The sequence below is a fragment of the Molothrus ater genome, chromosome 6, assembly GCF_012460135.2.
Source record: "Molothrus ater isolate BHLD 08-10-18 breed brown headed cowbird chromosome 6, BPBGC_Mater_1.1, whole genome shotgun sequence".
In the NCBI taxonomy this organism is placed as follows: domain Eukaryota; kingdom Metazoa; phylum Chordata; class Aves; order Passeriformes; family Icteridae; genus Molothrus; species Molothrus ater.
The window spans coordinates 7512634-7655003 of record NC_050483.2 but is presented as its reverse complement, the minus strand read 5'-3'; the positions used below and the strand labels follow the sequence as shown (position 1 = coordinate 7655003).

Below are 142370 nucleotides of genomic sequence, written 5' to 3'. Positions count from 1 at the left end.
TGCAGAGGTTTATTTCATTAATGGTGAGGTTTTCCATAAATGTTTTACACCAGTATAAAGTTTAACCAGTTCAAAGGAAGGTAATGGATTGTTTGTGTCATCTGGAGCTGGGTGAATAATTTGCACATTGTTGCTTTCTTCACCAAGTTCTGCCTTGCTTTTGTCATTTTATTGCCTGTATGATTTGATGGACAGCCAGCAAACTGTTTATAAGCTGTATTTTGCTGATAGTTGAGACCCATAATTTAAGATGGATTGCTAGAACCCCAGTAATACAGTGGAAAGGCTTAGAAGCATGATTTTAGTGCAAGAACTCACATTTAGCAATTGAAAAAATCACAGCCTGACCCATTTTCAGTATTTGCTTAAAATTCTTATCTGTTTCTGCCAAGGAACACCCAGAGAGTGATCCAAATGAACTGAAACACAGCTGATTTAGATTTACATCAACACACAAAAAAATATTGCTGGAAACGTGCTGTGTGATGTGCTCAGGTCCTGTGCGGCTAAAAGTGATCCAGGTGACATTTACCTGAGTCCTGGCAAGCAGCAAGACATGAGGAGCCCACAGAAACCTGGGCAAAAGGTTGCAGAAGTGGACAGGAGGGTGCAGGAGAGCAGGGTTAAATCCCTACAGGCCCACCTGCCCTGGGAGCAGCCACTGCACCGGCCAAAGGCTGATGGAAAATGGTTCAGCAGCAGCTCAGAGCAGAGCTGCCCATGCACACAGACACAGCAACCCAGGCAGAGCAGCCTGCCAGCAGCTTGCCTGCGGATTCTTGGCTTCTTTTTTGCCAAGGTCGGGATTAAATGCATGAGATGGAATTTCTTGTTCAGACTCAGAGGTTTGTTAGTTCTTATCCATGTTACAGTCTCACAAACCGGAGTTCTACAGCGCTTCACTCTAACAAACTAAAAATGGAGCCCCATCTCTCCTTCTACAAGGCCTTTTAAGGATAAACTCTCCAATTAAGAAATGACACCTAAATTATTTTTACTTTTAACCCAATGACCAACCACCTATGCCCCACAATGTGGACTTTTTTATCCAGTCATACAAAACCACCCAAACCCATGGAGAAGAAGGTGAAGAAGAAGGACCAGCTCCTGCCCTAAAACCTCCATCTTTCTTTATATATATTACTATATTCTAAACCTTTAAACTCTAAGTTTTCCACTCTGTGATATTACCCACTTCTATTCAAACTCCACACCCACAATGCCAGTTCTATCATTCCATTTTGGAAGCCTTCTCCACAGCTTCAGGTCAAATGCAGTGTTCTCTTAGGGGTCAGTGCCTGTCAGCACAGAAAGTCTGAAATTCTCAGTTTCCAGGGTTCCAACATTTGCCATCCAGTCAGTGAGGGAATCTATTTCTCCTCCTTGTGCAGTGGCCTCACTGCTCAGGGAAGTGCAAGGAGCTGCAGGTGTGAAGGCACCACAAGCTCACCTGCATTTTGACAGTCCCTGATGCTGTTTGGGGTACTTTTCCCTGTACTAAATAGAAAAAAAAAATTACTTTTTCACCTCTGGGCTGCCAAGGTCTAATCCCTACACCCAAAGCTGTGGGGTTTGTTTGGAAGAAGCACCACTTCCAATGCACCCAACCCTTCCTGCTCCTTTTGAACACAAAAGGCTCTCAGTGCCTGACCAAGAGGCCTGCAGTGGGTGAAAACATTTTGTCAGTGCTTTGTGAGAGAGCTGGGCACCAGAATTCCCAAACACCCAGCAAGAGCTGAGCTGCTGTCATGGGGAAGAGGTGCAAATCCCAAATGGGATTGCTGGGAGCAGCAGTGGTACTGCTCTGGTTTGAAACACAAGTCTTATGAGCTTGTGGAAAGATAAGGACCCAGCACAGGCACAGGACTGAGGGTGGAAGAGAGCAGCTCTTACCCAGAGGAGCTTTGGAGCAGCACAGAGCATAGACTTTGAGAGGATTCACACTGCAGCCTAAGTGTTTAACTGAGAGAGCTTTCTTTAAAAAACTCTTTTTATGGCTTAGTTACATGGGGAAGCTGTGCTGGTTTGTCCTAGGATATGAAATTAATTGATTTAGGGAAATCAGTGAGAGCTCCAGTGGGAATATATTCATTTAGCCTAAAAGAACAGCGATTAGTTTGTCTTAAATTAGCTCAGCTCTAAATTAAATTAGAAGTGGTATTAATCTACTTACCTAATCATTTAACCAAGCTTTAATGATGTTGATTGAAAAACTGCCTGGAGTCAAACCAGTGTACTTTTGCTGTGGACACAAGACTTTTGACCTTGTTGTCTGAGTTATGCAGTCTCCATCCCTGATTCAATTGACTCTGTAGCCACTCCCTAGAGTGGGTGTGAAGAGAAACCAACAGCCTGTGTTCCCTCAAGTCCCTTAACAATAAGATCCAGCTACTTTTGGTTGACCTATGAAATAGATGCTCCAAAAACATGTTTTGAACACATTTTGACACACAACTTAAACACAATTTTACCTAATTGTGTTCTTTTAACTGCCTGGGATGGTGTGAAAAACATCAGAGTTTAGGAAATGGCAGAGTGAGTGGGTGGCAGGGAAGGATCACATCATCCTCCAGGGCAGTCCTCTGCAGTCTTCATTCCAGGGTGTGAGCAGCTTTGGTGGGATGTGCACCAAAGCCCTTACACATTTTCAAACTGGGACATCATGGCTGAGAATTTGAAGGAGCTTTAATGCAGGCTCAGGACGGCAGCCCTCTGAAATTCTCCTCAGGATGGCAGCCCTCTGAAATTCTCCTTGCCTTCCTCCTGCCCAGCCTAAGCCTTCCAGGAGAGGAATGGTGGAAAAAAAACTCATGACAGGCCTGTCCCAGCAGATTTCTTTGAGTTATTGCACATGTAGAGAGAGCTGCTCCATGTCCCAAGGCAGATGCCACTGACATTCTTTCTCAGGCCTTGGTGGTCCCTTTCCCTTGGAAAAATACATCTGTTCATGTCTTAAATGTCCAGGTAAGGATCTAAAGGAATATGAACAGAGCCCCAAATACAACAGAAATTCAAACCCAAAAAAAGAAAAAAAAATCTCCAATGAAGGTGCAGTTGGGATTGGTCTAGTTCAAGTCTCTGATGCCAATTGTATTAATTGGGAGATTAAGATCCAAGATGCTAAATAGTGATATGACTCAATTACCCGTGGGATAATGGAACGCCATTCAGCTCCTGGGCTATTCTGTTCCCTCCCCATGGGGTTGTCTTGTCTGTTCAGAGCATGAGCTCCTTGGGATCTGAGCTTGCCCCTGCTCCTCTGAGCCCCTCACACAACAGAGCTCCTTTCACAGCTGCTCCCCTGGCAATCCAGCAGGACAACCCTCACTATTGCTGTGGGGCACTGGGAATTTTCCCATCCAGTTCCACTGGAATGAGATAAGGCCCATGGGCCCTTTGAAACCCATCACTCCCAATGCTGCAGTGGAGCTGTGCTCCAGGATATGGTTTCATGGAATGTCAGAGGTCGGAGGCAGGAACAATCCCAGACATTGTTCCCACAAAACAACCTTTGGGATGGCTTTTCTCGGCCTTCTACAGCCATCTTCTGACAGAGGATGTACCTGGGGTTAGGCTGATGCCTCATCTCATTTCAGGAGCAGCTCACCAGCGAGGGAGCAAGGGCTGTGCACAGACAAATGACTTGCCCTTGCTCTGTTATTTATTGCAGTTACATTTCCAATTGTTACTCGTGGCCTGCACGTGTTTGGTGGGACAGAACAAAAGCTGGCTGTCCAACCAAGCGTGGTTTGGAGTGCCTAAATATTGTCCAAGGCAGCTGCAGGTGTGAAATCTGTGGGGTTTTACACCAAGGGTTTGTCAGGAGTCAAGGAGATGACAGCATTTAATTACTGTGGGTTGTCAGCCAGGGAGGGAGCAGAGGTGAGGCTGTGTCCTCAACTCTTCTCTCTCCAGCCACACAAGTCCAAATAGATACTGGAGAACTTATTCCAGGTGTGATTCTGCATTACTGATCTCAAAACTGGCAAGAAATGCACCTGGCACCATCTAAACCCCAGATGTAATTGAAATGTCTGGGTTAAAATATTTATTGTTGAAGCATGGCCTTTTCTCAGCATGAACTCTTTATGTGTAATGTCGTAAATTGAATGGATATTTTTATTTTTAAATGAAGATTTTCATCAAAGTGTTTTCAAGAATTCTTTTCTTTTTATTTCCACCTGTTCATATTATCATTTCTTCCCACAGCTGAGAATCTAAAATAAACTCTCTTCAAATTATCTCAGAAGGAGGTTCTTCCCTGTAAATTTTGAGGGAAATATTGTGAACTTTGGCTGACAACTGAGCCAAGAGCAATAAAAGCAGTGCATGAAAATTTTACTGTTACACTTTTTGCCTCAGCACTGAAAAGGATTGTCCGTAGCTTTGCACTCTGACAAAACTGGGAGAAAAGAAGCACTATCATGACTGGTTGGAAGTGGGAAAAACCAAAGCATGCAGAATTTCAGAGCAGCCTGTCTGCCATCAGCACTCTCTAGAACACAACCTGGAGTGTGGCAATTCACCACTGCAGGGCCTTGAGCTGCAGGAGCTTTTTGGCTCTAATTCAGATGCCAAGAGACCTAGGAAATGGAGAACAAAAGGATTATTTTACCTTCAAAATGTCACTGTACTGATAATCCTGCTCTGCAGATTAATAAAAGGTTACTCCATTAAGACGACTTCTTGCTTTGCTAAAACAGAATATAAGATAATAATCAAACTAAAAATAGTTCAGAATATAATCTAAACAAGTTCATTCTGAATAATTCTAATGGGTTCAAAATGGTTATTGGCCTTTAAAATTTTCAGACATTTAGCTTGGTTATAATTTGTAAGATTTTGCTTTTGTGGTGTTTCCAAAGACGAAAGGCTAAGCTAAAATTAAAACAAGATTTTTTTAGTATTGCCAAAGGTGAAAGAAAACTCCCTAAGTGTTTTCCAGGCAGGTACTCACCATGGGTTAGGAAATTGGTGGTTCAAATGTCACAGGGAAATAGCATGTCAGTGCAAGTTCTTTAGTGATCAATAAAGTATTCTGCATTCAGGCTTCACAAAAAGGTTTCTGAGAACTCCTCAGACTCCCCGTGGGACAATCCTTTGACATATTCATTGACACCTACTGGGGTAGTTGTCTTTTTAGTTTTGCCATAAGACAGCAATTTGCCACCTCATTATCAGTGTGATTGATGAGAACACCATCTGAAAATCTGCCACATGATGATTGTGGGCTTGACTCCCTCTCTAGATTGATCTCCTTAGAGTCATACACTGATGTGCATGACAAAATGTTTGCTGGGCAAAGATGTCAATGACAGGTTTTTTGAAAGAAACTGCAGCTTCTGCAAAAGCAATTGACTCTTCTCTCCCTCCTCCCCAGCCCCTCAACTCTCTCTTTTTTCCCCCCTCTCTTTGATATTTGTGCTTAAAAAGTAGAACATTAGGCAGCATTTGCTTTTTGCTTTTAATAGAATTCCAGGGCTGACTCCATCCTCTGGCAGATGTGGTGGCTTTGGCAGGAGTGCATGAGATCCCTGAATGAAAAGTGCTTTGCAAATCAGATTTAACAGGCAGTGCACAAACAGGAACCCTTGCTGAGAGCCCTAAACACCCCTGCACTGCAGTGCTGTTGAGATTTCACCCTCTCTGGTCACTTGCTGCACCTCCACACTCTCTCTGTCACTTTTGTAGCTGTTCTTTGTAGAATTGAACATCTCCCATTTTTGCTTGTTCCATTTGTCCTTCTCATTTCAAGCTGCTCATTCTCATCTAAGACTGGACTGAGACTTTATATTCAGTAAGAACCTGGCTAATAATCTTTAAAAACACCCAAATATTTTGGCCAACCTTCACTTTTCTTGAAGTTTTAGGGAGTATAAACTCCATTAGCAATACTTCATTGCTTTCGTTCTTCTGCATTTTTGTTTCCTGACAAGAGTCTCACACTTCTCTCTGTCCATGGGCAGATTTCCATTCTTTCCTCTTCTTCCCTTTCATTCTGCTATAATTTTTCTCAGCAGAGAAGATCACCACCACAACATTCAGTGACATAAAATTGGCAGCTGATAATCAGGATGACAAACATGGAGATGTTAGGCTTGAAGCTCCTGTAACTCCCACAACCCGGAACATTTCCTTGAGAGGCAAAACCTGCTATTTTAATTTCTTCACAACTTCTACAGAGTAACCCTGGAAAACTGAAATTGTTATATGATTTTTAAAAATAGGCTTTCACCCCAGTTTTCAGCAAAGAGGCTTTTGCCTGTTTGAGTAGTAGACATATTTTTATTGGCTAATATTTGGGAAAAAGATCTTGATCTGCAAGATATTCAGACCTGGTCCCTAGTGAGCAGTGGATGTATTTAATCCACTGTCCTGAAATGGCTGTCATACAAACATGTCCAAGTGTTCATATGAAGATTTTCAAGCAAAGGTTGCCTTAAAAGTATTTAAAGAGATTCTGATTAAATTATGATAGAAAAACAATCTTTTAAAGTACATCAGCTGAGGGCTTTGAGAGCTTTGCTCCACAACATCATTTTAAAGGTTGACAGATTTGCTGTGTTCTTTGAATAGAGATAAAAAGTGCTACTTCTCACACCTTCTGCCTTTTCTCAGGTATTAAATAAGATTCACTGGGGACAGAAATGTTGCAAGACCCACCCTAATCCCTAAAAAGCCCAAACTGCTCCTAGGTTGAATCAAACAGCTCCATGAAACACATCCCATCAGCGCTGCAGAGCACAGAGAGGGGACTGCTTTGGGTGACTGGCTGTGTCCTGGGAGCTGCAGGGGGGATTTGGAATCCAATCAAATCCTACAGGAAGACACCTTGGTTAAAACCCTCAGCCAACACAGGTTGCTGCAGTGTGGTTTCCACCAAAGCAAGGATTCCCAATGCAGGGTTGTGGTCCTGGGGCACCCTCCAGGGCTGGCAGTGCTGGTGGCTGAGCAGCTGCTGCTCCACAGGGGGATTTTCCCTGTTCTGCATCTCAGCAAAGAGCAGCGATGGGGTGCCCAGGTGCTGCTCCACAGGGGGATTTTCCCTGTTCTGCATCACAGCAAAGAGCAGCGATGGGGTGCCCAGGTGCTGCCCTGCTTGCAGGCAGCACCCAGTGCTCCCCCAGTGCCACTGGGGCTGAGGGGGCTGCCAGGGAGACAGAGGGAAGGGAGAGAGGTCGTGCTCAGCACAATGTGGAGTGACTGCAGGCAATTAGAAGGAAAAACGAAAGAAATATCTGGCTGAATGCCAAAGCGCGCCTTTTTTCTTTTTTCTTTTTACTTTTCTTTTTTTTTTTTTTTCCTCCTTCTTCGCTGCCAACAGTCCATGAAAATGGGAAGGTATGTGAGGAATTCCCCCACTTTATATTCCAGCTGGCAGGCATTGTGTTTTGGCTGTGGCAGAGCAGCCCTGCTATTCTCCCATGCAGCCTGGGACCCTGTCCCGCAAGACTGATGACGGGGCTGGGGCTGAGTGAGCAGCACCCAGGGGTTGTCAATGCAGGCCCGAGGAATCTGCTGATCAGATAGGGAAACAAGAGCTCTGCCTTCTGCAGCCAGCCACCTTTTGGGGGGATCTCTTTTGTTGGCTCCCTTTGATCTGCAGGAAAATAAACAGCCTTGGCTTGGTCATTCTGCTGGCAGCAGTGGGAGGTCGGCAATAGCAGATCGATATTGTGGCATCTTAAAGAGCTCTTGGAGTTGTCCCACTTTTGCTCTGCTCCTTGGGTTACATTGAAATAAATGTTCTTTGGGCTTTTGTTGTACAAAAAATTCTCTGCCTGCTGAAGGCGGTGGTGAAAATCTTGCAGATGACAAGAGGGATTGTAATTCTGTTATGGAGCACTTTCTAATCATCTCCAAATTCATTAACTGAGTCTAGCAAAGATCCTGATGAGGGAGATTCATATCAGCAGCAGGCACCTGCCAAAAAATAATGGCTCTAGATCTGGAAAGGAAAATGAGAGCCCTCATCATGAGAGAGAGCTCTGGAGAGGCACCAAACCTGCTCTCTGCAGGTGCCTTCATTCCTGCACTGAAGGGACCCTTAAGGTCCCTTTCTGGCCAAAACATTCTGTAATTCCATTTAAAAAAAAAGACACTGGATTATTATTTATGATATTTTCTGCATTAGGAAAAATCATGTGCCATTCTCAATTTCAAAATCACTTCCTCCTGTGTGTGAAATGTATTTGAATAAGCCCTTACACCTTGAAAGTTGGAATTCTATATTCAGGAGGCGAGGTCTGGTGAAAATATCTTTGAATCTTAGCAAATGTTTTTTCAATCTTACAGGTGGTTGTTAGAACAGGTGCTGAACTCTCTGCAGATTTGTCTTGTCAATAGGAAGGTTTTCAGTACCTCAGGAAAACATGCTGACTAAAGTGAAAACAACAACCACATGAATAGTGTGCTCAAAATTACACTGTCTGAAATTGAAAACAATGCTATCTACAATTTTATTTTGCCCATTAGTTCTAAAATACAACACAAAATCAATATTTGAGAAAAACAGCCTGCTTCATCTGCAGCAACCTTAGTGGTAAAATAACAAAAAATTGTAGAATTTCAATTTTCTTCCTCAGTTTGTTTTTAGAATTTTTATTTTTAGTAATTTTTTCTGAGCAGCTCTACTAAAATAACAGCAGCTCTCCCCTTCTCTCTCTCTGCACATTCAAATACACATGCATGCAGATCCCCTTCATGATTTTGTGGTGGTTCTGTTGAAACCAAAAGACTTTTGCATCCAGAAGTATGGAGAGGATGCACACACACCCTGTTCCAGGGGCTTTCTTGGTGAATATCTTCCTCCAGGTCCTCCTGCAGTTTGACACAAGGCTCCTGAGCAGATCTGTGATTTAATGACCAGCAGCTGCAGCTGAAGGGATTTCTGGCCTAGTTTTGGTTGCATGCATTCAGAGAGCCACTCCAAACTTGTTTTATATCACATTACATAGCAACAGAGCACAGAAAAGCCAAGTACTTCTCCCTCTGAGCATGGGCAGTGGAGAGGCAACAAGAATCAGAATTAATAACAAGGAAATAACAACTAACAAGGAATGACAACACTGCAGGCAGCGATGATGCCCTTAAATCATGCAGCAAATGTGATTTGGGGCTCATAAATGATTTATCTTGCTGATGTAATTGAGCACAGACTTTCCACTCCTCCCTTTCACCAAGGGCTCCTTGCATGGGGAATATTCTCCAGAAAGACAGACATGGCCAGAGTGCCCCATGAAGGAGCTTCCCCTGCTTCCAGAACTGCTCCAAGGAATGTGTGGATTCATGGGCAGAAGGTGAGGCTCAATTCACCTCCCCTCAGCTGCCCACAGCAAACATTCATACAGCTGAATCCATATTTTAAGAGGATTAAGGAAAACCAGGCACGTTCGTGTCAGCATTTCTCTTATTTCCAGCTTAAATCACTAATTTCAGAATTGTATTTAATCACAAACTCTATTGATTTCTCTCCAGCCCCTCTAGGAAAAGTAAAGATGGTAACTCTGGAGCTGAAGCATGAAAAGGTGGGAGTCAGGAGGCCATAGACAGCACCAGAGTGTTTCAGATCCCACACTCCATCATGTGTTTGCCATGGATGCAAACTGTGCCTGAAACCAGAACTGGATGAATCAGCTTTGGGGTTGTATCATCATCAATGAAGACATAAGTTAGGCCTCATCTAGGCATTTCCTCTTTTTTTTCCTATGTGGAAAAAGTAAATAAATAAATATTTATAGAAAATACTTTCAAATGTTCTTTTTTAGGACTTTTTTTTTCTGCTGATGCCATCTTTGGCTGGCATTTATCAGTTTTCTAAATATGTGATCACACCAGAATATCTTTTTCTTGGCTAATTTATCTAACTAATAATCTATATACCTATAGTTGCAAAGAGATTAAATCAAATGCAAACAGAAATCACCCTTAATTCACTGTTTGATATGACCAGCATTTTTACTAATTAGGCATTGCAAGAAGAATATTTTTTCTTATCTTTTTTTCTTCTCTGAGAGTAAATAACCATAACAACATCTTTAGGCCAAGCTTTTCACACTCCCGTTTTTGTCTGCAAGTTTTTGAAACTTTTACATCTTTTCTCTGTGGATGAGCAAGGAGATAAGCTGATACTGTCAGTTTTTAGTTTAATTGTTAAAAGCCCTGTTTGGGAATGGGAGGTGAAAATGCAGAAGCCTGTCCATTTTCCAAGGGTATGGTCACAAGAGGTGGCTCAACCCCTCCACCATGACTGGTGGAGTGACTTTTTTGTGTTCTGAAGGAAAGTGAGGGACATTCTCCTGGGAATGTTCCACCCCTGGGGTTGTTCAAGGCCAGGCTGGATGAAGATCTGGTCTAGTGGGAGATGTCCCTGCCCTGGGAAGGGGAATGGAACTGGATGAACTTTAATGTCCCTTCCAACCCAAATCATTCCATGATTCCATCACTCCATGACGCATGTAAACAAGCCAACAATTTCTTCCCATCCAGCAAAATCTAGCTGGCACTGAGATTCTGCTCTCATCCTTTGGGGACTGGGTTTCACTGTTAAAAGCCCTGGTTCTGGTGTCCTATGCAGGCTTGGCCTGCCATCCCAAGGTGCTGCCTGAGCACTGCTAATACTGGGCTGATAAAAAGGTGATTTGGCACCTGCTGTGGGTATATATATATATATCCACCCTGCCTCCTCATAGTGACAATTTACCACGGCGGTGCTGGCATAATTCAAATAAATGCAGCCTGGAGGACACACAGGATTCAACTTCTGAGTCAGGCCAGTGCCTCTGGTTTCACACCTCAGAGTTTGCCTGTGTGCCATATGCCATGTGAATCTGAGTTCATTTCTGCAGATTTAAATGCAGGATTAATCTGATGTCAGCTCACAGAGTGTCAGGAGCAGTACAACAGGTCCCCTTGAAATATTCCAGGGAGATGGGAATATTCCAGATCCCCCTGAAGGCTGCTGGAGCATGCACACAGGCACAGACCCTCATTTATATGCACTTATTTATGCCTATTTTTATGTGCAATCATGCACATTTACATACATTTTATAACCTCCCAGAACCCACTGTTTCTAAAAGCTGAATCACACATGCACAGATGGAGAGCTGCAGGAAACTGTGCTGTACAAGTAAATGGAATTTATTGTGGAAGAAACTGGTTCTCCAGCACACACACAGAGTCCCTCTCACCTGGATACAGAAAAACAAGTAAATGAGGATGTCTCCTGTCCTCCTGAACCTCCAGCCCAGGGAGCAGCAGTTCCCTCAAGAGCAGGCATCAAAATATGAGTTACCCAGTGCAGTTCTATTGGCAAGATTAATTTATCAAGGGTGTTCAGAAGCTGCAGTAAATAAAGGACAAACCCACATCAAAGACAGGTCTAGGCTGCTTTCCTAAAGGCACTTTACAAAACAAGAAAAGACTATGGAGCAGTTGGGGATTAAGGGCTATCAAGTCCACCTTAAATTGTCAGGTAAAAAATGTTTTGTTGTTAAAATACCAGAGTAGATTTCTGGTTTGAGAAGTATGTTCAAAGAATATTTATTTTAAATGATGTAGGCAGATTATTGATGAAAAATAGATAACTTGCCTTCAATTTCAAATTACAGAGTGTTTAAAGTGAAGCAAAAGGAATTTGCAAATGCTCCTACCTGGCTCTTTAGAAATAAACCCAGCAGGTGCTGACCTCTGCAGCAACAAGACCCTTTAATTCACTTTAACTAAAGTGATTGTGATTAAAGAAACTTCATTTCTAAAGTTAGACCTGGAATGCCTGGGTTTGGCTTACCAGATCTTCACTTCTGCACTTCCACTCAGTGGGATTATATAGATTATATTAGTTTTGAGAATTCTCAGGCTTGATTGTCTGAATGCAAACAGCAGTGCCTTGCAGAAGCCTCACATGTTCCCTGGCAAGATTCACTGGTCAGAATGTCTCAATGGCAACAGACACTTGCTAACTTTCTTCTGAAACATGTAATTTTAAGAAAACGCATTTCCAAAGTTCCAGCAAGGTGGAAATACGTTTATATTGTATTGATATGTTCTTAAAAAGTCAGTAGTTCATATTTATACAACCTAAGTAATTTCTGTATGTTTATGCTTATGTGAATCAATTTTGACTCCTTGGAGCTTCATGCAACTGTACTGTAATTATTGTACTGCAATTTGGATTGGATTTCTGGGTTCTAAGTCCTCAATCCATCAGGTTTGAGTTGGATACTGAAAACCTCAGGATAAAATCTGGTTTGATGCATGATATGCACCAAATGAAGTCAGGACTTGCTCTGAATTCAGGATTTGTTGAAACCTCGATAAAGACTTTTGAGGACCAGGACTGCAAAGAACTAATGGATCCCAAACCTGTGCACAGCATGGAGCAGATGCTGGATGGTAGCACAGAATTATGAAATGTTCTTCCAAAATTTCTTCCTGGTTTTCAGCCACCTCTGCGCTCGGAGGCTCCGACAGCTTCACCGATCGCATATCACACCTTGTCACTGATCAAACAGTTATAAAGGGAAGGTCCTGATGGCAAATTGACTCTGAAAATCCAGAGCTGACTTTTGGTTGCATGGCATGCAACAGACATTTCCCCCCCAGCTCACGTGCTGCAGATTTCTTTTTGTCTTTAGTGATAGTTAATGAATTATCTCTCTGGATTCTCAGAGCTACATCTGCCCTTCCTTTTTCCCAATTTCCTTCTTTAGCTTTATTAGACAAAGAGTTGTGTATCCTGGACACCCAGAAATATTAACCTTTAATGGAAAGACCAAGGACTGGCCCTTTCTTCCTTTCCTTGTTTCCAGGAATTATAGATGATTTTCCCCATTGATTCCCTAGCCTTGCTATTTTTCCAATGAACATTGCTTCACTGCTCCCCCTTCCCCAGGTTAGAATGCCCAAGAATTAATCTTGTGTTTGCTAAATAATGCTGAATTAGGACAGTTTACATCTAGGTTACAGGATTCAAAATACTTCTCTTTTTTTTATTCTGTCCTGCCCTTTGTTTAGCCTCTTTGATTTATTATTGGAGGCTTCTTTTTGATCTGGGTTTACCTTGTCAGTCCTTCGTGTCCCACCCACAGACTTTTTATTTCTTTTTCATCTAGTGATGCTGGCAAAGAACTTAAAAAAAAAAAAAACCAAAACACAGAGGGAGGGAATTGGGATTGTCATATAAAACCTGTGTTACTCACTTTTCAATATCTCATTGAACTTCTCACAGCTTTGATATTTTAAGTAGCTATCACAACAAAGGGAAACAGAAGTGACTGGAAAGGTAATGCAGTGTATTAGGCTTGTTAATGGCCCTGAAAGTCCCAAGAAAAACCTGCTGAAAGAAGGATCCTTTCCCATGAGTACTATTTAATTTCTCTGAGAGGGTTTTCCTGGTGAATCAAAACTCTAAAGAGCACATTTAGGCAACACAACTGCTGTCTTAGTCTATGCTGTGTGCACAGTGACATTCACCTTCATTTTACAAATCCTTTTGTGAAAAACTTCATGGTGGAGATATTTCTGGAGAATCTGGCTCTGCTTTTGCTCTGCTGCTGACATACTTGGGAAACACAGAAAATTGGAGTAGAAAACTGTTTCCTGCAAGGGCAGAGCAAGACCAAACAAATGACATGAAAATTTTACTAAATAATTGTTTTATGAGTTGTAAGTAGTGACCCTGCTCCAACACTTCAAATTGTTCAATGTGTGAGTATGAAGCAGGTCAAACATCTGTTTAGAATAATTTTAACAGAAAAGATATGTGAGTCTAACAGGAAGAAGATCAAATGCTGCAGAAATTATGATGCCAATTCAAAGCTCTGTCTGTAGGATTTCGTCAGCAAAAAAAAGAAACTTCAGGTTGACCCACAAGCAGGTAATTACCACAGGGATGCAGCAAAAATGTGGAAACCCTGTGGTTTATTTTTCCCTTGTGCCACCTGTGGGCTCTGCCAGCAATGACCACAAGGCACAGAGACACTGAACACCTTTAAGCATTTATATCCCACTGGAATCAGTGGGAATGGAAGCTTTAGGAAAGGATTATTTCCTAAAGGATCAATCCTTAACCCTTACAATCCAAACTGTGCTGATGTTTGCACACGTAAAATGACAAAGACTTTATGTGACACCATCCCTTCTTTCTTGAAAAGTCAATTATTCTCAAGTTCTTACCAATTATTTTCAGTTTCTGGTTGTCTTATTCCTCAGTAAAATAATACTGATTGCATTGCACCACAGAGGACTTTATCCATTTCCAAAGTAAGTGATTATTGAAAGAGTACAAATTGAACATTTCCACACACAGTAGACTTTCAGAAAAGATTGATCATCCTCAAACTGAGCCTTGACTTTCCCCACTGAGGCAAACTCCCATCTCCCTTTGTGTGACTTGCTCTGGGAATTACCCATTTCTACAATTGCTTGCATCTCCTCCTTTTGTGGCCTCTCACATTGAAGGCCCTCCAAACCTGCCCTGCACACGGAGCTGTTTCAGGCAGAGCTGGGTTAAAGCCCTGCTTCAGCTTGGCAGGCCCTGCCTGGTTCCTGTGGCCCGGTGCAGAAAGGGGCAGTCGCTGGGGGTTTGCACTGGAGAGCTGAGCCCTGCTCTGAGAGCTGCACCCCCGGAGCCCCTGGCTCTGCTCAGGCTGACAAACAGCCCTGCTGATGCCTCAGGTTTATATTTTTATAAATAAAAAGTTTTATATTTTTCCCATTCTTTGCTGCTTTAGTGTGTGGGTCTGGGCTTCACATGAGGGGATGGTGAGCTCTGTGCACAGAGCAGGGAGACAAAACAATTCCTGCTCCAGCTGGGCACCAAGGACAAATGATCCCAATCTCAGCCCAAGAGCACAAACCCCGTGGGCTGGAGAGAGAAAAACAAGCAGGGTGGGACTGCATAACCTGAAGCTGTAACTGGACAATTAACCCCAAAATGCAAATGGGCCAGAACTTATAAAAGTGAGAGACCCCATGGCTGATTATCCATTTTGTGACCATTTTGGTCCATCTTGGGTTCATCTTGGCTCTTGTGCTGCCCAAGGTGGATCCATTGAGGCCTTTTAATAAATCCCTGATTTATTCTTTAACTCTGTCCAGCCTCTGTTCTCGGTCAGCCTTCACAAGGCACCACTGCCACCATTCATCTGTGAAAATGGTGTGCTAAAACACAAACCCCAGAAAAAAATTTTTCCAATTTATTCCTTCATTTGAAAATCCCAAGGATGGGTAATATCATCAAATCTGAGAAATCCAAAGTTTGTTAGCAAAATTTATATTAACCTTAGAATTGACATTTCTATAGAATTTATTTTCTGATGTAAATTTTTATTCTGACAGGACATATTTCCTGTCTCTAGGATGGACTGGAGGCATCTTTAAAGCTGTTTTTCTTGATAAAATCAGTGCTGGACACACCAGAAATCAGCAGTCTGGTGGCTGCAGTTTAAGTATTAGAATCTGAAACAAACTCCTGACAGACAAGATCAATTAGAAAGTTGTTTATTTGTCTTTGAGACATAACAATGAAGCTCCTCCACTAAAGTGTGCTGTAAAACACAAGAAATGAAATTCTGGCAGAGTCAAGAAAAGACAAAGAAGCCACAGTAGAATTTTGATGATTTTTGCTGGTATTATGCAGATTTTCTTCCATGAATTTTTGTTGTTGTTGCTGATATGAAGAATCCAGAGTTTCCACCTTCAAAATAAATTTGTCTTCACTAAATTTATTTTTAATCAAAAAACTCAAAACGTCAGAATTATTTTTTTTAATTTGTAAATTCAGACACTGTCTTCTGGTGGACAGAGAGGAATTTACCCTTCTTTATAACAGACACAGTCCCAGGTATCTTTCTGATTATTGCTTTTTAATGATCACAGAATTTTTTTTTCATGGTGCAATGCAGTTTATGTGAGGGAGGTGTCCAAGGAAGGACTGGATGTGGCTCCTGGTCTGGTTGAAAAGATGGGGACCAGTCAAAGGTTGGAGTCCATAATCTCAGAGGTCTTTTCCAATCTAATTTATTCTGTGGTTCGTAATTGATTCTGTGATAGCTGCCAGAAACTAAAATTTAATTTGTGCAACACAGCGAACTCCAGACTAAGATCCAAGTCAAAGCTTTGCCCAACTCTTTTGGAACCTCCACTGACTTCTTGCTAAGTCATCTTACTTTACACTAATGAATAAACTGTAAATGTTTGCTGTTTTTGAAAAAGCAAAGTCATTATGAAGCACCACTTTCATAAATGGTGCTCAAATGCCAGTTTGCTATGGTGGATCCCTGTCTTTGTGTGCACTCATTATTCCCACTCATCATTTCACTGCATTCATTTTGCAAGTTATTTATGGTACCTCCGTCAAGAGTTTGATACTTTCTATCTATAAATGAACTCTTAAAAAAATGATTATATGTCAAATCCTTACCTGTCCATCTGAAGATCATTTTGTGTGTGTGTAATAGAAAATATTTAGGGCTGTTGATTTCAAATATTGGTTTGAAACTCAAGCATCCACCAGTATTTATTAATAATTTTGTGCTCCTTTAGATACTCCTGTCCCATTTAAATGCAACAGTGGGTAGTAAACTTGAGCTTTCCTGAATTCAACTCAGCTAGGAAATAAAAATTTACTGATTGTTTTGCTGTTATTTTCAAGAACACTCTAGGGATTTTTCCAAGTTCTCTCTGAAATGCTCAGCACTGATGCTTTTTTTTCACTGCCAGATTCCTGAGTTCCTACAGAAGGGCATTCCTGCTCCTGATGGAAGGCAAACAGGGCTGTGTTAAACACGGAATGCAGCAGGGAGATGCAGCTGCATGCCCAGGCAGGAGCCTGTGGCCACCTCAGCTGGGAGCAGTGGCAGAGGGGGCTGTGCTGGCTCCTCCAGGAGCTCTCCCTGCTCACAGGCTGGGACACAAGGCTGGCTCTGCTGCCCCAGTCTGCCTGACACAATTGTTTATGGCCAAATAAGATATTTCAGCCCTGTGGTGGCTGAAAGCACTAATTAGTGATCGTTTAAAGTACTTAGGTAATGTTAACTTCGGCGCACAAGGGATGCTCTTGAGTCTGACCCCTGCTCATTCCTTTGCTTTTTGGAGCTTTGAAGACAATTGATTTTTGAAGACTGCAGGCTTCCCTGAAAATCAGGGACTAACAAGAGGGGGGACCTAATCTTGATTCAACCATTCATGCCATCCTTTAAAGACATGTTTACTTTTTTTTTCTTCTGGATGTCAATGAATAGATTTTAAAGTCAGGGAATTAACCCAATGTGAAAGAGTTTAGAGCACAATTGCGTGTGGGCAGAAAATACTAATTATAAATAATCAGGCTCAAAAAAAAAAAAGAAGAAGAAGTGAGTGCACCTTAAATAGTTGATGGGAACAGGTTAAAAAAAAAAAAAAGAAGGCAGGGGAAAGGTTTTCAAACCTAGTTTGAAAGCTGTGTGTAGAGTTACATGGGGGAGAATGTCAGTCAAAACAATTGATAGGAAAGGTAACTTGGAGCTGGCTTTTGCACATGTTGGGTCAAACACAAGCTGCACTTTCCCTTCATAAGAACAAAGAAATGCTCTAAGAAAGACTCTAATTTACACTGGCTAAAACAGAAAGGTCAGTGATAGCCTCAAAGATATTTGGAGAACATTATGGTGAAGCAGCTTCTCCCTGGCATCTTTTGGCAACATCTCCTTGGGATTTTTATTCCCAATTGTTGTATAGATTGTTGTCTTTACAGAATTTTGGTTACCATCTCCCCTGTAAATGTACCTGCAGCAGTGCAGTTCAGCTTGGGTTAACAGCAGCAGCAGCAGCATCACCACATGTGCCACATATTTATTAGGTCTACTCCTTCTCAGAGCTGGCTAAGATGATCTGGCCCAGCCACAACCAGGATCCCCATGAAATTCCATGAAAAATGACCTTACTCCAAACTCACTGAGTTCCATTACAGAGAATTCCCTGCTAAAAACTATGGAATTTAGGATTAATTGCTGAACAGCTGGTGGGACAAATTGTGCTTTGCACAAATTGAAGAGGATTCTCAAAGATTTTTCTCGAAGGCTGAGTGCGGGTTAGGAGACACAGGGCATCACCAAAAACAGGGTGGGCATGAAATGTCCTTGAAGAAGACAAGGAAATGTCCTATCCCTGCAAGGTGGGATGGGAAGGGATCCTTTTGAAAGATCCTGACCCTGTTTGGGAATGAGAGGTGAAAATGCAGAAGCCTGTCCATTTTCCAAGGGTATGGTCACAAGAGGTGGCTCAACCCCTCCACCATGACTGGTGGAGTGACTTTTTTCTGTTCTGAAGGAAAGTGAGGGACATTCTCCTGGGAATGTTCCACCTCTGGGGTTGTTCAAGGCCAGGCTGGATGAAGATCTGGTCTAGTGGGAGATGTCCCTGCCCTGGGGAAGGGGAATGGAACTGGATGAACTTTAATGTCCCTTCCAACCCAAACCATTCCATGATTCCATGACTCCATGACACATGTAAACAAGCCAACAATTTCTTCCCATCCAGCAAAATCTAGCTGGCACTGAGATTCTGCTCTCATGCTTTGGGGACTGGGATTTCAGAACATGAAGCTGTACTTAGATCAATTAAAAAAAAAAATTCATTTTTTATCTCACGAAAATTTAAACATTATCAGGGCATCAGAACAATGAAGCAAAACAGAGATTTGGTAATAGTTTTCTTTTAATATTTATAGCCAGTTCTTAAACAGCTTCTTTCCTTTTAATTTCAGAGGATTTATTTTTTTCTGCCAAATAAAGGATTCTCTCCTTGTGGAAGAATCGGCGGAGTAACACTTGAAAGAAAAATTTTACATACTCTAAACCAAACAAATATGGGGATGTACATATACATATATACACACATACATTTCTATATTATTTTATATATATATATATATATATATATATATAAATAATCACTACTGTTTGGATCAGACAAGTGTGGCAGGAAAATAGAAATGTTGAGCTTTCAGCTATCAAATGTAATATTTTTTGTGCAGCATGCCACTGTTTCATTCATGTGTATGTTTGACAACAGGTTTGAATGCTCTTTCTCCTTTTCATCACTGGTGTGGCTTTGCTCTCTCCAGAAGTTTATACTTCTTCTTTCAATCATCTTAAATATAAGGGAGAGATGTGTTAAATTTCCTTTCTCTGAGTACAACATGTACTGCTAGGCCAAAATAAAGGTGGAGAGGTATTTTGATGAAAAGCTGCCTTTTGGGTAAAGAGGGCTGCTGCTGTGGAAGGAGGCTGGCACGTGGGGGAAGATAAATGGTAAACAGCTGGAATACACTTATGGTCCTGCAAATCCAAGCTCAGGGGCTGGATTCCTCCAATATCACAGAGTGAAATGCAGAGAGTCATTGCCAATTGCTACACAATGTCTTTTCTAAACTTTATCTGATGAAGAACTGTAAAAAAAAAAAAAAATTAAACATTAAGAGTTACTGAGATTAAAGTGGGAAAGAAACTCACCTTTGGCTAAATTTGGATATTGGAATGGATTCAGATATCCCTTTAAATACTCCAATGGTTATTTACAATAGGATTAATTTCATTCTCATTGGAGAATACCTATTATGTTTCTTTAGTTCATGTCTAAGCAGCTGTCCAATTAAAGGGAATCGATCTTCTACAAAGCTTGTATCTGAGCATAGCCATGCCCACTGTGCAATAACTCCTTTGTGCTTGAGAGAGAATATGCCATATATTTCTGACCTAGAGAGATCTGGGGGCTTTTTTCACTGTTTTTATTAATCCTCCATTCCTTAATAAATTACCTTATCAACCCACCATAACCGAGCATTCCCTCCTGCAGCCCTGCAGGTCAAAGGAAGGGTTAAAAATTCTCTATCTCTATCTTGATCTCTGCTGAAAATGGTGCACAGGAATGAAATGGTTGCCAATTTGTTTGCAATGCATTCTGACTGTACGGGAGTTCTTTTCTGCCTGACAGGCAGGTGAGATCAAAGAGGTGCAGGACAAAAGGGGCTCAGCAGTGATTTGTCAGGGGACGAAAGGCAGTCCTGTCTGGGAAAGTGGCTGCAGCCCAGAACCAGCCTTCAGATCACTAACAGACTAAAGAAATCATGGCATGAGAAAAAGTACAGCAAAAAAGGTTCAAAGGTCAGTTTTATTTGGTTTGGATTATTGGTGCCTCCTTTCAAACCAAAGAGCAAGAAGGGGGAAAAAAAGAACAGGCTAATAACCTTTGTTATTGTCCAGGAAAAAAACTCTTTTGTACACATTGCTCAGGGATTGTCTGTAATTAAAATGCTGTTGTTAGATCCAGGACCTGATTCTGCAAAAGTTTTACTCATGTGAGTAATTCTCCATTGCATGAATAGTCTTGTGGGGCTGCTCACGTGAATAAAGATTACTTCCATGACAAAGAGTTTGCAAGTTCAGGCATTACACACGGGTAGGGGCTGCAGGTGTGCCTGTGTCTGTGTGTCTGCTCAGAGGTGGGTGTCCTTCTTTCTGGGCAAAGAATAGATTTTAATGAGTGACCTGAAAAAAAAAAAATTTATACATTTGAAACCTCAAAATTTCAGACAAAAGCAAATAATTCTTTATAACTGTTTGCATTCTGCTTCGGGAAAATTTGGGTGATTATAAAAGCCACTGTTCTCTTTCAGTCCAGATGTTTGTCTGACAATAACTTCACCGATTTATCTCAGAGGAGCCCTGTGAACCAAAGTTATCCAAAGAAATACATCAGAAAAATAGTCCAAGATTCACTATTGAGGTATCACAGGTATCAGTTGTTAAGGAGCAGTGTTGCACTCAGATGTAGCTGGAGCACAGCCCCAGGACCATCGTTCATAAATGAATGGACAAAGTGCTCCTGAGACAAACAGGTGATGGAGCCCTGGACCTCAAGTGAGTGACCTGACTTCTTCACATTTCAATTTACCCTTTTTCATACAATAAAATGTCAGAATGGGGCAGGAGGAAAAAATGCTCCTGGGATAGGAACCTCAACTGGTCTGTGCAGGCAGTCAGTGGGTTTAGTGGTTAAGTGTTAAAATCAGAGGACAAGGGATTTCAGTAACCTGAAAGTTTCCACAGACCAGACCCTTTTTTTTTTATTATTTTTTAATTTTTTGAGGTGGTCTATCAAGGCCAAATGACTGGATTACCCAGGAGAGATTCATGGCAACAAACACCCATTGGAGAAAGCAGTGCTCAAACATAAAGACACAAAAGAACACAAATAAGTGCTGACTCTGCCTCCTGTAACTCACTAAAGAGTGGATTCTGACAGATGCATCAATTCTTTTTAAGTGAGCCACAGGAAGAACTCTGCTCTGTACATACCTGCCAAAAAAAAGGTCTCAGTAAAGCTCTCTAAGATGCCACATCTATAGGATGCAACTCATCTGTCCTGGGAGTCTCTGATTTATTTTTTTCTGAAAGAAATCAACTTTACTTACCAGTCAGTCCTCCCAGCTAGAGGAGAGAAAGCAGATTTTATATTTATATATTTATATTTACAGGTTATTTACAGCAAAGTTATAGTTATAGTTATAGTTATAGTTATAGTTATAGTTATAGTTATAGTTATAGTTATAGTTATATTGGATCATTTTGCTAATTTGGGTCACCACTTCTATGATATTTTTCTGAGGACAGGAGAAACTGTAGTAGACTGTCTCAGATTAGAAAGTGCACTGAGATAACACACTGTTAAATTATTGAAACTCCCTCTTCATGTTACAGGTGAAAAATACACCTTCGGTTCCAGCAGCTCATGAGGTTGAAACAAGAGACCCAAATTGTCTTATCTGCCCCATACTTTCTTAGATGCACTGTCTTAGGTACAAGATATCTAGAACATGGTATTAATCAGTTGATTGGTACCCTAATTAATGGAACTGCTATGAAAAAAAATTTGTTAAGTGCTGCAGAGGAGCACCAGAGGAGCTGAGGCCATACCTGCTAATGTGGCAGAATAGGAGAGATGAATTCTTCCTTGTTGGCTTGGCTTGTTTTGAGGATTTAAGTCGTAGGACTTCTGCTTTCACAAAATAGGAAAAAAAGATGAAGACAGGTAATATATGGTTTTTTTTCTCAGCAGAAAAACTGTTTCATTTTCATGAAAAACATTTTCATATTTCCTCTATGGAGTTCCAGGTCTAGCAAGAGAGATTTTTAATCCCCCTGTGGGATTAGATGCCCACTTTGGGAAGGGTCCGTATCAAGAGGAGGCATTTCCCTGCTGGCTTGGCTAAGCCCCAGAGCCTGATCCCACATTCTCCATGACTGCAGACCTTTGGAGAGGAGCAGAATAACACTAATTCCATCCCAAGCCTCTCCAGGTGTGTCCTGAGTGCCTCCCACCTGCTCCAGAGGTGGAACAGAGAGGTCATGGCCACTGTCTGAAACCCAGTAATAACCAGAGAGGCCTTAGGGACACAGGCTCTAAGAAAAATGCCATATTTGTACCCCCAGGAGTTATTCATGGCTCCATTTTGTGTCCCACCCAGGCTCTGAGAGATAAATGCAGGGAGTACAAAAGGGAAATATCCTTTCAGCCTGTTCCTCTTTGCACTGCACCTTTCCCTTTCACATTACTCTGTGCCATCCTGGTTTGTGTGGTGCAGGAACACATGTGGGATCATTCCCCTGGGACAAATGCCTCACCTCTTCCCCTGTGGCAAAAGAGGAATTCTGCTGAAATCCATCTAAGCTACTGACTTTGTGTTTCTGTTGTTCTCTCCATCAGCTTTTTTTAGATTTTTAAAATCACAAGGCCTTTCCTTGCCTGTATTTCTTCTGATTCCTTGGCCCCATTCCTTATCCCTGAAGAGAGGAGGAACTTTCAGACACTTTGCATCACGGCCTTCTGAGGACAGCATATAACCATGGATGGGATTTTTGGGAAAACCCCAGGTGTACGATGCAAACCTTGGTCTGAAGTGATCTTCCCAGAAGAGTTTAAATGCAGCAGTTGCTGATCTTGGTGGAGTGGATCATTCCTGGCACCAGTGTTCTCTCCCCCAGGGACAAATGTCCATGCATGTGGCATTTCCCTGAGGCAGCCACTTCCAGGTTTTATCCCTGGTGCTTGGGCACCCCATGCACAGACCTAGGCCTGACCCCTGTGCCTGTCATCTGATTTGGCAAAGTGTTGATCCAGGCACAGCTTGGAGAAAGAGAGAGATCTTTTATCTCCAGGTAACCCAATTCCCAAAGATCTGCAGGGCTGAGTGAGATCCTAACAAGCCTCTGATTGTGAAAGCAACGGGGGAATAAATTCTAAAAGTAGCAGGAGATTTGTCTGAGCAGCAGGTCCTTCAGGCACAAAGTGCAATTTCGTTGTGGATATGGGCCAGATATTTCTCCCAGGTACACCAGGCTCCTGTGTAAATCAGAAGAAACTCTTTGGTTTCAAAAACACGTGCTGTGTTACCAAAAAAAAGGGAGTAAAGTTTTTCCTGCCTATTAAGATTTTCAGGCTATTAAGTGAGGATTGAGATATCAAAGGTGTGAAGCAGGTATGCTAACATGGTCTGCAGGCTGCCCCCAAATTACATTTCTATAGTTTTTTTGCACTCCCTGTCTCCTCTTCTGCACTACTCCTTATCTTTGTGTTTGGTTGTTTTCGTGGCTGTGGTTCACAGTTCTGCATGAGCCTGAATATCCCCATTGTAGCCTGCCACAGACCTGTCCCAGCCACGTGACAGTCATCTAAACCTCACCATCGCACATTTTTCTCTGTTACATTTCTTCTACTGTTTCCTTTGTGGCTTGTGTTGAAAAGGAGTAAGCAATAGAGGGTAAAAATTGGGGTTTTTTTCTCTCCCTTTAATGTTGCTGCATTCATTGTTTTAAATATTATCATTCAGTAAACCATTAAGAGATTATCAGAGCACGACAGAAAATAATTTTTTTGGTAATAAGATTGGGCCTGACCCAAATTCACTGGCATTAAAGAAAAGGCTCTTAGTGAATTCCATGGACTTTGAATGAAGGATTAATCCCTTGGTCCTCAGACAGAGAAACTCACCAACCTTGGTAAGAATTTAGTAGGAGTAAGGAATTTAGGCACTTGCATCTTGAAATATTAATAAAGGCAACAACAACAACAAAAACAGATCCCAATTATATAATGTTTTAACCAAAATACAGAAGATCAAAACTTGTAAACTAATTTACTGTCCGAAGGGCAATATAGCAGGAGCTCACATAGTATGTGTAGAATCAGCTGTGTCATCCTAAAGACATCAGATTGTTTGTTCATAAACTGCAAAAAAAAGCTACTATAAAGGTGAAAGACATTTCATATGAGTGGAAAAAGGGAAAAATTATTTTATGTGCTTAACATTTCATTTAGAGCTTTCTTTCTGCGTGTTTTCACTGGAAATTACCTTTATCTCATTCTCCCCACCTGGAAAAGCAACCTGAACTTCAGAAGCTGTGAATTTCCTCTCGGGAGCTTTCCTCCTCCTCCACTCTGCCTGCATCCTGCTTTTGGGGAGCCACCAGTGCCCAACACAATAAAGAGCATTGCCCGCCTCTACGGACCAGGGCAGCGCGATGCTGTGTGGTCTGGAAAGTCATTTAAACAAGATTATATTGTTCACGGGGTGCAGAATAACCCCGCCAGGGCAGCACAAAGAAAACAAACTACAGCCGAATGAAATCAATTGGATTTTCGGGGCTCTTCCCGGTGCCAGCAGGTGTGCGGGGACTGCAGCAGGGAGGAGAGCCCCGCTCGGAGGGTGCCATCAGCACATCGCAAACAAACACCTCGGCAGCACCGCGCCTGTTTTCCTCGGGACCTTCCCACGCTCCGCAGCTGAGCTGGGATGGAGTTTTAATTGGAGAAGAGAGAATTTTTTTGTTGTTGTTGGTTTTTTTTTGTTTTTTTTTTTTTTTTTTTTCCCCTGCTGGGGGCTCCACCCACCGCCTCGGTATTTATTGCTCTACAAATTGTGACTTCCTTCGAGTAACGGGCCGGTCGTAAATCAGCGCTGGGCGCGGAGGAGCAGCAGCACATCCTGATTCACAGCCCCATCGCTGCAAGACGGGTGTTTGTGGAGTTTATTACAGCTTAAAGCTGGAGCTTTCAAAGTTTTGTCCCTTTTTTTTTTTTTTAATGTTTACGCTTAGGTAATACTTAAATAAAAATTGTGTCTCCATAAAGATCTTAGACGTCCATATCCGAATATCTCTATATATATGTATATGTATTCCTTCATATATATATATATATATATATATATGTATTCCTTAACATATATATATATGTATTCCTCATATGTATATGTATTCCTTAACATATATATGTGTATTCCTATATATATATGTATATGTATTCCTATATATATATATGTGTATCTCTATATATATGTATTCCTTCATATATATATATATGTATATGTATTCCCTCATATATATATATATGTATATGCATTCCTTCATATGTATATTTATTCCTCCATATATATATATATTTTTATATATATGTATTCCTTCTCGGAGGGTAATTAGTTCAGAGTACGAGTGCTTCACGTGCTTACAAGGATAAAAACTATCTCTGTCTCAAATACTCGCTTTCACCCGACGGCTTTGCAGGGAACTTTTGGTTTATGGCTGAACTGAGAGAAGCCTTCGAAAGACTCCGTTAGCAAAAAAAAAAAACAAAAAAAAAAAAAAAAACAAAAAAAACCCCAAAATAACAGATCCCTACCGCGTTCCGTTTAACATCACACACTTCGAGCGAATTAGAAGATCATTATCAGCCGTAATTCTGATTTAGTTAGGTACGGTCTAGAGCCTCTTCTTCCCGCCCCCACGTGAAGTGACAGACTCGAACCGCTCTCTGATTATTACTTTGGGGCTACAGGGAGCTCTGGGGCATAATTAAAAATATTTCCAGAAAGACTCGGTGGACCACATCTGACGTCGCAGGCCCTGTTAGAACCAGACCACATCAAAGGGACCCCTTTTTGTTTTCAGAAATGGTCACCAGACAAACTTAAAATATACAGGAGTTGGGCTTATGCTTTATTGTAGAGATGTCTGAGCGGAGCGAAACGACTTTGGGAGCGCTGCTCCGGGTGGGACGAGGTAGTTACGGCCCTTTGATATTTCCGTGGGGGTCGGGTGGGTTTCATTTGAAAGGGGGACCATTAATGATAGACCTGTGAGTGTTCCCCTCCCTAACAAGCGGAATCCACATCGCTCGGGGAGCCCGGCTGGGGCAGATGCCCAGGGCGGAAAGATTTGCGGCTGATGGCGCTAATTACGAAAATGCGATCAAGATGGAAACAATTTGAGCAAAAGTCATTAGCGTGTTACTCTTCCACCCACTGGTCTTTGGGGTTTATTGCTGCGGCGGGGGGCGGGAGGAGGATCTTGCGGGATTGGTGTGGGGCTTTTTGTAGAGCGCTGATGGAAATGCCCTGCGAATCCCGAGCCGGAAAACGTCAGATGCGCATCCACAGGGCGATGCACCAGGCTCGGGACAGAGCCCAGGTTTGCTCCTAAGAGATCGCTGTAATTACTGTCAGTAATTGCGCTTTATCTTCTCTTCAAGCGGTGCCGGTGAAAGCATCTTTCAGGAGACTCGTGGCACGCTAAGAGTTATTTTTCTGCTGCCTCAGTTGTCTCGTAGCCCGTCAGAGGTTACGAGTACCCAGGAGACGATTTACGGAGCATCCCCGAGAGGAAGGTTTTCCACAGAGGTTCTTCTTTTAGGAGAGACTTTAGAGGATTTGGCCCGCAAGAAACATCCCTCACCCCATACACTCCAAAATATGGGTCCTGCGTGTTTAAGATGTTCATCTTTTTACTTGCATGTACTGCAAGTACATCAAGTACTTCCAATGGATACACCGGGACCACTTGACTGCCTGGCAGTGGCATTGTAGGAGAACAGCAATAAAGAATTAATTGTACAAACATTTATCATCCCCAGATCAAACTCCCCTTGTGAGGCTGGGGCTTAACTTGTGGAGAAGAAAAGGGGGAGGAAGGGTGGTAATGGCGAAGAGGGTGCTTGTGGGTTTTTTTGTGTGTTTCCTTTTATTCCAGACGACTGTATAATGAAAATCCTTTTAGCCTTGAAGAACTGCTAAATATTAAGCACGGCTTAAAACGGGGAGTAGCTTTCGAGACAGTTTCGTCCTCCTACCATTCCTTTTAGGAAAAGGTCGTACCCCTTCCCTTATTTTCCCGCTAGTAAAAGCTTCCCTTTTAAAAGAAGTCTTTAACGTGTAAGAAAATCCCCCTGCTCTACATAGGAAGGTAATTAAAAAAATTTATAGATCTCTTCATGTTCGCCGGTTCCGGAAAAAAAAAAATTATATTGATCAAGGTCAAACGCTCGAATTGTGACGTGACTCACTTCAAAGGTGTATTTGTGTGCCCTTCAAGCACATTAATACTAATTATCTCTCAAACACTTCCTCAAAACTCCTACTGCCTGTTTCAGATGCAAATCTAATTAACGAGCTGCCTTTGAGGAGCACGCAGGGACAGCGTAATTCACGGAGCTGTTGAACCTTTTGCCTTCTTTTATATTTATTTATAGGTAGCTCCATCCTCTTTTGAAAGCGTAGGCAGTGGTGTGAAGCGACAGGGTAGCGAGGGCAGCTCCGCGCCAGCTAATGAGACTTTCCAGGCACTTTCCAGGAGTCAAGGAAAAGGATTAGCTGCGACTTCTTGCAAATGCACTCAGGGATGTACATCAGAACACTCGCCGGGCCTTACTTTGCCTAAGTTAATTTGGGAATGATTAAATCGTGAAAGCTCTGTCTAAACAACGCCTAATAGTCCTAAGCGTGAGCTGAATGATTTAGGAATGGCTGTTTGTGCTGCTCACCGGGGGCAGAGCAGGGGACCCGCACACGCAGAGCGAATCCGGGGGGGTTTCTGCCCCCAGCGCCTCCCGGGGAGCCGGGACCCGCACCCCCTCCCTCACTCCTCTTCCTTTAACACTCCCCAAAGCCTCCTCCCGAGGATGCTGCCTTGGAGCATCGTCATCCCCCCCGTCTATCCCCATCCTCGGCTCGGCGGAGGGTCCGCGGGGCGGGCGGCCCCCGTGCGGGGGTGTGCGGTGTGAGAGAGAGAGAGAGAGATGCTGTGTAATTTTATCCACGCTGCACTCTGGGAGTTCACACGAGACTGATACCTTTTGCCTCCTCTGCTCTGTATCAATTGGTCGCAGATCAGGCTATTGTTGCAGGAAGCTCCTTTTATTTCTATGCTCCGTCGATCAACTGTTTTCCCCGCAGTCTCCTGCCGAAATTCAGCGGCTCCCTCCCTCCCTCTCTCCCTCCCTCTCTCCCTCTCTCTCTCTCTCCCTCCTTGCCTCTCTGTCTCACGCATGCCGTCTGTCTATCTGGAAATCCAAGGAGAAGGCTGATCACGGCAGCTGCGTGTAACACAAACAGCTGGGACTCTTCGGTGGCCTTCGCCGATGTCTATTGATTTAAGTAAATCTGAGGCAGATAAAAGGGCCGGATCGAGGCTGATAAAACCTCGCCGATGCTGCGCGGCTCGGAGCAGCGTGCGCTCGGCATCTCCGGAGCGCTGCTAGCAAGACGGCTTTAATGGGAGCCCTGGTGCCGCTCGCTGCGAGCCCCGCTCTCCCCGGCAGACCGAGCGCTGCGGCCACCATGCCACGATGGTTATAATCTGGATCCTGTTCCTCACCCTGCTGCAGGAGCCGCGCTCCCCGGGGCGGGCCGCGGCCGTGCCCGAGCCCTCCGGAGCCGCCCCCCGGCCGCGCCGGGATGCGGGGGGACGCGGCGGCGTCTACGAGCACCTCGGGGGAGCGCCCCGCCGCAGGAAGCTCTACTGTGCCACCAAGTACCACCTGCAGATCCACCCCGGCGGCAGGATCAACGGCACCCTGGAGAAGAACAGCGCCTTCAGTGAGTACCGCGCTCGCCTCGCCCCGCAGCGCTGCCCCCGGCCGGGTATGGGGAATGGGGATCCCTCGCCCGCATCAGCGGCTCTGCCCCGGCCGCTGGACGGCACGGACGGGGCGGTGGCGAAGCTGCTCCTGCCCCGCGCTGCCCGGGTTAATTGTACAAAATTACAATTGCCTCCTCGGCGGGGACGCCGGGGTCGAGGGTTTGGCCCCCTCCCCTCCCCTCCTTTGCCTCGCTGTCCCAGGAGCTGCCCCGCTGGCTCCTTCGGACGCGGAGCTCCCCTGTCCCGGGGCTGGCAGCGTCCCCGGCCCTCGAACCGGGCGAGGAACGCCCTGCAGGGTGCGGGGACCCGACGGCCGGCCCAGGGTGGCGAGGCCCCCGGTGCAGGAGGAGACCCCCAAACCACAAATTTCCCCGACGGGGACCCTGCCCTGCGCAGCCCGGCCGAGCCGTCACTGGGGCTCGCCACGCCAGCCCTGCCTGAGCCCGGCATCTCCCGGAGCCCTCTGGAGCTGCCCGCGGGTCCCCGTCCCGTCCCGTCCCGTCCCAGCCTGGCTCCCGCGGGGGCTGTCACATCTATCCCTGTGACATGTGCCGGGCAGCGGCGGTGATTAGGATGAAAGCGGATCTGTCGGGAGTGAGGGGGTTTGTGCGAGGGCGGCAGGAGGGAGGAGAGCGGGGCTCAGCACCGGGGGAGCCCCCGGCGCCCCCGCACCCGGCCTGGGCCCCGCCACCCCAGGATGCGCAAATCCCGCCTGGTGATGGCACACAGAGATAGGGAGACCTCAGGGATGCGTCTGAAGTCCATAAAGGAAAACCACTATTTCCTAGAGAAGTCCCCCCTCGCTGTCACAGCCCGGAGGAGGCATCCTTCAGCAGCCAACCGGTGCCTGATTCAAACCAGCTGTGCCAAACCCAGCCCAGCTGTCCCAGAGCTCCCAGCAATCCAGCTCTGCACAGGGAACTTGGAACACAGCTCTGCCTCAGCCTTTCCAAAAGGCAGCAGGGGGTTGGGGTGCCAGGGTCACCTCTGGCTTTCAAGCACTCATAGAAAGTACAGAGCCATCAGGATGTGGCTGGAGAGCTGAGAGCAGGGTCTGAGCAAGCCTGATGGAGAGCCATGCACATACACCAGCATCCTCTGAGTCATCTGTGCCTCCATGGGTGTCCTGGCACCTTTGGCTGGACATTTGGGCAGGTGTTGCACCAGCCTGGCCTGTGACACTTCTGCTGTTGCAGGAGCCCGTCTTGGATGGCCTGAAAACGTCCTCCCTTTTAACTTGTCTCAGACAGTCATCCAGTCCTTGTCTGGAGGGCAGCATCGGCTTCCTAAACCTCAAGTCCCTTTCATGATTATTGTCATGGCTCTAAAATGAAGTAGCCTTGCTCTGGTTCCTAAATCTCAAGTCCCTTTCATGATTATGTTCATGGCTCTAAAATGAAGCAGCCTTGCTCTGGTTCACCCTCTGGAGACCTCAGCAAGGGCTTTGTCCTGGAATGGGCAGCTTTGTGACTGGCTTCAATAAGTCAAGAGCTCTTGTGTTCCTAAGCGTTAAAAAAGATTTAAAGTTTTTTATGCGCATAAAGAATTAAGTGAACCTCTAGTTCAGTGTCAGATCTTTTTCATTTTTGAAGGGGTTCAATCTCAATCAGACATCTTGGGGTTTCTTGTCCACCTTGTCTCAAACAGTTCCTGCATCATCCTTGCTTTGTATTGTTAATAATAATAATGTCAAATAATAATAATTTCATCCACATGATTGCCCTGATTCTTATGTGAGCAAGTGGTAGCTGTGAGATCACACTCCTCAGGTAAGCAGCCATGCAAATGTATCTCAGAAAGTTACACCTGAGCAATAACTCATCTCCTAATTCTGTTTTGAGGTATCCTGGAGATAACTGCTGTGGATGTTGGAATCGTTGCCATCAAGGGCCTGTTCTCTGGCAGATACCTGGCCATGAACAAGAGGGGCAGACTTTATGCATCAGTAAGTTTTACTGAAGCCTGGCACGTGCCTGTCATTTCCTGTGGGGGGAACAGGTCTAGTGGGAAGCACTGATTTCTTATAAATCCACATTTCTGGAGAAGAGTAAAGCTACAAGAGGTTTTTGCCTGGAATTCTTACAGGCAACCAGTGAGTGCATTCTTAAAGGTGGGGGAAAAGCTCTGTCCTTACCTTCTTACTGCCTGGACAGCCACAGGTATGTGGAATGTCAGAATTGTCCATGTTTTATATGGATCTTGGGTGCCTGCAGGGACGTGTCAGGTAAAGAGTGTCCACAAGAAACTGAGCATCATTGGTGCTGCAGGAAAGCAGCCTCCTGATGGGAGTTTCCTTGCCCAGAGCTTATGGCTGGGCAGTGGAAGAATTTGCAGTACTAAAAGGCAGGGCTGTGCAAGGAAAGCAAAAAGGAGAAGGTGTGAGAAGATAAAGGTGAAAATAAACACCTTATTTTACTCCTTTGACCTAATTTTTTTTTTTCCCTTAATCTGTGAGATAAAATCCGGGGTGTGCTGATATAAGTGGGAGCCTTGCCTCCTCAGCCCAGACAATATTTCCCCTGAGTGAATAAAATACTTCAGCTTAGGCTTCTTCACACTCAGGGACATAGCAGGGCACGTTTGTCAGCGTGTACCACACACATTATCTCCATGCCTGAATTTCTTCCACTGTCTTTGATTACATCCCAGCAATCTTGTGATGTCTCACTGCAGGACAGCCCAAACTGTGCAGTTTCCCCGTGAATCCTGGGGTGTGGAAGCAGGTTTGAAGAGGGGAAATATGGCTGAGGTGAAATTTGCTCCCTCCTAGAAGTCATTAGATGTAATTCTGTTGATTTGGGCAGCAGGACATACCTTTGAGGGATGTGATCTTTTCCCATGAGGACCAGCCTAGGTGACACAATCAACTCTGTCCCTCCCCAGGTTGACACCTTTAGCTCCAGCTTTTCAGGAATGTTCTGGCAGTGTTTACCACCCAGTTTCTTTAATGTGCCTCATGTGATGCTCTCTGATTAAGGGGGGTGTGTGTAAAGATGGATGTTCTTTGCTACTGCAGAGAACCACACTGCAAACGATTTTGGCCAAGGAAAATGGAGCTGAAGAGGAATGAGGGCATGGTAGCTCTGCTTGCCAAAGTTAAGCCTGTCCAGTTGTATGCTTCTGGTTAATATTCTGATTGAAATGGGTATATTTTTCAATGGACCTCCTCCATCAGTTCAGAACCAGCATCTGCCCCGAAGAAATTATTTGGAAGGATGATTTTTTTCAAGTTCTTTCTCATCTTTCTCTCTTTCTTCTTCAAAATAGGGGTTTTCCCCTACAGATTGTTTACACTGAATTAAAATAAGACTAAACAAATTCTGAGCAAAAAGATCCTCTCCTAAAGTGCAGAAAAGCCAGGAGGAGGACAGCTCTGAGAATCCTTTTCTCCTGGACTTCTCTTTCTGGTGGTAGGAGCATCAGGCCATCTCCTGATTGCTCATTCTCTGGTTTGTTCATCTGTCACGTGCCAAAGAACATCAGCCATGGAAGGTTTCTGTATGACTTGAAAAGAGAATTTGTCCCCTTCCAGCTCAAGTTTGAGAGAGACTGGTTCAGGCTTGTGTTTCAGAGCTGGAGGGACAATCCAGGGAATGCTGCTCCACTCCAGCTTTTTTCACAGAAGCAAGTGAGGGCTCAGCTCAGGAGAAACTTCCTGTCTTTGCTTGCCTGTCCAACAACTTCACTGCTATCACTAGCCCAAGACCCTGTGCAAGGTCCCTGTTTAAAAAAACCTGACTAATTCAGGGATAATTATCCAGGGAGCATTTTATGAAATGGTATTGGAATAACTCCATTACCCCTCACTTCATCCATTTCCCCATGTCAACAAGATGGGTCTGTTGAGCCTGCAGAATCCCTTTGTGCCCTTGGCAGATTGTGACAATCCTCTGGATCTATCCTGTGTGATAAAGCCTCCCCAGCCAGAAGGGAGGCAGGCAGCAGGACAAACCCACCTACATCTGGTGGCTGTGTGGGCTCCAGCCCCACAGCATCTGAAAGCCTTGTCCTTGCAAGGGAGGGCGCTTCCGTTGCACAGCTGGGAATCCAGGACATGTGGAGTCTTTTAAAACCTTCTTAAACCCCCATCAGTGTTTCTGGGGAGTGAGCAGCACTAAAGACAAGCTGCTCATGGGGTCTAGGGCTCTTCTGGTTACCTGTGCCCTTTCCACACCCTCCGGCGAAGGGAAAATAAAACCCCACGGTAATAGTTCCCTTCTGCCTCTGTGCTTCACACATTTTAGATGCTAAAATCTTCATCCCACAAGTGGAGCAAGGATGGGTTTGGAGCTAAGGAAAGATGGGCAGTGTGGGAGGTCCTTTGTCTGTGCTGGTTCTCCTGCTCCCAGGGAGGGGGAAGGAGTTCCTCGTGCCAGGCTTTTGCAGAGAGGTCTCTCAGTCAAGGAGCAGGGGAAAAGGGGCAATTTTGGACAGATCCTGTGAAATGTGAGCAACTGGGACGGGTGCATATTGTGCCTTACAGTTTGTGATAAAGGAGCAGCCTGGCATTTTGGAGGAGCACACTGGTAGGCAGAGTGTGCTTTCAATTTCATAAATTTCATGCATTTCAAGAAGCTCCATAAAGGTATGTTTTACTGCTCAAATATCCAGTCTGAACTGGCTGTAACAGACTGCAAGTGTACCTAATGACTAAAACACAAATTGAAGAGACACATTTTACATTACACTGTAGAATTTTACCTTTTCAATAGATGGCAGAGGTTGATAGGCAGCAATTAAATAATCTGTCCAGTTTCACAGCTGCATTAAATTCATAAGCACAAAAAAAAAAAAAATTACATCTGAACAACCAGTAGAGCTATTCACTCCTATTCACATGCCACCTCTTTGTTTTCAGTTTGGTTTTGGGGCTGCTCCCTAGGGTCTCTGGTGCACAGAGTGTGCTCACACTGCTGACAGGCAGCACCTTGTTCAGGCTCAGTGCTTCCCTCCTGCCTTCTGGGCTTTTCTTACCAAGTGTGTTGCTGTCCTTGTCCTAAAACTGAGGAGAGTCTGGCTTAAGATTTTGTTGTCGCCACATTTCTCTTCCCAGAGAAAAGCAAGGCACAATTCTTCCCAAGAATATTTCTGGGTTTTACATTCTCCGAACCTCAGAGAAAGGAAAAACAATTCTTATCTCATTTGCTGTGCCTGTGTCTGTGCAAAAGCAGAATGTAACATGGAGATTGTTTACCCAGAGTGATGGGGTTTTGTTTCCTTGGCCTGTCAGGGCCAAGAGTGTGAGTGTGTGTGTGTGTGTGTCGGGATTGTTGGGGGACAGTCACAAGATTGTGTGCAGTGGAGTGCTTGGCAGATTCAGTTTTGATGTAATGTAATATAGTGTAATATAGTATAGAATAATATAATATAGAATAATATAATATAGAATAATATAATATAATATAAATATAACTTATATTACATTACATTATATTACATTATGTTACAGTATATTATTATAATGAAGTAATTAATTAGCCTTCTGATAAGATGGAGTCCTCATCATGCTCTATAATATAATATAGTATAATAAAGAAATATATATAATATATAGAATTAATATAATAGAATATAATAATATATAATATATAATAATAGTATAATAAATATATATTATATATAATATCATCATATAATATGTCATAATATATAATATTTAATATATTAATAGTATAATAAAGTAATTCATTAGCCTTCTGATAAGATGGAGTCCTCCTCATCATTCTCTCCCCTTCGCCAGGGATGAATAGTATAATAAATTAATATAATGCAATATAATATAATATAATATAATATAATATAATATAATATAATATAATATAATATAATATAATATAATATAATATAATATAATATAATATAATATATATGATATAATAGTATAATAAAGCAATTAGTCAGCCTTCTGACAAGATGTAGTCAGGTGCATCCTTCTCTCCCCTTCCTCAGGGGTGAAAATATCCGCTATATTTATATTTTTCCCCCCGTGTTTCCTCCCCAGGAGAGCTACAACGCCGAGTGCGAGTTCGTGGAGCGGATCCACGAGCTGGGCTACAACACCTACGCCTCGCGGCTGTACCGGACTGTGCCCGGCAGGGCGGGCAGCAGGCGCAGAGCCAGCGCCGAGAGACTCTGGTACCTCTCCATCAACGGCAAGGGACGACCCCGCAGGGGCTTTAAGACCCGCAGGACACAGAAATCCTCTCTCTTTCTGCCCCGAGTGCTGGATAACAAGGACCACGAGATGGTCCGGCTGTTCCACAGCAGCGCCAAATTCCGGGAGGGGCTCCTGAGGGCGCCCAGCAGGAACCAGCGCAGGAGGAGAGGGCACTGATGGGCTGGCAGGGACTGAGAGCCTTCAAAGAGCTACCAAAAGAACTCACAGCTGTGATTGTACCGGGGGCATGAACAGTGACAGGTTTTATACGCTCTGTGGTAGAACCAAAACCCACATCGCTCGCTTGTAGCTGTTGTAGGTTTGTTACCTGTGGGGAAGGAGATGGGAGGTAAGCTGAGGCACATTCAAAGGTAAATCAGCTGGGTGTAATAATTTTGCAACGACTTTCGTGTTTTCTTTTCTTAAAAAAAAAAATCATTCAATATTCATTTCAAAAGTATTTTCATTCTAACCTGCCATAGGCTATTATCTCAGTGTTGCCCTCACAGATCATATTTAACACTTACCAACTTTATGTCCACAGAGAAGGTATAGTGCTTTCGTGGCTCTTCTGGCCATGAGAGGCTACATTCTTATTTTTACATAATACAGGAGTTAGAAAACTGGTGGTTTGTTTCTTTTAATTTTCATATATTTATTTTTATTTTATGACCACCTATTATCAATTATACTTTTTCCAGGACTGTCCAAGAAAAGTAAGATTGTCATCTACTTCAAACACTTCAACAGACCTTCACATTACCAGATTTTCCTTGATTTTGTTAAACTAAAACTCTGAGATGCCTCACCTTGTCATTTAAATAAATGAATGGTGGTAAAGTGGCATTTGCATTGGTTAGGCTTTGGCAGTATAAATCACTTTACCAACAGATGGATCCTCGCTTAGAACAGGACTCAAATGGGTTGTGAAAGAGAGTAGGTTTGGCTTGGATATTGGGAAGGAATTGTTCCCTGTGAGGGTGGTGAGGCCCTGGCACAGGTCAACCAGAGAAGCTGTGGATGTCCCATCCCTGGAAGTGTCCAAGGCCAGGCTGGACAGGGCTCTGAGCAACCTGGCATGGTGGAAGGTGTCCCTGCCCATGATAGGCCGTGGAATGGGATGAGATTTAAGGTCCCTTCCAACCCAAACCATTCCACGCTTCCATGATTTTTTTCTGCTGTGATTCTTTTTCTGCAAAGCTGAGGGGAGTCCCCATCACAGATTCAATCTTTGAGCAATTTTAAGCTTTAAATACTTTTCTTGGTATCCAGGAGATGACAGAGTAGTACAAAGACTGAGATGTGCTTAACAGGCACAAATAAAGATCATTTCAGTGGGGTTTGACCTTGTGCTCTTCATTTCCAAGAGTTAGGCCCTAATAGTGGAGAGCTGGAAAAAAGAAAGACTGCACTGAAATAAATGTTCTATCTGAATTTAACAAAAGATTTTTAATTTAAATCTGACATTTCATAGAAACAGACAGGTGTGAATCCCATTCCTGGCCATATTGAGAAAAAAGGTCTTCTTGTGGGCTGCTTTTGAATAGACCCATTTAAATGTGCTCATTTAAAACTAGGTAGGGAAAAATCTTCCTTTCAGCAGGAGGTGAAACCTGTGAGAGAGAGAAGAAAGATGAGTTCACAGAATGAGGTGACCAAGCCTGGGTTTAGCACTGCTTACTTCTCCATAAAGATAAAATCAGAAAGGTGTTTTTATGCCAAATAATGTGTTCCATTCCTTCCACCCTCCTATCTTTTCTGTAATATTCTAACAAAGGAGGAAAGTATGTTTCAATAAGAAAGTCAAAGTTCCTTGATCTCCATTCTTTTTTGTACTAAAATAATGTAAAAAGCCCTTTAAATGATGTACATTAAATAATGGTGCACACAGAATAGATCTAGGTTTAAAGAAGAGCAGGGAAAACCATGACTCATGGTTCCCAAATTTTCCTGCTTTAAAACAAAACAGCAAAAAAATAGTGATGGGATCTTCATGGAGTTAACCAGGCAGCCTCATGTCAGGAGCCACTGTGCAAAGAGGAAACAGAGACACTGAAAAGGAAGCAGAAGAATCCAGGTTTTCTCTTTGTTCACTGTCCTGCCAGCCAAACAGGGCCCAAACTGCTGCAGGATCCAAGGTGCCTTCTGAAAGCTGGTCCTATCAGGGAAGAAAATTAAGTTTTTCCTCCTGGGCATCAGGGCTGTTTTGGGGACGCTCCTGGGTCTGCCAGCTCCCTGTCTCAATTCCCAGTTGCACTTTCCCCTGGAGGTGGGAGATGACTGGCCAGGAAAGGGGGATACAGGAGCCCTCCCAAGCTCTCCAGCTCCAGGAACAAAATGCAAGGGAAGGAAAGTGTCAGCAAGAAAATATCACATACAGCTGAAGGTTGAGACACACTGTTTCCTTCAGGTGTAATTTCTAAATAAACAATGAAAAACATTTCTTTTGACCACTTTCAGATTTACTTGACCTCAACTTGTAGCAAAACCATGATCCATTCTCAGCTTTCTGTCAAGTTAATGACTACTGCCTGCTTCAGATATTTTTGATAGACCTGATGGTCTGAAGAAAATGACCAAACTCATGTTTCCCATGACACAAAGATGCATCTTCACCCCTGCTTCAAGTCCATTTCCTATCAAACCTTTGCTGTTCACTCCCAGCTTTTCTCAAGGGCAAGATTTTTTGTGCTGGCTGTATCCCTTGCTTTGCTGCACCTCTGTTGTTACCAATTTTTCCTCTTGTTCTTTTCTCCTGCCTCTCTTTTCCAGATGGCCCAGCTCCCTACCATAAAGGATCAGCAGTGGGTGATACAGGAATATCACTAATTACAAAACACCTTCTTACTCCTGCCTTTGTTTAGAGCTGCATTTCATGCTTGTGGGAATATTGTTTGAACAATTTTCCCATAGGATATCACAACAAAGTTAAGCTTAACACATGAATTAAATTCTTATTTCAGTGGTAGTTTTTGTCCCAGCAAAGCCTAAAATACTAACACTGAAAAAGAAAGGAGAAGGGAGACAAAAGAAAAAATAATTAACTCATTGGACACAATGGCATTTTAACTACTGTAGGTAAGTGATGATTTTCACATCAACCTAAAACAATTTCATCCACATTCTTAGGATTTTTCTTCGCTCAGTCTCATTGCAGCAATTCAAAGGAGATGGCTTTGGGATTTGGCTTCTTTTTTTTTTTTTCTGTCTTTTAAGAATCATTAATGTTCTTGTTGAAATGCTTTTCATTACAGACATTCATTGCTTAATATTCTTTTAGCAACCTTGAATTCCATAGTTCCCAGACACTGACAGGCTGAAATCCTATTCATGATAATGATCCCAGTTGTAATCTATATCCCATTTTATTTGTTTGGACCAGAACCATAGTGGATACCTTAGAGGAGGAAGTAGATTTGAGCTGTTTTCTCCTTAGGATTAAAACATCAAGATGTATCTCCTCTCTTAAAAGCTCCTTGAGTGAATCCACACCTTTCCATTGTAAGGATTTTTTTATTTTGTGTTTTTTGAGGAAGATGTAAACTTTACCCCTTTGGGGGCTCCAGCATTTCTGCAAACTTCACATGCTTCAGAGCACAAAGCTACTGCTGTTCTCACCCTGGAGCCAGGAGAGGATGCTCACCACAAATTCATTCATTCCCTTCTCCTGCTCTGGATGACCCAGCTTGGATCCTTGGACCCTCCAGGGCTCCCATCCACCAACCTGTCTGTGATTCAGTGGTTAGCTGTCCTTAATTCAAACTGATTATTGGTTTGTTCTCACCTTTGGATGTTCAGATTCCTGCTGGGCATTTTGGAGTCCAGCTCCCTCTCCCGGCCCCTCTGATTTCTCTCCATTCACCAACACTGTTCAGTTTGGGATCAGCAGCTCTCCAGCCCACTCCAGCCATCTGCTGTACTTCCTTTCTGTTCTCTCCCTTAAAATCACTTACTGCAGATTCAACAGAGTTGCCCAATTGGCAGGTATGAACAAGAATGGAGCAGCTGGTGTATGTACTTCCAAAAATTGTCTTTTAAGGTTGCTCTTCTGCACCATCTCTTTCCCACACTCTGCAAGGTTCCTTTTCTTCATCCCCTTCACCTCCTCCCCATGGCAAAAGTCTTTCCATTGGTGCCATTTCTAGCATTTGTAGAACCATTTCCTCACAGTTCTGTACTTTTAAAAAACATTTTTCTGTAGAAATTGTACAAATTATGCTTTTTTTTTTTCCTTTCCCACTCACTGACACTTTACTCAAACAGGGCTTGAAAGTCATTATCTTTTCATGAGGCAGAGGACAGTGAATTGAGGGGGTTTTGGCAAAATTTTCATTTGCTTGCTTCCAGATAGAAGATACACAACCTGGTCTGTGACTTGATTTATATGTGGAGCAGATTTTTTAGTTTCTTTAACCCTTGCTTTAGCTCGTCACCAACCTCAGGTAAAATATCCTGGCCTTTGGTGATTGTGTTGAGTCTTTTGTGGCTGTCCCTTGGTAAAAAGCAAGAGTTGTCCTTGAAACTTGAACAGCTCCCCCATGCCAAAGAGCTAAGCCACAAGGCAGGAATTGTTTCCAAATTTACTCACACCTTTTTTCCTCCACTTTCTAAGCATGGATTTCCCTTCTCTTTGAGCATCATCCATTTGCCATCCTGAGGTTATATTCTGGTAATTCTGTGATATTTCTGGCTCTTTGTTTCACCACTTTATAGAGGTCTGATGTTGGTTTCTACAAGCCCTGCTCCTGTTTCCTGTTTCCCTCAGCAGGAGCAGCAGCGAAATCCATTTCTATTTGGAAACTGCTTCACAGTTATTCCCCCAGCATTCCTCAAGGTAATCTTATTTAATTCCAATGAATGTACAAAATCTGTTTTTCCCAGTCACCACAAGCATGAAAATAATGCTAGAAGGGATGTTTTGTTCCTACTCTTTAACAGCACTAACCAGCCCCAAAACCCTCTCTGTTCTGAGTCCTTTTGTGAGCTCTTGGATTTCCTGCTTTGCTTCCTGACATTTCCACTTTCTTCTCTGCCTTTCTTCCACAGATGTACAACCCTCTGGAAAACAATAGGCAAAGAAATCCCTTTGGCCACACGTGTCTTCCCTTTGGATACTTGCATGGTGCTGGTGGTGGAATGGTGTTAGTTCAACTATTCAGTGGACAAGGCTTAAGTGTGTCCTATAATTGTCTGAATCAAGGATGTGGTTACACCCCCCCAGCTTTCAGAAGGTTTTCTCCCATCCAGAGCAGCTCAGGATGAGAAAAATCTCTACAACAAAGCTGTTACAACAATTGGTATTCACCATCATAACTTCAATTCACAGCCTCATCTGTAAATATGAACTCAGAGAAGCAGAAAAGTAAATATATTAAAATTGTAGCCAGGCAGGGCAATATATGAGATATCACAGAAAAATGCCTTTGTAAAACATCTCTTTGAGTTGCATTGAAAACCTTTCCCCTGAGCACCCTGCCACCACTGAGCACTGACATCCAAAATCTCCTTCAGACCTAAACAATAACCTCAGAAAATAAAGCTGTTAACAACAACAATGAAAACTTTGAACCTTAGTGCTTATTTGTATCTGATACAAAGCACAAGATTCTTCATACTTGGGTGCCCATGTATGTCATAGAAACATAGAATTTTCCTCTGGAAAAAAAGTGTATAACATTAAAAATCAGGAATCCTTTTTCTGCCTCAAAAGCTGAGGGAGAGCACTAAAAGAGAGAAGTTTGCAATGTACCTCCCCAAAAGTGAATACAGACAAATTAAGCCAAACCTTTCTAAGGTTATTTGTAACAAAATCACTGATTGCCACATTGATACAGCAAAGACATTTACACTTTTGGACTCAAAGCAAATGAGATTCCACATAACTTTGCATTCCTGGAATTGAAATGCTTCAATATTCATTTCAATATTAATTACCAGTGACATGCTGAAGGCCTTGTAAAGGGAGGCATTCAGTTAGGACAGCTGTTTATGCATTATTGATGTGCAGAATTGTTTTCTAAGGATAGAAAGGATATCAGCTTATTAGTCTGCCAAAAAGATTTTGATAGGAACTGCTAAGATCTGTCTTATGAAAATAATCTGTGCACAGAGGGACCTTACTGACAGCTTTTCTTCTCCTCCTTCTTGGAATGCAAACTATTTTCCTTGGTAATAAATATAGTATCTTTCTACTGGCCACAAAAGAAGTATCTTTTAACAGGAAAATTCACCAGCAAAAAGCCTTTCCAGCCCCAAACTATTCCATGGTTCTCTGTGGAGAGGTGAGGCAGAGGGGAAGGATGCCAACCTGCCAAAGCCAGGAGACTGCAAAGGGCATCTCCCCATGAGTCAGATCCTGGCAGATATTCCTGCATCTCCTGGAGCTGAACAAGAGGATGGGAAACGTCTTCAATCACCCCTTGGTTGCTTCTGGTCTCCTCTGCTGTACAGATCTTCAGGGACTGAAGAATTCTTGGTTTTCCTCTGTTCCATTAATGGCATTTTTAAAAATTATCATGGATTCCTGGCTGCTGCCAGGGGGGGGTTTCCAAGCAGTGAATTCCTTGGTTTGTCCCCAGGAAAACTCAGCTGCAAGATGAGCAATGTGAGGGAGGTCCCCTCCTCTGTGGTTGTTTCTCATGTTTTTCACTTGTGGCACGTGGGAAATGAATTTGTAGAAAAGTTTCAAAGTTTGATAGAAGGCTTTTATATTATGTAATTGTATACAAACTTGAAGATAAGTGAATTGTAACATCTGTATTGTCTCAGCCTTTAAATAAGATTGAAAATGGAACAAAAGTTTTTAAGGCACCTCTCAATTACCCCATCTCTGGATCAGAAAAGGCTTGATCTGGTACATCCCACCTGGGATGGGAAATGGAAGTTCTCACTCTTATCCATGATGTGGACACAACCATTAAACACAAACTGACCCAAGAGAGAAAACATTGCCAACTGCCAATGTTCCTTTTTATTGTGACCCATTTTATTAAGATGACAGCAAAAAGAAGTGACCAGCTTCTAAAATACATAAAAATTTGACCCCAAAATAATTCATGAATAAAAGCAGGCACAAAAATATCTAGTTGTAAAAATTTGACTTGAATTTGACTTATTTTTCTCCAATTTTAGGCCAAAAGGTTGGTTTTTTTTTTTTGTAAGCAAAAGGTGCCTTGCTTTTTGGATGTGCTCAGGAAAGAGCAATGCCCATAAGGATGATGTTGGAAAAGTTTATTTCAGCAGCATGAATTAGCAAAGCAGAGGGAAAAAGAGAGTGAGAATATGTATGAAACCCTAGAGAAATTTTGGAGCTTGTTCTGCTGTGAGAACTAACTGACACAACAAAACTGAGTAGCCTGGATAAGGTAGCTTTAGTCCACATATCTGCCTCCTCTTCTATTAAGGATTTGCTCTCTTCCTCCTTGGATTTTCAGAGAGGGAGAAAAATGCATTGAACTGATTGGTCTTTATTTCTTTTTAAAGCTATCTTAAACAGTCCTTTGAAGTTTGCAAGTTCAAATGTCTCCTGTTTCCTTTCAGAAGGTTTGAAGGATTTGGGAAGGTGAACAAGCAGATCTATAATTACAGAGCAGTTGATGGGAACTGCCCTCCTTTGTGAGCATTCTGGGGCCACCTCCAAATTTAGATGCTTGAAGAGAACTGTCCCGTTTTAGTCCTGCAATTGTTCAGATGCCACCACTGCATAGCAGGAGGGAAGCCTTTCTAAAAATCCAAGGAAGATCCCCTTTTTGCCACAAAACAATCAGGGGTTTTGTTCAAGGGCTTCGCTTTGCGGTTAAAGAAAATATTTCTTTTTTCCACAGCACGAATCCTGAATGCTGGGGTGTCTTTATTGCTGAAATATGTGGATTTGAAGAACACTGAGGAGAATTTAGAGACATCCTGGTGCTAATGCAAGTGTAAGAAACACAGGACAGTGGGGGTGGCTGCAGACCTCCTGAAGGATCCAGCCCCCTGTGGGATGTGCTGTTCCACCAGCTTGGAAATATCTCTGGCATCAGCTGCTTGATTTGCAAATTTTTGTCTTAAAAGAAAGAAAGCTAGGTCTGATAGTGTCAAAATATCACAAGGTCTCATACTTTGAGATGAATGTCTGTTTCATTTGGAAATACCCTTTTTTAAAATTTGGAAATAATCTTCTTTTAGAAGCACTTCATGCAGGTTTGGTTACTCTGTCCAATAATGCATCATATGTGATAACCAGACAATAGTTTGTCTTAAATCAATTCTTATCTCTAGAAATTACTCCTTGCATGAATTTTGGAGGGAGAAATGGTCTCATTCACCAAGTGTGACCAGAATTCAGTGCCTTTGGATGCTTCATTAAGAAAGAATTGACAGCAGGTCACGGCTCCACCTTCCTTCTGTGTTTCTATGAGGAAAAGCCACACAAGTGTTACTTTAGGGAGCCAGAAGTGATCTAGGCTGAAAGAAGCCCCCTGAGACAGTGTCCCTAGAGGAGAGGTGACACTGGGCACAGCATAGCTGTGGTGTGACCCTGCGTGCCTGGCTTGCACTGCAGACACTGGAGGCTCACAGGCATGTGTTGCTCAGACCGTGAAACCAACTGAAAATTATTCTTAAATCCTTGGACATTTTTTCATGGCAACATGGGTCTAAAACTACAGCAGCAGAAACTGAGTTTATTTGTGTCCCATAGCCTGTCTGCTCCAAGTATCTATTACCCCTTTTCAGTAGTGCACATGGAAAGAAAGCCCTCAGGATCAGATTAACTCTTTCTTTCCCCAGTTCTGAATGAAGAATGAAGCTGTATTTCAAGTGCTTTACTGGAAATGTGTTCAAAAGTAGCCATGAAAACTGAGATTATCTATTGTATTTGATGGTAAAACAAAGCTCTTCAGAACTGAGCCACAGAGGTCTAACAAGACCTTAGAGAGGTTAGACAAGAGTTTGCTTTCTTGATAAACATTGGAGACAATCTAGGTTATGTTCCATGTAAAGAACATGTTGGTTAAACAAAGGAATAATTACTCTTTATTTTAGAAACTAGTGAAGCATTTGGTAAAAAATCTATGGAAAGACTGAAAGACACTTTGTGCCTCTCTTCCATGCAACATTGATAAAACAGAATAGGAAAGGAGACGTGGACAGGTAAAAATGCAAAGAGAGAGAAGAAAAATACTCTTAACACCTTGAGCTGCTCTTGTGGGGCCGCTTCCTCCATGAGGCTGACGGAGGAGAAAGAAGAAAAGAAGCAGGAGCAGGTGGGGAAGAAAAAAGAGAGAATCTGTCCTGGAGAGCCCTGCCAGGTGAAGGCCAGTGGGTTTTCATTCTGCACACACTTGCAGGACTAAAGCATTTTATCTGAGACAAAAAAATGCATCTTCTCACAGCAATGCCATCATCCACTTGTCAGTGTGACCCTTCAATTTCACTGGTTTATGGAACTTGTAGTTTCTATTTGGCCAGAGGGCAGTAGCAAAACAGGGATGTGTTTAGTGGATGCAAACCCAAGGTTTTCAGCTTTGGGTGCTCATGTGTGCTTGCACTTGGAGGCACCACAGGAAGGGAAGTTCATGTTATCCAAGGAAACAATGGGATGAGGCTCTTGGAGCCCATCATGGGCAGGAGCCCCAGGGCAGCCCTGCAGGTGCTGGAGGGAGCAGGAGCTCCACACGTGCTGGTGAGGAGCTAAAATAAACCAGAATAAACCAAATGCTAAGCCAAGAGCAAAGGCTGCTCCCATCCCCACTGGGTACCATGACTGTGCAGTAGAGCCAGGATGACATTTCAGGACTGGCTCAGCTCTACAACCCCGCTGCATTTCAGCTGCTCCTCAAACTTATTGGTAGCACAAGGCAATGTTTTCAAATAATTCTGCATTTCAGAGATGAGGTTTTCTTGCTCCTGCAATGGTACAAACCTGCCAACAGTTCCAGGACTACTGGGGCTATGTGAGATTCCTTTCTACTTTTTGCTTCCAACTAAAGCAAAGGCAGGTCTCTCCCTTTCTGAGTGATTTTTGTGCAAATCTTTGCATAGCTTCAGTACACTTGTGAGAGGGGAAATGGTTTTGAGCCAACTGAATTAATTGCAAATTGATTTAATAGGTTCAGCCACTGAATCTGAGTAACCAGGGTTTTGAATAACTGAGATACTTTTCAGTGTAAGCAATAAATGCCAGGGATAGAACTGTATTATAGGCAACAGAGACTATGACTGAGCTTTGGATAATCAAGATTCTACTTTGTATCATGTATACTTTGGCAGCAGCTGATTCCTGTAGGAATAAGAAAGAAAGAACATGTGCAAACTGCAGCATGACACTGCCACTGTGACCTCGTCAACAACTTCAAGGTCATCATTTAGAAAATCCTTCAGCTTTTTTTTTTTTTGTCGCCTGGTTACACGTGGGTTGTTAAGATTTATTACAATCATTGCTGGAGAGCACCTGCTAAATGTCAAAAGATTCCTGGGAATCTTCAAGTGTTTTGCTAAGGCAAAACTGCACCTTTTACACAGCTTTCAAGAATTCAGCCTGATGGAATACAGTGCAGCCTCCACTGACTCAGGGTATTTTATGATTCTATGATTTGATCATGCCCTAAAGCAGAAACATAACCACGAGTGGTATTCAAACATATTTGCCCTCCAGACAAACTTAACACTGTCTGAAATGATCCATTTTTGTTTCCTGGGGTTCCTGATCTATTTCATACTCTGAGTAGGACCAGATCCTTGGCTGAAGTCAGCTGCCATTGCTGAAGCTGAGCACTTAATCAGGTGCCTAAGCACTGTCTAAATGTATTTGGAAAAATTAAATTTGACTTCTGAAATTTATCCTAAACAAACATGGAGAAAGACCTTTAAGTTCAAGTTTCTAGAGGTTTTTATTGAAAGTCATCACATGTCTCCTTTGCAGAGACAAAGCAGTGTTCCTCTCCTACATCACCATTTTATTTTCAGCTCTGCAATTCTCTGTTTCTTTTCTTTTTTTTTTTTTTCCTTTCCCTGAGCAGTGAAACTCTGTCTGCTTTTCAAGACTAATACACGGCCCCTGAGTGAAGGCAAGGCTGTGATTCAAATCAAGGGTTCTGTTGACATTATAATCCTTAGAAGCACAGCTGGAGCATTTCATGAACGGTAGCAAAGACCCTCCATTGATTTACTGCCTTGGTATTCCATCAGGAGTCCATGTTCTGTGTCATTGGCTGCAACTCACAAAAAATAACTCAGTGAACTTCTAATTAAGGCATTTAGCTCCTTGCCTATCTCGTAAGAAGGGAGCTGTGCTATATGTGAGATGCTGCTGCTGATTTTATGGATTCTCCCCTATTTTTATAGCAGGAGGGCTTCAGGCCCTAAGAAGGTCCTGTGGGCTATAAACAGGATAAACACTAAAGTCTCTCCCTGACCCTTCCAGCAGTGTGGGATGGCAGGAATTTTCATGTGTCTCCCCCAAGCTCTCCCCAAGTTCCTTTCCGTCCCAGTTTTACAGAAACCTTTCCCAGCCTCACCGCTCCTCGCTGCAGCTCGTCTGGGGGTCCAAGCACAAAAACACTCATCCCAGCAAAGCAGGGACCCCCAGCTCTGCTTTCTGGGCATGGAATAAACCCTTCCCTTCCTGCAGGGCCAGTCCCCAGGCACAGCATGCACGAGAGCAATTTGGGAGCCGTGCTCTTTCTCGTCTCGCCCCTCGTTCCCCGGCCGAGCTGCCAGCCCCCACTGACCTGAAGATGAGAGTTCCCTAGATTGTTTCCAGCTTGCCCCGCTGAATGAATAGCCCCGGCAGTATTTTTGGGGTGGTGACTCACCACAGAGTCATGAATGGCCCCTTAAGAGACCATCAAAAGCCCCCTGGTCAAAGGTTTTTGTTGTCCTAAGCTCCAGCGCAGTTTTCTCAGTTCATTGTCCAAGCAGAGTTGATACTTAAAAGGCAGCAGAGGAGAGATGCAGCCCCTGGTCTGACACCATTTCTGGTTATCCCAGCCTACAGCAACAGCCAGAACAGCCTTCCCAGGCACCCCAGGGCTGCCAAAGTGCCAGCCAGACCTCCACTTGCTCACCTGCCTGCTGATTCCAGTGGTACTTCAGGCAGATAACCATTATGGAAATGCCAGGGTTTAGGGGTAAAGGTGTCCTGGCAGATCTGGTATCAAGTGTGTCAGTCATATTTTCTTTTTTCACCTTCAGGAAGTGCTTAATGAACTTCACTGATCCTCCCAAAAGTAACATTAAGTTGCCAGGGATTGTTATCACAGTCCCTTGTACCTCCAAGTGTGATGAGATTCAACAACTTGGGCAGGACCAGAGAAAAACTGGTGTTGATGCCTGGTCTGGATTCAAAAAAGGGCTTGGAATGGCTGCAAGTTCTGGAGTTGTGTTATATTTGGACAGAAAGACAGCTGTGAAAAAGAAAAATGGCATATGTCCATTTTTTTGGTCTGCACTTTGATAGAAGGTGTTGCCTGTTTACCTTCCTTCACCTCTAACGTTTGTGTTCTTCAGGCACCTTCACTGGGCTTCAAGCCTTGGTAAGCATCTCTCACTGAGCCAGAGGTGCACAGCTCTGCTAAAGCCACCTGGTCAAAACCTACCCAGCTGTCTGCTGGCACACCAAGAGCTCAGTGACACAGAGTGAGTCTCTGCAGGGCCCATCAGTGCTTTATCTGACCCACATTTTTGGGACTGAGTGCAAGGCTGGGTTCCACCTTAGCAGCAATCCCTCCCTGGTGGTGATACCCCAACCACATCTTCTCAAAAGTGGGCCATCAGAGACAAGAAAGAAGTCAAAAAGCTGCAGACAAAACTTTCGAGCCTGGAAATCTCACAGGGAGAACCAGAGCAGGTCTCTCCTGAACCACTTTCAGTGTTGCGGGGTGATGGAACAGGATTGAACCCTGAGAGATGTGCAGTCCCCCTGACAGAATCTCCCAGTTTGACTTCCCAGGGTGGCCCTGTATCCTGTGAAAAGCTGGAAAAGTTTCTGGCAACACCAGGCAGGAGTGTAAGAATAAAATTCTGTGTGTTGGTGGAATTGCTGCAATGATTTTATCCCGGTCAATTTGCTGTGAACAACCAGGTGGACAGAGAGGCTGGGTTGCTGCTCCATGATTCAGCTGAAAACCTTCCTCAAGGCTTTTTACCTTTCTCAGTACATTCCTTCTGAAAATGTTCAGCTGTGGTTTCTCTCACAGGCATGGAGAGGAAGAACTCTCACCATGGCTCACTTTCAGGACAACAGAAAGTTTTCTAGTCCATGTATGGCTAAAGACTAAGTGCAATGAAGCCATGAAGCATTCCAATTATTGCTCCTTTAAAGGAATATCCTAACACTGCTCTTGTCCAACAAACCAAATATTCCATCATATTCATTTCTCTTCGAGCCCTGATTCCAATTTGGTGAAAAAAAGTGGTGATAAGACCCCAGGATCTGATATTAGCAAAATAATGTAATGTAAAACAAAGAGAGTGTGAGGTTTATGAGTGCTTATTTGGTGGGGCTGGGGTTATCCAATGGGAGAAATACTACCAAAATCCAGTGAGATATGGTTACCAGACAGGAATCCCAGGAGATTCTGTTACCATGCAGGAATCCCATGAGACAGTATTATCAAGAAGGAATCTGTAGTATTCAGTTCACCACAAGGCAGTAATATTAGATTTTTAGAATTAAATCCTGTGGTATCTTGTTTTATAAGAGTTGGCATAGGAGGGACAGAGAAAAATGCAATGGAAGAAAGATGCCTCCCTGGAACCTGAGCTGGGAGCCTTAATTGTTACACTGATTTCCAGCTGAAATAAAACATCACAAACTTTTCCTCATGGTCCAGAGATATTTTTACTCCACATGATATAAATAGTTTATTACTGAAATGTATTTTAATTTTTTTCTTTGTTTTTACAAAATACAGGTTCAAGCATTAAAATGCCAAGGCATGAACACCAACATGACTATTTTTGATTGGCATAAATATCTTCTGGATTTATTTGTTTGTAATGGGTTTACTTTTGCCCTGAGCAGTATTTTTTTGTTAAAAATGTGTGAAATGGCTGTTTTACATCAGCACCAAGCAAGCTTGTGAGCTGTTCAGAGCAATACCTTACACTGCAGGGTTTTGTGATGCCTCACACCATGTCTGCAGTGTTTGAACAACCAGAAATGTTAGAGAACTGTTTTCCTTGTATCTTTTTTGGGGTTTTTTTTGTGGGTTTTTTTTTTTTTTTTTTTTGGTAGTAGTTTTGTTTGCTGTTTTGACCTGATCACAACAGGAAATTCTGAATGCTCATCATCCTTTACATAAATGTACCATTTTGCCTGCCTGTATCATGGTACCTCTGTATGAATATTTAATCAGATAACATCTGACAGAAGTCCATCGACAAAAAGAGTTGAGTGTGAAGAGACAGATCAATTTTGTGAATAGCCTGATTAAGGGCTGAGTATGTTTTTATAGGATCTAAACCTGAATAAAGTCTGAGTATGTTTTTTAGGACCTAAACCCAAATTCCAGTTGTACTTTTAATTCATCTGTATTTCTAAATAGGTCCTTTGAGAGAGAGAGAGAGCTCTGTGTTTTGCAGGTGAGGAACACACACAGTGGGTCACAAACTCATGTGGCTCCACATAAATGGTCACAAACCTGTCAGGATGGTTCATCTTTCCAAAGCTGATTTGATGGACAAGGGAGACAGAAAAAGGCAGGAATTTAGGTGAGAAGTGAGAAATGAGAGTGGAAACCCATTGGAAAGAGCATTGCCAAAACACGCTGGGAAATTTTGAAAAGGAAAAGCCAACAAACACAGGTGCCATGAATTGAGACCAAAAGCCATGAAGTGGCTTTGCAGACCCTTGTGGCTCCCTGGGTGCAGCCCTTGGTGTGACACATGGCCCTGCACCCTCCTGGCTGTGCTGGCAGCACAGGTGTCACCCATGGGACACTGCCAGGTGTCCCCAGGGCTCTCTGAAGCTGCAGAAGGACTCATCCCTGGCATTCAGCTGTGCTCACAACAAGCCAAGGAGAAAGAAGAAGAGGTGGCAGGAAGGAGTATAAAACTCAAGAGGCATTAGCCTGTTTGCTGTGTTTGTGAATCCCTCTGCTTGAGTGCCTGTGAACAAGAAAGCAGGCCCAGCTGAATGGCAGGCTTAAGGAAAAGTCAGCTCAGCTTCAGAAGAGGGTGTGCAAACACTGATCAGATCTTAGCCCTAAAAGACATAATCAAACAATACTTGGAAGACTCCTGAATGTGCTAAGTGGACCATTGGAAAACACAACACCTATAGTGGGGATGTTGGCGGCACAGAGGTACCAGGAAGATTACACAGAGAGATTACTGGTGATGACAGATGGAGAAGTCACTGGACCCATACCTGGGAAGATGCAAATCAGTACCTCTGGTGCTTTTGTGATAATGATTTCAACCCTGTAGGTAATGGTTTGGAACCATTAGTTCACACACCACCGTGGCTTTACCCGTGGATGCTAATGGATTGCAGCCCTGGGGACAGGAGAATTGTGTCATCCCACCGTCCTGGGGCAGCTGAACTTCCCTCTGTGGTCTCTCTGAGCTGCTGAGGGCACCCCACACACCTCTGCTGCACATTTGGCTCAGTGGATGACACATACCCCTGCCCAGAAGCCTATGGAAGTTTTAAGGGGGAACATAACCTGTGAGTGAACCCATAATGAAATTAATTCTCCATGTGCAGTGACCATTTTCACATGTTGCTAGAAGACAGAAAAGTCAAATCTTGGAAGGATTAACAAAATTAGTACATTCAATATCAAGCTGAGAGCCAGGACAACAGTTCATGGATCTCTTGACACAATCTTTCAGGGAAATCTCACCTGTGTTCATGTAACATTTCACAAAGTTTGTCTCATCCTGCTTAACTAAATATCTCCTTCTTGGTATAATGTGCTTCTACTTGCTTGTACTGCAAACAAATAATTCTCATCTTCCTCATTTCCCACAAATAACCCTCACCAGTGTCAATCTCACCAGCAGCACCTCCTGTGCTTCCCTGCAATGTGTATTTTCAAAAGCTTGACTTGGGAGCCACCAGTTTTGGTAGAGTGGAGTTTTTGCAGAGAGCCTTAGTGGACTCAGTCGGAGTTTCGGAGCAGCCCCCGTGGCAAGTCACAGGATTGAGACTTGGAGCAGAAATCTGGTCCTGAATTTGGTGTGGGATTTATTGCTCAGCAACTTGGAGCACAGCGAGTCAGCAGCTGGCTCTCTAGCCAAAACACCCCGGCAAACAGAGCAGAACTGTCATGGTAACAGTGACACAGGGCGTGCTGCAATGGCACCCTGCTCTCCACAGGGAATTCCTCAGTGGTACCACAGTAAAAATTATGGCTAATAATAACCTTAATAGTAACTTTTGCTGCTACTAATAATAGCAGTAATTATATTTATGCTATAACAACAGCGAGATATATTTGGCTGGGATTTGGTGATTCCAAATTGCTCTTTAAATGTGTCTGGCACATTTCTTTGTGACCTTTTTGTTGAGGTGCTGCAGCTCCTTCAGCAGTGTAGGGTTAGTCCATGAGCAAAGATGTTCTGCATTTTTTCCTCTGTAGGTGACGGAAATGTCATTCCCTTATCCCTGATTGTCACAGAAGTTTTAGAAATATGTAACTTATTGTTATTGTTCAAAGAGAGTAATGTTCAAATTATATAGTATTATTTGTATAGTATTGTTCAAATTCTAGTAATACTTAATTCAAGTAATATGCAACTCTGTCATAAATGACAAAGTACAGTGCTGGTGATGCAGGAGTAGCTCCACAGCAGGGCATTCCCAAAAGGCAAGAAAAGAGTTCCTGAAGCCACTTTGCCAACATGATCAAATCATCATCCCTTGTATTTAGGAACTGATCCTGCAGCCTGTGTCCCTGTTGAGTTGAAAGCATCAGGAAAATTGAGAATGGGTTGCAAACCATTCCTCAGGCCTGGTAAAAAATAATCTACAACAGTGTGTGAGAGGTTTGTTCCCATGGTTCTGAATTATGACTGCACCTACAAACCTGCTACAGGAGGGAGTCTGGGGGTAGTTTTTTGGATATACACTCCTCAATTTGTCTGCTACACTTTAGGTAAACTACTGGGATGATAGAGAGTGGTGGAGAGAAACTTTCTAAGCTCTGTCAAAATATATTGTATAACAACACTGGCCAGCACAGCTCTTCTCCCCTCTCTCCTTCATCTTCCTAACTTTCCAGCAGTGGCCCCAGCCAGTGTGAGAAAGGGCAGGGAAGTGTCAGGAGGAAAGGAAAAGATGCAAACTGACTGTAGGTGTAACACGTCCCCCTGCTGCTGTTAAGGATGACACTTCTTGCCTCTTCAGTACTCACAGTGAAAACTGTCACTGCCACCAAAACTAACATTTTATCAAATCATTTTGGCAGCAGTTCAGTGAGGACTTCCAGGCAAACAAACAGGGGAGCTCCGAGAGCTCCCTGGCTCTGCTCACTCCAACACCTTCCAGTCCTCAGGCAGTGGGATTTTCACAGTCCCTCACTCCCCAAAAAAGGGTTCTGAGCCAGGATTTCCATCCACCCTCTTAGCCCCAGGTGGAGCCCACACCAACAAACACCCACCTTCCCTGAGGCCCTTCACTGTCAGGACCTTGAGGATTGCTCTGATCTCTCCCAGGCTGGCTCTGGTTTGACAGAGCTCCGGTTCCCAGAGGTCCTGGCATGATGTCTTGACCTGTCTCAGCTGCCCTCCTTCTACAAATCAGCTGATTTTTTCCATCCTGTTTGTGGCTTGATTTTGACTCAAGTATTAGAATGATTTTCCCTCCTGCCCATAAAAATAATAATGAAGATGATAGCGATAATAGGTACATGGTGCTGTAGGCAACAGAAATGGCATTTTACATTATGGTGACACTTTCTCTTCCAATCCAAGAAATGCTCATAAAGGCTCCAATGTTTTTCCTTCTTCTGAAATCCTGCATTTGAACTTCAAGTGACAAGTAGCCTCCTACTGTGCTGGTCCAGCAGCTCTCAGGAATATAAACTTGCAAATTAAAAAAATGGGAAGAAGGGGGAGAAGGAAAGAAGACAGATGAATTTTGAAAGTACGTATATTTTTTTAAGGACAGAATCCTTTTTTACCCAGTACTGGTATCTGAATTTAGCTTTCAACCAGTGAAATAAATGGATACTCTGAAAACTCCAGATAGTTTTGAAACACCTCATTCCAGCATTACGAATCTCATTAGGGGAGCCAAAAGCATTTGTTTCCCTGTTGCAGAGCAGTGCTAGATGGCCACAAAGGCACTGAAACCAGCCCCTCTGGCTGCTGCCTGACTCTTTAAATACAGAACAAACTGCATGCAGTGTGTCCCGGGCAGGTCACTGGGAGCACTGCTGGGCTCCTTTTGTGGAGGAGGGTGTGCTCCAGAGGTTATTATAAGACTCCAAGACTTTGGGGTTCACAGGGCTTTTTCTGGCCGTGTCACTGAGTGAAATATTTTGTGACTGGATATAGCACGTGGCAAATAGCACAGCAGTGACTGCACAGCACTGTCTGAATTCCCTGGGCAGGGAGTTTTCCCTTGGTTGTGTATTCTTCCCATCCTGCTGTCCTGATTCCAAGAGCTCTTGTGTGCACCCTCCATCCCTGCCAATATCGAGCATAACCCACGTGGAGCTTTGTGTCAAAATATTCATCCTCAGTGGGTGTGCTCTAAAGAAAAACAGTGTCTCTGGTGGAACCAGACTTTGTGCAGCCACAGCTTCTTTTGGTTTATTCCATTATCCCAGGAAGTTACAGGGAAATGAGCTCAGTGGCACCTTTCATGCAGTAATTCACCTGTTATTTCAGGTGTATGGTAGCAAAGGGAGAATGTCAGGGAAAAGCTGCGGGGATGTGCTCTGCTGGGATGTGGCAGCTAAGAGGTTCTAGATGCCCACGCTGTTGCACTCAGCATTTGTAGGGGACACACATTCAGGAGGGACACTTGGCTGAGCTCTAATCAATGGAGGGAATCACAGGTTGGTCCTGGAAATTATTAAAAATACCAACGCCTTCATTCAGTTGTTGACTGTCTCATTTAAGACTTGGGTTTTTTTTGCTCAAGACAATCTTCAAATTGGTCATTTCTAATTTGCATTTATCTCATTTTGCTTATTAATAAGCAGTCCCAAGACAGGTAAGTATCTGAACTAATTCCCTGGGGATCTCTTCCTTCAGAGCTCCTTAGCAGAATGGAAACAGTACATTCTCTTGGTCCAAAAATAAGCATATTCCGAAATGCAAGAAAATTCATAATCTTCACTATTCATTGCTGAGAGCTGAGGAGGCTTCATGGGGCAAATTGACTCAGAGCCTGGTCCTGTTCCCTCTTTCACCTATGGGAACAAAAGCAAACCCTGTGGGAAATGTGCTCTCAGAGCAGCATGAGGAATCATCCAAAAGGAGATCAACAGCCTTTACTGTTTTCTTTTGCTTGTCTTTTCTTAAGGTGCATGGATTAATTCCTGTAATGCTGATGCTTCTGTAGCTCTCAAAGCTTTATTAGTGAAGTGAGAAAGATGGGAGTAAAAATAGTTTGTATTAAAGTGGTTGACTGGAACAAAGCTGCTCTTGGGCCTTGAATAGCAAGGGGAATTAAATGATTAAATAAAAAATCAAGCCATGCCATCTCTGCTGGTTTCTTGGTGTCAAGGGGATTTTTCTGGGCAAGGATCATTCATCCAAACCTTATTTACTTGTAACTCGTGTGATCTGAACCCGGAGTGAGAACTGGCTGCCATTGTGATCTGCCTGGCCTGTTACTCAACAGCACAAAGAGAGTGGGTGACAAAACCTGTGGCAAATCCCCTGGACAGGTCTGCTGACAGATGACTGACGTGTCTGCTGACAGGTAACTTGTTTTACACACTGCTGCAATGTGCTCCTCCACTATAAAGCTCAGCTGTAGACCTCCTCAGCTTTGCTTTCCAAATACAGGGGAAGAAAATACATTTTACCTGGCATGTTACTGCTGTCACTGCCCTCAAACAAGACAGAATTTGGTGAGTAGCCTCCATGCTGGTTGATCTTCAAGCTCTAGAGCTGTTACCTGTGCATAGTTCGTGCCCTGCAGTTTGCCTTACAAAACCTCACCCATCAAAACCCTACAGATGTTTCTGGCTGGCTCCATCAGGAGCAATGTCATGCTGCCCTGGTTTTATACCTGTTTTTAGGGCTTTTTCTGTGCCAGAGTGAAAGATAAAGCTGTTGCCACTGCTAATACCACTGGTGGCATCAGGAAAGCAGAAGATTTGTTTCACAGTTGTGACGCTAAAGGTCAACTGGAAGAGCTGGTCTCCTGCATGCTCAGAAAGGCTGTGGGTTGTACATCTGTGTCCATATATGTTCTGACAGGTTCTGAGTGCTGCTTGGCTGGGCAGTTAGAAAATTCAGCAATACACGTCATTTGCTTACAGCAGCCAGTTTTCTTCACTTTAGCCATGGGTAAAAAATGATTCATGCAAGAGAGGCCACATGTTGAACAGATTGGTGTAAACCAATTATGCCACGTTCAAAGTCAGCTAAAACATTCTCACACAAAAAAGTCAACTTAAGCTACTATTTCCCACAATAATAATAATAAAAATAAGCTTAACAAACACTTACTCTGATTCTCAAAACTCATTTTCTATTATGTTTCCTTCTCCCAGCTTTGTTTGGCAGAGCACCAAGTAATGTATCAGCAGAAGTATGTGTGTCATACTCTGACAAAAGGAAAAAAATGTGTATTTTTAGTTTTAAAGTGTTTATAATTTCAATAGGTGCAAAGCATACAGGACAAGGAAGGACAAAATAGCAGATGCAGAAATTTCAGCAGTGAGTATGAAAGTATCAGCGTGTGAGCTTCAGCCTAAGAGGATGGGAATAAACATTTCCAAAGACCAACTTTAGTAACTGGAGCCTCCTGAGCTCGATATTTCTCCATCTGTGCTCTTAGCAGACCTCCCTCCCAAACTTTGGTTCAAACTACACCAGGATGAGGGGCATGGGACTGTGACAAAACCCCAGAACACGTTCACCCCCTGCCTGGACTGATGGCTTCCCCTTGTCCCATCCCACTGAGCCCTGCTCCTCAGGGACACCAACTCCAGGGGTGCTCCTGGGGGCTCCTCCACCATCTCCACCTATCCCAGCACTCAGTTAAGGTCTGGCTGGTGTCTGGGGATGCAGCTTCCACGGAGGGTGCTTGTCCTGACAATGAATAAGGGAGCAGAACAGCTACAGGAAAAAAGAGAGGACAGTGGAGAGCAGGAAGGACGTGCAGCCAGAACAGCTGATAATGGAGCAAAAGCCACTCAGTGAAGGAAACTGCTGGAAATACAGAGCAGCAGTGACAGCAGGGCTGGGATTTATTGCTCTGGACAACACACAGAGAAGCATGGAGCAAAGGGGCAACCTGGGAAACAGGCTGAGAAGCAGAAGATGCAATGGATTGTCTGGACGTGTTGTTTCACCCCAGAGCTCTTCATATGCCAGGAGGACAAGCAAATGGCTTGCCAGGACCACATCAGGTTGCTTGTCAGTGGCCTTGGGTCTCCCAGAAGGCCACCCCACACCTCTGCAGTGATGATGAAGGAGCATCAACCCACACAGAGCAAACAAACAAGCACAGCAGCTGAGAAAGGGCTGCCACAGTGCTGAGTGGAGTACCCAGAAAGTCAGAGGTCTGAGCCTTGATCTCCTGCAGCAGTGGGTGTAGGTGAGCAGTGAGGATGTGGAAACCCAGGGCAGTGGGAATATTTCCCTGTCTGCTGTGGGGTGCCCTGACCCCCAGGGGAGCACTGACTTTGACCCTCATCCATGGAGAAAGCTTCCCAGACTTCAAGATAGACTGGAATCCACAAAAGTGTGCAATAGATTATAGAGAGCAGTGTAGGTGTATCACTTGGTGAGAAGTTTAGGTTTTGGGAGTTTTAGTATGTTGTGGATGGAAGCAAGATGGAGGGCACAGGGTGTTGTCCTGGGTTTCTTCTTCATGCTTCTTCTTCCTTCTCCATGGGTTTGGGTGGCATTTTGTAATTGGGCAGAAAAGTCCCCATTGTGGGCTCTGTGGGATCAGTTTTTGGGTTAAAAGGGAAAATAATCCAGGTGTCAGCTCTTAATTGGATAGCTTAATCTTAAAAGACCTTGTAACAAGAGACTGTTGGCCATTTTGTCCCTTGCTGATGAAAAAGCTGCCAAACTCATGGCTGTGAGACTGTTTTACTGATAAGAAATAATAAACACTTGAGTCCAAACACAAATTACTGTCTCAAGTGCCTTCAATCCAGACCCAGAGAAACCAATGACTGGTACCCCACATGAGGACACAAGCTGGAAGTGTGAATTGCAGCCTCTGAGCTGCTGAATCCCTACAGAAGCCACACAGATGGGCACAGTCATGTCCTCTCTGCTTGGCACGGGGATGTGGCACTGCAGGAGCTCCCCAGCAGCAGAGGCAGAAGCTGCTGGAAGCATCCACACCCATCCCAAACCGAGCCACGCTCAGTCCCCTCCCTGAATCCATCCAAACACACCAGAGGGAGGGTTTTGCTGCCTTTACTGCCTGCCCAATCTCGGGTTTTCTGTGCCTGAAATGGGTCCTGAGGTATTAAAGTCTCTTTTTTCCCAGCCCCACAATCAAGGAAGAAGTTGAGATTCCTCGTCTCTGCTTTTCAAGGTTGTTTATTTTCTCTTATCCATTACATTCTTTCTCTGACCCGCTGAGGTCTGTCCAGCAGGTTGGTTTGTGGCACACTGACTGCCCTTGGGGTGGTGTTGGCTTTTTATACTAAAAACTACCTGTACTTTATTTACAATAATTTTCCAATACCCATCACCTCTGTTAGACAGTCTGTCTCTCCTCTAAAGCAATCCAGAAGTGTCACCATCACAGCAGAAGATGGAGGACAAGAACAAGATGAAGGACAGGACACGCCCAGATTCCTCCATCTTGCTTCTTGAACCCCCATTCTAAACCCCCAAAATTCTACTTTTTCACCCTGGAACAAATTCACTATCATTCTACTCAAACCCTTGTGGCTTGTAACTCCTCACACAAGGTTGGGAATTGTTTCCATGGGCTAAAATCAAAGGCACAGGTGTCTGTGACTCCGTGCCCAGGTCCCTGAGGCCCCTGCCAGGGTCTGGAGTCCTCCAGGGCAGCCAGAGCAATGTCCTGGGTTCTGACAGCCCGGTGCTGTGGCTGCCCTCTGCTATATTCCACTGCCCCTCTGCAGAGTGCTGGGTGCTTGTCCTCCAAAAGCATTGTCATTAAAAGGGGTGCAGGCAAAGGGGGAGCTGGGGTGCCTTTTTGCCATGTCTTCATAGCATGCAAACAGGGTGAAAGGATTTCTTTCCCCTTCCAGTACAGCCCCCCATCCTTCCAGACCAAAGGTTCCCAGTGAAATATTTGCCTTCAGGAGAGAAGCTCATGAGCAATAACTTTCAGGGTCATTTACATTTACTGGAGCTAATAAATATGTAAATTGATTTTTAAATTGTGGACCTGGATCCCTTTAGAAAGGCAGATGCAGAGCCTGATTTGGATGGCTGCTAAGCCAGTGTAATTACACAATAATACTGTAATGATTCCTTCCTCTTTTCCCTTTTTCCTTCAGAATCCACAATATGGGGCTTGAATATGGACCTGAATTCTGCGGATCCTTCCTTCTTTCTTATACTTTAAACCTAGAGGAATTTGGAAACAAGAGCTGTCTGAACTGTGACATCCACATATGCTTTTTAGGGAAGAGAGCCAATACAGAGATGGAGACATTTTACCTGGTTTAAAATCTAAATTGTTGCTGAGAAAGTGTCCACCAGGAGTGGGGACACATAGCAGCAGAACAAGGCATGATATGGAAGATTCAGAATTAATTATGGGAGGATCTGGAGACACCCAACTCCCTTTCCTGAAAGCTGACAGCACATTGGAAGGTCAGTCCCTCTCTGGCCTGGGCCTCCTGACACTGATTTTTGGCTTCCATGGGGAATATCCTGCTTTAATGGTTTCCTGTGCCAATAATTTCTGACTGGCAATGTCTGTGTTACAGCGCTGAGAGCTATAGGTGAGCATCTCCCACCTGCCATTTACACCTGGGGCAAACTGAGGCTGGTGTGGTTCTGCTTTGCCTTCATCCCTGTGGGTTTTCTTCCCCAGATGCAAACAATAAAAAACAGAGGGTTTTGGAGCAGCAGCACCAGGGTTTCATAGGCAGCCTGCACACAAGCTGACACACACGTGGATATAGACAACTTGAAAGCAAACCCACACTTCATAGTTTCATTCTTAGCTGGAAACTCATTGCTTTTCCTCTCAGAAAAGTTCTCAGGTAACCTTTATGGAAAGCCTGACGTCTAATCCTGTGGCAGGGTGAACAATGGAGCTGCAGAAGCATCCCTTATTAATCTGTGACATTGTGGCAATGTCACCTGATGCTCTGCATTCCCTGTGCAACCATTAGGACCCGACAGTAGCAAACATAAGGACCAGGAACTTCACAGGGTGTCCTAGGACCCATTTCCATACTTCCCAAAGGGGTGAATCATCCTCCAGGGCACATCCCTAACTCAAGTTTGAAGGATGCTTAGAGCTCACACTGCTTTGGGCAGTGATGCCAAGCAGAGCCAGCCCTGGGCCATCAGCCACGGGCCCTGGGCCACCCCTCCTGTGCTGCAGGAGGGGAGCTGCTGGGGAGGTGTGTCAGCAGCACTGCCACTCCTTTTTCTCATCCCTCAGAAGGTAAATAAACTCAATCCCAAATCCACCCGTTGCTGTTTGCAAAGAGCAAATAATCCAGAGTGGGATCACAGCATCCTGAGGAGCCTGGGGAAGGAGAAGTGCCCAGCACAGCCTGCAGAGCAGGGCAGCTTCCAAGCCTGGCAGCAGCTGGTGTCTGCCTGAAAAAAGATGAAAAAGATGCCCTCTTTCTCTGAACAAGGGGTGGCTATGTCCTGGCTGCTTGCTCAAAGCCCTGCCAAACAGAAAATAGCTCTGTACAAGACAGTGGGATGTGTTGGAAGTGAGCAGAGAGAAACTACACCTGGACTGGAATGGTGGTGAGGGAAAAGTTATTCCCAGTATGGCCACAGACTTTGCATCCACAGCTGAGCCACTCGACTGATCAGGTGCAAGGATGGAGCTGGTGGAAATAAAAACGTGGCAAATACCTGTGCATTTCATATCAGTGGATTTTGTGGAATCACAGAACTCTCAGGGCTGGAACAGACCCTCAATATCATCTCATTCCAACCCCCTGCTACACTTCCCACTAGACACCAGGCTGCTCAAAGCCCTGTCCAGCCTGGAACATTTCTAGGGATGAGGCATTTTCACCTCCACAGTGAAAAATCTGCATTGCGCTGTCTTGGAACGCGCACGGAGGAGTGAACTTGCTGGAGGCTGGGGCAGAAACCGCACCGAGGAGATTGCAATCGCCCCCAAAGCAGCGGCATGTGCACCTCACAAGAAGAAATAAAAGCACATCATCTGAGTTTGCTCAGGTTTAGCGAAGGTCAGAGATTTTCGCACCTAGGTGAGCTGTCATCTGCCTCGGGGCAATTCTCTTTTCTCTCGCATCCTTTGCTGGAACAGCGGGAGAGCTTTACTGGCGTGAGAGACTGAACTGGCTTCGGGCTGTAAAGGACTTGAGTCACAAACCACTTCTCCCCCCTCCCCCCGAAACACACTTTCTTATTAATTCAGGGCCTTCCAAAACTGTCCTAATGTCTCCTCACCTGTTTGTGCTGAAAACCTGTGGAGGGCCGAGGCTTAAGCTATGGGAGGTGACAAAACATATGGGATTTGCTCGAAGCAAAGTAGTTCTAAACTGATGGGCTCAAAACTTCTCCTTTTAAAGACCGAGCTTCATTTCCAGGAACCTAAACCACATGAAGCAATTACCTAAGAACAAATGCATCAGTAAAACACAGCAGCAGCAGCAGCAGCATGGAAGTAAAGATTAAAAAATAACCATTCTGTTAAAAAGTGCAGCAATATTTGCACGAGTGGGCAGCCTCTAGGCTCAGGAATAAACTTGTGTCACCACAGCCCCCGTCAGTACAGTGACCAAGAGGGAGCTCCACATGTCCAGTACTCCAGATTTCTTAAAGGGATATTTAGAACCAAAAAACTTTATCGCCGCTTTGGAACACTTGCTGCCTCTCTAAATATTTTCCTCTTTATTAAAACCTTAGTCCTTTCCTTTGTTTGGTTGTTTTTTGGGTTTGGGTTTTTTGTTTTTTTTTTTTTTTTTTTTTTTTTTGGTTTTTTTTTTTTTTTGGTTGGGTTTTATTGTTTTGTTTTGTTGTGGTAGGTTGTTGGTTTTGGGTTTTTTTGGTTTTTTTTTTTGTAAGTTCTTTCATTTTTCATTTCTTAAACCTCCCATTCAAAAACTCTTTTTGGCTTTTAATGAAGGGAATTTTGTTTCTGCACCCAGCAAACTGTAAACCATGTCGCTTGGATACAGGAAAAAGCTGAAATTCCACAGATTTACATAGTCATACATTGTGTTGGGGGAAAAGTGTGCTGGGCGTTCTCTGGGTTTTGTATCTTGCATTAGCATTTGTAGGCATTTGAGAAAGGGAAAAATATAAAGAAAGGAGATATAAAGGGGAAAGAAAAGGAGGGAAAGAGAAAAAGAGAGAAGGAAAGAGATAGAGTGAGATAGAAAGAGAGAAAGAGAGAAAAAGAGAGAAAGAGAGAAAGAGTGAGAAAGAAAGAGAGAAAGAAAGAAAGAAAGAAAGAAAGAAAGAAAGAAAGAAAGAAAGAAAGAAAGAAAGAAAGAAAGAAAGAAAGAAAGAAAGAAAGAAAGAAAGAAAGAAAGAAAGAAAGAAAGAAAGAAAGAAAGAAAGAAAGAAAGAAAGAAAGAAAAAGAAAAGAAAGAAAAGTTGCTGTGATGAACGTAAAATATGACCTTTTCTTTTTAAAAGTTTGTGCTGTCCCTCTTGTTTAGCACCAGTGCTGCTCACCCTTTCCCTTCAAGACGCTTCAGAGCTGTTAAGCATCTAGGGGTGATAATTTGACTTTCAGCTAAGCCGGAGGGCTGCAGCAGACAGCAGTAGGTGGTGATGTAATAGGTACCAACGCACATGGATATATAAATATCGTGGCTAGGGCTAAAGTGCTATGGCTGAGCAGCTATAGAAGAAGATCAGCACTTCAGACAAGACTCCTGGAGTTGAGATCAAGTTCAGAAGCTCTTGCTCCCGGGATTTCCTCTCCATGCAGCCAGCCCAAGGAAACCGCAGATCCTCAGGGGATTGAGCACTAAGCTCCTTCCCTCCCTCCCTCCCTCTCCGCTTTGCTTTCTGGTCTTCTTTTTTCCTCCTTTTTTAATTTTTTTTTTCTGTTTGGCTTTTGGTCGGTTTTCTTTTTTTTCTTTTTTTTTTTTTTTTCTTTTTTCCTCCCCTTCTTTGACCTCAGCATAAAGTGGGAGCGCATTTTCGGAGCGAGCGGCGGCCGGCCCGTGGCTACCCGCCCCTAAGCCGGGATGCCTCTCCCCGCGGCGCTGCTCCCGGCGCTGCTCCTCGGGCTGCTGTGGCCAGGGGCGGTGCGTGGCCGCTCGCCCCCGGGTCGCCTCCCCGCCGGGCCCCGCCAGCGCCGCTGGGACGCGGCGCTTTTCGCCCGCTCCGTCGCTCGCCTCCCGGCCGAGCGCCGCGATGCCGCCCGCGACGGCGACTACCTGCTGGGCATCAAGCGGCTGCGGCGCCTCTACTGCAACGTGGGCATCGGCTTCCACATCCAGGTGCTGCCCGACGGCCGCATCCATGGCATTCACAGCGAGAATCGATACAGTAAGCCAGAGACAACCCCCGCGAGCGAGACTTTCGGGATCGCCGGAGGGCAGGTCTGCGGGAGGGGAGCGACTGAGCTGCCCCGGAGAGGGGCATGTCCCGAAAGGAGGGTGGGTGCATGGCAGACCTCGAGCTTCCCTCAAAAGTCCGGCCGCAGGCAGCACCGCGGGGCTGCGCCCCTCGGCTCCCCCGAGGGTGGCGGGAGCCCGGGGCAGCGCGGCGGCCACGGACCCCATCGGGAGCTCCGGACCCCATCGGGAGCTCCGGACCCCATCAGGAACTCCGGACCCTATCGGGGCTCTGGACCTCATCGGGAGCTCCGGACCCCATCGGGAGCTCCGGACCCCATCAGGAACTCCGGACCCTATCGGGGCTCTGGACCTCATCGGGGGCTCCGGAACCCATCGGGAGCTCTGGACCCCATCGGGAGCTCCGGAACCCATCGGGGGCTCCGGACCTCATCGGGGGCTCCGGAACCCATCGGGGGCTCCGGAGCAGCTCGCTGGGAGTTCGGGAGGGGCTGGTCGGCGCTGCTCAGTGCCCCGCTGTCCCCTTGCCGCCGTCAGGCATCAGGTGTCGGGGTTGCCTCAACATCTGGAGGATCCGCAGCGCCGTGGGCCGCCCACTCCGAGCAAGGGCTGGGGTGAGCCCAGCTCGCCCCCAAACTTGAAAAGCATCTGCTGGGGACTTAACCCCGTGGCCCCATGGCTCTGATATGCAACTGAAACAATAAGATCCGGGAGCAGGGATATAAGCTGCATGATGACAAATGTTTCATTTGCCCTAAGCACACTCTGGCTTATTTTAACCTTGCCTACACAAGAGGATGCCTGGGGGGCAAAATAAAAATAGATACTTAGCTAAAAGAAGAGAGGTCCCAGTATGGGGCATAGGACAGCACGTGGAGTATGAGGCGTGGGGTGTGGGGCTCTGTGGACACCCACAGCAGTACTGGGATGTGGGGATCCTGTGGGTGAACATGGCACTGTCACCACACAGTCCAGGGCACACCCTTTTGTCCCTCTGATTTCTGTGTCTCCTGTGCAGGTCTGCTGGAAATTTCTCCTGTGGAAAGAGGTGTGGTGAGCATATTTGGTGTCAAAAGCGGACTCTTCGTGGCCATGAACAGCAAAGGCAAACTCTATGGATCTGTAAGTAGCCACCGAGTGTGTGCCTGGGGAGGGGATGGTGGTCAGCTGGGGTGAGATGTGTGCTAAAAGCTGCCCAAGCTCCATCCTTGCCCCTCCTGGGTCGGGCAGCACAGAGCAGCCCCTCCTGCCTTGCCAGCAGAAGGTGTGCTGCCCAGTTATGCTGCTCACTGAGCTTCGGGAGTGAAACCCCCTCTTCTGCATCACACTCCCTTGATTCTCACATAAAAACTGCAGTCACCCAACCATGGCTGCTCATCTTGCCTGCCTCACAGACCGATAGATCAGTCACCTGTGTGGCAAGAGCACAAGCCAGGCTTAGTCCATATATTTGTTATATCTGAGTACAAACAGCCTTAGGCAGGCGTGGCAACCACTCCATCTCTCAGAGGGCACTTGGACTTGTGATCAGCCAGGCCCCACGAGTGACCCTTTATGATGTGATCAATCAGTGACCTACTGATCACTCCTTGTTAATGCTCTTGAACAGACAGACACTTCCCGTGGCAGTTCAGCATCCTTGGGGTCTGAACTTCTGCTTGAGAGAAGGAAGATCCATTAGGGAGACAATACAGACCTTCTTTTAGGTGGGATCTTAAGATAGAGACATCCTGTACAATATACTTGAGGTGGACAACATCAAGGTGTATCTCTGCTCGTGTTCAGCTGTCTTCCTACTTTTGAGTTCAGCCCTGTACAAGTGACTGTGATCAGCATAGTTTTAAAGTCTCCTTTCTCACCCATGAATTTCCCATGTCATGCTCCCCAAGTGAAGAAACTTGGGCTGAGGAATAGTCAGAGTTAACTGGGGCATGTTCACATGAAGGCATGAAGCATCCAGAATTATTTTCTGTGCCATTGGTCCTGCTGTGGAGGATTGTGCCTTGTATTAGAGCCAGGCAGAATCAGTCACCAAAATGCATCCTTTCTTAGGGATACTGCTGCCTTGGTGTCCTGGGTAAAATAATCCCTAGTGCAGTGTTCAGCTTGGCAGGCTGAGGCCTCTCTCACAAGCCCTGAGGTTTTTGCCCAATGATAAGAGATGAGTTCATTTGTCCCTTTCCAGATAAGACACTTGCAAGGCCTGTCCCTCTTTGTACGTACTTGCAAATGAAACCACAGCCCTGAAAGGCTGCCTGCTGCCAGATCTGTTTTCCTGATCCATTGACCTAAGTTATCCAAACCCTACCTTTGATTTTAAATCTGAAGAAGTAAAAAATACTGTCCATGATGAGTGGCTTTAAAATGTCTCTTTCTCCTCAAGCAACATAGGAAAATGCCAGTATTATGGATTTCCTGAAGCCTCTCAGGCAATTTATTGCTGGTGGGACAACCAGGAGCAATTCAATGAGCAGGACCATGGGACTGGGCTTGGTCCTTACCCTCCTCAGCTCTGTTCAGGTGACCCTGTCCCTCCCATGGGTGTCCTTCCCACCTTTAGATCTATGTGCCTGGCCTAGGCACAGCATCCCTAATTGATCCTCTGGCTCCTGAGTCCTGTTTGAAGCTTCAGAGGCCACTTCAAAAGATTACTAAGTGGAGGGGGCTCACCTGCACCTTTGCCCACAACACACCTTCTTACACCTGGCAGCAAGAATATTTCCACACCTGATGTTTAAAATTCCTTCCCTCTCATTCTTTCCTTTTCATTTCAGGCCCATTTCAATGATGAGTGCAAATTCAAAGAGATTCTCCTGCCAAACAACTACAATGCTTATGAATCCAGGATTTATCCCGGGATGTACATAGCCCTGAGCAAAAATGGAAGAACAAAGAAAGGCAATAAAGTATCTCCCACAATGACAGTGACACATTTTCTTCCTAGAATCTGAGACATCTCACTTCAGACCTACCTCAGCACAGGGGAAGACACAGAACAGAACATCTCTGGGGAAAAGAAACATGGTGCACTTTTACTGGAGAGTTTTATGCAAGAGTAGGTGTAAGATATTTAAGTTAATTATTTAAATCTGTATATATTGTCACAAAATTTATTTATAGTTACTTTTTTTTTTTTTCATTTTAATCTCTGAAAACAAAACAAACCTCCAACCCAAGGTCTTTCATTTCATGGTGCAACAGTAGAAGTCTTCTGCTTGGTGGTTTATTTAATTCAGCTGAGTTATCCCAGGTGTGCTGCTACTCCATGTCCTAAGCCAGGTGACATCCAATTCCGCTCTCCCAACGTTTTGCACTGTTTGTTTGGTGTTTATTGCTGTACAGGTGTGAGTTTGTTTCTTTGTTTGTTTGGTTGAGTTTTATGATGTCTTTGTCCTCCCCGGAGCGTTTCCCAAGCCGCCGGTGGCTCCCGGCTGGGAGCAGGAGGTGCCAGGGTGGGATGCCAGGGTGGGATGGATGCCAGGGTGGGATGCCAGGTGCCAGCATGGAGCCACACACAATGCCTGGTCCCCTGTGCTATTTGACTGCAGCAGGATCGCTTTACCCGGCACGGGAGCTGCAGAGCCACCCCGCAGAGCTGTTTTTAGATCCGCCAGCGCTGAACTCTGAACTGCCCTGCAGTCCATCCCCTTCGCTCCTCCGAGAGGCTGAAATGCCTCTGCCGGCTCAGCAGGGCTGGCTTGGGGTTTTCTCTGCAGATAAACTGTGTGCCCTTAATGGCAGCTTTTATTTGGCACAATTGCTTGTCATCAGGCTGAAATATAAGGTCTGTCCCAGCCCCAGTAAACGCGCTGTGGAACACGCAACAGTGAACCAGCTCTGCTTCACTTGAACCAAATTCCCTTTCTTATTTGGACACTATATTCATTTTTCAAGTGTGGGGAGCTCTATAACACTCCTAAGTTTTCTACAAGGGAAAAGCATTTTGCTGGTTTGTAGCAAACACAAGCTCCACAGAAAGAATTTAGATTGATGATGAGGAATTGAGGTTGGTTTGTACTATTTATTATTTTTGCTGCAGTATTTGGAAGGAGAAATATGCTGCTTTCTTTTTTTTTTTTTTTTCTGTCTCATTCCCTGACAAAGTTGATTAATTTCTACCTCACTAACTCTCAAAGCCAGTCTTGTAAAACAATTCTGCATGGCAGGAAGGTGCCCACTTTCCTGCTCGGACTTAAAGTTCTGGAGGAGGGCCTGGGGGAACAATCATAGTCCCAAATCTCTCTTTTTTCCATATGTAGCCAAAAGCATTCAGGATAGAGTCGGTTGCATCCTATTTGAGCCTTGTCACGTTTGAGCTATCTTTACCCAGTGGTTTACTTTTAGTAAGGGTAATCATGGTGAAAATATTTGCAGGCAGCTGTCAGGCTGCAGTACTATATGGTGATGAAGTAATCCTATATTTTTCCTTATATATTTTGCAAGTGTAACTCATGTCTCTAACGTGATGAAGGAAAAGATAGATTTGATTATGGGGGAATCACTAAAAGGATTCATGTGTCTTTGTTTTTTCCTTCTTGTTTTTTTTCCCCTTTTTTATTTTAATGATCATTCATCTTTGGGACATCAACACATTAAGTGGGAACCAGGACTAACCACAATGTTTGATGACTTAGAGGATGTTTACAGATCATCTTCCAATCTAAATTAATTATTTCTGACTCACAGAAATCTTTGATTCAGCTTTTTTTTCTTTTCCTCTTTACATTCCTACACAAAAGCCTTGGTTCCCTTGTAATGGTATAGACCTGCCTGCATCCTCTGCTTACACATGACCTTGAAGAGAAACTCTATTCACCAAAGTTCAGTAAGATCACAGCAGACCAGGACCAGACCTTAAGGCAGCTGCCCTTGTAGCAAAAATAACTAAGGAAAAGGAAATGTCATGCCTAAGGATTTAAATTTTTTTTTAATGTAAAACTGGGAATTTTCTGTACTTTCTGTGTTTTCTATATGTGAGTAATCATTGTGTATTTATCACCACTACCTCTGACAACTGATGATTTTGTTCCAGATTTCAGATAGCAAAATCAGACCACAAAGGTTCTCTCTGGGAATGGTTCTTCTTTGCCACTTTTCACTTCATTAAATCCACAACCAACCGCCTCACATGAGATATGTTCAGAGGTAGTTGTTGTAACTTTTAAATATTGTGATGCAACTTTGATAACAATGTTACATGGTATGAGCTTTCACCATTTACCAGAATCTGTCTGTAGTTTTATACAGGTGCTGTTCAAGACTGTGGTGTATGTGCTGTGCACACTTAAATGCATAATAAATGATGAACGTTTACAATGCATGACACCCTGATATTGATTTTTAACTCTTTATAATGGAATGCATCCAGCAAGGAAAGGAAGAAAAAAATGCTATTTCATTTTCCCAAAGCCTGGGGAGCCTTTGCACCTCTGCCAGCTACTCCAGGACTGACAGCCTGGATTTCTTACTCAGCTAAAGTTCCCCCTGCCAAAGCTGGAAGCTGTCCAGGAAAGCCCAGCTCCAAGCTCAGTAACAGATATGCACTCTTGCATCTGCCACATGCTGCTGCTCTCACTGGTGTCATTTCCCTGGTTATTAACAATGGCAGCATCCAGAATTAATGGTCAGGGACACAAACCAGCTGCAAGGTTTTTGTTGCTCGTTGTTAACGTTGCAAACAAACCTGATTGCCTGGTTTTGGCTCCACTGAGCTCTGGTTGCTCTCTCTGTGAAGTGTGACAGCACCCATGCAAGAAACCTGTTTGGTTTTGGGATAGGATCTTTATAAAATCAGTGTTCATACTCAATACAAATGTGCAGAAATCTGAAGTGCTGTGTGATATCATATGGTGTGATTAGGAAACATTTATTCAGTGGAAGAATGATCAAAGCTCCCAAGGGAAGTGGTGGAGTCACTGTCCCTGAAAGTGTCCAAAAAATGAGTAGATGTGGCACTTTGTGCTGTGGTTTAGGGGACGTGGTGGTGTCTGGTTGAAGGTTGGACGTGATGATCTTGGAGGTCTTTTTCAACCCTAATAACTCTGTGATCCTTTGGCACAACTTTTATTTGTAAATACCCACACAGGTGCACTTGCACACACATGTACACATCATGTCCAATTCCCATGCTTTCAGTTTTACCCCTTCCCTATGACTAGGAAGGGTTTCATAATGGGAGAGACAACACTCAGCTTTGATTTTCCACACCCTGACAGCAAAGAGAATTTGTCCAGCTCAGTAAGGACCATACAAAACAGAAATCCAGACCCCATCATTCAGACTTCTCCACTTCATTTTCTACTGAGTGATGCTCTTTTTTCTGCTCCTGGCAAGGGGAAGGCGATGGATGAGCTGGGAATGTCCAGTGCCCTCTCTCTGAACAAGGGCAATTTCTCTCTAAAGTTGTACAGGCTCTATAAATACGTGGCACAGGTGGAGTTTTTATAACTGCACAAGTATAGCTGCAGCGTATTTAATGCTGCTATGAATAGAGCCAGAATAAATAGGCAGGCAGACATAAGAATTTCTCATAATTAACTTTTTTGTTTACAATGTTCTAAAAAGAACAAACACAAATTTATCACTGCCAGGACTGCCAAAATTATGACAAAAAGTTGTCGCCAGGGCTAGAAAAATTTTTACAGCTTTGGGGAAGAAATTTTATCAATTATAATTTTAAGACTGGAGATAAATCCTAAGGTTTGGCTGTTAGGAAGGTGAGACTTCAGGGCAGTAGCTTTGCAGGTTCATAGGACCTGGAGTACTGGTGCTGCACATGTGTCCTACCCACAGGAAAATATAAGGGCCACCACAGATGGAGCAGCTTGAGATGTCACAGAAGACTCTGGAGAAAGTTTCCTCCTCTGGCATCACCCATTTTTTGCTTCATTGCTAAGCCAGCTTTCATAGAATCATAAAATCATCACAGAATCACAGAATCGTCAAGGCATAGAATGGTTTGGCTTGGAAGGGGTCTCAAAATCCACCTCATTCCAAACCCTCTGTCATGGGCAGGGACACCTTCCACTAGACCAGGCCGCTCCAAGCCATATCCAACCTAGGCTTGAACACTTCCAGGGATAAACTTCTCTCACATTACCCCTCGAGGCAGGAAAATCAATGCATTAAAGGTAAAAATCAATTCTAACCCTCCAAAAGAAGGCATTGATGTGTCATGGGTTGCAATGTTTCTGAGACTGCTGAAAGCATTGCCATGGCCAAGGTTCCTGCCACCCACCGAACGTTTCTCTGCACAGAGCAACCAAAAACCTCTCCTGAGGATGGGTTCTGCCAGCCAGGCAGATTCCCTCCACCCAGGGACGATCCAGCCTCTGGAATAACCAAAAGGGGAACGGTGCCAGCCTGGCCCTGCACTGCGCCCTTGCTCACCAGGGGAAGGACAGAGACTCCAAGCTCATCCCTCCTTTGCAGCCTTGCCTGTTTTAAACAGCCCGTGCTGGGCATTTTGTGACTCACCCGTGACATCTCCCAAGCTGTCTGTATCTGATCTGCGCCAGTAAAAATCAGCATGACAAAACACTGCCTTGTATATAAATAGCCACGGGTTTTTCAGAGCGGTCACCGAGTTTATGGTGCCAGAGTGGGTTGTTCACACTTTACCACTTGGTTTCCACCGCAGCCTGTGAACTGACCAGGCAAGTGGCCAATTAAAGGCACTCTGCTAAGGGCTGAGGAGGCTTTTAATAATGGCTAGTGAGCACCGCAGCCAGAGCGTTGGAAGGAATTCCCTGAAATGCTGTAGCTCACTTTATATGACACTCTACTGTTGCTTGCCAAGCACAGAGGAGAACAGATTTTTAACGTGGAAAAGCCAGTGTGGAGTTAAAAAAAAAAGCAAAACAACCCCACCAAAACAAAACCGCCCCAGTTCTCCTTCTACTAAATAATCTAAAAAGGGATGGCACAGTGCAAAATGGTAATGCCAAGCTGCTATCAGGAAATACAACATGCAAAAGAGGGACACAGCACAATTTCTGTTCCCTGCATATGAGTCATGATTTCCAGACTTCAGACAAGAAACATTTCCCTGAACCGTCTAGTTTAAAAATCTGATTACTTAAAAATATCATCCAAGAAGTGTCTACCACATATTACTTAATGCAAAACAATGTCGCTTGCTTACATCACAATTTTCATCATAAGTTCCAAGGCCAGGTTGGATGGAGCAGCCTGGGATAGTGGGAGGTGTCCCTGCCCATGGCAGGGAGTGGGATGAAATGGGCTTTAAGGTCGCCTCCAACCCAAAGCATTCCATGATTCCATGCTCCTGAACACCACCCAGCCCAGCACCATCTTAGGGGCAAGGACACTTTCCACCATCCCAGGTTGCTCAGAGCCCCTTCCAACCTGGCCTTGGATGCTCCCAGGGATGGGGCAGCCACAGCTTCTCTGGTTGACCTGTGCCAGGGCCTCACCGCCCTCACAGGGAAGAATTTCCTCCCAATATCCTGTCTAACCCTGCCCTCTTTCCATTCAAAGCCATTCTTCCTTGTCCTGCCACCTTGTCCCCTTGTCCAACGTGCCTCTCCATCTCTTCCAAAGCCTCTTTAGGTACTGGAAGGGGCTCTAAGGTCTCCCTGGATCCTTCTCTTCTCCAAGGGGAGCAAGAGCAAGGTCCAGCCCTTCCTTCCTGCATGCCCAACCAGACTCCATGAAGTGTGATGAGGATGGTGAGCACCCAAAACTTAAATCAGCTGTGGCTGTGTGGTGGGTATAAACATCTGATATTGACAAACACTACAAAAAACCATGCCAGGAAGCTTTGAACCTGGGCAGTTTACATTAATTCAACTTTTTGACACTAATATCCCTGTGCTTTTAGATCCTTGTTTCCAAGCTGCTATAGTCTTCAAAATATGTTCATTAATACATCAAAATTTGTGAGACATGAAGATTCTGGGTCAGTCAGCTTGGGGCTGAACAAAACAAAATGAGGAATGGGTGCTCATTTATTGAACAGCCTCCATACTGGAACTGGCAGGAGTCCTGACAAAAAAAGGTGGTGCATGACCAGATTTTAGTTTCAAAGCAAGTTTAATTGAGCTTTTCTTAAATTCTGAGTGCTGGATTGACCTCACGTAACTTCTAGTGTAATTCTCTGTGTGTACATGCAATTGCATTTTATTAGTAACCATACTATTTTATTGTGGGTAGATACAGGAGTACCCATCCTCTATGGCTCCCCAGGCTGTGTTGACCTCCACTATTGTTCATTCACACTGCTCCATATAGGTTAAAGAAAGTGATTTAGTGATGTTTGTACCAATTACCATATTCCAGACTCAAGTTGGTTGCTAATCAGGTTACCTCTGAAGTACAAATCAGATCTTTATCAGCTTAAAGGTATTTGGCAAGTGTCAAAACCACTTGGTAAAACTCGGTGGTTTCTGGGGAGCTACTATTTACATACTTTTTCATTATCTCTGCAGCCACATCTGTTTGCTTCCAGTGCCTTCAGGAAAGGTGTTTGTAGTGCTGGCTGGGGCCCATACAGCTGGGGAATGTCACTGAAGGGAGGGGTGCCTGGGAGAAGAAAGGGATGAGAAACACCATGAGCATCCCTTAGAGACGGGAGAGACCCCTGCCTTTCCCTCAGTCCTGTGGGGATCTCTGTAAAGGAGATTAGAAGGAATGTCCAGCCATGCACCTCTGAGTGAGGGCTGCTTGGCAAGCTCGAGGGCTCATCCATGAGGAGCATTCTGGAGCTTTTGGTGGACAAGCCTTTTATAAACTCTTTCTCTTGGCCAGATGGTAACCAGATCCCCACTCTGATCCCTGTCTAGGGTGGGGATGGTCCCAGGCTGGCTCCTGGCTGAGCAGCACAGTGGGATGGATGCCCTTCTCAAGGCTCCTTCATCAGCAAGCCAAGGCTGCTCCAGAGCCTCCCCATGCCCAGTACCAACACTAAAACCCAGCACTGTGATGGTCCTTTCCCATCTCAAGCCGCTCCTGGCCCCATGGCAGGGTAGCTCTAGCAGCCAGGAAAGACTCAGCTCCTCCACCAGGAGTGAGTACCACTGCTCTGCCAGGCTGGGACAACTCTCTCCTCCTCCTCCTCCTGGAGGGAGGGAGACCACTGTGCCACAGACTTTCCCCCTTTCTGGGAACGGGCATACACAGCCCCTCAGTGCTCACCTTCCATCCCGTATCCCGCTCCGAGGCACCCTGATGCTGCCGTGAGCAGGCGCTCAGCCACGAGGAGTTACACATTAACTGAGGCAGTTAGCTCCCTATCTCCCCTGTGTGCTCTCACTCTGGAGCCAGAGTGTCTTTCTGTCGGTGCCTTTCCTTCAATGAGCTCTGAGATAAGGGCTGATCTGCCCGGGCACCGGCGCTGCTGCCCTGGGGTTACTCCTGTGCAACGACCCCAGGTCTCCTGCAGTGTGCTCTGGAACCCAGGCAGGAGCAACCTGCCAACAGCCAGAACTTCAGCGGCAATTTATTACAGCTTTTCCACACCTCCTAGGCAAGATTACCTTGCTTTTCGTCGTGGTTTTGACCTTCCTCTGCCAGGGCAGGGTGACTGGTACTGCCTTTCCCCAGAAGCCCTGCCTGTGCCCAGCTTCCTCCTCACATTGAGCCCAGAAACATCCCCCATCCAAGCCAACACCCTTCCTTCTTCCACATCCTGTTTTGACACGTTTGCACACTCCTCTTTTGATTTTCTACCACCTTTCCTGAAGTTTTTCAGTTGCGTTCTCTCTGATCACCTCTCCCATTTTTTCTACACCTTGAACTCTTTTGTGTAGATTTTATTCTGGAGACCTTATGCACATGTTAAGGCCAAAGACACTCAAGGACAAAGACACTTAAGCTTTACCCAAGCATTGGCCTGGACCTGCCTGCTGGCCAGGCAGGGTCAGAAGAGCAGTGATGCAAACTCTGCCAACGTGGGAGCGACTCATACCTGCATCCAACCCCGTGACTCAGATTTGTTCCTGCAGATGTTAATATGCATGGACTGCCTGCTATGTTCTTGTCAGGGTGGGTTTGTTTTCACAGAGTCACAGGCTCACGAGATGGTTTGGGTTGGAAGGAACCTTTAGAGGTCATCCAGTCCAATGAGCAGGGACATCTTCAACAAGACCACATTCCTCAAGGCCCTGTTGAACCTGACCTAGGGAGTTCCCAGGAATGGGGCATCTACAGCCTCTCTGGGCAACCTGTGCCAGTGCTTCACCACCTTCATTTTAAAGAAGTTGCTCCTCATATTTAGTCTGAATCTACCCTGCTTAAGTTTAAAACTCTTTGTTTCTGCTCTGGTCAGTGTCTGTATCTGCCCTCAGTTTTCATCTTCTGCGGTAAATTCTCGTTTTCAGTTCAACACGGAGCTTTTCACTTCCCATATTTCATTTTGGCCCATGTATCTCCTTTCCCTCAGTCCTTTGCACTTTCTCTCCCCACGTCTCAGGGCTGCAGAGGTGACCAAGCAAATTTTGAGCCAGCCATGGCCGAGCTCAGCCTTTCAGGAGTTCAACACATCCCTGTGAAGAGCAAGGGTGTACCAGTCACGAACCCTGATGGAAGGGAAACTAGAACACCCGGTGCCTGCTTACAAGCCAGAAGGGCATAAAAACCAGGTTGTTCATGCTCTCTGATAAGCTATCAGATGTGATTCACTGGGCTGTATCTGTTTTAGCAATCACAGCATGGGCATTTCAGCACAGGGTTTTTCAGCATGCTTAGGGTGGTCAAGGAAAAGCACTTCAGTGTTTATAGAGCTATGTAAGTTATAAATATAGCTGTGATAGTCTCATGCCCTGCAGAGGAGGCATGCCCCGATGGAATAATGACAGCAAAGTCATTATATCATATCTTTCATCAGAAACATACCTACACAGATGGCCACCTCACGTGGCTTTGTGTTCAATAAGGATTGATAGTGATTGTGTGGGAAAGAATCTGATTGCTGCTGGAGTCAGATCTATAAATGGAAGCCCAAGAAATCACAGAATAAGATAAACTCCTACTACAAGGTCTTTGACCTTGAGGGTCATAAATTCAGCATCTTCTGCAAATCTTTAGAAATACAAGTCACATCCAAGGCAGTGATTTAGTTTAAATGAATTCTTGCTATTTATTTTGCTCATTTAAATATACACATAAACAGAGACACACAATTTAAATTATTTAATAGGTATTGTAGCCATAAAATAACATTGACAAATAATTCATGGAGTTGATGTTTTGGATTAATGGTTAGTAAACAGCAAAGAATGTGACTTCATGGAATAAGATGATGTCATGTGATTTATTCCTCAGGGTATAATAGAATACAGCTTATTCAGTAAATGTTATGATTTTGGAATGTATCTTAGTCCATATGGATTAAAGGAGTAAACACAAGCACAAAGGTTAATGTGATGAAAGTCTATCAAAATATTCCCTGAGATTACAAATTCAGACATTTCATTTCAGTCTTGAGCTTTTACACTTTTTATTATCAAATAAATACCACAATGGCAATCTTCACATTAGAAATAAGACTGTAATTACCACACTTCTAAACAAAGTCCTCCTCTGCAACCTGGGTGACTCTAATAAAATAATTATCACATATCACATATCATATTAAATTTGGATTTAATCAGGACCCTGGAAGCCTCAGTTTATTCTTAGTCACAGGTGTGCAGCAAAATGAACAACAGGAAAAATATATTTAAAGCACTTTGGAAATAAAGGCTGAAAAAAATCACTGAATACCTGTTCCGGTAGATCTGGTGTAAAAAAGAAATCCTGGTATTCTGTGCTTGCAAGTCAGGTGAGAGTGAGGTAGTGACCTCACAGAATGAGGGAAGGCATCTGCTTGGAAGCATTATTAGTTTATTAAATTGTTAGTTTAAACCTCAATTTCTAAACAAGTTATGCTCTTCTGCTTAATGATGACAGAAAATAAATAGGGCTACCAGTGCAGGCACTGAATGGCCCACAGTGAATTAGAGTTTAATAGTCATGGAAACATTCTGCTGTAATTGCCTTCTGACTCTTACAGAAGGCAAGCAGATGCAGAAATAAGGGCCAGATATACATTTACTAAAAAGCTGTGGGTGCTCATGTGGGTGTCAGAGTTGCAGATTGAAAATCACCACATTCCCTTTCCCTCGTGACATAAATCTGAGGTTCCTTTCCATCAGATTTCTGGAAGATGACGCAGTACAAATTAGCATTTATTCATTGTTTGCCCTCTCCAGAAGTTAATTAAGAAAAATAAAGAAGCAAACACGCATTTGCCTTGCCAACTTGTTCTGATTCTATTCATAGGAGCACCAAACATGCTGTCCCCTTGATTGTGCAGAGCCCTTTGCAGGTTTGGCAGGGACAGTTGGGCACTCAGTGCACAGGGTGCTGCACTAACAGAATTACCTTTGCACGTGACCATCAATAAAAATATTTCTTTGTCTTGGTGGGGGGAGTGCACTGGAGGATATATTCCTTGATAAAGAGTGAAGAGTGAATGAACTGGCAACCATGAATCCATATTTAAGGCAGATGCAGCATGGGTTCTTTATACAGGGTCACAAAAATACAACATCTACATCCCTGTGTCTGTAGATGTAAATATACACACCCACTTAAAAATACCTCTGCTACCCATCAACACCTGTTCCTTTTTCACCTGAGTATCTATGAAAACTGAAGTTTACAGTTCACAATTTTTCCAAAATGGTGGCAAATCCGCTCAATATTTCTGTTAAACAAAATGTTAAAACCAAGTCAGTGCTTATTCATTTTATATTTGACACAAGCACTCAAAAAATTGAGCTGTTCTAGAAGTCTGTATAGGGACACACAGCCTCAGGAGATTTTTGTGTCTTTTCCATAAAATTTCTGTAAATAAAATCCACTTGGAAGTTAGTGGAAATAAAAAGAAAGTCTAATACAGTTGTTGGTTTTTTTTAAGAAATAGCCACAACAATGTTGGTAATAAGATGATGTGCAACAAAGAATAGTCAGTGGTAAGAACACTCCTTTTTTTCCTGCTAAGGAGATTACAAGGTTATAATTTGTAAAATAAGCATATTCCTGCTAATTAAATTAAGGACTTGGGCTGCATAAGCAAATATCAATCACAGGAGAGAAAGAGAGAGAGGGATGCTGAGTTTCACACATAATTTGTTTCTGGCTACTTAGCAGGGCTATGACAGACATTCGCTAAGTAGAAAGCAAACATTTACTATTTAGTTCTCCTTTGCAGCTAACACCTACAAGCCTCTATTAGCAAAAGCCTCCTTTGGCAGAGAGGATGGTTTGTTGTGAAAATTTTTCCCTGTGATGGCTTTAAAGGAGCATTTGCTGCTAATTCGAAGATGTGACAGCACTGATTAATTAACAAACATACTCTTATGCTTTTATACCTTTTAAGTGGCAGAACAGTTTATCTTGCAGCCCTGATTCAGGTTTACTGGAGTGAGTAGGGATCCTTCTGCTGCCTTCACTGAAGTCAAGCCCTAAATCAGATGTTGGAAAGGAAATATATCCAGCATGTGCCCCATCCCATGGTGTCCCGCTGTTCATCATGCTGGGATTACATCCACTTCAGACAAAATGGCAAAACGAGCCCTACACCCCCAAAAGGAGGAGGGAAGCTCCTTTTGGGGTCCATGGCTCCACAGCCCACTCTCAAACGTGCAGCCTCAGCTGGCTGCCCTCAACAAGGGCCCTGGTGTGGGGAGGCATTAATGCCACTCTGCAAACTGTCATCTCTGAGTGGCACAGCCCAGAGAAAGAGGGAGGAATGCTCTGTCATGGCATGGGCTGCAAGCTGCCAGGGCACCAGAAAACAACAAAGCCCCTTCAGCTGAGCTCCTGCAGGAATGTGCTCCCTGGAAGGAAAAGGAAAAGGGGGAGGGAGGACGGGCGCACTCAGATGGGAACCGGCAGTTTGAAAACCTGTCTAAACAAATATATGGCACTTTCCTGTTCTTTATGTTTCAAAAATCAGAAGAGAAAATGTGAGATTCTTTCATTTATGTGTTTGTTTAAAAAAAAAAAAAAAGTTGCAATGGGTGAGCAATGTAAAAAAAAGGTATTAAAGGTCTTATTTAGATGGAGATTTTAGACCACCCTGAGTAGCACAGAGAGATGAGCTGATGAAGTGCTGTTGCACATTCTGCCATATAAATAATGTTTTAATTGTCTAAGTGTCCATCCACTGTATTTTCATTCCATCCTGGGGCAAATCCAATGGAGTAATTAACCACAGTGCTCTTGACCAAAGGATAGCAGAGTTGAGATGAGCTCAGATGTGGACTCACTGAATTGATGTCTGGGATATGACACTCACTTCTTTACCAGCCTTAGTATCTGAGGAAGGAAAGAGAGCAAATGTGATGCCTGTTTTCAAAAGGGGTTAAGAGAAGGCTATTAAAAAAAATAGAAATCAGGAAATAATTATCACTGAATACCTTGTTTGAAACCCTGATCGAAAAAAAAAAATTGTAACCTTTGTTTCAAAAAGTCCCACTAATAAATATTGACCAAGGTTGAAGAATTACACTGTACATTCCTTTTTGTCTTGTCCTGTAGTTATTTGTAACCAACTACAACCAAATTGACATGATCCTGCACTAAACTCATCTTCAACCTGGCTCATTCCAGCCAAGCTTAGGTCCTTGCAAATCTCCCCAGACAGACTCTTCCAGTTACAGCAAACCATCTGAAGTATGTTGAACACCAGGGTTCTGTGTTTAACCAATCCCTAAATCAGATGATTCTACATGAAACCCAACTGGAAATCAGGAAAACTGTCAGTCTGGAAAATGATGTCCTGTAGAGTAAGTGCTAATGTTTAACACAGCAATCTTAAAGCCTCAAACCTCTTGAGGCAGGGACCTGGCACCAGGCAGCATGACCAAAACAGCATTTACCAGGCAAGAGGTGGCCAACTCTCTAAATCAAACAGTGTCTCAAATTCAACGGCATTTTTCCCCCAAGATTTAAAAAAGCAGTGATGGTCATTCCCACTTCTGGTGAGAACACTCATTTTGCTTTTGAGCTGTGACACAAAGAGATTTGCTTCTATAATGGAGTTTTTGAATGATAATGATGTTTTGTCATTCTTTCTATACACTGAAGTGGAGTCTAGAAGTAAAAGGTAATTAAATACAGGGGTAGAGAGACTGAAATTTGTAAGGTTTGTCTCCACACCGATCCCAGCCCGTCTCCTTTGATTTCCTCAGCTCTTTCATGGTGGACTGTGGGCACTGGGCACCACAGCCAAGCCTTCCTGTGCTCCTCAGTGGGGCTGGAATGGGCTTCCAAGGACAAATGCTGGACCATCCCTACAGCAATACAGCAGAACCTGTGGGGCCAGATTGCTGGTTCTTTGAAGGTAAGGAGGAAATGAATGAAGCCATCACCAAAGCAAGGAAACAAGGTACAATTTGAGGCAAGCTGAGGAAGGAGAGTGGCCTTTGAGAGTGATGTGCATCCTGCTGGCCTTTTGTAGAGCCAGCTGCGAGGCCTGTGAGGTGGCAGCAAGGTGTCCAGGCTGCCAGATGTGCAGGTGCAAAGCCTGCAGACATCAAAAGCACTGATGTCCACCTCCATTACCTGAGCACCACCCTTCTGTACTTCAAAGGGAAACCAGCTGAACTTTCTCTGTAATCACCACCTTGTCACATCCCTTTAATGAACCAGATTGTACAGGACCTTCATGTCAGCCACATAAAGAGGGTGCTGGCATTTTATTTTCCTCTGCTAGGATCCCTCCCAGCTCTGTTCTTCCTGTGGGGAATTCACCCAGGTTATCCTGCAACATCAAGAGGGAAAAGGCAGAGCCAACAAAGCCACCACAGGGTATGGTGGGCAAAGCTGTGGTCATGAATTGGAAATGTTGGAAGAAGGCCAGGCTGAAATCTCAGGATAGGGGGAAGCATGAGCTGACAAACTCCATGCAAGTGCAAGGAGCACATTTGGCATTTTGTAATATGGTTATGTTGCTTTCTGGAGTTTAAGAAGTCACCTCTTCGCTCAGGGTGATTGAATGTGCCATGACAGCAACAAATAGGATTTAGTAAATTGCCCACAGAGATTTGATTACTTTGACTAATTAATAAACATGTGATTGCTTGTTCAAACAGTAGTCAGTGGAGACTTTCCAATAGGAACCCAGGTCTGTGACTGGTACCTGTCTGAAAGGGAAAAACTCCTGAAATTTCTCTATTTAGGATGTGCACATACATGGTATTTCCTCCCCTTCTGGACAAGTGGATCCCTAAATTATACCCAGGCATTTCTGCCTTGGGTGAATAATCCCCACATTTAAAAAAGGCTCTGTGATGTACTTCTAAAGAGTTTCTGATCAACCACCCACACAAACAATATTTTTTCTCCAGGGTGTGCAGAGAAAATAGTTTGGCCGTTACATTTGTAATGCTCAGTAATGCAGTGGGTAGAAATATGTGAATGGGTGGCTCTATGTCACTTAATCTTTTCCTTTCTTACACTACAGTAGCAGAGAATCAAGAAGGGGCAGAGTGTTTCTGTAGACAGGAGATTTAAGGCCCAGAGGAGCCTTAACAAAACCCACACGAGGTTTAACAAAACTATTGAGAAAGTATCTTGTCCTGTGGTTCTGTGGTTGAGAAATTAATTTCAGAATTAGCTCCTACTTGCTGCATAGTGTTGCAGAAGCGAGGCTCACTCTTTAAACTCTGTTTCTCTCTTCTGTAGTCCCTCAAGTAACTCAAAACTGTAAGTCAGCTGTAAACAGGGTATCTGTCCACAGTATTTCTGAGATATGTGACCTGCCCCATGCCCCTGTTACGACTTAGAGCAATTTTCAGTTTTCTGGTTGGGAAAACTGTAATTTTTCCCTGTAATGGAATTCAGGAGTTTTGCCATAGATTTCATCTCCTTTGATCCGCGTTTTGGTTTTGATTTTACCTAACAGCCTGCTTTGCATTGTTACTTTGCTAGCTTTCCCACAAGTAAATAATCTCAAGTCAGTGATAATCACCCCCATCATTCCTTAGACCTACTCTTCAGAATCAGAGCCACATGGATCTAGATTTGGAATTATTGCACCTGCTGTATGTCATATGAAAAAAATAAAAAGTATTTCTTTAAGAAGACAGAAGATGGTGTGGGTATCTGGAATTATCCCATGAGGACCCAGCATCCACACTGGACATGGCTGGAGGGAGTTGCTTCAGGTAAGGTCTAACCTCATCCCATGGAGTCACTCAGTGGCCACTGGGGCTAACACCATGTCAGGGGACCTCAGTGAGCACAAACCCAGGCCTGGCTTATCCCAAAGAGAATTCAGCCCCCGTGCCCCAATGCCACTTGCTCCTAAAAGCAAACTGAAGCTCAGCAAGGAGGCAAGTCTTTTCCTTCAAACCATTTATTTTGACTCCAGCTTAAATGATGCCAAAACAGACTTTTTGTTTTCTGCTGCACAGAAACAAAAGTCAAGTTTCACTGGGCTGTAGAGAGACTCCCCACAGTCACTCACATCAGCTGCTAACTGGAATAACTCAATCCACCCTTACCTGTGAGGATCACTCCTGAGAAGCAAAAGGTTATTTATTTTCCATACTTGGTCCTTGTGTTTTATTTGTTAACTACCACTTGAATGAGTGATACAATCAGTTTACTTTTTACCTCCATTCATCTCCATGGCTAGGATCTGGAGAGGTGGCTACAGATCACTTATTGCTCAGCATTAATATCAACATTATATAAATGCAATCTGATGAAATATTTAAGTTCTAAGCATCTTGAAAGCTGTGGAAAGAGGAAACATTTAGCTCAGTACAAGCAGCCACTGGCTGGCTCACAATCAAGCCAGCAGTAGCCATTTAAAGAACCTTGCAAGCCCTTTGGACAACGTGCATTTTATTAGGAAAAGGAAACACTGAAGAATACACACAGCAGGAAAAAGTAAACGCAGTAACTGACCTTAATGTGGATAAAAATGGTGGCACGGGGAGAAATTCTGTTCCAGAAAGGTCATTCCTTTGCCTCTGCATTCCTCCCCCACATTTACATGCTGCTCGCTGGATTCATCAAAGGTCTTCATTATTCGCTCTCAGCACGCATGAAACAATCACTCTCAGATATAATGACCTAATTACTCAAACAAGACAAATGAAAAAAAAAAAAAAAAGGAGGCAGTTATTTACTTCAGACGTTAGCATTTAGCAGCTTTTCAGAAAAGCCATTTAAAGGACTCGTGGTGGGGAGTTAAACCTCGAGAACCAGGATCATCTCAAAGGGTGGGGTTTGATGACTACAGGCACTGGTGATGATTTCCAGCCATTGTGACTCAGGCTGTCCCAACTTAAACTCCTCTCCCTATGGACCAGGTAACCATGAGCTGCACAACAAGGATGTTCTCCCCACCTTTCTCCCCCAGCTTCTTTGTGGCCAATACCAGATCATCCTCCATGCCCAGGGCCAACCCGGGGTTTTGAGTGACTCTGGGACCTCCGCACAACATCTACACGAGCCAACGTTACCTTTAGAGATAATTTCTGCTCCCTCTATGTGTTTTTCTACTTCCTGAGCAGCACAGAAATCAGATGCAACAAGAGAAAATTTTGAATTGAATATTGGTAAATGAAGGCACAACCAAGACCATTTATTACTCAGACTTGCTGTGCCTGAAAAGAGACCCAGTCCAAAAGGTGGATCACAATGGTTCTTTATTTTGTGTTGCTCTGTAGAAGGAGTAGCAATGGAACAGTAGCAATGATGCAATCACTACCAGTAAATGTCCCAGTCAGTCAAGGACTCATTTGGCACCCACATTTTTGCAGGAAAAAAACCCCAGATACTGGTTTGATGATGCTTATCAGTGCTGTGTGATTTACATAACCGTACAAATTGTCTCAGTTAAAAAGAGGTGATTCTGGGAAGAAGAATCAGAATATGAACTTTTGAGCCTCTATGCAATTTCCCCTACAGATGTGAACTTTATTTGCTGTCCCAGTACCTCTGCAAGTGTGGGATATTCATCCAGTGTCAGGAAATGTTCCCAGATATTATGCTCGAGCCTGTTTCAATCAATATACACCCTTATAGAGAGATCCAGTTCATTTCCTAATTGCTAAACATTTCACACGGAATGGCAAACGGAATGTTTAAGCCCCAGTGGGATCATATGTGTCTGACCCACAAATAATTGTGTGACACCAGAAGGTTTATTATCTCCTAGCAGGAATGAGAAGCATATTTCTTAATAGGTTCCCCACCCTGGGCAGTGCAAGCCTTCCTTTGAAGAGAGTCTCTATGGTAATTGATGTTAATGAGCAGCCAGCAAAGGAGAAACACTGGGTCACCAGGTAGGAAGCCCCCCAAGAGATAATCTAATTACTCTCCAAAACAAATTACTTTTAACCAAAACAAATTACTTTCAATCACTCTGCAACAGATAAGATCAGTGGAGGGGGCTCAAAGCTGATGACAGCTGGAGACTGAGGCTTCATGAGTTTATGGATTGATCGCTTTTCTCTTTGGTCTGTTTTGTTGAATGACAATGGAGTGACAGAAAACTGGAGCCAAGAACTGAGCTCCCTTTCATTTCATTCAGATGAATGTCGAGGACCTGCCAACTCTGTGCTCTTTGCTCATTGATCTGAAATTGGAAAAGCTGGAGCCGTGTGTGTCCACAGCTGTAATGGGAGCAAGACTCTCCAGAGGAATAAATATGCAGCCTGGGGGGGCTACAAAATCCACTCCTTGTGCATCTTGTTATGTGAGGAAAGGAAAACATGATATCGTTGCTTTTTTTTTCATGCCCATAAAGATATGAGGCAAAATGGAGGTTTCATTCTCATGAAGCCTCAACAGGACTAAACTACAAATACTAATTTAAATTGCAGCTCTACAGGGAACCTAAGTCAGGCATTTGGAGTGAGGGTTGAATGATTAATCAGTGGGGTTTTATATCTGCTACTTGCTGTGCAAAGGGTTGCCACTGCTGCCTGTGTGTGTGAGAAAAACTCATAAATTTGGGGATCACTGTCTCTTGAGAAAGGTGCTGGAGCCATGAATTGAAAGGGTTTGTGCAGGGCTCAGTCACAGTTCTGCTGCTCTCGATGTCATTAGCATTGGCTGCTTCCTTCCTTCCTTCTGTTATCCAGCTGATGGAACATCTGCCTGGCTAAGTCCAAACCACACTGGTGGCAATCTGTGTCCTGTTAGTCCAGGCAATGGGAAAAGGGGCATCTCCTTCCTTGCAGCAGCAGCTCTTCCTTGCAGCGAGGCTGCAGTGGCAGCGATCAGTAGCTGTTTTGTGACAGGCTTTATCTGCTGGAGGCCTCTGATAAAGAGCAATAGACAGGTCTCAGGGAGCCTTTGCTATTGATTGAAACCTTGGTGCCCCACAGGGAGAGAAGGATTCCCGCCCTGCTCTGTAAGTGTTCTGAACCAGCTTAAATTCTGAATTAACTGGGGAAGTGTGTGTGTGTGTGTGTGTGTGTGTGTGTGTGTGGTGTGACTGTCTTTACATCCCCCTTGGCAAAAGGTATGCCCAAATCCACAGATCCACAACCCAGAGTGTGTGACCTGCACACTGAACCATGTGAAAGAGCCACTCCACCTTTCCATCCTCAGCACATCTGTCTGCTTTGCTCACTTCAGCAACTGAGGCCTCTCTGCCTCTGGTCGTGCAAGGATCTTCCTGCTGCCTCCAGACATGAAAGAACCAGAGGCAATGGGGCTCTCACTTTCAGCTTGAAGTGTTCAAGGAGCTTTGTTTCCAGAAAAAGGAAAACGAATCAAAGATGTGTTTGACATAAAAATATTTGGTGTTTAATAATGGTAAAATAGAATTGTTCTGGCCTTTATATGTCTGATCACAGTTGTAAGTACACAGAAAAAACATTTAATTTAATTCTGCTTCTTATAGCAAGTCAATGTACATAACACACAATAACCAGATAGTGGAGGATTCTACATTCCTTCTAATATTTGGGATGTTTAGGTTTAAATACCTTGTGGTAATGCAGATATTTCATTTTACTTTCCAGTGGTGTTTCAGATTTTTATCTCTTGCTGAAACAAGTTATTTAATGAAGCTGAACTATTTTTGGAGTAAAACATCCATTACTCGCTCATTTCCTCACTAGTCAGATGTGTAAAACCTAAGTAAACTTGAATTACTTTCTAAAGACCATGCAGGCTCTTTCCATGCTGATTTGTTCTGCTTCTCTTACTTTCAAATGGCCTTTTAATTGGCCATTAAAGTAGGAAATTATGGCTGATTAGGATCAATCCAAATGCAAAGTTTTGGATGGACTGGCTATTTGAATACCATTCTTTTAGATCCCGCAGTCACTTCTGCTTTGTCAGCTAAAGGTCACTTTTAGCTGCATTGGCAGGATGCTTCAGTAACCTTTGCCCTTCAATTCTTGACCAAAAAAGCGCCACAGCCATGTTTGGTGGCAGCAAAGGGGACCAGTTGCAACAAGGAACATCAGAGAAAGTTACTCGGTTTCCCAATTCCTAGCAAATTGTGCAGCTACACCCAGGCTACGCTTTAGGCTTCATTTCAGATGAAAATTACTTCCAATGGCCTCCAAGAGGAAGAGCAGTTCATTAATAATCTTCCTCTCTCTTGAGCAAAGCCATTGTGAAACTCCCTACATGGTTGTCACCAATGTTAAGGAGTGAGTCTGGGGCTCTTCTGAGAAGGGAGGCAAGATATCATTGCACTTTTTAAAACCCAGGTGATGTAATTCCATGTACTAAACAGATTTTGGAGGAGTTGCATGAGAGTTTTGTTTTTTCTAAGATATTTCTCCAGAGTTAGGCCTATGGTATGAGCTGGAGTGAAAGGTTAGATATCTGTTGACTCAGATGAATGGTTTTGCTTTCCAGAAGCTGAGGTTATGCCTGTGTGCAAAATGTTAACAGTCTTAAATGATCAGGAAACTTTGTACTAGTTTTCAGGTTTACATTTGTTCAGACTGTTTCATAAAGGGCTTCACGGTTTCAGTCCTTCCTGCAGTATCATCATAATCAAAGGTGATGACAGCAGGTCAATAAGCACTCATGGGCTGAATTTGATAATCATTTACATGTCTTAACAATTTATACAGTTCTGTTGGTGCCTTGGAGTTCCTAGTAGTGATAAGCAGAAGTGTAGCATGAAATATATGACAGTAAGAAAACCACGAGTCTTAGCTGGCTTCCTTAACTCCCTTTCTACCTCTTTTACTTCACAATATGGGAAATTGTTGTAGTGTGCTCAGCACACACTCATTTTTCTCTGATCTTCATCAAGTATTTGAAGCCCAAATTAAAAAAAAAAAAAAAAAAAAAACAGCCACAACTATCCAAAGTGGGAATTCCCCAGACAGGGATTCTTACCTTTCCCATCCTTCAGTCTTAACAGGGCTGAGCCACCCAGAGCTAACCTGTGTAGGGACAATCTGTCCCTGTAGGCTGCTCTGATTATTGGCATCACATAAACCATAACAACTCTCCCACAGTTTCTCAGTCAAGCCTAACTGGTTCTAGTTAACAAAAACACCACTTCGATGGTCATAAGCATAATAAATACCTTTAGTGATGTAATTTATTGTCATCTTCATGACTAGAAGACTTTGGATTATCAATTTTACAACAAAACAGGATTATTATCATAGGTGTTTTTGAGAAAACATCTGCCTTTAAGCAAAGGTACAATCATATTTATGAGTTTAACTTCAAGGGAAAGGAGGGATTCGGTGTCTCACCAAACAGACAGGCAGAACTAAACCCCTTTCATACCTCTCCTTCTTACCTCTAACTCCCAAAAAATCATCACCTGAGCACCCCTGGATCAGTGTCCCTCTTAACAATGCACCTCCAGTGGAAGTTAGACCTCTGTGGGACAAATTCATCCCAGATTTCACTCAGTGAAATTGTTCTGGGGTCAGGTTTGTTTTAACAGGCCTGTATTGGTCGTGTTGCCAAAGTCTTTGCAAATCCTGGCTTCCTATTATGCTCTTCAGGGGTGATTTTGTGGGAATTGTCACTACATCAGGCTGAATAAGTCCACCTGATTAATTCTGTCCAGACAGGACCACAGGTCCAAGTATGCACTCTTACAAGTCTGAAGCATTTCTGGTATATCTTCTTCTACTGTTCTCTGCCTATTAAAGGAAAAATATTTCCAGTGAAGCTGGAAGTATTGTCATAAAGACAGCATTATTTAGTCACTGTCAGGAAAAGAATACAGGTAAATGCTCTAAGGATACCACATTTCACTGAGAAGCTGATGATCTAGAGTCACCCTCTTCTAGAAAATCTTCTCTTGTGGTTTCCAGGAACACGTTGTGTAAACAAAGTCCAGGGGCATTACTCTCTAGGTCAAGCTGGAAATCAAAATATAATTTGTTGGCAAAGAAACCTGCAATTATTCATTTCTGTGGCAGGATGAAGATCTGCTCAAAACATAAGGAAAAAAAAACCATAAGAAAAACACAGCTTTTGTTGGTTTAGTGCTGGAGAAGCACAGTACCAAACATGATCCCATAAAATCAGTAAAGTTTTTCTACAGCAGAATTATGAAGGATTTCATAGCACACAGAAAAGATGGGGTGGCTGAAATACCTCTAAAACATGAAATAATGGCCTGCCGTGATGAACAAAAAAGGCATTTAGGCCATTTGAAGCTGGTGGGAATTTTGTGAGCTTTAAAGCAGACCTAACCAGAAGGTATCATTTGACTGTGCAAGCTCCAAGTCAATTCCAGGCTCAGTATTGCTCTCTGGAATGCATTGACTGATAGCAATAGCTGAGGAAGCATTAGATAACAGAATGGTGAGAGATATTTGAAATTGGTTGTCTGGCTGTGCTCCTTGGAAAGAACCAGCAACAACACTCACCAATTACAGTAGCAAAAATCTCCCCAGTGTGTTGACCTTTCTTAGCAGAGCAGTTTTAGAAGCAGAACCCCTCTGGAAGTGGATCATTTGGAAAATTTATGAGTCTCTGATGCACTTGAATCCAACAAATTCACCGAGAACTGTGGTATCAGGGAAGAGGCTCAGTGAGTGCTCGTCCCATCCTATGACATCCTGTCAGTGGGTGCGCGCAGCGGGAGCTGTGGAATCTCAATTCTGCACTCATTCACAGCCCAGGGAGAAATATTGTCACCTCCATGCCTCTTGGATTGCAGAAGCAGCTGGGAAGCAGAGCAGTCCCTGACATATGGCGGAGTAACCTCTCCTTCTTAGGCAGGTTTTTAACTTGTGCTGTGCTGATAAGGCTCTTTATAGAACAAGCTCGTGCTCGAGTAGCTGCGTATCGCAGTGTCCTGTGTCTTCACTTCTGCCTTCCCTCATTCTCCTGACATATTCTTCTCCACCAGAAGCAAGAGAAAAGGCTGGACTGCTCTGCTGGCTCTCTGCCATGGGTAAAATAATTTTCTTTTCTCTGTCACTTCTGGGATGACTGGCAGGAGCCACAGCAGAAACCAGAAACCGGCGGCATTAGCACTGACATCTCCAGCTCTGCCTGGAACCTCACTGCCATCAGAGTATTTGCAGCCTCTGTAATTCTCCCACCTCTGACTTCAGAGAAAAGAGGGGAAGACTGACAGATCTCTTCACAAAAGTAATATTAGATCACACTCGTGTAATCCCAACTCCACCAGGAGGCCCCAAAGACAGCCCAAAGGAAGCAGAAAGTCTTCAATGTTTCTGTGGTATTTCCCTCTTCCTTCAGTGACTCGTTCAACCAGAGCTTTCACCATCATATTCCAAAGATATTCCATAATTGAGAAAATATCTCTTCATCCTAAACACCTCCAGTTTATCACATTTTGACCCTCACTCAGCCTTGAGTGACTCACCTATACAATTCTTCCTTTGATCTCCACCACCAAGTAGCCTGCTGTGACTAGCTTTGACTCATGGGTGGTTCTTGCCCTATTTCCTCACCATTTTTTGTGGCCACCTTCCTCAGTTTCTTTCAGTTGGTTTCAATGATGTCACTATCCAGTAGGGTACAAGCCCTCTGTTACCTTTTTGGTGTGTTCCAGGATCTCTGGATGTTTGACTTTTAATTATGGCTAATTTTATTCTTCCAAAACACATTCACTTCATTATTGCCAAAATCTGGACTTCTCGTTTTGCAGAAATTGCACTGGGGCATTGAAAAGTGCAGTGGAAATAAATGATCCATTGCAACAGGTGAAAATGCTTTTGCAACTGTGTTCTGTTTGGTTAGGAGGTATTTTTGTTCTATAAGACTTTCTGCCTGGGTTTTTTCGGTTGTTTTTCCTATCCTCATAAAAGCAGAAAATCTGACACTACCAGGTTTCCCTGTTGCAGGAAGCAGGTCCAGCACTGAAGTGAATGTGGGATTTACCCTACAATACATTTGTTCTGCAAACATACACTTTTTCCAGCAAATGCATTTGTAGGAACATGCAAAGGCATGTGCCTTTTTTATTGAACTTTGATAAAACATGCCAATAAATGATAAAGTCCAGTGACACAGACAGGAACTGAAATTAAAATAATGTGTCGCAACTCTTGTATTTTGAATTCAGTGACATTCACTAGCTCATTTATCTCTAGCTAAAAATAAGTTATCTTTAGTTTCTAAATAAAAATAAGTTACCTGAATCTGAATTAATCATCTAGGCTTTTTTTTTTTTTTTTTTCTTTACAGAGGCAATAAGAAATGAATACTTCCAGGGTATATTCAACCCATATTTCTTCAGCAGCTGTTTTGGGATAGGATTGGCACCATTCAGTCTAGTTAAGTGTTTGCAGACACCTCTGTCAGGGACTACAGGGGAACTTGGACAAATTATTTAGGTTGGAACCTTCCCCTAACAAGGGAGGCCATTCCAAAACATTAGTTAAGTGCTTAATTTATGTTTTAGTTTTATTAGACATGAACCCTTTAACATCAGCCTGTGCAACACCAGCAACAGCAACAATGAAAATAGTTTTTCAAGGCTCTCCATCAATTCTTGGGAAATTCTCCTTTACAGCCAGCTTTTTCACTGATTTGAAATATCCTTTAGTGCAAGTGATTTGTCCTTTCTGCCTCAATTTTTGATCCTCACAGAGATGAATGAACAAGTTCCAAGCATCAATTCCTTACAGCTTGAAAGAAGCCTGAACTTCTTGATGAAGAAAATAAAACTTGCAATTATGATTACTGTTCCCACTACAGTATAGCAGAAGCAGTGGTCATAAACCAGCTTCTATTCACTGAGATGCACAGAAAAATTGAGCTAAAGGAGCCCTTCAGATTAATTTCAGACCATAACCTCTGCGTGTGTGGTGGGTGCTCAGTACCTTGAAGAATGCCAGGATGAGTTACATGCACAACTGCTGTGGGGCCCAGGGTTGCAGGGCAGGAACTGCCTTTGTAGCAGCCATGTAATAACATTGCAGAGGAAAAAAAGAATTAGGGACTTGCATGCCTTAGTATTATTTACTGGGCTTATAATACTGTGAACTTCCGTGATGTAAGGAAGACCAGAATTGGTAGGAAAGCCCACACATGATTTGGAGGATGTAGCAGGAGACACCTGAATGAAAAGTGGTTGTATCCTTATTAATTATTCAGCAATCATGCAGGGAAAAACTAGGGTCTTTTCTGGGTGTTTCAAGCTGATCACCAAAAAATGCCCAAAGCTAATCAAAAGCTGCTTTTGAAGGGATTGATGAGATTCAATCCCTTGCTCCCACTGAGTTTGTTATGCAAGACCTTGATCATCCAAACGCGACTGATCGATGCCATTAACTCCAGCTAAATACACCTGAAGTTGCACATGAAAATAAGAGCAAGATATCATCCTACAAGCCTCTGTATTTTTGTCTGGTTTGTCTGTGTGCTCATCCTCACTGAGCTAAGATTTCTTATGAAAAGATTTTTGTGGGAGGGTTTGCAGGAGGGAGATGCAAGTGCAGGGACCGAAGGATGAAAGCGAACAAGAAGCAAAATAAAAAAATAATATGTGAAAACTGACTGAAGCTTTGTGTTTCAGAGAAGATGGTCGGGAGGTGGGGTTATGTCTTGTTGAATTGTCATTTGTCTTGGGGGGGGGAGGGAGGAATTTCTTTATGAAATGACCAGTTTTCTTTTTGTGAATCTGAGAAAATTCCTTCAATGATCACTTTGGATGTACAGCAGAAGAGTCGGCAGCGATCCCTTTAAATATGTCTGAGATACAAATACAGTGGAAAACCCCAAAATTTGTGTGTCTTCTTCTTTCCAGGGGCACTCGCTGAGCGAGCTCCCTGGGAGAAAGCCACGGGGGAAAAAATCCATGCGCAGACCAGAAGAAAATTTCTGTTTGAAGCTTAAATGAAGTTTTACTTCACCCAGGATTTCTTGCCCCCAGTCTCTTTGTAAGAAGTGGGGACAAACAGGAGCTGGAGAGCGCCCCCAGAGCGGCTCCCCCAGGCGAGGCAGCCGCATCCCAGGGGCCAGGCTCCATCTAGTGACCCGGGCGGGGATGGCCGGGCGGGGACCCAGCCGGGAGCCGCGCCGGGACACCCGCAGCCGCCGGTACCTGGCCGGACCGGGCTGGACCAGTGCCTGGAACCGGGAGCGGCTGTCCGCTCCTCCAGCGTTCGGCTCCTACCGGAGAGGCGAGCCCAGGTTTAGGCAGCAACTCTTTTGATTTCTGCAAAGGGAAATGAAACACGGGCCGGGCCGGGCCGAAGGCAGGGGCTGAGCCGCGGCGGGGAGCGGGGCAGCCTCCTGCCACTGGGTGGGCTGGGTACACACACGCCCACCCGCGCTCCCCGTCCCACATCGGGGCTGCGGGACGCGCAGTGCCCCGGGAGCGCGGCCGGAGCGTGGCAGGAGCAGAGAGCTCGGAGATGCGGATGCGGAGGAAGCGACTTTAGGGTGTCACCCGCTTAATATTTTCGGGGGGAGTGACCGAATGCGGCTATGAAATGGGCTCTATATGGGATGCGGCCGGATCGATGGAGCTGATAAGGGCGAGCTATAAAAGGCTGGGGGGCGGCTGCGGCCGCGCTACAGCCCCGAGGCGCCGCGCAGGGATGGGGCTGCGCCCCGCCGCGCTGGCGCTGCTCGCTCTGGCGGCCGCCGCCGCCTCCGCGCTGCCGCTGCCGCTGCCCGACGCCGGCCCGCACCTCAACTACGGCTGGGGAGAGCCCATCCGGCTGCGGCACCTCTACACCGCCAGCAAGCACGGCCTCTTCAGCTGCTTCCTGCGCATCGGCGCCGACGGCCGGGTGGACGCGGCCGGCAGCCAGAGCCCGCAGAGTGAGTGGCGGCGGCGGGGATGGGGACGGGCGTGGGGATGGGGATGGGGACGGGGCTCCGGGAGTGACACTGCTGTCCCCTCTCTCTGTCTGCCCGCAGGTCTGCTGGAGATCCGCGCCGTGGCCGTGCGCACCGTGGCCATCAAGGGCGTGCAGAGCTCCCGGTACCTGTGCATGGACGAGGCGGGGCGGCTGCACGGGCAGGTGAGACCCGCGATGCTGTCCCCGGGGGGGTTTTACACTCTGCAACAGCGGCGTGCTCCAATAATGGGGTAACAAAGCTTCCAGGTGTCCGCCACAGTCCCTCCCCCACCTCCCCCGCCTGCTTTCCCCCGGAGCTGCGGTTCTCGTCACCGTCACTGTGGGCATTGTTAGAAGGCAGAAAGGAAACGTCCTTTAGAGAGTAAATGATGTTTTGCTTGTCCCCTGCCAAAATATACCCCAGGGAAAAGTTGCATTTAGGTTTAAAATTCTCATCGGTGGGAGACTGTGATTCTGCTGCAGGAATAGATTAAGCTCTGCCGTAGAATATGAGTAATTCCTCACTGTTCAGGTCAGGTATTCTGGGAAAAAAAAAAATGAAAAAGAGCTTGGTCCTTTGGAGAAGAGTTGCAGCCAGCTGGCTGCCGGGTATACAACTCCCAGGAACATGGGTTGCTATCTCTTAGGAAGTTGCAGACAAGAAAAGGATTTGGAGGGGGAAAGGATGCTTCTCCACTGCCTCACTTCTGCCCTGCTATAACAGCACAGCTGCGGGACTCTGAGGGCTTGGGGAGTTCCATGCCCCTCTGATGCCACCAGATCAGCTTTTTCACTAGGCTTAGCAACTAGACTTTGACATAAACTCTGATTTTTAAGGCATGTGAATACATTCTTGACTCTACAATTTGACAGGTGCAGTTCAGATTTAGTCTGTACAGAAGCCTGAGTTTCACACAGCGATGGCTTTTCATGATGCCACAGTAAAGATACAGCTTGATTCTTTTTTGATTACTCCAGCAAAATTTCTGCTGATTTTAATCAGGAAGGGATTTGGCCCATTCTCAAAACTCCCAGTATCCTTAATAACAGCAACACTGATGTTTCTCCATGTGGATAAAATTAAGAATGCGGAACACAGAATTAAGCTTCCTTTCTGAATTTCGTTGCTTTTCTGGGCTCAAATCAATCGAGTCTGAGATGAGGTGCATAGGTTCAGATGATACGGTAGGTCAATTATTAGCTTAATTCTTTAATGTATATCCAAAACAAATCAGAGCCTGGATTCTGCTCCCATTGGAGCTACCAGCTGAACTTGAGCAATCACAGAATTTTAAAATGGCTTTCCTGTAGAACCATTTTGAAGGCATACACGGTGACTGGAACAGCATTTATTGGTGTAGTGTATTAGATTCAGGCTGGAGTTTTATTCTGAAAACACAGCAGCTGTGCTGTCCCATCTCCGTGCTGGGGACACCTGCTGTCACCTCTGTGCTCACAGCCCAGGCAGGCAGCTCCGCAGGTAAATCTCAGCCTTATCAGCACCACGCTCAGGACTGGGAGAACAAAAGGGCAGACACGGTGTCTGAGGGCTGAACCTGTGCTCCTGCAACTTGGCCTGTTTTGACACTGGAAAAATGATGACTGGGGTTAGTTTTTGAATGTGCTGTGTGCTGTAGTCAGTAGTTTAGGGGAAATGCTGAATCTACTGACATACTGTGATTCCTCCTGTGAAAAAAATCCTTCCTGTGGGGGAAAAAAAATCTGAGAATACTTAAAAAGTCTGTTTGATACTTGTTTAAAAAAACAGACTAGAGACCATCCCAATGTAGTGAAGAGGGAAAGGTATAGCTGAGACACAGGGACTCAATCAATATCTTGTTGTTTGTAGTGTGCACTTCTTGAGCAAGAATCTTTTTTATTTCATCATCCTTTTTAGTGAGGCTGAGCACTCATAAAGATAGCCAACTATCCAGCCCCAAGTTTTGTCATATACACATATTTTTCTGAGATATAATATGTGTGTGGAAGGATAAATATTGCACCATTTTATTTGAAGAAAACTTTTTTTTAATAATTACTTTATTAATTTAAAACATGCTTTTGAAAGATAACCAAATGCACACCCTTAATTTTACTCCATGTTACTGAGGGTGTCTGAGAGAGGCCCAAAAGTATTAAATATGCTCTCTGTTCAGACAGGCAGAACATTCATGTAAGGACACCTCTGTCTCTGCCGACTGAGACACAATCAGCGATTCTCTTTTATTGACCAAGGTTCAATCACCTGCAGTAGCTGAGACTGAAATAGCAACAGAGTTGTAAGAAGCACTACTCAAGTGCTGGTGTAAAGATCTAGAGAGGTCTGACCTGCTGATATGGGTTCAAGATACAAATATAATATATTATTTTATTATATATTTATATATATTCATATTTATAACTGAAGATGTTACAGGTATATAATATCTGTACAGGCCATTGCAAATGTAATCCTACAAATTCATGCATAAGAAAATACATTCTTCTGTACAAAGTCCTAACTTGTGCTGGTATCAATTCAACAGTTCTCATGTTAACATGAAAAATTTCAGCAAATTCTGAGTGGAAAAAGGTGGAAATTACCTTTTAGCATTGTTTTCCTGAGTGGCCACACTGCTTTTCTACAGACCTGATCCTGAAGCCCTTGCACAGGCAAATCTCTAACGGAGCAGGAGTTATATACTTGGATTAGGATTTATGACTGCAGTTAAGGACAAATTCATCTAAATCTGCTCTGGCATCTGAGACTTTTTTCCCAGTGCTTTGAGACTTTTTTCCCAGGGCTCAGTGGTGGCTGTGGAGAAGCACATGCCAGGATTCAAAGCTTATTTTATGGGATGGACATGGAAAGAACTTCAGGGGTTCTGGAATGGAACGGAACGGAACGGAACAGAATAGAATAGAATAGAATAGAATAGAATAGAATAGAATAGAATAGAATAGAATAGAATAGGAATAGAAGAGAATAGGATAGGGATTGGGAAAGCCAGGGTACCACCACTGAGGGACTAGGACTTTTCCCATCCAAGGTTTGTTTTGTGGTTGAATACACCCAGCCTGGTGGGCATATTTGTCATTCTCACTATTCCTTGCTTTTCAGCTCAGGTATTCCACTGAAGACTGTTCCTTTGAGGAGGAGATTCGCCCAGATGGCTACAACGTGTATAGATCCAAAAAACATGGAATATCAGTGTCTTTGAGCAGTGCCAAACAGAGACAGCAGTTCAAGGGGAAAGATTTCCTTCCCCTGTCTCACTTCTTGCCCATGATCAACACGGTGCCCATGGAGTCAGCAGACTTTGGTGAATATGGCGATTACAGCCAAGCCTTCGAGCCAGAGGCGTTCTCCTCGCCCCTGGAGACGGACAGCATGGATCCCTTTGGCATTGCCTCCAAACTGTCCCCAGTGAAGAGCCCCAGCTTCCAGAACTGACTGTGCTCCCACACATGTTTTCACAGAAATATTGAAGAGGACTGTAGGATTTGTAGCTTTCTGTGTAGTGATTTTTGGGAACTTTTTTGCGTGTTTGAGCATGGAGCCAGCCTCGTCCTTGTTGTACCTGTAAGAGATGAGTGCCCGTTCTATAGTCTAAAGAATTGCCTGCACATAGTTTTGTTTGAAAAGGAGGATTAAATGTGAAAAGTTTAGCAGCCTTACCAGAATTCCCCATAGGTGGTGATAAAATAACTGTAATTTTTCTACACCAGCTTCACTTCCACATATATTCACCTGTTAGAGCTGCTCATATGAGCAAATGCAGAAAACCTTTTCCTCTTCAGAGATCTAAACTCAAACACTTGGACCAAAACTAGATGAAGGAAAACATCCTATCAGATGTAACTTGAGTTAATGCTGCTTCTTAAAAGGCTGCTAACAACATTTTGGGGAAAACTCTCTATGGAAAGCATACTACTGAAAAAAACAAATCTGCTTATATATTGTGCTTTTTCCCCCCTTAGAAAATAAGAGAAAGGGAAAAATTTCTCCCTTCCCTTACTGCTAAGAGGTACTTTGGGAAACTTGATCATTGATTTCTTTTGTAGGCTAAATTATGTTCTCTGTGGCATCAGAATCACCCAGCAGAGTTCTCATCAAAATCAGTGAGGATTCAATGTGTGGTTGGAAGAGTGCCCAGGGCTAGAAATTGATGTTCATCAGGTAGGGAATGAGCAGCTCAAATGAATGTTTAAATGAAGATTGTGTTGTATATAAGTATGTGTATGTCATTAGCAAACAGAGAAAAACACTGAGAACGGATGTATAGGTCAAATCAGTTGTAAAATAGGGTTTTGTGTTCAGCCTTTAAGCACCAGGAATTCTTTCAAGTCACTTCCAGCCTTGATTCAGCATCCATGAGAATCAGTGGAGAGATGGTTTAGTGAGTGAAAAGCTGCAGAACTGGGTCAGGATTCTCCTTGCAAGAAGGGATTGTGAAGACCTCTGGCCAAGGCACCCAAATGTCTTCAAGTTCTGCTCTCCCTCTGAAAAGATTCAATGAAGGAATAGCCAAGGTGAAGCCAAAGGGGGGAAAAAAAAAGGATGGTTCAGGGATTCTACTTGTTTCAAAAGGTTCATTTATAAGAGATATTTCTGTACAAAAAAAAAGAAAAAAAAAAAAAAAGAAAGGAAAAAGAAAGAAAAGGAAAAAAAAAAAAACTTTACTGGAAATACCGGCGTTCTTCTGACCTAGCACTTCATTGCCAATGCAATATTTATAATTAATTTATTGAATACGTACACCTGTTTATTTTGTTACTGTTATTTATGCTCAAAATTCTATTTATATACTTCTGAATGTGGGTTTTTTAGTTGTAACAAATCTTGTGCAGTTTTGTAATCAACAGAATTTTAGCCAACAATAGCCAATTTTTAAATAGCTGTAATTTTAGCTAATTTTTAAATTTCTGTGCATTATCATTAGTGTAATGTGTACATTTGCAATAAAAGAGAAAATCATCTTCAACACTGAAATCTGCTTGACTCTTCTGTCTCTCCCTAAGTGCCATATCCACACATCTTCTAAATACCTCCAGAGATGGTGACTCAGCCACTTCCCTTGACAAAAAAATCCTGTGGGTAGAAGGCTGCTCCCATTTAAAAAGGGGAACCGTTCTAACCAGTGCTGCCAGAGAGAAAAGTGTGAGTTTTGCCTGAAAAAGATGTCAGTTTCTGGCAGGAAAAGAGCCCAAATGTTTCCATTTGGAAATGCTGTGAGAGGCAGGAACAGCAGATTTCTTGGCTGGCAAACATCTCCCATGGTGTTTTCCCATTCTCTTTTGTGCTGAGCCACTGCCACACATCCGGAGGGTTCCTACTCCTCGTTTGCTGGAAGAGGTAGTTCTGATTTCCAGGTTGTTTTATTCCAAAACTTTTCAGATTTCAGGGGGTTTCATTTCCAGTTTTGATCAGTCACTATATTTTCTTTGAACGCCTTTCAAAACCTTTCTTAAAAAACAAACAAACAAACAAACAAAAAACCCCACAAAAACCAGAAAACAAAATAATATAAGAATGAACTTTTAAAGTTTGGGCAAGAAAAGAAAAATCACTTTTATTCTTCTGCTAAAAGATTGCACAGATTTGACAGGAAACATGGCACATAATGGAGTTTGGAGGGTACACTGTTTAATTGACCCAGTGAGATATTTTTTAAGTGGGTGTAACATTGTGAATATTTCTCAAGGGTGCAAAGACAGGCAACCTTACATTTTGGGAACATCATCTTGATCTCTCTCCTGACCCTATTTGCTGACACCTTTAGCTTACATTCTTCCAGCGGCAGGCAGCACGACGATTTTTCCTGCAACAGCATGGTTAGAGGTTGGTTCAATATTTATTCAGACAGAGGGAAGAATGCCAGGAGCTAAATTAACCCATACCACTTCCTGGAGAGCGTCAGTTTTCGTTGGAGTTTTCCCATCCCAGCTCTGACCAAACCTGGCTGTTTTGCTTACAAAATCTGACAAGATCTCGGCTTGAGGTGGGAGGATTGCTGGGAAACGCTTCCCCTGCCCTGCGACACCTGACTCGGTCAGGAACCGGGTGTGCAAAACCTCCAAAAAGCACCTTTGGTGCTGTGGGAATGTAAACACCACCAGCACACCCCATCCCCTGCCCATCAGAGCTCCTCAAAGGCAGGAGGACAATGGAGGTGCTTTCATTTGCAACAGAACATTTTACAGCCCTGAAACGCTTTTAAAGCTCAGGTGTCAAATGTCTCCTTGGGAAGTCTCAGCTGGAAGCTGTGATGTGCAAATACGAGTTGCTAGAGGAGCGGGGAGGCTGCAGCAAAGGGGATACTGAGCGTCTTCATTTCCACTGGGGGGAAGTGTGAAAACCTATAAATCAATTCAAAGTCATAGTGTGCACTTTACCTCTGCTCAAATCACTGAAACCCTGGCGGTGGAAAATTTGGGGGCCACTCTTTCTACTCTGCCAGTGTACTTTTCATACGAATGGCGAGCAACTTGATAAATTAAATAAAATTTCCCTTTTTTTCCCTCAAAAATATACATATTCCAACATCAGAGTGGAAGGATAGTGTGACCCAGAGCCACATTTTATTAAGTATCTGGAAAATAGTGTAAGTTAACTTTAAAACACGTGCTTGTAAATGAATATAAATGTTTCCTTTGACTAGTGTTGATCTGTCAGTATTTTAAACAAAGCAGCCTAGAAGGGCACACTACAATTTGGGTGGGTATTAAAACCAAAAATATTTATGTCTTAGAATCATAGACTGGTTTGGGTCGGAAGGGACTTTAAAGATCATTTAATTCCAGGGGCAGGGACACCTTTCCAGGTTGCTCAGAGCCCCATCCAACCTGGCCTTGGACACTTTCCAGGGATGGCGCATCCACAGCTTCTCTGGGCGGCCTGTGCCAGGGCCGCACCGCCCTCACAGGGAACAGTTGTGGGGACACACCAAAAATACACTTTTGGAAAGCCACAGACACCAATATTACGTGATAAAACTCTGTCATTCCATGACCAGCGACAGGAGCCGGGAGAACGGCCGGGAGCTGCCTCAGGCTCAGGTTGGGACAAGGCTCCTCACCCAGAGCGAGCCCGGGCGCTGGACCCGGCTCCGCACGGCAGGGCGGACCTCAGGGGGCGTCTGGACACCGCTTTGAGGCCCAGGGTGGGATTTCTGAGAGGCCGGGTGGGATTTTTGGCACACGGGGCGGGATTTTTGGCACACTGGGTGGGATTTTTGGCACCCCGGGTGGGATTTTTGGGACACCGAGGTTCCCCCCTGGACGGCCAGGGCCGGGATCTGTGGCGGCGCTCGGGCGCCCCCTGGTGGCCGCACGACATCGGCGGCTATGTGGGCGTGGCTTGGCCCGAGAGGGGGCGTGGCCTGTGGTTATGAGGCACGCCCCCTCCCGCGCGCCGTCCGCTCCCGGCGTGCCTCGCGCCGCCATGGCTGACCTGTTTGATGGGATCGTGATGGCCGAGCAGAGGTGAGGGCACAGAGCGAGCCTGGAGCGGCCCCACAGGGGCTTCTCTACAGCACAAGGCTTCCCCGGGCCTCCGCTTCCCTCTGGGAGCTGCCAGGGAAAGAAGGGCGAGCGCTGAGCCCGAGGAAGAGGGCGGGGAAAGTTCGCCTCTCTGCGCGTTCTGAGGGAGCGAGCGGCGCGAACGGCCTGGGGCTGAGGCGGGGAGGTTTGGGCTGGATACCAGGGAAGGGTTCTTCATCCAGGGCATGGTCGGACGCTGGGACAGGCTGCCAGGGGAATTGGTGTCAGTACAGAGTGCGACCCGCGCCGGCAGGCCGGGTTGATGGGCTGAGACCAGCGGGGTGAGGGTCAGCAAGGCCGAGTGCCGAGTCCTTGGGTCGCCTCAACCTTCTTTAGCTTTCCAGGATAGCCGGACAGTTCCTGCAAAGCATCCCAGAGGGAAAGGGCCTGGGGGTGCTGGCCGAGAGCTCTGAGCACGAGCCCAGGTGTGCCCAGGGAGCCAAGAAGGACAATGGCATCCTGGCATTGTCAGCGGTAGTGCGGCCAGCAGGACCAGGGCAGCGACCATGCCCCTGTTCTGGGCACCGCTGAGGCCCCACCTTGAATTGTCGGGTCAGTTTTGGGTCCTACACTGCAAGAAAAGACTTTGAGGTGCTCTGGAGCACAGGTTGGATGAGAAGCGGCTGAGGGAGCTGGGGGGGCTCAGCCTGGAGAAAAGGAGGCTCAGAGAGAACCTTCTCTCTCTCTCTACAACTCCCTGACAGGAGCTCCCCATGTGGGATCAGACTTTACTCCCTGGTAACAAGTGACAGGACAAAAAGAAGTGTCTTTGAGCTGCACCAGAGGAGGTTTAAGTTGGACATAAGGAGGAATTTCTTCATGGAAAAGGCTGCCAGGCCTTGGAAGGGGCTGCCCAGGGAGCTGCTGGAGTCACCACTTCTGGAGGTGCCCAAGGAACAGCTGGATGTGACACTTAGGGCTCTGGGCTGGTTGACACAGTGATGATCATTCAAATGTTTGACTGGAATCATCCAGTCCACTCAGCGGTCTTCCCCAACGAAAACAAGCCTGTGATTCTGGGATTTAAATTGATTTTATGTGGTATTTCTGTTGCCTGGGGCCACTCGTGTGCAGTGTGACTGGACAGGAGATTAACCAAGCTGTGATTCTGCACTGCCAGGTTCCACGGGGAGATTGACCAAGCTGTGGTTCTGCACTGCCAGGTTCCACAGGAGATTCACCAAGCTGTGGTTGTGCACTGCCAGGTTCCACAGGGAGATTAACCAAGCTGTGGTTCTGCACTGCCAGGTTCCACAAGGAGATTCACCAAGCTGTGATTCTGCACTGCCAGGTTCCACAGAGAGATTCACCAAGCTGTGATTGTGCACTGCCAGGGTTCCACAGGAGATTAACCAAGCTGTGATTGTGCACTCCTGGGTTCCACAGGGAGATTAACCAAGCTGTGGTTCTGCACTGCCAGGTTCCACGGGGAGGGCTACCAGGAGGGGCTTGCAGAGGGCAGCCACGCTGGCATGGCTGAGGGCAGGAGGCACGGGGCACTGCACGGAGCCAGGATGGGCTCAGAGGTAAGCAGGGAAACTCTTGAGCACTCCAGTCTTCTTGTAATGAGAAAATGACAGCAGCACAGAAATTTCCAGGCTGAGGCCTGCTGTGTTTCACTGCTCTGTCTGTGTCCAGGAGGGGCCATAAAGCTGCTTTAAAGGTGCTGTTTTGAGCTGGAGGGTTCAGTAGAGGCACTTGTGTTTTCTCAGCTTATTTGCTGCATGGAGCTTTGGCAATCTTTTTTCCCAAAATTATGGCTAAAGGTCCCCCTGCCCCCTAATGCCATCTCCTGTGGCCTAGGGGAAAGCATGGAATCTGGAGCCATAAAGAGGCAGTTCTGTGTGTCTCCTGCACTCACTGTTAATTGTGAAGCTGTGAGGGTTTGTGGCACTGCTCCTCTTCTGCACACCTGGATCAATAACCATTCCTAGGAATTCAGGGGCTGGACACTGGTGTGGAGGCACCTCAGCTTGTCCCATGTGTCCACTCCGGTTTGTCACAGCTACAGGATGAGAATGCCAAGTAGCAGCCTCCAGAGCTGGATGGTTTGTACAAAATGGTCCTGGACAGACCATAAGAGAGAACTGCTGTAATCTCCTCATACTGGGACAGCTCCAGAGGGAGGCAGGATTAGACACATCAAGTGAGAGGGTGGCTTGGGTAACCTTGTCTGCCTTTCCAGCTTGGAAAGGGGTACAGTTTGTGTACCCAGGGTTTATTTTCCCAAAGAGTGAGATACAGTGTAGTGCTTTATTTTTGTTCCACTGTCTATGCTCTGTGTCCTTTGGGTTTTTTTCTTTCCCTCATGACTCTTTAAAATTTATTTTAGATTGGCTGCTACCTTGGGTTTGCACTGACGTGGCACTGTCTGCTCCAGAAATGCACAGATCCAAAGAGCAGGTGAGGTTAAAAAGGCTTAAGGTCATTTCACTGTGACTTCCATTCTTCTCTTCACATCTTTTTGTTCTGTCCCATTCTGATTAATCTGTCTGTCAGAATTGCCTTTTTGGTTGCATTTCTTTATTTTGCCCAGTCATCTAATCAGTACTATTGTTGATTCTTGAATATTTTCAACTTTTGGACTGGTAAGTTGAAATGGAAGCCTTAAATCTTGATTCCCAATTTGGAATAATTCCCAGTTTGGATAATTTCTTTTTTTCAGAATATGGAACACACCTGACAGTGGGCTGAATGGGAGAAGTTGAATTAAGGAAGGATGGAGGGCTGGGTTTTGTGCTCTGGATTATTATATATCAGTATAATTTTCATAGTGATGGATTGAAAAATTCCTGTGTGAGGATCATTGGGTTTTCTTTTAATTAGGTTCATTTTGTTTTTTCTAGCAAAAAGCTAAGGGCTCTGGATTCATTAATAGGGATGATTCAGAAATTCCCATATGAAGACCCAACTTATGATAAGCTGCAAGAAGATCTGGAAAAAATCAGAGGAAAATTTAAACAGGTTTGTAGGATTAAGTTATAATTTTAGCACATAAATTAGTTTTTGAAGATACTTTTTTTCTAAAGCCACTCCAAAATTTTGTGGAGCAGTTATTATTCCCATTCTGCAATCACAGGAAAATACTTGAAGTGAGATACATGTGAGATACAAGTGAAAATCCTTGATAGTTGAAAATTTCCCAAGCAATAACAAATGCAAAACAAAGGAAAAAAATTATTTAAAAAGCAAGCTGGAAATAATCTTTGACAATTTGAATTATAAATGGGATCAGAAAAAGATAAATGGATCAATTGGGAGTTTTGTTCTTGAAAAACAGACCCTTTGAAACACTTCTGTGTATTCCTTTTTAGGTTTGTTCAATGCTAAATATTCAGTCTGATTTTAGACTTGGTAATGAGAGATCTTCACTGACATTTTGAATGCAACAGATGAAGATAATCGTGGATGACCAAAGAAAAAAAAATTGAAAGAACAGAGCTGGAAAAGTGTCTATCTACTTTTATATTAAAAAAAAAATCAAAATAGAGAAGAGATGTTAAAGGGGAAGTGAAAAGTCACTGGACTTGTAATATTATTTAACATTTATTATCTCCAAGTTTTATTTAGGATATTACACACACTAGTGTGTAAATCTGTTAAATAGAAATATTTGTTTTAATTCTTTGCTAGTCTTTTATTGATAATTCCTCAAAAGGAAAACAAGCATTTGCACAGTTTCCTTGTTTAAAGGATGTCTGTTACTTAAAAATCTGTGTATGCAGATCATTCAGTTTACACAATGTATACATGCTGTGGGTGAAGGAAAATAAAATCAATTCCCTGCAGACTTTGCAGCAGGAAACATTTTTGTGGGGAGAAGATGGAATGACAAAGGAGGTCAGAATGCAGAGGAGAAGGATGAAGATACCTGCTCAGAATATGGAATTTGCACCTGGATTTTCTTTTTGCAGGCTGATGGGGGGAAGGGAGCAAGCTCCACAAAATCTAACCTCTCCCAAAAGTTAGCAGTTTAAATGGTGGGTGAGATGAACATGACTGCCAGGAGAGTTGTATCTGTCAGTACCTCTCACACAGACCAGCTTTTTATGTGCCAGCCTTGAAAAGTGACCACTTCAGTGTCATTCCAAATCACTGGATGCTGCCAGCTGTGTTAGCTGAGAGGAGTGCCTGGAACAGGCTTTGCCTTGGGCTGCTGGATGTCTTTGCATTCCAGTGAGGAATTCCAGAATTCCTTTTACCACCTGTACCCTGTGTGTGTCTGGCTCTGCCTGCATGGCACAGTTCAGCCTTGTGAATTTGATATGAAATATGAAAATCAAAGACAGATTAGAGGTTTTTGGGTTCTTTAACTGTCTTAGATGTGAATTTTGATACCCACAGGCAGTGTCAGAGCCATCTAGTGGATGTGTGGGATTGTAGGAGCTCACAAATACTTGTGTAGGTGAAGTGGTTAAAATAGACAGTACAGAATGTACACACTCATGATAATTCTAATTATGTGGAGAATATCTTTGCAGTGACGTAACACTGAGGTAGGAATTAATTTTTACTTGTTTCCTCATTTGCTAAAATGTTTGTAAAAACAAGGGCAGGGTTGTGAGAGCTCCAGGTAGAGCAGTTGTTCAATAGAAGTGTGTGATATGTGGGTGACAAGCCAAGGTGCTGCTCCAGAGATTGGATCAAACACTATTTTTGTTCAGCTCAGGAGAGAAAGGGTCTTTGGCAGTCAGGTGGTGACTGTTATTTGGAAAATTGGTTTGATGGCTAATTTTCTTGCATTGCTTTAGTTCTATTTAAAAAAAATAGTAAATTATTTTTATAAATGCATGTGTATTTATACATGTATTTTTATAAATACATGTGTATATACTGAACTGTAAGTATTATATCAACCAGGATTTCCAGCTGGGATATACCAAGTTTAGGGTTATCTATTAGGTCTTTATTTTTTTTAATTAGGTCTTTAATTAAGTTTCATTTGTGTGGACACACTGATGGAGTCTCTTCTTCCATGAGTCTGTATTTTTCTGAATATCTGCTGTTTCACACCTTGTATGGGCCTGATTGCGTTTATTAAATGAGGTACAGTTCAAAATTCTGTTGGATGCGCAGTTTGTGCTTTCTTCAGTGCCATTTTTTTTGTTTTCTGGTTTGTGGGAGTTTGTGTCACGTTCAGTGCCGTGGCAGTGGAACATTCCCAGCATTCTGTAGAGGTGTTTTTATGCCTGATTCACAGCTGAGGTTTTGGGTATGCTTGATTTATAGCCCAGGTTACATCAAGAATATTCATGTGTCTTTGTCTTAGGGTCACAAATATATAGAAAAATATGCAGCCTTGTACATTATGATACTGGTTATTTATAAAGCAGGACATTGAGATTGTGGCTTGGTGCTGATTGTCCAAGAAGTTTGAAATTTTGCAGAAGACTTCAGAATATATCTCTGTACTCATTCACCACCCCTGCTTACAGCTCAGGAGTTAGGGAGGAATGTTTGAAACATTTCACTCTCCAATTTCTGACTTGCCCGGACTGCGTTCTAGCTTGTTCTGTCTCTTTGTGATCATCTCTCAGCTGAGCCTGTGGAATATGGAATTCTGTTAAAAGGTGGATACACAGCTCGTTACTGCTAGGCTGCTGAAGTCATGGCAATCCAGAAGAGTTGTAATTTTCCTTTCTGCAACGTGTGATGAGTACAAGAAATAGTGAATTTTGAGGCATCGGCAGAGAGATAAACTTTGAATACCATTTGGTAAAGTTCTCAAGCACGATTCTTGTTCTGTCTTCATTAAGGAACTTCCTTTCCCTTTCTTGTCAGCTATACTAAAAATGATAAATTCCAGCTTTGAGTGAATATCTATAATGGACAGAAATGAGTGAAATAAATCAGAAAAAAAGGAACCTGGGTGTGCAATTGTTTGCTTCAAAACCAACCCTGTAGAGGTACTCTGGCTCATTTGAATCCTGATCTGTTTTTCTGAAACAAGGTTGTGATAATTTCCACGTGAGATTAAATTTGGAGTTTTAATTTTCCAGTAAATCAGTTTCAAGGTTTTATATAGGTTTTTGTTTTTGAAGAGATGCAAGAGAGACTTTGAGCCTGCCCTGTATTTATGAATGCTTATTTACACTTTGGCTGGAAATGCAACTTCCTGCACTGGAGTAAAGGGAAATCCATCTGTCAAAAGTCTGCCTGCACCCTAATATCCCACAGTGCTTTAGAGTAAGAACTTAATATTTCTGGTATTGTTTTCTAATTCTTTCTATTCTTGGTGCCTTTTGAATAGTGCCCTTTGCAACTTCTTACAACCATGGCTTCTGGTCTAATTGCAGCTTAAAACTTCAGCTTTCATAGTTTGGCAAGTAACCATGAAGATTCTCATTTTACAGTCTGCCAGAGTTGTTTTTTTAATGGATAAAGTTGTGACAGTACACATTCCCACAGAAGTGGATGTATCACCAAGGAAAAAGGGGATTTGGGAGGTGTGAGAGGAGTTCAGCAGGTTCCCAGTTGCAAGTTGTGGTGTCTGGGACTGACGTGTAAAGGCCAACTGGAGCAAAGCCCTGCTGAAGCACTTCAGTGTGTCCCAGGGTTTGGAACTGCAGGACCAGCCTAGCCTGGGGTGATAATAAAAATAATAATAAAAGCTCTGTGTGCTGTTTTGTAAGCTTGCACAGTCAGTTCATTTGTAGCTAACCTGAATATCTCTTTGACATTGCACTGGGAATGCTCCCACCTTAATCACTGGAGTGTTTACTCCCTAAGTGTGGTAATTAATTTTTTTCAGCATTTTTGGTGCTGGAATTCTGTAGTACTACTTATCAAATGCTGCACCACTGTGTGGAAGGAGACACGGTCACTAAACTCATCTGAAACGTGGGACACTTCCTAAATCCATGGAATATATGAAAAGTGAAAAAATTTCAGGCATTGTTTCACTTGATTGCAAAGCAGCTTGCTGCACAATGTTTTAAATTATTTTATCCTATTCTATAACCATAACTAATTGCGCACTAGTGCAGCATTCTGTGTATCTGGTTTTGGGGAGATTTCTTAATAGGAATAAGAAAATGCATAAAACTTTTGTCTTGGAAAAATTAGCTACACAATTCTAGTTGTGCAGAATTTGTTAGGGTGACATCTGAAATAGTGGCCTCTTGTCTGATAGAATTTAACTGATGCTTGTTCCTAATAAAATCATGGAGTTTTATTTTAGCAAAATGTTCAGCAGAAAGGAGGTTGATTATTCAGTCCCTGCATCCTGACTGTGCATCAGACAGAATCAACTCAGCATTTGTCACTGTTCCATTTCTGATTTTAACTCCCTGTTTTGCTGCTTTAGCTCAACACTTTTTAACTTTCAGCATCTTCAGGATTCTGGAGAATAATCAACACTATATGGAATCTTTCTTGCTAGTAGGAACTGTGAGTCAGCAACCCTTTAATTTTTTTAGTTGCAGCCATTGTTCCAGCAGCAAGCTTTGCTGCTATTGTCCACTGTTTGTCCAGCTCACGTTTACTGGACTGTGGGAACGGATTAGGGTTTCATGGCTTTTTTTTTCTTCTTGCATAAACTCTTGATCAAAGACATTCCTTGGATGACAAAACACTGTATACTGTGTCACACAGCCCTGACCAGACTGCACGAACAGTAGTTTAAAAACACATGCCTACATTGTTCTCTAAACTGGCCTGCTTTTTTTTTTTTTTTGCAATGTATGTGCAGACATTGAATTTTTGAGACCCCGCTTACCTCTGTTAAAAACACACACACATACAGAAGTTATTGTTAGTAAGTACTTGACAGTTTCTGAAATACAAGTTAAAAAGCAAATTACTCTGAGACTAAGAACAGACAGAACAGAATGTCATTTCTTAGCAGAGCTAGGAGTTATATCTGCAGTGTATTTCCTTCCTGACGAGACCTTGGCTGTGGGGCAGGTAGTGGAGTACACTGGAAACCTAAACCCACATGGATTATGGCATCATTTTATGTGTCACAGCCAGAACACCTGAGTAGGGTAGAGAATGATTGGAGCACAGTTTGGGACTGCTTTAACCTGCTTCACCATAAGTGCATTGTTAGAAATACATTTTGAGAACCTGGCTTATTGCAGTTTTATGTCTCGGTCTTCTTTTTAAGTTCTGTGACATATTTCAGAAAATTCCGGTTGCATCATTATTCCTCAAACTAATGAGAAAGAAAGAAATGGTGTTAGCAAGCATGGAGACACTTTTTCAAGGAGCCTTGCCTTGTGATTTGCCTGAAATACTTCTTCAGCAGAAACATGGAGGAAAGAGATTCCTGAAGACATGTTGAGCAGGTTTACAGAGGGATTTAAAACCATGGGAGGGCTGAATTTTGGTGGTTGGAGATCTGTTTGTGAAGGAGAGAAACGATGTTCCACAAACATGAGGCTTTGCGTTGTCTGGCTCTGCAACACTTCTGTCGTGCAGAAGTGAAGGCAGATGAAACTTCTTTCACTGACATTGGAAAGTCATATCCATAAGGGAAGAACCCTTCTGATCCTTTGCAGTCCAAGGGTCTCCATGGAAAGAGAAACCTAAAAAATATGTGGCTAACAGATGTGTTGTCTAAAAGGAATTAAATGGTCAGAGTGAGTGACTGAAATGGCTACAGAAATAGTAAGTGAAACCCACAAAATAAATGTATTACGTTTAGAAGAAATAATGTTTACTTAAGAGTAAATAATTTATTATGTCTTCTGAAAATTTAACAGCATCCATTGGCTGAAGCTTTGCTCTTCATATTTAAAACAGCCAAATGTAAAGAACTTTAGTCTGTGGATGTTCAGGGAGGAAAGAAAGCTGTTCAAAAAGAATACCCTGTATTTGAACAATCTGGAGTGATACAATCTAATAAAAGGGGAGAAATGAAACATCAAAAAGCTCAATTGCCCGTTGCAGACAGTTTGCCATCAGAGGGTGGCTCAGGACACCAGGTCACTGCCTCGGGCTGGCTCAGGGGCGCTGTCACAATGCCCTGCTGGTGCTTTCGTGGGCCTTGGGTGAGGATCTGCCCCTCTCAGCCCAGCCACAAACGTGGTGGCTGTCACAGGAGACCAGGCATCTGTGGAATATGGCTTGTGAGGGAATTAAGCCATGTCACAGGGCTGCTGCCAGGTGGGATGGATGAGACAAAACCATGCGGCAACGTAGAATCTAAAATTTACTTACTCAGCAGGGAAGGGTGAGTGGATGGCAATTTCCATTCTGTGATGCACACCCTACAAGCACGACTCAGAGCTCTAGACCTCTGTTCCCCATAGGGATCCAGAGGAGGATTCCTTCTCTGGCCAGTCCATGTGTCAGGTCCTGCCTTGGAGCTTGGCCCCAGCATGTCACAATTCCTCCTTTGGTTCAGCGTTCCTGGTGCTGGTAGAGATCCATACCTGTGAATTCCCTGAAATATGAGACGTTTTAGTACCTGGTCTTCACACAGGCAGAAAGGAGGACAGGTCTAGGTAGGGCTCTGCAGGTGCTATAGGATCAGTAAGGAACGATTTCTGGTTTCACTCTTAAATGTTTATGACAATCAAAAAGCAAATGGATAACTTTTGCCCTCCTCCTACATTTGGTCCTGCTTGGCCATAAAGAACAAAATCAGAAGTCTGGCAAATATCCCATTATCAGTGCAATCCCATTGACTAATTTGCCTTCCCTTTCTCATCACTTGATTGGAATATGGTGTGGGACTCAGTCAGAAGACACATGGGAATCTATGCTGGCCATGCCAACGCAATTACTATGAGCAATTGTATTTGTGGGATCATAAAAATACCTTGTTTGTCTGAAGAGATACATTTCTCATAAAATGATGCCAACAGGAATTCATTAAAATTCATAAAAATGCCATCATTTACAGCTTTTACTGCCATTGTCCCATTGCAGGAATCTCAGTATATGTAGCCCATGTGCATGGGTCATTCCTGTGACTCTTTTAGAAACAACAGCTCCAACCTTCTCTTTCTCCTCTATCTTGTGGAGTTTTCTATCACTTAAAATGCCAGCTGTGCTTGAATGCAAGTGGCTTAGGAGGTTTTTTCATTTGCTAGTTCTTGTTTATTGTTTTATAAAGAGCATTTGAATTTAAGTGTCCATAAAAGGTCCAAGATTGTCAAATAGCCTGAATTCAGCAATGGAACTGGGAAAGTTTTTGGGAGGTTTGTTGGAGGTTTTTCTTCGTACATGTCTCAATTTGATACAAAAACATACAGTAGTTTTCCCTTTAATAAGCTACAACATAGTCTAGCTGAACATGCATATTTTTTACAGCCTATAGTAAATTGTTTTTCTTGCTACATTCTTGTCTTGCTGCCCTTTGCAATGTGAGTAATACTGGCATAGTTCACCCAGCATTCAAGTTTAGGAGTCTGCATTTAGAGATGATGTTCAGGAGAAGGAAAATGTAAATAACAGAGCTGACTATGTGGGCTTAAATCTACTTAAGTCACAAACACTTAAGTCAGTTTAACAGCATTTATAAAAGAGATGGGAATGGCAAAGCCCACTTAACACATTCAACCAAACACAGGTTTACATTTCTCACTGAATCACTGTAATGTTTTTATCAGCACAAGATTTTTGTCAGAAGTCAAGATCCCCTAAGTGTGTCCTCACTTGGTTTTCAAACACTTAAGGTCAGAGGGATGAGCTATCAGCCATACAAAAGAAAGCTATTTGTTCTTTCTGGGCTTTTGGGGTTTTTTATGCTGGGAAAAATGAATCATTTTTGGCCCAGACCAATTTAAGCTTTGGCTTGATGAGTTTTTGAAGTCCCTGTGAGTTTACTTCAGGTCATCCTTCAGTGCTTCACACCTCCCAGTGTAACTCACCGTACAGAGGAGCTGCCCATTTCAAAAGGAACAAACCAGACCCCATTTGTACTGGTTTTACTTCCCCTGCCTGACCTGGGATTTTGCAGCAGGCCACACAGGCTTCAGGTTTCTGGCTGAAATGAGTGGGAAACCACCAAGCTCACACAGACTCATCTGGGATTCTTCTGATGCAGGTGGTTTCCCATCTAGTGGTAACTGCCCTGAAAGGAGCTTATTCTGCACCAGACAACGATTAACACGTTAGAAGTTAGCTCTGCAGTTTCATTTTTCATTTCCTGTGCTGCACTTGCTGCACAGAATCAGTTGTAACGTGAAGTTTAGTCAGTGGGAAACTCAGAAGGCAAATACCAAATTTCTAATTTGTGTCAGGGAGGAGACAAGCACTTGGCCTTTTGCATAATTTTTTAAAGGAAATACAGGATATATTTTACAGGATAAAAATTCACAGGATAAATAATCAAATACATAGGTTATAAGCTTGACCATCTCCACTGAAAATAAACTTCTTCTGCTGTGTTCAGCTCTGAAAATAATAATAATAATAGTAATAGTAATAATAATAGTAATTGATAATTACCTATTATCAATTAATATTTGCCTATTAATTAATAGGCAACCCCTATTTTGAGAGATATTTTGGATTGTGTATTGGAACACAGGTTTTAAATTTTTTTCTTGTTTTATTTTGTAATAGTATCTAATTCCTGTCCTAGGTCCAGTTCTTTTTTTACATTTTTTTAGTTGGCTTTAGTGTTTTTCAGGTTTATTCCATATTCTCTTAGCTGTAAAAGCTGTCTGAGGGAAGGCACAGAGAAGAAGGCAGCTTAACCAACTGGCTTTTAAAACCAACTGTCTTCTGTAAAGGTCTTGTGGGACACAAAACCTTCCACTGAGAAAATACCAGCAAGCATTCTGTGCCATCCAACACCTACTTTCTTTTACTCTTTATTCAAATGAACCACCAAAGGGCATTTTAATATGACTAATTTCCTTTAATGTGAAAAAATAAAGTCTTAAGGCAGGGAAAAAAAAATATTTTGCTTCTTTAAAAAGACACGTTAGTGTGACAGGCAGGCAGTTACCTACCCATGGCTCGAAACACCCACGGTTTCCTAAAATAACCACAAAAGGCCTTCAGCTTTTCAAATGTGTCAAACCTAGAAAATGTCACGTGCTTTACTCACAGCACCAGGGAGTTACAACCATTCAGCATTTTCAAGGCAATTAAAGATAAATGTAAATTAAAAAACGACAACAGTTGGGTTTTACCAATTTTATTTCTAGACTTTAGATTTTTTTTGCTGGAAACTTGTCTGTTACAGGTCTGTTGGTGAAAATGTGCATTTCAGACCAGTGATGCCAATAAGTACAATATAAAAATGTACAAATCTGAATTGCTTTTGCTTACTACAGATTGTTATAATAATGTGACAAATAAAGCATCTCTGTTGGCACGTGAACCCACTTATCTGGATTTGGCCTTTTTCAGTACATACAATATTTCAAAAAAAATTTGCAGTACACACTACCACTCAGTGTAACACATAATAAAACCAACAAGCACTAAACTCAATAATCATGTTTGGTTCAGAGACACAGAGATGCCACAAACAGAAGTGTTTTATGAGGTAAGCAGTAAGAAATGTTCCTGAAATTTGGACAGAATGTATCCAGTCCTCCTGGGTCCTGCGACTGCTAGTAGCATTGCAATGCTTATTTATGCACTATGTAGGATCTTAACTGCATTTGCCTCAAAATGAATTCTAATTCTGTTTTGGTTTAGCAGCATACAGGCAACAGCTAGATTATTCTTCAGCATACAACTCTGTTAGCTGGCTTATTTATGAGATTTACAGGCTTTTTTTAAATTAGCATTATGCTATAATTATTAAAAAAAAAAAAACAAAAAAAAACCAAAAAACCAAAAAAACCTAGTATATCATAACAGATTAAACACACAAAATACTTAGAGTTCCAGAAGATAACCTATCATACCAAATGATGTGTCCTAGCTGAGGGAGAACCACATCAGGTGGCACACAAGAGTTATATTATAATGCACCTTTCATATATCAATGTGGCTAGTAACACAACTTAAAACTACTATGATAATAAACCCCAGATCAGACAAAGTATCCAGCTTTATAAAATGCATAACAAAAACCAAAAAAAAACCAAAAAAAAAAAACCAAACCAAAACCAAAAAACAACCAACCCTTGACATAAATTGATCTTCTGAAATGTCTGCTAGTTTTTAAATTAATGCAGAGACCCATTCAGAGCAACGTTCGATGCATTTCCGTTTGCAGTAGAACTATGAGGCACTGTAAGAACATCAAAACCTGGTCTAGACACGGGTAACTGAAGTATGAGGTATTGTGAAACAGGAACCTTTTTTGGAATAGAGCAGTAATCACATTAAGTAAAAATTGATCACATAAAAAAATCTACAAAAAAAATGATGTCAATAATATAATTTTCTATGAGAAAATTAAAACCTATTACATGGCAGTATATGACATTGTATAACAAAAAAAAAAAAACAAACTGATCCACAAAATAGCAGCAAAACACAATGACAAAGATACAGAGAAGCAATGTTAATTTTTTTTCAAACCATGCTGGGAATTTATCCATAGCAGCTCAATAAAAATGGAGCATCCACTCCTTTTCTTTTGTCTTTTTCTCTTTTTTTTTTTATCTTTTGAATTTTTTATCTTTTTTCCTTTTTTTGTTCTTTTTTTTGTTGTTGTTGTTGTTTTTTTTTTTACAATCAACACCTTAGCGGCAGTTTTCTCACATACATTTCACCATCACATTCTCCTCGAGCATCAACTTCAACAGCTATGTCCACGTCCCTTCAGCTACTTTCTAAAATAATAATAAAAAGATACATAGCCAAGATGTGCAAATTTTCTATTTGTAGCTAAATTAAAAAAAAAAAAAACAAACGGGGCATATTCTGGAATAAAAACTTCTTTCAAGTACTCCAATTTTCATATCTATTAACTATGGCGTTTTTTCATGGTTAGACTGCTTTTGAAAATGTATAGGAAGGGGCCAAATAGACTGCCTGGTTTTGGGTTTGTTCTTTGAAGCGTGTCCTTTTTTTTGCTTTAATAAGCTGGGTTAAAACTGCAACATCAAGGGTAGAAAGATTTTCTTTATCAAAAGGGGCGATTGCATTAATTTACAAATCATACTGGCCTTACGAACATCCTCTGCAATAAATATTCTTTTTAGCCTTAACTATAAATTATATATTTTAGTGTTTAAAAACCTTCAGTTGTAAAAACATCTAGCGATAATCCTTAAAACTATGTGTCCTATATGTGAACCTTTAAGGCCCCTAATTTATAAAGATGAGTTGGCACCAAAGGATTCTAAACTCCAAACTTTTCTATAGAAAAGGAAAGGAAGATATCCTGGCAATTTGTGAATGCAATTTTCTCTCACTGGAACACAACCTTCGGAAAAAAAGAATCACCTCTCCTCTAACACCATAGTTAAATGCACTTGCTTTGCAATTCCAAGTTTGCCAACAAGCACTTTATATATTTCCAAACCATTCCATTAAAAAAAACAAACAAACAAAAAAAAATTCCCACACAATAAAAGAATGTATTTCCTATATCTAATGGACTGAAAGTGCTTTGAATGGAATGGTTTTAGAATATTACAAACGAACAAAAAAAAAAAAAAAAAAAAAAAAAAAGACTGAACTGTGGATTGAACCTGACCATAATTAGGCTGAATATCTGTGGGGTCAGAACAGCATTTTTACACAGGTAACTACAAAAATAGGAAGATTACAAAAATATAATATATTATGTCACTATTTCGGTTTCTCTTTATAATAGGGTCCTGTATGAGTAGTACATTGGCTTTTCCCAACCATGCTAAGCTGGAACCCTACAAATGCCTCAATGCACAGGCAATCCACAGGCACAAAAAAAAAAAAAAAAGATTAACATATAATAATGCTGCATACTAATATACACTAACTTATGGGTTACGTTAACCATTTATAAGGTGAAGAGGATAAAAAAAAAACCTAAGGAAATAAAATAAACATTTACAGATGAATTATAAAGTGACTAAATGCATAAGCAAGCAAGATACAGAAAAGCCTAGAACTGCGTTAAAGCTATGCTTTTTAAAGAAAAAGAATATTTCATTTACTATCTAAAAAAAAACACCCTCTTCTACTTTAAAAATGGTTGGTTGGTTTGTTTTATATGTAAGAAATCAAATCTATTACCTCCCCTGGAGACATTTCGTGTGTTAATGCCTATTTTTACAACATACAGACAAGAACACTTTAATATAAAAACTAGTTGATTATTATTGTATAAAATCCTCTATTTTTGTAGCACAAACCCCTGGGGGTAATGCAAATACTATTTTTTCTTTTTTTAAGACAGTTTTTGGGGTATTTTTTGTTTATTTGTTTGTTTGAAGTCACAGATGGAAGGGAGACAGAGCAAGAAAAAAAATATAACAAGACTGGTTTTCCCTTCTGGTATAAAAATGTCCTGGAGAAAAGGGTTTCTGGGGGGGAGATCCTGACGCCGATTCCTTCTCAGATGCCCTTTCTTTGTCTGCTTTTCTTGCCAAGCAAATCCATTTAGGAAGTCCTCTTTAAATGTTCACGTCTCGCACATCAGTAGGTGTGCAGGAGAGGTCTGCTTCGTCCTCTACAGTCTTTGTTTCTGAGGATACGTTGTGCTGCTGTGCCTGGCGTAGACTGGACTCCAGGAGGGACTCAATCTGTTCTTGGCAGGCTCGTAAACAATCCTGCAGGAGGGTGCAATGGAAGGGTGGGGGGAGAGAGAGAGAGAGAGAGAGAGAGAGACCCAAGAGTCCTTTAGAAAGATCACAGGCTAAAATACCGGTTTCTTGACAAAGCAAGAGAAATGTCACCAGGTTATCTGGGAGAGCAGCAGGCTGGAAAGGAGGGTGGGAAGAGCAGAAGCACCCGACAGTGAAAGGACTGGCTGAGCAAGCCTGTTTTTTTGCAGATTGTACCTTGCACTGCTGCTTCTCTGCCTGTGCTCTTTACAGCTCTCTACAAGCCCACTGCTCACAACTGTGATTTCTGCTTTCACCCCAGGAACCCTTCAGCAGCAGAGTCTGCTAGAAGCTATGCTCACCCACACTGACCTTCCTCCCAAGGCTAAATTCCAATGACAGAAATGCCATTTATATGTTGAGATTGCCTGCCAGCTGCTGCAATGTCCAGCTGTGGGCAGCTGATAAATTCCTAACCCTGGAAGCATCTCCAGAGATGGACTGGACTGCCAGACCCCAAAGGGGAGAGGTCTCTCAGAAGCACCACAAAGCACCTCCCTAACCATGCACTACCGTGCCCATCCAAGCTACCACCACATCCACCTGGAAATCTCAGTCAGGGTGAGACATTTTCCTCTCACTTCCACTTGTGAGACATTTCCCTCTCACTTCCAAAGTGCTTTCTCCAAGCTGGATGTGCACACACTCCTCCTGAGTGTTCAGGAGGCTGCACAGGCCTTGCTGGAAATTAAAAAACCATAAAGAACTAAGGAAGATCCTGTCTGTGGTGGGGAAAGGCAACTTCCCCCAGGCATTATGCCACACCATGAGGAGAGATATCAGATTCCCAGCAACCAGAATTGGAGAAGGCCTTTTAGCTCAACCTGCACAGCTTCCTGCAGGCTGTGGAGGTCTGTACACCCACTGCAGTGGCACAGAAATGATGCCCTAAACAGCCCAAACAATCCCGCAGCATTTTGCCAAAACCCATCCAGCGTGCTGTTTACCCTTATCTTTATAACAAACACGGTAAGCTTTTCCCCCCAACATCTTTAACTCTGTGCATGAAGGACTTTGAAGTTTCCTTTCAGCATTGCCTTTTCTGATTTAACCTATGACATGTGTTAGCCCTTGCGGTGAACCCAGTCTTCCATGATAAATTGCCGTCAAAAGTGTTAGGATGTGCATGACTGAGAATGAATGTTGTTTTCCTGAGAGGGTGACCTGCCTGCTGTTTTCTTTATTTCCCAGTTTCAATTCTGCCTTCATTCAGAGGCTTCTTGTGTGATCTACCAGCTTTTCACTGATTCCACTACCACAAGAATCTCCTCTGCCACCAATAAGGGCACATGGCATTTGGGGTAAAATAAGATTAGAAACCCAAGCAAACAATTCTCTGCAAGTCCTTTCTGAGAGAGAGGGAGGTTAATCCTACCTCTAAGCAGATCAGACCATCAGTTACAGCTCACTGAAAACACATAACCTATGACCTTTCCTGGTTTAAAGCCTAGTGTAATATTTCCTCCTGACAGAGACACACAGCGTTTTAAATGACAAAAAGAAACGCCTCATATCCTAAAGTCATCATGCCTTTGGCTCCTGCATACCTCTGGCCTCCACAATAAGGCCTCTATGAAGTCCCTGCACCCAGCCCTCCTCCAGATATGATGGATCAATCCTGACTGTAAGGCTCCCCCTCGGACCACAGACACAGTAAAGAGTCCACACCAGCACAGCTTTAGGTGATCCTGGCTTTACAAAGCCACCTCTGGGGATAATTCTCTTTTAGCATATTCAGTGGCCCAAACTGAAAGCATTTTAGTTTTTCAGAGCAGAATGAATCTTCTTGGGTTTTGTTTTAGGGGTTTTTTTTTCAGGTGGGAGTAGATTTTATGGTGAGTTTTGATGGGAACTCCGGGGGGTTTTTTTAGTCCTATTTGCATATATGGTGTTTGAGCTCTGAAAACTAAAACCATTCAAAAGAATTTCTATAAATACCTATTCTTCTCCCTCTGGAGTCCAGTTATGAATAATTACATAGGACTATGTAATTTAAAGGTACTTTTTGCCCAGAGAATTTTTTTTTCATTTAAAATTCTCAGAGTGCAGCATGCTGTAACTGTTTTTTTAAAAAATCTTTACAATATATTATGAACAGACTGTCTTAAGCTACAGTTGAATGAAAACGTGTTTTTTACTCTTTAAGGCATTTTGTCCATGTCTTACTCACATGGCTATTAGATAAATAGTCTGCCTGTAGGAATGCATTAGAGCTAGCAAAAAACAACTGCAAAACATAAAATTCACTGTGAATAACCTCACCAAAGCTGTTTTCATTCTCAGTACTTCCCAACACTGAAAAGCAAATACAAAACTTGTGCATTACTCTGATAACTTCTCCCAACAACTTTTCTGCTTCACTACCCAAATTTTCAATGCCCACAGTTTGTTCAAGGTCATAAACCCTTCCTGGATTAATTAAGCTCCTCAGTGAAAAAAAAAAAAAAAAAAGAAAAAAAAAGAAAAAGAAAAAAAAAAAAAAAGACTTGCTAGCTTAACTGATGTGGTCAAATACCTTTAAGACACAGTGGACATGATCAGGCTCCAGGGTCACACAGGAAAGGAAACAAACAACAACAAGAAAGGAACTGCTTGGAAATCCTTTGTTCCTGCCTGACCCGTTCTGGATAACAAGCACATGTTTGAAGGTGCCTCTGAGAAGGGGCAGGCAGGAGGCGAATTCCAGTGCACTAACAGACAGCATGGAGACCCAATCTAATCTAGTTCAGCAAATTTCTGGCCTGGAAATGAATGTCAGGTAAAATTCCATCTGTTTGGATGATGGGGTCAAGAATAGAATGATGGAAGACAGCCCAAGACTTCTAATTGTGATTATCTGACTTCTAATTACCCCTGATCAAAGGCAAAATGGGAAATTGGACTCCTACCAACACATAAACATGAACCATAAAGGAATGCCAATCAGGTGATATTCATTTTGCTTTAGATTCAGCTCTCTTTGAGACTAAAGGTAAAAAAGTGTAATTATGTAACCTGAAATCCAACAGACCTGTGCTCCAGCTAACAGATCATCAGGGGGAACACCAGCCCTGCTCTTAACATTCCAAGCCTATCCAACATAAAACCTGTTCCTGACAAGGGGAACCATCACTGGTCCCATACAAATCCTAGTGAAATGGGATAGCAGGAATGGCATTTGATACCATGGGTCACACAGACAGGTATTTTGGGAAAGTCTCCCTGCAGGGGAATCATGCTCTGTATGAAACCAAGCAGATTCCTCTCCCAGAACAACTGCAGTGGAAGCTGCTGTTCCCTTATTCCACTCCAAACACAGCAATATACCTGTGCATACACAGAACTTTGGAATGCTAATTTTCTGTAGCAATCCATACAAAATCCTTATTTCTGCCTAACACGAGAATATATTTAACACTGGAAGCTGGAGGGGTGTTACTCCCTTTTCAAGCTGTTAACCAAGCCCAGGTCAGACAGATTGTGGCCTTGCAATGACACAGGACAATTAAAATGAAATCATAAAAAAATATCCTCTTTTCTTGCTAAAGCAACTTTGTTTTCTTTTTCAAGAGTTGTGCCATCAACTAAGTCAAGTCACATAAGGACAGGCTGTTGTTCTGCATGATGTGAGAGAATCCACTTCAGTGCCCAGTATCAGCAATGGTTAAATCATCTTGCTTGAATCAAGATGCTGCCTGGACAGATAGCAAGCATTTTCCCTCAGTACCTGCTTCAAACATCTCACCCTGGACAGTGGCCAACCACACACTGGAATTATCTGCATTGCTCACAAACTGACTGAAAGCATCACACGTGCATACCAAACGGAGCAGCCCATTAGTTCAGCATTTCTTAAGAGCATTCAGCATTTGGGGTGCTTAGAGCATTTAACACTTCCACACTGTATTACTTCAGCTGCAGTGAGATAAGTGGCAAGAAGAACGTGCTCAATACTGAGGCACTGTTCAGGTGATAACATTAAATAACAAGCTGAGATACTGCATTTTTCAGCAATTGTTTCACACAGTCTATCAAAGGTAAAATATTCATTTGAGAATAATTAATTGCAATGAAATTGCTCGATCCCATCAACAAAGCCCAATTACACAAAGCCAGTTTTGCAGTGGCTGGACTGGGACAATTTTCTATGCATTTAAATTATTAACATGTAAAATAATTGAACAGCATCTCCAAGATTCTGCTCCTAACCACAGAGTTGTCTTTATTTGACTCATTGTCCAGCTCTTGGAGACCTCACAAGAACCTTTTTAAAGCATCCATTTATTGGTCTTCCACATTGTTACAAAACAAAGCTCAACTCTGCCCCAACTTCACACACCATTATGACATGGATCATTGACTTTAGGTCTTCCTTGTAGGCTCCCTTCCTGGCCCATTCACTCATGAAAGGTTTATTGCTCACTAGTTACTGATGTGCATCTCCTGGAAGCTGCAGGGCAAAATGAAGGGTCCTGTGAGGACCATCTACCTTGTCAGAAAGTCGTGGGACAAGCACTCGTTCCAAAAAGGAATTCAATACCAGCTACTGTGAAGGTCCAGCACGTAATAAACCAAATTAGATCATTAGAACTCTTTTAAGAAGAGCTTTTTCACACCACTTGGCACAATAAAAGGCCTCAAGAATGGTCAAAGATAAGGTCAGAGTTACCACAAGGTCTCAGCAACTGTTTCCTGGTCTTATTCCCCAAGTTTTGTTTTACAGGGGCTCCTGGTTTAATTACCCCCAGCCAAACGGGGGTAATTAAACCAGGAGCCCCCGTAAAACGGCCTCTGCCACATCCTAAGGAGGGGCAGGGCTTCCTCCTGTCCCAAACACCAGAGCTGGATGTGCCGTTCCCAACCAGGCACCGCAGACTATCACAGTGGGCATCACAACAGCCAAACGAGCAGGCTGGGCACAAGAGAGCACATTGAGAACCCCCACTCTGAGGCTTGACCTTCCCCAAGATTTACTGTCAGATCAGCTCCCATGCAGCAAGCAGGCATTCATTCTTAAAAAACCCTTAACGCAGGAGATCAACCGAGAGGAAGAGTCACTTACCGGATCACATTTGATAACTTGTGATAGGAAATGTGTGAGGCATTGATAGGAGAGGAAAGTGTTAGTGTTCCCCAGATGCAGGCCTTGCACAGCTGCTACCACGCTGCCAGCTGCGATCATGGAGGGTGGGTTTGAAATAAATTTAATATCTGTATGAAGAAAGGAGAGAAAAAAAAAAAAAAGAAAAAAAAAAAGAAAAAAAAAAAAGAAGACTGAAATGATTGCTTTAGGAGAAGCCTGTCCATACACATACACTCTTTGTACCAGCATGGTTTTCAGCTGCCAACTATTGCATCCAAAAAGGCAGTGAAAATGGTGAGCAGAAAGGTGCCTCCTGCTGTAAAACTCTTACAGGTCCAAACCTGCAAACACTTATCCACATGAGCAACTGCTCTGCAGAGAGTGGCCCTTCCTAGCACTGGGCCTGGGAGGCCATTCATCACTCAGAGGTACTTCTATCATAAGCAGGGCCCCCGTTTGTCCAGGTTTAAATGCTTTGCTCCTGTGAGTAATGCCAGGGGGGGCCAATGGCACTGCACATCTGAGAAAACCTGTTCACATCCTGCAGTGTTTTGCATGGTCAGATCCAAGGTGCACTCTAACAATGAGTCCTGGGCCCCTTTAAAGCAGAAACCTTTGCTCTGACACTCAAAGGAATATTGCTTTAATGAACAACAACATCAACAAAAAGAAAGAAAAGAGAAAGACTGCTTAACCCTGTCAGGAGGCAGATAATCCATATTTAAATTAAGGTTTCATCTTAAAAATGCTTTGTCTCAACCTAGTCTCTTGTCAGTGGCTGCCATCCATCCTGGCAACAGGGATTTAATGTAAATGTGGCATAACTAAGTGACGGGGGTCCCAAGAATTGGCGGACAATCAGTTACATTCTGATGTGACACCATGCTGACAAGAGGCTGGGCCCCCTTCCAGACTGCATTGCTGTAGGTCTCTCCACAAAGCCACTCCCAGGATCCCTTAAGGGGCTATCTCTGCCATTTAGCATGTTTTTCCTTTGGGTTTGTTTGGTTTGGTTTGAGTTTTTCTAGGTTTTTTTTAATAATAATAATAGTCTACATTTTAATGATAAGACTCTTTTCTGCTGAGCAGGAATGCATTTGATCTGTGGCAGTGCACACCTTGGAGGAGAATCAGGAACAAAGGAAGCAAGTGGCACAGGTCAAGGTCCAGTTTTGTGAGGGAGAAAGGGAAACACCGCAATGTACACCAGAACCTGAGATACATTCCTTCAGCTTTTATCAGAATACAACTTCCTCTGGGTTGGAAAAATATAAACCATCTGTCAAACCCCTGAATGAAATCAAAGGAATGGACAGCTTAGAGGGCTCAGTGGAACTGTTTAAGTATTAAATCATGCATCTCCTTTATTATGATAAAATAACTTTTGTGTAAATGTTTTACCAGTGGAACTAAAGCCTTCAGGACTCCATGGAAGTCCTGGCTCTGAATCTGTTTATTCAGACACCTCTGACACTCCACTGTGGCCTTGACCAATACCCACCTTCAAAGGGGCACTTGGCCCAGCATCCTGCAAACCTCCAAAACTAAACTGATACACGAAATTCTGGCCAAGCTTTGAGGATGCACTGCCAGCAAAAAGGCAAGCCTGAGCTAAAGTCATCTCGTTTATGTTAAAATAAACACATCAAAATAAATTTGGCTTGCCCCCTTTTCCTAACCTGCTTGTTTCCAGGCAGATATAAACACACCCACCTTCTAGCAAGCTGCTGTCATTCCCAAAAAAACCCCCAAAACTCTGCCATTCCAAAGCCAGTCCTGAACTGAAATAGTGACACAGAACTGCAGGTGGACTTTGGAAATGGGGGATTCCCAGCAGGGATCCCACCAGGATGGGGCTGCTCAGAGGGGTAGAGTGGCAGTGCCTTCCCGACACTGTTTACGATGCTCCACAAACGGGACATGACCAAAATGTGTCACTTTAATGAGCCCGTCCTGACAGGATCACGTTTGGGATTAATATTTGTGTTCTTCTTTTAAATGGAGCAGTAAACAAGAACATGAATTCATAGTCACACCCTCATTCTTTCCAAGGTGGAAAAGTGATAATGAAGTTTAAATGACCAGTTTGTGTCTGTCCCTATAACCACTCCAGACAAGCAGCATGGACTGCCTTTTTGTTGCAACTCAACAAGGAATTATTTGTGGCAGAGGCCACTAATTTCAGCATATTAATCAGGGGGCCCCTCTCGCCTGTAATTGGATGCCCCCAAGTGAAGAGTGTGGCATCATTGTCAGCCTCCATCGCCTCATCTTGCGCTATTGAGCACTCAGGAACAAGGGGGCTTCGGTGAGATGAATTAGACCTGACACAGCCACAATGGGGTAGGGGGCCCCATCAATTGAAGCACACATCCCCAGTAGCCTATCTGAGACTTCATCCAAAAAGAATAAACAACTTCAGCGTTGTTAAAAAGAGAGAGAGGGAGAGAGAGAGGAGGGGGAGGAGAGAGAAGAATGCCAGCCACCCTGAAGGGAGGACAAAGCAGGCATATAGGCGCTGCAGCGCTTTAAAAAAATTCCTAACAAGGCGAGTCACCCCTTTTCCTTTTTAAATGGAGCAGCAATTCCATCCGTCTGGAGAGCTGGGGGCTATGAATGAAAATCTTTTCATTGAGGCAAATCAAAACTGTGAACATAAATCACTTGCTGCAAGATGCAACAGGTTCCAACTGGTCACATACCTTGAGACTTCCAATTTTATAAAGGCCGGAGAATGGGAGAATTGTAACGTGCTCATTTCAAAGGGAGATCTTTCTTTCTCCTTTGGAGAGGACCAAAGCAGTAACAATAATAACAGCAATAATAATAATAACAATAATAATAATAATAATAATAATGAGCCTGGTATGTTTTGATAACCAGAGGAACGTAATGAAATGCTGAAGCTCCAATATTTGTTGCTATTCATTGTTATGCTTGTATAGAGCTGCAGTTCTCCCTCAACACCAGTCTTAACTTGGGCCAAAAGAGGCCTGCTTCCTTTTGAGCTCTCCCTGCTTTGCCCTGCCATGCCAAAGTCCCATTCATTAAGCTCAATTATGTGTTAACTTCAAACAAGCCCTGGTAATTTTTTTTTTCTTTTCTCTTTTCTTTTTTTTTTTCTTTTTTGCTTTTTCTCCCAAACCTACCACAGCACAAAGGCATCCTTTGGTGAAAATGGATTTTTCAAAACCAAACCAAATCAAACAAATCCACTTCTACTAACCAGACAACTGGAGAGGGAGCCCAGGAGGAATTCCCCCGAACTCTACCTTGCAGTGTAACCTTCTTTTTCTGGAGCAAACACATACACACTCATCTACAAACACTTCCATAGGCTTCACCTTGGTAAGCCAACTGGCCAAGGGTTTGTTTTCTAAGCAAGCATTATTTTGCAGTCTCTTCACAGGAGAACCTCCTTTACAGAAGAGGACACAGGCAGAGGAGAGACTGCACTTGCCCCTGAGGCCACTTAAGCCAGCTGTCAGTGTTTCCAGTGGACTTTGGATCGGGCCCCACAGCATCCAGGCAGCACAAGGCATTTGCAGTCCATCTAGGTTCGTTTTGGCAAGGGGAAATGCAGCACAACCCAGCAACAGCAAAGCAAAGTCCAGATGCTGCTTAAGCCACATGTGATCTTCACTAGCCAACAAAGAAGTCATGAGAAAAGCAAAAAGGTAGAGAGACCCCTGACATCCAAAAATAACAATAAAAACACAGAGCCTAGTGGCAGCCTTCCTGAGCGCTCCTTCCCCAGGCAATATTCCCAGCTCCAGTAGGGAGCTCAAGAGGGCCCCAACTGGTGAGCTCAGCACCGGTTTTGTTAAAAGCTCAGTACAACTCCCAGAACATGGTTCTCATTTACTGATCCATTCTGCAGCTGTGGTGTGTAGCAGTGTTAAATAAAGGCTCTGGATGTGCTTCCTAAAAGAAACATAACAACACCGACAGTAGATCAAAGTACTGGACTCTTAGCAAGTCTCCAACCTTTGAACTACTCTTGCTTTCATCCCTGTCATTGCCAACACGACAACCTAGGTTAAACATCCCCACATCCAAAGGGGAGCCCGGGTGGCTGTTCTTTTTAGCTCCAAACTTAGCAAATCATGCCTCCAGAGTCGCAGCAGCCTCATATCTGGCAGAACCTGGCATGGAGGGACACATTGGACTTTCCCAAAATGTTCCTGCCGGTGGTTTGAAGGTTGTGGCGCTCCCAGCACCAAGCATTGCTCCAGGCAACCTCACCTATGAGCTGCCCCTCACGCTGATTTTAGGCCCAAGATGAAGAGCAACGCCAGTGTTTATAAACTTCTCTTTTATGGCTTGGTCGTTCTACCTTTAAGGCCTTGCAGAGGGGCTGGTTCTGTGAAATAAAACTTTTTTTTTTTTTAACTTTTTGGGTGGTTTTGGTTTATGGTTTTTTTGGTTTTTTTTTTTTTTTTGTTCCTTCTGAGCTCCTGCCATCTTCCTTCCACCTTTTCACACCAAATCCAGCCTCTGGAGAACAAGGCTAGACGGCACCAGCGGGTGCCACCGGCCGCGCGCGTCCGTCCCGCCGAGGTTTTGGAGCGTGGATGCCACGGCTCCTTGGCGTCTTTGGAGGCTGGCCCTGCTCATGGCTCCAGCACAGCACGTGGTCACGAGGGTGCAGATGGCAGCGGCTCGGTCCTGTGCCAGGAAAAGCCTCCGTGCCGCGTGGCCCTCCTCCAATCCACCGGCCACCGAGGAGGAACGGGGCGAGGGGAGGGGGGGGTAAGAGGCAGCTTGAAGAGGGAAGGTTTAAAACCCCCACGCAGTGCCATTCACAGGGAAAATCTCCCTCTGCCTCATCCTAAAGAATGAATCCACACAGGGAGGACGGATTCCCTGCACGGGCAGTGAGCCTTTTGCAGCCCCCACGTGAACCCGGTGTGGGGAGGCGAGGGAATCGTGAAATCACGCCACGCTGAGCTACAGAGAGCGATGGGGGGGGCGTCCCTCTCCCTCCCTGACATCCACGCGAAACTCCGACTCAGAAGCGAAATATCTTCTGAAAATAAAAAAACTTACCTCTGGCAAAGTAATCCACCTTCTGCAAACAAGGGGCAATAATCGGGGCTTAAACTACCTCCCCGCAGCTCTGAGACCGACAGCTACGGGAAGCTTTACAAGCCAGGGGGTGGGCGCATGGTGTCGGGGAGCAACGCGCTTTGCGCAACGTGCAGGGCTCATACCTGTAGCGCACAGAGCCACAAAAGTCTGAGCATGTTTACGGATGATCTGCTTGGTGTCCTCTGCCAGAGGCATTTTAGTGAGGAAATGTTCAATGAAATCGTGGGGGGTCATTGCGGCCAGATTCCATTTCAGCTTATTCACCAGCAGCAGCTCCATTTGCTGCAAAGAGAAGAGAGAGGGACGGGAAGGGGGAAGGAGAGAAGAGGAAGGAGAAGGGGGTGGGGTGGGGGGGAGCGTGGTTAGAGCCGCTCGCACACGGTGGTGCCGGGGCTCGGCAGCAGCGGCAGCGGCAGCGCCGGGCCGGGCTCGGGGCGGCCGCGGGGGTCCCCCCGCGCCGGGGCAGCGCCCGCCGCGGCCGCCAGGGGGAGCCCGCGGGCCGCCCAGCGCCGGGCCGGCCGCGCGGGGGGAGCCGGTGCCGCTCCCGATCCCGATCCCATCCCGGCCCCATCCCGGCCCGCCGCCGCATCCGCAGCTCCCGCCCGCCGCTGCCCAACGTGCGGCGTTGCCGTCATTTTCCCCTATTTTTTTTTTTAATATTTTTGCATAGATTTTTTTTTTTTTTTTTATTCTTGAAGTGACTGAACGTGAAATTACCAGTAATTCGTCGGGTCTAATGGAGTTATCTGTATAAATGCACAGTTTTTCTGCGGTCAGAGGAATAGTTTCCTTCATTTTTGAAGCCACAAACATGCAGGTAGCTCCGAGCAATTGCAATCGGCTTTTCTTGAGGGGTTCGAACGACAAAAATCTGTCCAAATAATTCATAGCCAAGGGGAAAACTTCCTCTTCGCACTTCTGCTCCTCGCAAACCTGCAAGAAGGAGAGAGATCGTTGAAGAATAATTTAATTGAGGCGAAAGCCAGGCTTGTCCCGCTGCTCTCGCCCTCCCTCCTCCCTCACCCCCAGGCTTTGAAGGGCAAGGTTGAAGGAGACGAGGAGGAAACGCAGTTGGGGAAAATGGATAAATATGGGAAAAGCAGCGGCATCAAAGAAAATGAAAGTCACGAGTGACAAAGTGGGGGGAAATATTGCGTTAGAAACCCGCAGGCGATTCATGGCAAAAGGGGAGGAGGGTAATCGAAGAAGAGGTCTGTGCCCAGTTTTTCAGCCCCTAAGAACAAATTTTTAAAAAGGGAAGAAGACAGAAAGCGGAGGAAAATGCTAAGCCCCGTGGTCGGTAACGGGGTGCAGAGCCGGGCTCGGCCCCGGATTTATTTATTTCGCTTTTATTTTTTCATCTAATTCGCCGTTGTGCTGCCGATTCCCCTCCGGTCGAGACACAAAGGTGGCGTCCAGCCTCATTTCCCCAGACGTCATCTTTTCAAAAAATATTTAAAAATATTTAAAAAATTATTCGAGCTCTCAAAAAAGGCTGAAAATGAAGCGGCGGGGGTCCTTTACCGAGCCCCGTGCCTCTGGTCCTGCTGGGGGGCTCCAGGAGGATCCCCCGAAGTGAAATCCACCGCCTCCCTCTCTCGCCCTGCAGCACAGCCGGGCGCGACATTTCCCACAGCAAGGCAGGGCGCTGCGGTTTCAAAAATTAATTAAAAATACATCGCGGGCACCCAGGGCTTCCGAAAAGGCATGAAAATGTAGCCCAGCTCCTGGGGCTCCCTCTGGGATCCCCCCCAGACGTGTCTCGCCAGGGACCAGGCCCTTTCCAACTGGTTTTTCCCAGCGACCTTGCCGCTCGCTGCCGCAGCACAAGCGTGCCTTTGAGGGGTGACCGCAGCTCCAGCCCCTCTTCACGCTGAACAAAGAAACTTTCACCCTGCAGCTCCCCCCAGAAACGCCGGAGCCCCTCGGGCCGGTCCCCCTGCCCGCAGCCCCAGCGGGGTCCCCCGGCCCCCGACCTTCCTCCCCCGGCCCCTTCCCCCGCTCCCCCCCGCCACACACACACACACACGCACACACACACACACACACACACACACACCCTTGGCTTTGCTCCCCGGGACTTTCTTCGTTTTTCTCCCGATTAATAAACACTTTTGCTTTGCAAATAAAAGAACAAAGATGGCGCATAATACTGGCACGGGCAGCCGCTTGCATACGTGTACAAGGATATTAATTTAAAATAAAAAATCCCCCAGAAAACACGGGCTGGCAGCAGGGGCTGGCGGCGCGGCCGAGGGCTCGGCGGCCGGGCCGGAGCCGCTCCCCGCCGGGCCGGGGGAGCCCCGAGCCGGCTCTGCCCCGGCACCGCCGAGCCCCGACGGCCGGAAAAGGTGCCGGGCACCCCCCGAGCCCCGGGGGCACCGGGCGGGGATGGGGGGGGGGGGGGGTCTCGTCCGCCGCCCCTCGGCGCCGGGACCCGGCGGCGGCAGCGGGGACGCGGAGCCGGCGGCCGCCGCCACCTCGGGCCGCGTCCCCTCGCTCCACGCGGGCGTCTCCGAGGGCAGGCAACGTGTGCCGAGCCGGGGAAGCGATCCCGGGGGAAAGGCAGGGGGGGCGGGAGATGGGGCAGCGGCTCCCCCGCATTAATTCGTTTCGGTGGCCGGAGCTTGCAGGGAAAAAAAGTCGCCGAAAGATACAAACCTCCAGCATCCAAGTGGCAACTATTTTCCTCATATATGGCAAGATTTCTTTCTGCACGCACTTGAAGTAGGAGACGGAGGGCGAGCAGGTCTCCTCCGCCTTGAGCATTGTCTGCAGCACCCTGTCATTGAGGAGGTTGGCATCCAGGTAGGCTCGTCGGATGGTCTCCACCTCGCAGCACAGCAGCTGATGTTCCATGTCTGCCTTCGTCGCCTCGAGTCAGTTCTCTGCAGCAGGACTGAGTCAGTCGCTCGCTCGCTCTCTCTCTCTTCCCCTTCCAGGAGTCCCTTGGATGCTGCTTCTGCTACTGCCGCTACAGCCCTCTGGAGGCTGAAAAACTTTCTAACTTCCAACAAAACTCTCCTGGTGTAGTCTCTGTGACGTTACTGTTGTTAAGCAGAGATCAAAGCACGAGAGAGAATGAGAAAGAGAGAGAGAGCCAAAAGCAAGGGGCAGAGCCCTAAAGCCATCCCATAGGCTTCAAGTCCTTCCCCTTTGCTTAGCTTATAGAGAGCAGGGTTTTAATGCAAATGAGACAAGGGCTCGCTTTCTTCAAGGGCAAGGCAGAAGTGGGGGAAACCCAAATTGTCTCTTCAGTGGATCATGCATAATTTTAAAAATGGAGCAAGTTCTGCACTGGGAGCCAAACGATGAATGGGGCTAAGGCCACACACAGACACCAGGGAGAGAAATGCAAGGAGACTTTGTATTATTTTACGGGGGCGCCAGGGAGGGGAGCGGAGTGGAGCAGCAGCAGTGCCTCGCTGTTTGCTATCAATATTATTATTATTATTATTATTATTATTATTATTATTAGTGCTGTCACTGGCATGAAGCTGCCATGCTGTCCTTTAAAAAGGCACACTCCCAACCTGAACACCTACTCCTCTTTGTAGCTGATCCCAAGGGAAAACCTTTCTCCCATTTCCTCAGTCCTGTTTTTTTCCCAACCAGGATGGTTTTACCGCACACCAAATTTTTTAAACAATTGGGGTGCTCACCCCTCTCCCAAGATGGTTATTTTTCCAACCTTTCTTTTCTTTTTTTTTTTTTTTTTTTCTTTAAGATCTTTCACTTTAAAGGTTTCACCTTCCTAGAGGGGCACGGAGGTGGCAGGGGACAGGGGGAGAGCTAATCCTGCGCACCGGGGAAGGCCACACTCGGCACCCCACCCAGGAAAAATATCCCTGTGGAGCAGCACAATGGAGGCCAGGGCTCCCTCCAGCACCTCTGGGGACACGAGCTGGTGGGGAGGGAGGGAGGGAGGGAGGGAGGGAGGGAGGGAGGTGCTGGAGCCTGCAGGGGCCTCATCCGCGTCTCCAGGACATTCTGTCCATGCGTGATGGGGCCCTGCTGTAAATAACTCCCGCTGCCCGGCCAAGCCTCCTGTACCTGAGCGTGCTCTGCTCGGTGCTGTTTCTGTTAAAAAAGGGCATTTCTGAAAGCCTCACTTTGCCAGGGGCTGCCAGCACAGCTTGAGGCCTGCTGGGGAACACTGGAGGTGAGGCTGATGCCTGGGAGAAGTGACTTGTCCTGCCCCAAAGTGGCCTAGGGAGAAGCAGGAAGGCTGTAAATTGGGGTGCAGGGATTAACCTCAGCCTCGGTGCTTTAGCATCACCTGGGTGCTGAATACCTGCCAGGATACCACACTGATGGCAGAAACTCCAGCGGGTGGCAGGAGCTGCTGGCCATGGAGGACACAGCATCTCTCCTCCGTGACCCGCAGGGAGAGCAGTGCCAAAGATCACAGGGCATGTTGTTGCACAGTTGTGTGTTTATGTAATCTCTTTGCACGGACTGTCTGCCCATCTTTTCTCATTTACTCGTTTGCTTGACCATTTGTCTCCATTTTGTGTCCGTCTGTCAGGAGGAGGAGGAGGAGGATGTTGGAGGCCCCGTGCTCTCAGTTCCCCTTGCACGCCACAGCCCATGGGGCGACTCCAGAGGGTCCCTAACAAGGAAGCTGTCCCCTGTCCCTCTGCCTGTCTATTGTGCCTCACGCACAGGACCTCCACTTCTGTCTCCACAACTTTAGTTGGCCGGGAAGGTTTTAATATTAAATGAAGAAGCTCGCACGACCCCGCGCTCTTGGGTCGGAATGGGACGTGCCTCCATGCGCATCCAGGGTGACCCCGTTTAATTACCAACCCTGCACCCCCAACACCTTTGGGGAAGCAGGGCTGCACTCCCCTGGACCGCGCCAGCTCTTTCCTCCTGAACACTTCTTCCCGGCCACGCTGCCCAGGCACACGGGTCCCATGCTCGCGGTGCGTGCCGCTCGGAGCGGGCTCTCCGAGGAGCCTTTCGCCGCTCGGAGCACGCGGCCGCCGCTCCATTCATAAAGCGGCGCGGCGGGGCGCGGGGCAGCGCGGCGGGCGGGCGGTGCCGGCGGCGGCGGCGGGCGGGGCTGGCGCGGGGCCCGGGGAGCCCCCGGGGGGCGGCGCGGCCGCAGGAAGCGGCGGCGCGGGAGCCAATGGAGGCGCGGGGCTGTTACCGGGCGGGACGGGCAGATCTCGCCCGCTCCCGCCGACACAAAGGGGACGGGCCGGGCGGCAGCGCCAGAGCCCGAGCCAGAGCCGCCGCCGGGCCGCCCCCGCTCGCCCCGGTGCGGGCAGCACCGGGCGGTCCCCGAGCCGCCGGCACCGCCCGGTGCTGCGTGCCCGGAGCCCCGGGGCGCGCTCCCTGCCGCCCATCCTTGGATGCGGGACGATGCGGGCGCTTCCGCCGCTCTCGCCCCCGGGGGCTTCCGACGGCGCTTCCTTCCTGCCCGCTCTCCCTCCCCGGCTCTCGCCCTCCCTGCCCGGCGCTCCCCTCCCCGCGGCGCTGGGCCCGGCCGCCACTTTCTCATGATGTCATCCCGCCCCCGCCGCTGCGCGCCGCCGCGTCCCGCCGCGGGAGCGCGCATTCCTGGCGTGCCGCCGCTGCCCCCGGAACGCCGCGGAGGGAGGGCGGCCGTCAAAGGGAACACCTTCCCCCCAAAAACACCCGCTCCTGCTCCGGACTCCTCTGGACAAGAAAGAGAAGGAGCGGATGGACAGGGTCCGGCAGATGGTGACGGGTCTGAGCAGCTCTCCTGAGAGGAGAGGCTGAGAGCTGGGGTCGGTCTGGGGAGGATGCGAGGGCATCTCGTCGGTGACTATAAAAACCTCCAAGGGGTGCCAAGAGGAAGGTGCCACCCTCTTCAGTGGGTGCCCAGCAGCAGGATGAGGAGCAATGGCCCTAAGCACAAAACACGAGAAGTGTCACCTCAAGGGGAGGAAGAACTTCACAGCGAGGGTGACAGAGCTCTGGGACAGCTGCCCAAGGAGGGCAGGGGTCTCGCTCTCTAGAGACATCCCAAACCCACCCGGAGGTGTTCAGTGTCACTCTGGAGACATCCCAAACTCACCTGGAGGTGTTCAGTGTCCCTCTAGAGACATCCCAAACCCACCCGGAGGCGTTCAGTGTCCCTCTAGAGACATCCCAAACTCACCTGGAGGTGTTCAGTGTCACTCTAGAGACATCCCAAACCCATCTGGAAGGATTCAGTGTCCCTCTGGAGACATCCCAAACCCTCCTGGAGGTGTTCAGTGTCACCTGTGGTGCTCAAACCCCCAGGGCAGCCGTGGGGGGCCCGTGAAATGAGGAATTTGATGGAGCAAAGCCCACAGAGGTTTTCTGTAGGGGAACCATCACCACCATGGGTCTGGATGGAAGGGAAGATTGGGATGGCTGGGGGGGTCCCGAGATGAGGAGCTGTCACTGATTGCACCAAAAAAGCAGGGACAGACCCAGAGCTAATGGAATTCAGCCCAGATTTATCCTGGGGGGTAAGAAAATTCAAAAGGGGGTGGGGGGGGAAAGAAGCAGGGAGCAAGGTTTTGTTTCTTCTTCATCAAGGAAAGCCTCCTGTTAGGCCGTGCCAGAAGTGAGCCAGTGGAGGGAGAGGCGCCAGAGGAAGCCTGGCAGACAGTAACAAGGTGAAATAAACAATGTATTTAAGCACCAGCATCCTTAAAGCGAAAGTGTTTTAGTGAAGAATATTTTGATTTTGTACCCAGCAGCTACAGTTTCTGTTTTGCTCAGCTGGCAGTATGTTTTGGTAATAGATCAGCATGAAAATGGCCAGTGCAGACACTGGGGTTTGATATGGATATGTGAGGTAGGAAAAAGCACATCTTGACCACACAGAGCATTTACATTTGATTTGCAATGTAAAGAAACATTTTCTCTATTCCCCAAACTGGCACTCGCTCCTTGTCATCCCAAAGGCACATAAATAAATAAATACCATTGGAAATTTGTTGTTGAATTGCTTATTTAGAAGGTTTCGAAGCATAATGTTATTATTTTCTTCAAAAACAACAAACAAACAAAAAGAAACAGCAACAAAACCACGGGGAGATGCTGTGTAGCGATTTTAGGTGTCATTCCCCATAAATGGCAGTAAATCAGTATGGATCATCACATCCACTGCAGAAGTGCTCTCTCAGAAAGGACGGTCTCTCATCCTTTCTGCTGAGTTAAAGTGAGGTGCTGTTGTTGGGCAGACCCTGGGAGCTGGGGTTGCTGTGGTCACTGCAAGGTGTTTGCATCCCTCAGAGCATTCTGAGATCCTCAGCCACTCTGCTCCTTGGCTGCAAAGTGGATTGGCATCTCTCTGAAGGACAAGTATGCGTTCTTAGAACCTTTAGTAAAAAGCATTTGGCTCAGAACCAAGTCTAAAACACTGGGTTATAGTTTTGACCTGAAGCATAGATGACAAAATGATAAATTTGCAAAACTCAGGCATTTTTCAGAGCACATGAATTCAGTGAGAGTAATACCACCAACTTCAAAGGGAGCAGGATTGAACCCTTAATGTATAGCACTAATGACTACAATCAAATAAACTCACTTTGTCTGGGCTTTCTACCACCTTTAGCCTCATTTTCTGTGTGTGCCAAAGGAGTGGACTCGGGGTGCTGCCATTTCAAATCTGTGGCACCCAGTGCTAGATTGGTGAAAATACAAATAATGGTGCAGGGTGACAAGATTTGGGGAATCTGGTCCACTTGTTTCCAGAAATCAGTAAAGGAAGTGAAGAATTGAGAACCTTGAGGGATGAGATTATAGTCTTAGTGAAGCCTTCAGAAATATTTATACTTAATTTGAGCTGTTTGTGGCAACTGGTATTTTCTATTTACTTGAGGTGCAGTCTGATTTGGTTAAAAATGAGTATGGAATAGCATATTTTGGGGGGAAACACATAATCCTAGAATTATATCTTTGTATCCTATTTATTTTATATCCTTTTTGCTGTGTCTGGAACACTACACAGTGTCAGCAGTAGCTGCTTTGTCCCCTCTGGTTGGTTCTTAACCTGACTCGCTCTCCATTTAGTTACAAAAGAGGATGCAAGGTATGAGAATAATCTCCTATTTAACTCAAGTGAATTTCTTTTGTTGGCTAATTTTCATTTGTGTTTACATCATTGACCAAATTGCTCAGATTTGCAACCTTGGACTGTGAATACTTCTCTTTTCAGAGAAGAAAAATAAAAAGAAGAATAGTCTTTCTGATTGTGCATTCCATTTCAGAGAGATTAAAGTAAAAAAAAAAAATCAAAATAAAATATGAATTTCAGTTTGGATCAACAACTACATCAACCCAAAATACACACAGAGGTCTTCTCCAGCCACGAGCTGGTGGTGTCATGGTGTGAGTGCTGACCACCAGCATGCCTTGAAATGAACAGGTAATGTCCCAGAATACTGAGCTGGGAAAAAGGAGGATCTGGAAAAGGGGAGTGGCTGCATTTTTGCTTGAAATGCTCGATAAAGCCATGCCCCCACTTTATCTCTCCTCTTTAATATCTGAGTATAGTTGGAGCATATTCCCTTCACAGCCAAAGTATTTCATCAAATCCCAGCTTTGCTTTTGAATTCAGGCTGGAGAAGGAAACTGGTTAAAAAAGCTGAACCCCCCAGCAGAATGTTGGTATAAAAGCAGGAAATTTTTCTCAAGAAATTACTGAGAATATTTTTTCCTACTTCTGCAGTAATCAAGTGATGTAGCACAATGATTTGCACTGATGGAAGTGAGGCTAAATTGTGAATGTTTTAGAAGCTAATTCAGGAAAAGACTGAAACATGTGCCTAAATTTAAATAAGTAAGTACACTGGAATTTACATGTGCCTAAAAATTAAATATATGTTTAAATACATTGCTAAACTGAAGCCTAAGGGTATGGTTTAAAGTTAAGTCTAAACTAGTCTAGACAGTAGCTGCTGCTGAAAGTGATTATTATTCTCCTGGCTGATTTCTCTGAAATGCCCATCCTGGAGTAAAACCAATACAGCTTGTTGACAATAACAGCTACTTCCTCAATGGCTTTGAAAAGCATCCATTTCTCATTAAAATGAAACTAAAAGTCTCAGTTAATGCTAAAATCTACGGAGATGGGCTGGAGTCAGCTTTTGTGCTAACATGCAGCCCCTGTTTGATTTCACAAGCTCCAGCCTGTTGGAGACAGAACAGAGGGGAGCAGTTCTCACGCTGACTGGGATGCTTTTATTTCCTGTGCTCCTGGGCTCCTCCATCCTGCCAGGGATATCCAGGGGGAAGGGAACAGCAGGGAAAATGTGTCAGTGAAACCAAGGTGGCTGCAAAGCAAGTGAGAGGAGACAGGGTGCTTTGAGATGCTTGCCCCTCTCAGCGGGATGCAGGGGATGCTGGAGTTTTGGGATGCTGACTCCTCTCGGTGGGATGCAGGAGGTGCTGGAGTTTTGGGATGCTCACCCCTCTCAGTGGGATGCAGGAGGTGCTGGGGTTTTGGGATGCTCACCCCTCTCGGTGGGATGCAGGAGGTGCTGGAGTGTTGGGATGCTCACCCCTCTTGGTGGGATGCAGGAGGTGCTGGAGTTTTGGGATGCTCACCCCTCTTGGTGGGATGCAGGATGTTCTGGAGTTTTGGGATGCTCACTCCTCTTGGTGGGATGCAGGAGGTGCTGGAGTTTTGGGATGTTCGCCCCTCTCGGTGGGATGCAGGAGATGCTGGAGTTTTGGGATGCTCACCACTCTCGGTGGGATGCAGGAGGTTCTGGAGTTTTGGGATGCTCACCCCTTTCAGTGGGATGCAGGAGGTGCTGGAGTTTTGGGATGCTCACCCCTGTCTCCTGAAGTTCCTGACTGGAATTTTTCTGGAATAAAACCACAGAGGCTGAAGGATGTTGGCCTGACACAAAGGCACGTGGCCTCTTGGAGAGGCTGAGGCTTCCTGGACCCAGCCCAAGAGGTCATGGGTAGATGGGGGCAGATGGTGCTCACAGAGCTGTCTGTGTTCTAAAGGGTGGTGAGAGCAAATCTCAGTCTCTCACTGCAGACACTGAAAGGAAGCAGAGGTCTGAGAAGCCCAGGTATCCTTCAGGCAGGTTTTCTGTGGAAGGACTCAGGGGCCTGTGGATTTCCACCATGGACCATTTGTGCTGCTGCTCAGCACTTGGCTGCCTGCCTGTGAGGGCTTTGTGATAAGACCCCGAGCAAAGATCTAGCAGGTTTTTAATCAAATGTTTCCATTGGCTTTAATATGTTGTACCCATCAGATTAGGGTCACTCAGCAGAGCTCCAGCCTTCCACACAGTGTCCCATTTATCCTTGTCCCTGCCATGTGCCCAGCTCTGCTCTGCTGACGTTGGTTCTGGTTGTGCAGTCCTGTTGTAGGGGTTTTTTTTGGGTGGGGGAGTGGTGCAATTAGCCTGGTTGAAGCAACTAGGCCAAGAAACATCAAGCAGTAAAATAAAGTCTTGATGACATGTTTGAACTCTTGGAGACCATGGGTTATCTGATCTGCAAGGTCACTGCTATTCTCTGGGAAAGTTTTGAAGAATCTGCTCCTGTTTCAAGTTTAAAGGGCCCTTCTTGCATTGTAGGATGCAAGTATATGCAGTTGGTGAGCGTTTTAGACTATTTAGTACCTGTATTTTTATTTCCTTTTCTTTTAACTGCTCATCAAAAGCAAACGGCATAGAATTAGTTTTAATGAACAGAAGGAAAAAGTGACTCCAGTAAGGTTCCTTCTGCTACCAGAACTGAATGAAATGCAGAAAGGAAAATAACAATAATATGAAAATGAGAAACCTACAAAGAACTTAAAAAATTCCTTTTAATCATTTAAGCTGTCATCAGTAGCAGAAATAAGGAATTATATTTCAGACATGACTTATACCAGGCATGCTTTAAAAAGAAAAAGGCAAATTGATAGTGCCTGAAGAGTCTGTGCCTGGGAATAAAAAAGTGCAGAATTAGGCCCTTGGAAGCCAAGTGCCTTTTCCACCATTCAGTCTGCAGAAGAAATGATGGCCCTTGATCTTTAGCAGCTCTAACAGATGGACTTGGGGAAGCAGGGGGGAAAATAACATCAGTGACAGTTTTGTGTTTCTGTATTTCTGAAAAGTCAAAATGTTAGAAGCTATTCTATTACAAAGATTCATTATGGGCATGATTGGCTTAACAGTGTTCTCCTGTAATACAGATCATAAAGTCCCGTCAGAACGGAATCAAATGCTAAAAATGTTGCATAATAACTTTCACAGACCATTAAGCTTTAAGGCTACAGCGTGGGAGTTTGTTACAAAGAGACCCTCTTAGAGCAGCAGATACTTTAAGTGAGAGGTATTTCCCACCCCAGGCTTTATTTGCTGCCAAGTCTGATTTCTGGCTGTGTTTATGTTCCTACACGGGGGCTGGCTTAGCTTGGCAGTGGGGTTGCTGCAGTGGCACAAGCAGAGCTGTAGGAAGGGATTGGGCAGGCTGTTATTTTCCTTTCATGGGAAGCTGAATATGTAAACTGCTGGCCATTTCATCCTTGCTGGCTGTGGCAAAGTATCCCCCCTCTGTTTCCCTCCTATTATAGCAACAGCATTATTCAGCAGAATGAGGTTCCCCGTGTCTTTCATGCCACTCTCTGTGCTTTTGGGAACAAGGATAATGCACTGCCTTGCCTCAGGGATTATGAATTCAGTGTCCTTAAGGAACATGCAGTTTATCTACAAAGCAATGCACTGCTTGTGCCATAAAAATCCCTTATCACCCGCTAGGAATATGGATTCAGGTCCATCTGTTTGGCTCTCTGTAGGTATTGGGGGTTAAAGAAGGGATCCTGTTGCCTTGCCATTATCTCTTGGGCTGGTTTTGCCCTGATATAATTCCACGAAGCTGCTTCTGACTCAGGTGGGAAATTATTCAGTGCATGGACTTGATGAAGTTACAGTGATAGCAAAATGTGAGCTGCAGTCTCTGGTGGGGAAAATCTTTCATTTTGCATTGATAAAAAGTTTATGATTCATCCCTGGCTTGATTACATTACCCTTTAATTAAGCTTGTAACTGCTGAAGAGTGGGGACTTTGCTATCTCCTGACCGTGGCTCTGCTGGTGTGATTTTATAGAACCATAGGATCATTTAGGCTGGAAAATCATCAAGTCCCAGTGTTAAAAAAGGTCTTGCAGTGATTTCTCCTTACTGTAAGACTTCCCAGGAATTTAAGTCATATTACTCCCTGCTGATGCTTCCACAGCTGGAATGACCTCAATGGAAAGCAAAAATGTAGGTGAAAAAATGTGTTGGTTTGAAATCTTGGGATTTTCTTCCACAGAAAACTGCTGAGTCTAAGGAGCTACAGCCCAGGCAGTTTATGGTAAATTTCCTCACACAGGATCCCCCTGCACCTCACAAACTCACCAAAAACACCACCTCAGACTGCATGGTGGATCAGGACAGTTTCATCCTGAGCCACAGGAGCCAGTTCCACCTCTGGTGAGACATGTCCTTGGAAGATCAATGCACAGAATGGCAAAGGGAGAAGTTTAGCTCTGAACATGGCAAGCAAAGGAAAGGTGGATGCTGTGCTTCAGGAGGGCTCCTCAGAGAGCTGCAGGGAGCCTCGGCTGCTCTCGTCCTGGGGAGGATTTGGTGGCTGGGCTCAGTTAGGAATGGCCATGGGACAGGGAGATGGAAAGGGACTGGGTGCCATCACAGTGCCTCAAGCCGCCTAAAAACCCAAACTTCACCCACTTTCACAAGTCATTCACTGCCTAGAGGGACAATCAGTCCCCAGCCAGGACAGACTGAGACCTTTGATGGTATCAGCCTGAAGATAAGGAGGACAAGACAGATGTTGGTTTCACTGCTTGTCTTGCAGGCAGCCCCTGAGACATTCACCCTTTTACAAGTCACCAAGTCACCCTGGGCAAAAGTCACTGCTGAGATTCACCCACTGGAAGGGCAGGAGTTGGAGGAGGGCAGGGATCAGGGCCCAGCTCTGTCACCCTCTCTGAGCTCAGCGTTTTGTGGGGCTGTTTCAGACAGCACTACCAAACTTCCAGTGCTCACTCCAGTGGAGCTGGCTAGAATCTTGGTCAGAAACAGCTCTCTTCTGCTCCAGTGCATCTCCTTAGCAGGAAAACCAGATTCTCAGCTCAGGCTGGGTCTTCTTTCCTGCTCTTCTGACAGAGCAGTGTTTAGAAACCCTCTCTGCCACCTTTGCTCCCAAGCTGAGGGAGCCCAACCAGCTCAGGGCCCTGGCTCCATTCATGGTGTGGTTATCTCATGGCTGGCTCAACTGATCAGGAGAAAGATGCAATTACACCCAGGTATGCAATTTTGGACTAGTTTAAATGATATCACACAATAATAGTAACGATAATGATGATAATATCTTATGCCATATGTGAGGAAAATTAGCTATTGTCTCAGAAGGCAGCTGACAAGCAGCACAATGCAGTGTTACATACTCAGGAGGGAGAACACAAGTTACCTCACTCATTTTCATCCCAGCCTAGGGCTTAAATCCGGGAGACAGAACCATCTGCATGAGAAATGTGGCATGAAGCACCGGGCTGGGCTGATAGGAGCTGCAGGCTCCCACACAGCCCACACCAGGATAGCACTATCAGATGGAAAGGGGTGATACACAGCCTGCTGTAGCCTTGCAGCCTCAGCTGAGGATCTTTGCAATGGTTTCCCACATCACTTAACAGCTTGTTTAACCTATCATGATTAACCAGCAGGCTCTACAGGAATTTCCCACAATCAGTAAAAATGCAGCAGAAGGCCTGAAGGACCACAGTGGAGGGCAAACACAAGGATGGACCCTCAGTGCATGCTCATGCCTCTCCTGAAAAGTACCCACAGCTATCTGGGTTCCAAAGTGCTGTAAATTCATTGCTAACATTTTAGTTTCAATCCTTTCCACATACATTGCAGCCAGGCTTAGGAAAAGCAGCAGAAATCTTTATAATTGAAGTCCTATTATGTGTATAGCTTTGCAAAGCCACAGTTTTTTCTCTTTCCACAAATAATCAGTTATCTCTCTGTGATTCTCAGAAAAAGGCTTGATCAGGAAGTGATTGCAGCGAGGTCTTTTACTTGAGTCTGAAAAGACTTCTATAAAATGTGACAGATAATGCCTTACCTGGTATGCCAACTTACTTTGCATTAAGACCACCTGGAGAAAGACAGCATGTTGGTTTTATGATGCTTTTCACCTCTTTTTTGCCTTACACCTTTGCCTGTTTACTCCTTTGCAAAGTTTGGCAGTTGGTAATGGATATGCCAACCATGCAAGCTAGAAAGTTTCCCTGTCTGTTCTTAAAACCACTGGTTTCTTCTCGTTCTAATTGCAAATCATGAAAATTTTAAATTTCCATAAGTAGCCATCCTGAAGTCTAAGTGAATGCTTAAACAAAACTACAAAACTAAAAACCAAACAGGGAGGAAGTGCAATGTGCAGAAATAACCCAAATGCATAGCTTGTGTTCTTTCAGGAGGTGCTGAGCACCCCTGAGAGCTGCTTGCATTGATAAAGTTCAGCAGTGGAGGTGCAGAAGCATCCTACAAGGCCTCTTTAAAACAGCCCCTGTCAAGCCTGCTTTCTTAGATCAAAGTCCAAAGCTTCACTTTATCAAGCCACAAAACTTTAGTCACAGAGATGCAGGAAGGAAGGGCTGGCAGATGAAGGTGACAGATAGTAGAAGTGCTTCTTACATGAGAATTCTAGTTACTTAAACGCTCCTCAGCTTAAATATTGCCTTTCCATAACTTAACTCCTGGAAACCCAAAAATATGATTCCTCCCAGAGAGGTGGCGCTGGGTACGTCAGCAGTGATGTAATATTGACAGACAAATACAGCAATTGTATTCACAAATGCTCTCCTTACAGAGCAAAGAGCATTGTGGCAGCACATGCCTACTGCCAGCATGGCAGACTGCAATGCAGTCAGTGCCTTGGATGCATTGGGAACACAAACAAAAATAGATTAGCTAACAACCAAAATTGTATTTATCTTGCTTGACAGGGCTCGCTCCACAGTGAGTCACTTTCTGATCTAATGGTGCTGCCATCCCGGGGGCTCTGGGCAATGGTGCTGCCCAGAGGAGGAGTTCCAGCAGCCCCAGGGCTGCAGAGCCGGGAGTGCTGGCCTGTCTGAGTATGATCCCCATGCCCAGGAGATGCCAGGCGACATTCCCCGAGCTGGGAATGCCGGGGGCTTGGCCTCCTGGGGTCCTCACAGCTCTCACGGGGCTTTGGTGGGAGCAGAGCTGGTTTTCCAGGCAGGATCACAGCCTCCTCCTGATGCTCTGTCCATGCTCTGCTGGTTCCAGCATCCCTCACCTCCGGAGTTTTGGGCAGGAAGAGCACAATCCTTGCTCTGCCATCCCCAGGAGCAGTGGAAGCCCTGGGATGAAGCCGAAAGTCACCTTCAGCCACTCTTCTGAGCCCTGTCTTTATCTGCCCGGAGGTGAGGGCCTCCCAAATGCCAGCACAGGGCTCAACACCAGCATCCCCAGAGCTCGGGAGATGCCAGGATCCCAAGGATTTTTCCAGGAGCCTGGCTGGTTTTGCTGGCCACAGTCTGCCCCACCCACACCTGCATTTCTTTGGGATCTATATGTTGGTAATCTATGGGGATGTACAGCAAAGTGTATCTCCCAGCATCGCTGCTTTGAGGATTAAAAGCGCCTCGCGTTCATAATGAGAGTAATTAACTTGTTTGAAAATAGTTGTCAACTTAATGTTGAATAAGGAAGCTTTGCGCTGAGGCCATTCGGGTTCCAGGTGAAAACGTGCTATGGAAGACAAATATTCAAAGCAAGAATGGGCATGAATGTGATTGGGCTTGGTTCTGATCAAGTTTACATTTGTTTAAAGGCCCAGCCCAAAGCCTGTGAAAGTCATTTGGAATAAATCAGCTGGAGTCAATGGGATTACCCTACTGTCAGCCCGGTTTGGGTGAGATCAAACCCCAGATCATTATCTTTTTGTGGTTTTCCTTTCCGCACGCTGAGAGGGAGTCGGTGCGAAAAGCCATTGATTGTTTTGTAAAGCATCCCTTGGATGCAGGGGGGTCTGCCTGCTTACAGGATATGGCCCATAAAGGCACCGGGATGGCGAGGATTCCTCCCTCTGCATGGGCTGCATCTGCTGGGCTTTGCTGCCAGGGGAGATCGGAGTTAACCGAGAGCCCAGCCAGGAGACAAAACATGAGTTAAAGCACCACATTCTTCGGGAGAGCGCTGATGGGTGACACTTGTCTCTTGCCACCTTGGTATCCTGCATCAAAACCTAAAAAAATTACTTAATTTCTCTTTTTGTGCGTGACAAAAGCGATGCTTTCATGGAGAACGAGTCCATGGAAACACTGAACACCGGTAAGCCAGGAGAAGGGAAGGATGCAAACCTGCAGTTTTCCCATGGCCTGAAAATGACTCCCTCCCTGGCTTAGGGCAGCCACAGGTATGCTGTTAATTTTCAGTCCTCTTGCCAGAAGGCTATAAAATGTCTTTTCATCTTATGTTACATAAGTATCCAACAAATAAGAAGACTGTTATTACAAAGGCAACCACACCGAAAAAAGGTTTCATTTACCCTGCGTTAAAGACTTCTGATGTCTCTGTGGAACTTGTAGGTTGCTGAACAATGTTGGAGAGGAAAACCCATTGGATTTTGGTTTTTTTTTCCCAAAAAAGGATCAAGTCTGATGCAACATCGAATTGGAACACTGTGAGGAATCAACGGTGTGATAAATCTACTGTTAATCATGGTGATAATTTGCTCTGAAAGATGATGAGCTTCTATATTCTTTCAGCTCCACAGGCAGCATTCTGGACAACAGTGCTGATAACAACAGTGCTGATATCAAGCAGTCTCTGATTAAACATTTCAGTGATCCTTATGA

General features: G+C 44.5%; 5 protein-coding genes across 6 annotated transcripts; 4 read left to right on the top strand and 1 right to left on the bottom strand.

Annotated features, from left to right (window-relative positions):
• The first annotated feature begins 28247 nt into the window (after positions 1-28247).
• FGF3 (fibroblast growth factor 3) lies at positions 28248-35965 on the top strand. Its single transcript, XM_036384576.1, has 3 exons — positions 28248-28909; positions 30794-30897; positions 34954-35965. The coding sequence occupies exons 1-3, from the start codon at positions 28660-28662 to the stop codon at positions 35284-35286; spliced, it is 687 nt and encodes a 228-aa protein (XP_036240469.1). The 5' UTR covers positions 28248-28659; the 3' UTR covers positions 35287-35965.
• A 20321-nt stretch (positions 35966-56286) lies between these two features.
• FGF4 (fibroblast growth factor 4) lies at positions 56287-65878 on the top strand. Its single transcript, XM_036383603.1, has 4 exons — positions 56287-56380; positions 62590-62898; positions 63946-64049; positions 65702-65878. Exons 1-4 carry the CDS (start codon positions 56287-56289, stop codon positions 65876-65878), a joined length of 684 nt encoding a protein of 227 aa, XP_036239496.1.
• Positions 65879-91570: 25692 nt separating this feature from the next.
• Positions 91571-97139, top strand: FGF19 (fibroblast growth factor 19). The gene is made up of 3 exons (XM_036384315.1): positions 91571-92147; positions 92247-92350; positions 95268-97139. Exons 1-3 carry the CDS (start codon positions 91814-91816, stop codon positions 95598-95600), a joined length of 771 nt encoding a protein of 256 aa, XP_036240208.1. The 5' UTR covers positions 91571-91813; the 3' UTR covers positions 95601-97139.
• Positions 97140-99580: 2441 nt separating this feature from the next.
• Positions 99581-124812, top strand: LTO1 (LTO1 maturation factor of ABCE1). Of its 2 annotated transcripts, none has more exons than XM_054515154.1 (5): positions 99581-99631; positions 101109-101214; positions 102021-102091; positions 102535-102652; positions 123823-124812. In XM_054515154.1, exons 1-5 carry the CDS (start codon positions 99591-99593, stop codon positions 123898-123900), a joined length of 414 nt encoding a protein of 137 aa, XP_054371129.1. In that variant the 5' UTR covers positions 99581-99590; the 3' UTR covers positions 123901-124812. The 2 variants fall into 2 exon arrangements, with proteins under 2 accessions (XP_054371129.1, XP_036240732.1); XM_036384839.2 differs by lacking the exon at positions 123823-124812 and adding an exon at positions 103003-104750.
• On the bottom strand, positions 114234-128483 carry CCND1 (cyclin D1). Its single transcript, XM_036384460.2, has 5 exons — positions 128177-128483; positions 126233-126448; positions 125638-125797; positions 120404-120552; positions 114234-115308 (listed from the first exon to the last, which is right to left on the bottom strand). Exons 1-5 carry the CDS (start codon positions 128372-128374, stop codon positions 115153-115155), a joined length of 879 nt encoding a protein of 292 aa, XP_036240353.1. The 5' UTR covers positions 128375-128483; the 3' UTR covers positions 114234-115152.
• Positions 128484-142370: the final 13887 nt, after the last annotated feature.

Bases quoted from the DNA above. Each gene is read 5' to 3' on its own strand.
- FGF3 (XM_036384576.1), top strand. From the start codon at position 28,660: ATGGTTATAATCTGGATCCTGTTCCTCACCCTGCTGCAGGAGCCGCGC. The intron at 28,910-30,793 runs GTGAGTACCGCG...TTCTGTTTTGAG, and splicing joins GGAGAAGAACAGCGCCTTCA to GTATCCTGGAGATAACTGCT. The intron at 30,898-34,953 runs GTAAGTTTTACT...TTTCCTCCCCAG, and splicing joins GGGGCAGACTTTATGCATCA to GAGAGCTACAACGCCGAGTG.
- FGF4 (XM_036383603.1), top strand. From the start codon at position 56,287: ATGCAGCTTCCACGGAGGGTGCTTGTCCTGACAATGAATAAGGGAGCA. The intron at 56,381-62,589 runs GTGCAGCCAGAA...CCCGCCCCTAAG, and splicing joins CAGTGGAGAGCAGGAAGGAC to CCGGGATGCCTCTCCCCGCG. The intron at 64,050-65,701 runs GTAAGTAGCCAC...TTTTCATTTCAG, and splicing joins AAGGCAAACTCTATGGATCT to GCCCATTTCAATGATGAGTG.
- FGF19 (XM_036384315.1), top strand. From the start codon at position 91,814: ATGGGCTCTATATGGGATGCGGCCGGATCGATGGAGCTGATAAGGGCG. The intron at 92,148-92,246 runs GTGAGTGGCGGC...GTCTGCCCGCAG, and splicing joins CGGCAGCCAGAGCCCGCAGA to GTCTGCTGGAGATCCGCGCC. The intron at 92,351-95,267 runs GTGAGACCCGCG...CTTGCTTTTCAG, and splicing joins CGGGGCGGCTGCACGGGCAG to CTCAGGTATTCCACTGAAGA.
- LTO1 (XM_054515154.1), top strand. From the start codon at position 99,591: ATGGCTGACCTGTTTGATGGGATCGTGATGGCCGAGCAGAG. The intron at 102,092-102,534 runs GTGAGGTTAAAA...TGTTTTTTCTAG, and splicing joins TGCACAGATCCAAAGAGCAG to CAAAAAGCTAAGGGCTCTGG. The intron at 102,653-123,822 runs GTTTGTAGGATT...ATTATTTTGCAG, and splicing joins TCAGAGGAAAATTTAAACAG to TCTCTTCACAGGAGAACCTC.
- CCND1 (XM_036384460.2), bottom strand. From the start codon at position 128,374: ATGGAACATCAGCTGCTGTGCTGCGAGGTGGAGACCATCCGACGAGCC. The intron at 125,798-126,232 runs GTAATTTCACGT...TTCTCTTTGCAG, and splicing joins TTAGACCCGACGAATTACTG to CAAATGGAGCTGCTGCTGGT. The intron at 115,309-120,403 runs GTAAGTGACTCT...ACCCTCCTGCAG, and splicing joins AAGTTATCAAATGTGATCCG to GATTGTTTACGAGCCTGCCA.